This window comes from Pyrus communis, chromosome 6, assembly GCF_041283825.1.
Source record: "Pyrus communis isolate YQ-2024b chromosome 6, ASM4128382v1, whole genome shotgun sequence".
In the NCBI taxonomy this organism is placed as follows: Eukaryota; Viridiplantae; Streptophyta; class Magnoliopsida; order Rosales; family Rosaceae; genus Pyrus; species Pyrus communis.
Window position 1 is genome coordinate 1,850,984 of NC_142570.1, and position 138,356 is coordinate 1,989,339.

At 37.1% G+C, this 138,356-nt stretch overlaps 18 protein-coding genes, 1 long non-coding RNA gene, 1 other non-coding gene and 2 pseudogenes across 26 annotated transcripts; 8 read left to right on the forward strand and 14 right to left on the reverse strand.

Annotated features, from left to right (window-relative positions):
• Positions 1–466: 466 nt before the first annotated feature.
• LOC137711618 (leucoanthocyanidin reductase) lies at positions 467–4,603 on the forward strand. Its single transcript, XM_068450874.2, has 5 exons — positions 467–853; positions 1,100–1,240; positions 2,850–3,087; positions 3,705–3,908; positions 4,165–4,603. Exons 1-5 carry the CDS (start codon positions 638–640, stop codon positions 4,443–4,445), a joined length of 1,080 nt encoding a protein of 359 aa, XP_068306975.2. The 5' UTR covers positions 467–637; the 3' UTR covers positions 4,446–4,603.
• Positions 4,604–6,443: 1,840 nt separating this feature from the next.
• On the reverse strand, positions 6,444–7,092 carry LOC148696104 (uncharacterized). The gene is made up of 3 exons (XR_015963324.1): positions 6,956–7,092; positions 6,667–6,730; positions 6,444–6,582 (listed from the first exon to the last, which is right to left on the reverse strand). It is a non-coding gene; the product is annotated as an uncharacterized LOC148696104 (long non-coding RNA).
• A 416-nt stretch (positions 7,093–7,508) lies between these two features.
• LOC137710876 (uncharacterized) lies at positions 7,509–13,829 on the reverse strand. Its single transcript, XM_068450030.2, has 14 exons — positions 12,773–13,829; positions 11,928–12,018; positions 11,737–11,821; positions 10,739–10,820; positions 10,439–10,508; positions 9,874–9,943; positions 9,568–9,613; positions 9,189–9,438; positions 8,901–9,106; positions 8,679–8,753; positions 8,454–8,523; positions 8,215–8,295; positions 8,020–8,099; positions 7,509–7,940 (listed from the first exon to the last, which is right to left on the reverse strand). Exons 1-14 carry the CDS (start codon positions 12,892–12,894, stop codon positions 7,862–7,864), a joined length of 1,407 nt encoding a protein of 468 aa, XP_068306131.2. The 5' UTR covers positions 12,895–13,829; the 3' UTR covers positions 7,509–7,861.
• A 376-nt stretch (positions 13,830–14,205) lies between these two features.
• On the reverse strand, positions 14,206–19,518 carry MSH2 (MUTS homolog 2). Its single transcript, XM_068449947.2, has 13 exons — positions 19,327–19,518; positions 19,121–19,170; positions 18,874–18,906; positions 17,663–18,736; positions 16,953–17,507; positions 16,771–16,881; positions 16,563–16,652; positions 16,385–16,456; positions 16,092–16,202; positions 15,818–15,944; positions 15,467–15,669; positions 15,119–15,271; positions 14,206–14,786 (listed from the first exon to the last, which is right to left on the reverse strand). Exons 1-13 carry the CDS (start codon positions 19,373–19,375, stop codon positions 14,586–14,588), a joined length of 2,829 nt encoding a protein of 942 aa, XP_068306048.2. The 5' UTR covers positions 19,376–19,518; the 3' UTR covers positions 14,206–14,585.
• A 6,243-nt stretch (positions 19,519–25,761) lies between these two features.
• Positions 25,762–28,840, forward strand: LOC137711661 (uncharacterized). 2 transcript variants are annotated; one of them, XM_088695345.1, is made up of 3 exons: positions 25,762–25,916; positions 26,212–27,721; positions 28,538–28,840. In XM_088695345.1, exons 2-3 carry the CDS (start codon positions 26,438–26,440, stop codon positions 28,634–28,636), a joined length of 1,383 nt encoding a protein of 460 aa, XP_088551471.1. In that variant the 5' UTR covers positions 25,762–25,916; positions 26,212–26,437; the 3' UTR covers positions 28,637–28,840. The 2 variants fall into 2 exon arrangements, with proteins under 2 accessions (XP_088551471.1, XP_088551472.1); XM_088695346.1 differs by having other exon boundaries at positions 25,775–25,910.
• A 14,689-nt stretch (positions 28,841–43,529) lies between these two features.
• Positions 43,530–55,929, reverse strand: TAF2 (TBP-associated factor 2). The gene is made up of 25 exons (XM_068448850.2): positions 55,719–55,929; positions 55,131–55,473; positions 54,343–54,488; positions 54,186–54,252; positions 52,299–52,498; positions 52,045–52,198; positions 51,268–51,352; positions 51,052–51,143; positions 50,528–50,653; positions 50,374–50,427; positions 49,599–49,667; positions 49,392–49,489; positions 48,944–49,291; positions 48,761–48,848; positions 48,526–48,651; positions 48,385–48,441; positions 47,525–47,604; positions 47,389–47,431; positions 46,861–46,947; positions 46,324–46,413; positions 45,956–46,014; positions 45,779–45,869; positions 45,521–45,686; positions 45,244–45,427; positions 43,530–45,085 (listed from the first exon to the last, which is right to left on the reverse strand). Exons 1-25 carry the CDS (start codon positions 55,832–55,834, stop codon positions 43,702–43,704), a joined length of 4,353 nt encoding a protein of 1,450 aa, XP_068304951.2. The 5' UTR covers positions 55,835–55,929; the 3' UTR covers positions 43,530–43,701.
• Positions 53,758–53,829, reverse strand: TRNAF-GAA (transfer RNA phenylalanine (anticodon GAA)). The gene has a single exon. It is a non-coding gene; the product is annotated as a tRNA-Phe (tRNA).
• Positions 55,930–56,933: 1,004 nt separating the features above from the next.
• On the forward strand, positions 56,934–62,437 carry LOC137710569 (uncharacterized). The gene is made up of 10 exons (XM_068449635.2): positions 56,934–57,180; positions 57,306–57,428; positions 58,186–58,306; positions 59,861–59,986; positions 60,217–60,326; positions 60,416–60,602; positions 60,720–60,923; positions 61,066–61,302; positions 61,398–61,587; positions 61,862–62,437. Exons 1-10 carry the CDS (start codon positions 57,158–57,160, stop codon positions 61,951–61,953), a joined length of 1,413 nt encoding a protein of 470 aa, XP_068305736.2. The 5' UTR covers positions 56,934–57,157; the 3' UTR covers positions 61,954–62,437.
• Positions 62,438–72,483: 10,046 nt separating this feature from the next.
• On the forward strand, positions 72,484–73,449 carry LOC137709757 (uncharacterized). The gene has a single exon (XM_068448735.2). It carries the CDS (start codon positions 72,599–72,601, stop codon positions 73,094–73,096), a length of 498 nt encoding a protein of 165 aa, XP_068304836.2. The 5' UTR covers positions 72,484–72,598; the 3' UTR covers positions 73,097–73,449.
• Positions 73,450–75,908: 2,459 nt separating this feature from the next.
• On the reverse strand, positions 75,909–76,571 carry LOC137709924 (oleosin G pseudogene; annotated as a pseudogene). The gene has a single exon (XR_015963325.1). The product of XR_015963325.1 is annotated as an oleosin G pseudogene (transcript).
• Positions 76,572–81,310: 4,739 nt separating this feature from the next.
• LOC137743019 (uncharacterized) lies at positions 81,311–82,384 on the reverse strand. Its single transcript, XM_088695347.1, has one exon. It carries the CDS (start codon positions 82,367–82,369, stop codon positions 81,311–81,313), a length of 1,059 nt encoding a protein of 352 aa, XP_088551473.1. The 5' UTR covers positions 82,370–82,384.
• Positions 82,385–84,600: 2,216 nt separating this feature from the next.
• Positions 84,601–87,550, reverse strand: LOC137709699 (protein CHUP1, chloroplastic). The gene is given in 5 exon segments (XM_068448681.2): positions 84,601–85,729; positions 86,322–86,863; positions 86,866–86,924; positions 86,926–86,944; positions 87,307–87,550. Coding segments are annotated over 5 exon segments (1,644 nt in total). The 5' UTR covers positions 87,419–87,550; the 3' UTR covers positions 84,601–84,817.
• A 1,062-nt stretch (positions 87,551–88,612) lies between these two features.
• Positions 88,613–92,773, forward strand: LOC137710607 (uncharacterized). Its single transcript, XM_068449676.2, has 7 exons — positions 88,613–89,333; positions 89,482–89,616; positions 90,027–90,385; positions 91,087–91,831; positions 91,944–92,040; positions 92,118–92,172; positions 92,327–92,773. The coding sequence occupies exons 1-7, from the start codon at positions 88,859–88,861 to the stop codon at positions 92,384–92,386; spliced, it is 1,926 nt and encodes a 641-aa protein (XP_068305777.2). The 5' UTR covers positions 88,613–88,858; the 3' UTR covers positions 92,387–92,773.
• A 680-nt stretch (positions 92,774–93,453) lies between these two features.
• LOC137710606 (zinc finger BED domain-containing protein DAYSLEEPER) lies at positions 93,454–96,784 on the reverse strand. Of its 2 annotated transcripts, XM_068449674.2 has the most exons (5): positions 96,438–96,784; positions 96,257–96,336; positions 95,775–95,996; positions 94,723–95,582; positions 93,454–94,575 (listed from the first exon to the last, which is right to left on the reverse strand). In XM_068449674.2, exons 2-5 carry the CDS (start codon positions 96,294–96,296, stop codon positions 93,658–93,660), a joined length of 2,040 nt encoding a protein of 679 aa, XP_068305775.2. In that variant the 5' UTR covers positions 96,297–96,336; positions 96,438–96,784; the 3' UTR covers positions 93,454–93,657. The 2 variants fall into 2 exon arrangements, with proteins under 2 accessions (XP_068305775.2, XP_068305776.2); XM_068449675.2 differs by having other exon boundaries at positions 96,257–96,721.
• A 1,204-nt stretch (positions 96,785–97,988) lies between these two features.
• Positions 97,989–101,621, reverse strand: LOC137710605 (uncharacterized). Its single transcript, XM_068449673.2, has 4 exons — positions 101,280–101,621; positions 100,977–101,098; positions 98,802–99,005; positions 97,989–98,406 (listed from the first exon to the last, which is right to left on the reverse strand). The coding sequence occupies exons 1-4, from the start codon at positions 101,499–101,501 to the stop codon at positions 98,304–98,306; spliced, it is 651 nt and encodes a 216-aa protein (XP_068305774.2). The 5' UTR covers positions 101,502–101,621; the 3' UTR covers positions 97,989–98,303.
• Positions 101,622–104,643: 3,022 nt separating this feature from the next.
• On the forward strand, positions 104,644–106,684 carry LOC137711475 (single-stranded DNA-binding protein, mitochondrial). Its single transcript, XM_068450722.2, has 4 exons — positions 104,644–105,148; positions 105,247–105,473; positions 106,159–106,259; positions 106,357–106,684. Exons 1-4 carry the CDS (start codon positions 104,867–104,869, stop codon positions 106,434–106,436), a joined length of 690 nt encoding a protein of 229 aa, XP_068306823.1. The 5' UTR covers positions 104,644–104,866; the 3' UTR covers positions 106,437–106,684.
• A 519-nt stretch (positions 106,685–107,203) lies between these two features.
• Positions 107,204–110,779, reverse strand: LOC137711314 (uncharacterized). Its single transcript, XM_068450543.2, has 7 exons — positions 110,609–110,779; positions 110,076–110,298; positions 109,732–109,855; positions 109,269–109,606; positions 108,155–109,076; positions 107,730–107,908; positions 107,204–107,552 (listed from the first exon to the last, which is right to left on the reverse strand). The coding sequence occupies exons 1-7, from the start codon at positions 110,692–110,694 to the stop codon at positions 107,454–107,456; spliced, it is 1,971 nt and encodes a 656-aa protein (XP_068306644.2). The 5' UTR covers positions 110,695–110,779; the 3' UTR covers positions 107,204–107,453.
• A 924-nt stretch (positions 110,780–111,703) lies between these two features.
• Positions 111,704–112,721, forward strand: LOC137709886 (early nodulin-like protein 6). Its single transcript, XM_068448866.2, has 2 exons — positions 111,704–112,017; positions 112,283–112,721. Exons 1-2 carry the CDS (start codon positions 111,837–111,839, stop codon positions 112,621–112,623), a joined length of 522 nt encoding a protein of 173 aa, XP_068304967.1. The 5' UTR covers positions 111,704–111,836; the 3' UTR covers positions 112,624–112,721.
• A 581-nt stretch (positions 112,722–113,302) lies between these two features.
• LOC137710817 (DEAD-box ATP-dependent RNA helicase 51) lies at positions 113,303–117,539 on the reverse strand. The gene is made up of 12 exons (XM_068449953.2): positions 116,982–117,539; positions 116,532–116,717; positions 116,171–116,356; positions 115,739–115,822; positions 115,447–115,488; positions 115,182–115,259; positions 114,743–115,042; positions 114,454–114,492; positions 114,246–114,350; positions 114,055–114,123; positions 113,848–113,973; positions 113,303–113,714 (listed from the first exon to the last, which is right to left on the reverse strand). The coding sequence occupies exons 1-12, from the start codon at positions 117,375–117,377 to the stop codon at positions 113,538–113,540; spliced, it is 1,788 nt and encodes a 595-aa protein (XP_068306054.2). The 5' UTR covers positions 117,378–117,539; the 3' UTR covers positions 113,303–113,537.
• Positions 117,540–121,834: 4,295 nt separating this feature from the next.
• LOC137711424 (protein MIZU-KUSSEI 1 pseudogene) lies at positions 121,835–123,146 on the reverse strand (annotated as a pseudogene). Its single transcript, XR_015963326.1, has one exon. The product of XR_015963326.1 is annotated as a protein MIZU-KUSSEI 1 pseudogene (transcript).
• Positions 123,147–124,349: 1,203 nt separating this feature from the next.
• Positions 124,350–128,245, reverse strand: LOC137710484 (protein Dr1 homolog). Of its 3 annotated transcripts, none has more exons than XM_068449518.2 (6): positions 127,925–128,245; positions 127,742–127,803; positions 125,999–126,088; positions 125,449–125,543; positions 124,981–125,049; positions 124,350–124,785 (listed from the first exon to the last, which is right to left on the reverse strand). In XM_068449518.2, the coding sequence occupies exons 2-6, from the start codon at positions 127,794–127,796 to the stop codon at positions 124,624–124,626; spliced, it is 471 nt and encodes a 156-aa protein (XP_068305619.1). In that variant the 5' UTR covers positions 127,797–127,803; positions 127,925–128,245; the 3' UTR covers positions 124,350–124,623. The 3 variants fall into 3 exon arrangements, with proteins under 3 accessions (XP_068305619.1, XP_088551475.1, XP_068305617.1); XM_088695349.1 differs by having other exon boundaries at positions 124,350–124,841; positions 127,925–128,157; XM_068449516.2 differs by having other exon boundaries at positions 127,742–127,836; positions 127,925–128,125.
• Positions 128,246–130,431: 2,186 nt separating this feature from the next.
• LOC137710609 (G patch domain-containing protein TGH) lies at positions 130,432–137,599 on the forward strand. Its single transcript, XM_068449678.2, has 16 exons — positions 130,432–130,808; positions 131,303–131,393; positions 131,496–131,590; positions 132,062–132,165; positions 132,436–132,497; positions 132,597–132,671; positions 132,911–133,062; positions 133,597–133,672; positions 133,770–133,856; positions 133,991–134,068; positions 134,450–134,597; positions 134,758–135,247; positions 135,459–135,743; positions 135,835–135,963; positions 136,068–136,286; positions 136,382–137,599. Exons 1-16 carry the CDS (start codon positions 130,674–130,676, stop codon positions 137,126–137,128), a joined length of 2,973 nt encoding a protein of 990 aa, XP_068305779.2. The 5' UTR covers positions 130,432–130,673; the 3' UTR covers positions 137,129–137,599.
• Positions 137,600–138,356: the final 757 nt, after the last annotated feature.

Genomic DNA, 138,356 nt, shown 5'->3' on the forward strand with positions numbered 1-138,356 from the left:
TTCCAAGAATCGTACTCTAGTGAGGCATATAGCTAGATTCACTCAAGGACAGTAATATTTGTTTCCTAAAATATATATATATATATATATATATATATATATATATTCAAATACTTTTCTGGTTTCTATATATGGTTAAATGAAACAAAAGAGGAAGATTTTTTGGACTAAGTTGTGGAAATACTCATGTAAATAATTTCACTGATTGACGTCCACATATGATACATCTAGCTACCAGTCGAAGGAAGTGATGATGTACCAAATTAGCATACGCACTTTTCACATATCCACCTACCAATCATAGCTAAGATGAGTAAAATATCACGTTTCACACCGCACACATACCTATACACTTACATGTGTAAGTCAGAGAGAGAGAGAGAGAGAGAGAGAGAAACCCACATGTATCTACCAAACCCCAAAATCAATAATCCATATCTGCAACTATATATCTGCATCTGCATCTGCATGCATGGAAGAAAGCAAGAAGTCCAATTTGGTAACTCCCTCTTGTCTCTCTGTGTGTTTCCTGTGTGAATCCTTACCCCACTAACAAAGGAATTGTAGTCACAGTTGAAACTAGCTTAAATACTTCAACGTCTAAAGTTAAGGGAGGCAGGCAAACAAACAAACAAGCATGTGTGGAACAACTACTCCGAATGTTTCGGAGATTGCGAAACATAGGACCCTGATCATTGGATCAACAGGATTCATTGGCCGGTTCGTTGCTGAAGCCAGCCTTTACTCAGGTCACCCAACCTATCTCCTTGTCCGCCCTGGCTCAGTCGTGGGCTCTTCCAAGAGCACCACCACTATCGGGTACTTACAAGAGAGAGGAGCTATAGTCATAACGGTACCTTTCTCTCTCTCTATATGTACAAATCCTTATATATGTGAAAGTTTACGCTATTATTGATATCGACTGTATTAACAACATATGAACATGTCCACAAATGCGGTTAACCACAACCTAAAAGAACTCTATATAACATATTTAATAATATTGCATGTACTACTTATATGTGCATGCATGTGAATAATAATGGTGTTGAGCTGATTATTGTGATTAATTAATTGGTTATATATACACACACAAAAGGGCTCCATTGATGATCAAGATTCAATGGAGAAAGTGTTGAAGGAGCACAAGATTGAAGTTGTCGTATCAGTTGTGGGTGGTGCAAGAATATTGGATCAGCTTATTTTGCTGGAAGCCATCAAAGCTGTGGGCACTGTTAAGGTATTCTATATAGTTTAATGGTATATCAGTAACAGAATAATATGAGTGATAACTTATTTTGTTTTTCCTACGTTGAAATGTCTGTATATACTTGTTTGGTGGTCAATAAAAGCTACATTGTTGTGCAGTTAATTTTTCTTTACCATCTTAGACTATTTTCAAAGAAGGTGTTAAATACGCTAATTAGGACTTAAAAAATAGGTGTTTTTCAAACAATATGTCATATATGACGTGACAGCTGAGTTATTTAACTCCTTGCTTTTAAGCTGTGTTTTTTGGCGCAAACAAAGATCTTTAATTTGATTTTTTAATGCTTGAGTTCCATTGACAACCAATAAGATGAAAACTAAAATCAATTTTAATTATTTTGTAATGGTTAACGTAACTATGAGCCTAATATATTAATAAAATAAATATTTGACATATTTATGGGGAAAAAAAGATTTAACATCTATATTCAATTGGCCACATCACAATCAAATAAAATTTTGACATATAATATTTGATATCTATGTTGAAGATGCTATTAAACTTTACTATTATGAATTGAAAAAAAAAATCCTATTATGAAATGACATAATAGAGCCCATACAAAAATACTAATTAACTAAGGGCTTTTTAGTCAAAATGGTCTACGAGATTGTTCATCATCCATTATTTTGGTCATTCCATTAAAAAACTCCGTTAAGTAGTCCCTGAGCCTTTTAATAGAAGGACCAAATTAAGGGCTGGTTTGGTATTGCTGTGCTTTGAAAACAAAAGCTGCTTCTGCTGTGCTGTGAGAATAAGCAGCTGTGAAATAAAGCAGCAGAGTGTTTGGTAAACTTTTTTGTGAAAGTGCTTTTGAAAAAAAAAAAAACAGTATTATAGTGTTTGGTAACTTTTATGTAAAACAAATGTGAAAAAAGCCGGTTTTTCAAAGCTGGGTTTTGCAGTTTTTTGTTTTTGGCTTTTTTTCACCCAAAACTATGAAAAAAAACTGAAGCTGAATGTTTACCAAATACAAAAATAGCTCCCAGCTTTTTTCAGAATCATCTCAGTACCAAATCAGGCTTAAATGATGGATGGTGGACAATCTCATAGACCAAAGTTATGTGTTATATATGCAAATCTCAGGGACCAAAATTATGTGTTATGCAAATCTCAGGGACCAAAGTTATGTGTTAAACCCTCAACTTAACAGAGTTTTTTAACGGAATGACCAAAATAAAGGATGGTGGACAATCTCAGGGACCACTTCTATTGATTTTAAATCTCAGGGACCAAAGTTATGTCTTATGCAAATTTCAGGGACCATTTTGACTAAAAAGCCTTAAACAAGTGAAAATGGTCATGTCAAATAGCAAATAGACATGAGCAGATCCTTTTCCTAGAGATCTAGGGGATCTCGTGATCGTGACCATTCATCGTATATCGTGCGGTCAGTTTTCATTAGGTCCATACATACAATCATATTAAAACTTTTTTTAGATTAAAGTACTTTCTTGCAAATTAATAACGATTTAACTAGAAAATTTTGGTATATATCACGAACACATATACCTACGTTCTACATAGCAAGATGGTATTGTTAAGTACATGAACATGATGAAACTAAAATTGTGGACAGAGATTTTTGCCATCTGAGTTTGGGCATGACATAGACAGAGCTGATCCAGTAGAGCCAGGACTAACTATGTACAATGAGAAGAGAAAAGTTAGAAGGGCCACTGAGGCTGCTGGAATTCCCTACACTTACATATGCTGCAACTCCATTGCTGGTTGGCCTTACCATGACAACATTCACCCCGCCGATGTCCTCCCGCCGTTGGATCGATTCCACATCTATGGTGATGGCACTGTCAAGGGTAATTATGCTATCTAAAGACTGCTTTGATTATATATTGTATAGTACATATGCATGCACCGATACTAAATGTAGAAGTCCCAGATTTCTTTAAAACTAATGGTTGGTAAGCATACTTATATAAGAAGAGAGAACAGATCAAATAAATGAATATTTACTTTCATCAATTTTTAATAATAACTATGGTCGATCAAATTTGAGCCATTACTTTTTTTAACAAAATGAAAACTAAGTGCATTAGTTAGATTCTAAATGCTACACATTGAATATTAAAATTCAGAGACCAAAATGAATAAAAGAGTCAATTTAAAGACCTTTTGTGATAAAAAAAAAATCTTAAAAGAAATTACGAAGAAGAGATGTAGCCGGCCGCCCTAATTTTGTTTTCTTTTCATATTTTTTGGGTCATAGCCGCCCTTGATTGGAACATGTGAACAACTACAACAGAAAGGAAAATTCCAAAAGAGATACAGAGGGAATATGCAAATAATACACGAGACAAGACAGTATTCTTTTTCCCATTTTCTGAGGAAGGTTAATTAAAAAAATATTAACACGTAATTAGGACTTTAATTTGTCAAATTCAAAGCTTAATTAGTTGGCTAACTGTCGCTGCAGCGTACTTTGTGACTGGTTCTGACATCGGAAAATTCACCATGAAAACAATCGGTGACGTCCGAACAGTCAACAAATCTGTTCATTTTCGACCACAATGCAACCTGTTGAACATCAACCAGCTTGCATCTTTGTGGGAGAAGAGCATTGGACGCACACTCCCTATACTCACTGTTACAGAAGACGACCTTCTTTCTGCTGCCAAAGGTGCATATCTTTAATCCAAGCCCTACTTACTTTCCGATCGCCCAGTAACGTGTTGGCTTTGCGTAACATACAAAGTCCAGCAGATCTTGAGTTTAACCAGCAAGCCTATAGTAACTTGTTGGCTCTGTGTTACATTAATTGAAAATATAACATGTCTTAAATTCGACCGTCGGTGAAATGGAGGATATTAATAATAAGTTCCAGGAAGCCATTTTAATTAATTTAATTTAATGGCTAATAAATTGCAACTTTGCAGAAATGATCATCCCACAAAGCATTGTGGCATCCTTCACTCATGACATTTTCATCAAGGGCTGCCAAGTAAACTACGACATAGAAAACCCTAACGACATTGAAGTCTGTTCTCTCTATCCCGAGACACCATTTCAGACCGTGGAGGAGTGCTTCAAAGATTTTGCCACAAAGGTTGTCGTCGTTAATGTTCCCAAAGTAGCTGAAAAATCAAAGAGCAAAGATTTCATCGTCGTGCCGAATACGAAACCAGAAGCGTTAGTTGTTGCACCAGCATCAGCTTGATCAAAGCAAGGTTAATCTTATTTCTTCTTATCAATCTGCTCAAGTAAAGAAGAATAATGAATGTACCGTACGTATCCGGTCGATCTTTTCCCTTTTTCTGTTATTGTAGGAAATAAGTTTGTCTCGAGGAAATTATGCACTATTTTGTCGATCTTTAACTTGAGGAGAGATTTTTCAAAAACAATCCGGTATACCAAGTGTAATAATACAATTGGTTAGAAAATTGAAAAAAAAAAAATTCTAATCAATTGTATTAACACTCGAGAGTATCATGGTGTGTCCTGGCACATTGAAAAATGTCTCCAACTTGATAGTCAAATGATGCAGCTAGTTAACAGTCCAAGATTGTGGGCAATAAGGTACCGTTTGGTACGTGGGACGGGACGGAATAGAGTGGGACAAGGCGTTCCGTCCCACGTTTGGTGCACCTAAAACGGGTGGAACGAGCTGTTCCACGGGATGTGTTTTGGGTGAATTTTCGTTCCACCTCATCCCCCTGGAACGACTCGTTCCACATCCGTGGAACACAAAATTATAACCTCTCCGTCTCCTTCTTCTTCCTCCTTGTTTCCATCCGAGGGCATCTTTGCTCCCGCTCCGTTCCGTTCCGTCCTGTCCCGTCCCGTCCCGTCCCGTCTGCATACTAAACGATACACTACTTATCCATATAGAGTTTCAAATGAAACTTGTCTTCAAGCAATCGCTTGTAACTTGTTTGCTTTGTGATATAATTAAAGATGAGGGAATTATGGATTTGACTGACACCCAATTAGATCATTATAAATTTCTTGCCTTGAGTTTGTTTTCTTAACTTGGTATGTTAGGGTGAGTGTTAGGTACTAACTGTGATAAATAATGCACATTTTGATAACTTTAGAAACTTCAGGTAACGATTTTTATTTCAGGGACCAAAACCCAGTGAAAACGAGCAAAAAAGCCCCCGCGATGTTGCGGGTTTACAACTTTAGTTCAACATAATTACAACAATGTTTACAATTCTGTTACTACTTTTATACAACCACACTTACAATCCTATTTACACATATATACTAATCAACATTTAAAACTATGTGAAACGGGGATGGAGTTTTACCTCAATACAAAACACGATAACCTAAAACTAAACATATCTCCATGTCATTCATTCTGCATTTTGACCCCTCCTCTTATAACGCAAAGAAGGAATTCTCCATCATCACCACCATTGGCGCTCTCTTCCTACTTTCGTTTACCCATAAATTGGGAGCCTGTGTACAACCAAAAGTGCGGATTTCTACGTCCCAGCTATATACAATTTACTTGAGTTTCTCAAAACCTAATGCAAACAACTAATTTGGCTAAAATTTGTCCCTCATGTATTTTCCTCATCCGAAAAACTAATATAAGGTTCTAACCATACAACCAAAACCTCTAAGCATCTACAATCAGCGCACCGGACAGCATAACACCACTTTCAACAGCTAACAAACTCATCATCACGTAGCAACAACATCCCTGTTAGAGCAACTCCAGCAGGAATTAGAGCCTGATGGACCAGCAGCTTTGATGACCCAATAGCCCCAACTACCTTCTACGATTGGGTAGGGAGCTCCGAGTGAAAGGCTCGGCTCGAATTGGTGGCCCGAGAGCCCGAGGTTGTGTGATGCTTGGCTAACGTTAGCCACATTTTAAAATTAATATAAAATAAAACAATTAATAAAAATATAAAAAATTTAATAAAAAACTTAATAAATTTTTTTTAAACTTAAAAAATTAATAAAAAATCTGAAAAAAATTTAAAAATTAAAAAAAAAAAATTTTTAATTTTTCTATAAATATGTTATCATTATCTTCCAACTTACACCACAATTTTATATTTTCTCAAATACTTTGGGTTGTAATTTCTTATTTAATAACATGTAATACAACAAGACCGATTAAAAATCCTATCTGAAATTACAAATAAAATTATTTTTTATTTTTTATAAAATAAAAAATATTAATATTTTATTGCCTATTGCCATGTCTATTCAGTTTAGGGATGGAGATGCAAAAGGTAAGTACTGTTCATTAAAGACAGTTACTGTTCATTAGAGGGATTGAATAGGAAGTTGCCCTAGGGGGCCTTCCTCATGCTGGAGTTGCTCTTAAGCAGCGCCTAGGTTTAAAGAAACGGAAAATGAAATCGGATAAGTAAAACGTAAGATAAAGATGGCAATGAAATTGAATTATGGGTTCCTACCGTGCCCTTTGCAAAGGGTCCTTAGTTGAGCAACATATTCAGATATTTTCCTGATGGCTTCAGCCTACAAAGGTAAAAGCAGAACATAAAATATAAGGACCGAGAAGCAGCTTTCATTTGCCAATTTCTCAAGTGATAATACAAGCTCCATTGCTGGACAAAAAAATAAGGACCGAGAAGACATCAAATCCAATGCAGAGAGCAGATAAAATTGCACCCAAAAGGCAAAAGCCTTCTCTAACAAATAGATACATATAAGGAGTCGTTTGGGATATAGATATGGGTGTACCTGGAAGAATAGAGACGCACTGAGTCGGAGAGAGCAACGAGAGATAGTGGAATTTTGGAGGAATACTGGACAACGACGAACTGCGCCGCCAGAGCTGTTGGTGGCAGTGATTCCGCTGCGAGAGACGGTTCGAAAAAAAATATTCAATACGTCTTACGAACTGTAATAATTCAAACACGAGCTTCAAATCATTGGCATTTCAATTACAAGGATTCATAATTTCAATTTTAAGATAGTATTAACGGTTTACAAAATTAGAGGCAGCTGATGGCATAGCATACCGGCTTCAAGTATGCTAAAATTAAACAGTAAATTGGGGCATTTCTGTTCTTTCACTGTGATTAGGAACAGTGAAGCTCCTTAACTGAGTTTTAGTATATATAGAATTTATCCTCGTAACACTCACTTATGATTGACGGTATATTTTTGTATTGAATGAAATCATGAGAAAAGATAGAATGCTGCAACTTCGGTTCTTTCAATTCAACTGTCGGAAATTAAAAAAGGTGTGTGTAAAGTAAAAATTTTAAACGAAATACTTTTTTCTCAAATCTCCTATGAAATGACCTCCATCTTTTGTATTAATTTCCCGGAATATTAACGTCATCCATGCTACCATATCGCATACGAAAACTTACTTGTTATGATAGTAATTTCACCTCTGTATATTTACAGTTGCACAAGGTAGAAAAACTGAGAGAAAAAAGCTACTCAGTTTTAGTAAAAGAGACTGCACATCCTGCATCTCCTATAATCCTTTGCTTTGCTTAACTAGCACCAGAAAAACTCCATGGAAGTTGCAGTATAATCTGTGTTCAGAACGTGTGCTGAATCAAGGTTATCGTCCCGCTCTATGTACCCCAGTTCCATATTGTAAACAAAATTCGATGCAGGGAGGATTTAAACCTAAACATCATAGACAGGTAAGCGCTTCTCGATTGATTCACGGCATATCGGGCACTTTTTACACTTGTCAGAGCAGGAACTGCACGATATTGAAAAACAATGAGCACGAATACATCTATATCAAATTGACAAAAAAGCATAGCAAAATACGATTGTACCTGCAAAGGACACGATGTCGACATGGTAGCAGGACCACACTGATCTCTCCCTCGAAGCAAACGCGACATAACACTTTTTCCTGACCAGTAGAGTATCATAGAAAATTTCAGTCATAATCGAAGATCTCCAGATTCTGAAAATGAAATAACACATGCGCATGCGCTACAACTAGTTACGGATGGAGATTAGATTACATTTTGAAGTCTTTCGTACTCCTGCTGGCTGTATTTGGTGATTTCTGTCTGTTCACTAAGAGCTGCTTGAAGTCTCCATACCTAATAATTTTAGATGATCACAAACAATATTAACAACATAAAGGAGGGAGAGGAAAAAATTGGCCAATACACATACAAATTGTAATTTAATTATTTTTTGGACTGATACAAATCATAATGCTAGCCAAAAGCAACAAAAACGAAGGCGCTATGATCACCTCCTCAGTGAGATCCTTCTTGGGCATTTTCTTCACTATCTCAGGTGGATAACCAGAAAAAGTGTTATATCTGCATTTTAGGAACCAAATATACAAATGTCAGAAACGCTACATCTAGAAGTTTTATGAATTTGTTAATTACCCGAAGATAGTTCAAACTGCAAACTGTAACACATTTGAATAAATTATTTCTCAGAGAACATAGAAGACAAGAACAATACTAACCCTGAAGCCCCCTCATGAAACAGTCTGGCATCTTCTTCTCGACTTCTTTCATCAATCGACCACCAGCCCAGTAGCCTGCAGTAAACAATTTTTATCATTCCATAGGATATTCACTGCTCTTACTGCTTATATAAATCCAATGGGTTGAAATCTTCTTATTAAAGATCCTTTCAGAACAGGGAAGAGTTGATTAACAAAAAACAAAAAACAAAAACTTCCTACCTAGAACCACGGTGCAAAAACCCGAAGCAGTCATGAGCTCTTGAAGAAACTCTAAAATATAATCCGGTGCCAGCCCCAGTACGCAACAAAAGTACAATTTTCTCCACCAACCTACATGCAGACAATAGTACACCGGCGCCTTGGAGTAAAAAAAGAGGAGAGAAGAGAACTAGAAGTGGGATATGTCTAGCATTTGCTGGGGTTCCCTGAAATTTGAAGTTACAGAAGGTTAGTTAATAAGATTCTCCAAAATGTAGCCATGAACCACAACCCAGAAACGTGACATACCTCAAGGCGCATACAAAGGAGAACTTGAAAACCAATCACTGGAATTTTCATAAGATGCCCACCAATATCTTGCAGACCACACATTCTATCTTGATTTTGATCCTCTTCTGCTGAAACTACTAAACCGCTATTCCAGTCAAGATATCTAATAGTTGTAGAAGATGAAGTAGCTTCTCTTGAATGAGCACTTCTATGAATCACTGGATTAGACCACTTTGTACAGACAAGAAAGGCAAAGCATTCTGCAATACTGTGAAATATATGCACTTCTTAGTCAACCAAAATAGGAGCAGAATCTTTAATTTATATATAAAAGCAAGCACCGGAAAATGTACATGCGGAATAGGATATATAGGCACAAGAGGCACAGAAACTGTACCCAAAATTTATAAATAAGTCCCACCAACCAAGAGCACCTACATCACCTGCACATTTCATATGAGATAGATCTCAATTAGCGAACATTAAAACACTCCTTTGGACTCTCTCTCCCCTCCCCACCACATACATATATGCATGTATACAGTGAGAATTCTATATGTAAGTATACATATATAAGATGATAATTCTATGGATCAATTAGACTATCCAGAGAAAGGATATTACAGATGAGTAATGAGAGAAGACACCAATTTGAAGGCATTTTTCATTGTTACATTTGACAGCAAGGAGTTACAGAAATTACCGCATAACTTAAGCAGGGTGAACACTGTAGCAGCAACAAAGAAAACCATGGAGATTGCTACCCAGAAATGCTACAGGAAATACGTTTGGAAAACATTAGTGGCACTTTCCAAAATTGACTTTCTAAAAATAGGTAAAACAGACGTTTAAGTTGAACAGGAAGTAAGACAGGAGGGAATTTCAAAAGGCACTTCATACTCTCACATCAAATATTAAATTAATACTTACTAAATAGTAAAAACCACCCTCAAGTGAAACTATTTTCCCACTATATCTGAAAGTTAAAGATAACATAAATAGACATGCCATGATGTCATTACAGAAATAGTAAGTTTGGACAAGAAAAATGGACCAAGCAGAAAAGGATAAAACAAAAATGCAAGAAATATCATAGGAAAACTATTCATTTCCACTTGAGAACCATGGCAAGAAACTTTTGGAAATCTTGTAGGAAAAGCTAATCATTGCTATCATCTCTACAACACTATCTACTACGCACATTAATGACGGTATGAAAAAGTTTGTTAATCCTTGGACAGTTCATCAACTAATGAAATAAAACTTACAGGAAGTGTCTCCCATATTGCCTCATCACTCATGCTTTCATCATCCCCTGGCATTAGAGCCCTGCACATCCTGTTAAAGAAATGAATATCGATTAAAATCGGCAGAATACACCCACTACACTAGAGCATTTCTAGGGGGAAAAAGGAAAGTGACAGGGGAGGGTATGATTAACAGAATACATATTTCCGTATTCTTAATTATATAATATGTTTTTGATATGTTCTCCCAATAAAAATAAGCAGTGATCTGTTATACTAAAAGATGAGATACAACGGAATAATGTATGTCAAAAGAGATACCTGAAATTGTCAATTAGAATAATTATTTCGAATGCCAGTAAGGGTAGAAAGACAACCTTCAAGTTGACAGCTGCAAAACCAACTGCACAAGAGATAACTAATCAGGGTCTTGCACTAGGACATACCATGCATGAACACAGACACAAGGATACGACATGACACGACACGGGCATACGTCAAATTTCTGAAAATGAAGACACGATAATACGGCAACTTATATAATAAAACATATATTTAAATAACAATAAAAATAAAAAAAATCATCCAAATCTAAATTTATATAATACGAACTCTCAAAAGGAAAGGATGGTAGTGGTGTAGATCTGGTGGGCTATGTGGTTTTGTTAGTTTTGAGCTTTAGTCCCATTTAAACCCTAAAAAAATAATAAAAGAAATAATGTGGTGTCGATTTTCTCTACAGAAACAAACGAAATGGCATGTCGACCTCCCACCATATCACATCATCTTCTTCGCAAGGCCTCCTTCCACCAGATCATGTCATCTCAGTGCTAGGCCTTCTTCCACCAGATCGCATCACCTTCTTCGCAAGGTCTCCTTCCACCAGATTGCATCATCTTCTTCGTGAGGCCTTCTTCCACCAGATTGTGTCAAAGGCCATGGCATGGATAACCATATCCAAACTGTCGGATACCCGTATTCATCTGTCAAATGCTGTATCCGTCGATCCAGATACGTATCCAATGCGTATCCGACCGTATCGGAGGCATATTGTATCCATTCGCGTATCCAATACGTGATACGCGACAGAACTGCCATATCTGTGCATCGTAGACTAGGACTCATTCCATTATGGAGTTGACAGTTTGATGCATTAAAAGAAAAATAAATAAAGTTCATTCTGTTCAACATCTTCTGCATAGATTTCCCACACATGAAAGTAGGCATCAGTCCCAACATACATTTCCCACACATGAACGTAGGCATCAGTCCCAAAAACTATTTTTTCAAGGATAAAAAGAAAGAAGTTGGGTGCATACCGGAAACACTTTCAAGATATATACAAAGGAGCAACTCAAATGCAACTAGCAATGGTGTGGCGGCAATAGTATGACATGGTGCCCACTGTACAACAGAGAAGATCTTAGTGGTGCATATTCACAATTTTTTATGATAAATTTTAGTGTAGTGAAAATAATCTACTGAATTGTAACGAAATACAAAGACATACAAGACGACTGTGTGGAACTGAAGGAGCAGGTAGTGAGAATCTTCCTCGGGCAACAACGGCATGAAATATCCAAAGTGGAAAGAAAATTATCCTGCAACCAAAACACAACACATTCAGAAACGAATCAAAGTGATTGATACTAAGAAGACACATGCCCTCGGGTGGTGGTTCTAAACTTCTAATTAACATATGAATTTAAATGAAAGTCACCTATCCTCCATCTCACTTTCACAACGAAATCTCTTCCAGGAGGTGCCAATACCGCTATCAGTTGGAAGACTGATTCCTAATGTACGTAGCACACAAAATGGGCAACGGGTGTTCTTACCATTGGCACGAAACAGTTCAATACAAGCTCTTATCTATTTTCTTCAGAGTTCTAACCAAATAATTCGTATGTTAATTAAAACGCAGAACAAATAGAACACGGACAATAACCCTTCATCTGTAACAACAAAAAATTCGAATCCCGTTCGTATTAAAGAACCCTCCTTGATCCTAAACCTGTGCTACCTATGCCACCAGTGAACTAATTTCCCAGAAAACCAATTCCTTTCTCCACTGTAAATATCATCAAGTTAGTCTTTTTATCTCACTTTTTTCACACCAGCTGCCATCTCTCCACCAAATTACACACTTTCTAATTTCATTTTCTCACCAATTACAACAAAAATTCAAATTTGTTTCCTTTTCTTCTCAATAAAATTTACACCGTTCACATGCAAACCAATTTTCCATCAAGCCAAAAAATTTCCCAAACTTTCCCACCCTAAAAATTAGACAATTCCATTCAAATTAAACAAAAATACAGCTGAAAACAGAGAAGAGAGAGAGAGTAAACGGACCACCAAGAGTAGGAAGCGGCGAAGCCGTCCAGCTTGAGAACGAGCAGTAGCGTGAAGGAGAAGAGGAGGCTGTGGGCCGCCAGGGCCTGCACGGACTTCAACACTCTCCACCAGTTCATCATCACCGTAAAACGACGTCGTTCGCTGCGAGCCGAGACTTCAGATTGTGAGAAATTTCAGAGAGACGTTGCTGTTCCAGTAGGCGCCATTGAAATGACAAGGCCAAGAAATATTCTCTCTCCTTCCTCTCTTTCGTGTCTCCTTTCTTTCATGAATAAAAAACAAATCGCATTTACTCTCTCTCCTCTGAAAAAAAAAAAAATAAAGTTACGGATATTGTTTGCTTCCCCTCCACGGCAAAGTGACGGTACTGCGGCGGAAACGGCCGGCGCGGCCTACTCCGACTGTGCTCTTTCCGATTCCGGCACCCGGATTGTGCGGTCCATTTTACCCCTGAAAGTTTGGTAGGTATGCCAAAAGTTAAAGGTACAGTATCCACATTATCTTATCCTATCCAGCCCATGAAGGAAAAAACAAATCTTAAAATTGGATCGCTTTCCTTCTATGATTTAGATTCACCACTGTTCGTATATCATCAATCTCGCGTTCGGATTTGGTAATTAATTTCTTTCTTTTAATGTTTTTAAAAGAGGATCTTGGTTTAATCTTCTTCGAATCTACGTATTATTTTTACCAATTTTGGTTTTAACTCCAGCATCGTACATCACTTAATAATGAGTCTTGGCAAGAGAGATACGGGTGAGTGTAAAAGAGGAAACGCGAGTGAAAATCACTACTGCGAATATTGTAGTCGATTATTTGGCTAATCGGGGTACTAACGATGGATTAAGATTCTTTTTCTTTTTCTTTTCAACCTCTTTCATTCTCTCCTCTCACGCACTCTATTTTATCTCTCTTTCTATAAAAAAAAATTAATATAAAATATTAACATGACTTATTCCGTTTAAATAAAAACGAAAAAAAAAAAACGAAAAAAAAGGGGAGAGATAATCCTTCTCCACTAACGATACCCTCCGTTTTGGTGGTTAAATGTGGTGGTTCAAGGATGGTCCAAATGGAGAATGATATGACACCAAGCACGTACAATTATATTGGAGTGACAGCCCCAAGCACGTACAACTTCAATTGTCCAATTGTTTCAGCCCACGTGGTAAGGATACCTTATCTCCTCCCTCAACTTCCCGTGTTTAAAAAATGAATTTGTTGTCGTGCAGCTGTGAGATTATTAGCAATGGATAAGCATCAGATTCAAATGACAAGAATCAAACATAAAATTTTTAACTCATAAATTAAGAAAAATACCACTAGATCGTAGTACTAAATGGTAAACAAAAAACAAAAAAAAAAACCATGCATGATATTTATCTTAAACGTACCAATATACTTTGAATTGAACACCAAGGACTATGAAATTCAAACTAACCAAATTGAATCATGCAGTTCCTATTAATTCATTTCATCATCTCACCTCACACAAAATAAAGATCCGGATTCCGAGAAGTGAAATCCAAAGAGGATCTCAAATTCCAGAACACGAATTACTACCCCACTCCTACTTTTAACTTTTTCAAGAACAGTTCCAAACAAAAGTATGAACTGACAAACACAGCCCGTCAAATGATCCAACTGTCGAGCTCTTGGATCTCCTCGCCAGAGGGCCCAGCCCATAATAACCAAAACAATGCCGAAATATGTTTGGCGCCGTTGCATTTGCATACATCCCAAAACATACACACAAAACAAGCTTTACATGCATCTCACAACATAAATTACCGTCCCTCCATCTGAAGGACTAGAAAAACTGCTGGAGCCATTGGGAATTAGCTGCATCCTTCTGCAACTCATCCTTCATCTTGCTAACTTTTTGCAGAGCCTGCTGTAAATCCATCGTCTCCAATGGCAGATTAGAAAACTCCTCCAGAAACTTGTGCGCCCGAGCAGCTCCTTTAGACATATCACCAGAGTCGTGCTCTCTCTTACGCTTCAAACCAACCTGTAAACCAAGATTTTTCAATCAGACACCTTTTATTGATAAAATCCAAAGATTAAAAAATCCAGATCAATTCTCTTTGCTAAATACATCTTGACTTGTTTATTGTGATAATCAAGTGCGGAAAGAACGATGCTTAAAGTTTCTATACCAGTGTTGCGGTCCTGTGCCTGTGAGCAATGTATCGATCTAATAGTGCAATGCAATTCCTACTAGTACTCTATGCATCCGAGTTCAAAGAAGTCAATGTACAACATATTTGTATCATCAAACACCAGTGTAAGGCAGCACAAGAAGTTATAGCGTCGTTAATTATTCAAAGATATGGTCATCACCTCTTCTGTAGCATCATTTGGCGTGACTGTAGTAGCAGAGAAATCCTCCAGTTCAGCAGCTTTTTCTCGAGCAAGGGAAACAACACTTTCAGGAAAGTTTGCAAACTCTGCAACTTGAATACCGAAACTTTGATCACAAGCCCCTGGCTCAACCTGGAAAGTATGATCAAAACAAGAAAATGAGTGAGTTCAGTTTTGCACAACCAAGATCGCATGCACTAGCATAAACACGAAGAGAAGATAGAAGAAACATTATAGAGCTTAATCGCAAACATAAGTACATGACATCTCCCTCCAAATCAACTACATGAGATTCTGGAAAAGACAATAACTAGAAAATACATCTACCTTGTACAGCATAGTCAACTTGCGGCTTGATGAGTCAATATGTGCACTAACATGATAGTTTGCTACGCCAACAATTTGCTTCATATTAGTGTCCTCAACGACATTTTCATGAGCTAATGCAGTTAATTCATGAAAGTGGGTTGCGAATAAGGTAGGTGCTTTAATCACTTCAACAAGGTGCTCACAAATGGCCCAAGCTAAACCTGAGCACCATAGCAAATATTGATAAGACAAAGCTGTAAACATTTCTATCGCGTGTAACTAAATGTATCATGCATTAACAAAACTGTAATATAAAACATTGGCAGTATCAAATACATTGGAAAAAAAGAAGGTTCAAGAGAAACTAACCGAATCCATCATAAGTTGAAGTCCCCCGGCCTAACTCGTCAATAATTATTAGTGACTTGTCTGTAGCTCCTTTCAGTATAGATGCAGTCTCAAGCATTTCTTGCATAAAGGTAGAAACTCCACGTAGCTAGAAAGAAGAAGAAACACAATTAAATTTCCAAAATGGAAAGACAAATCTCCAGCGGAAGATAAGAAGACTACAGAGAACTAAAAGATCATTTAAATATCATAAAAAAGAAGTTCAAACTTCAAGAGAATATGCCAGGAAACTCACTTGGCAGTCACCAGCTCCCACCCGAGCAAAAATGCAATCACGAACAGAAATGCTAGCTGAGTCACAAGGAACGAAACAACCAACTTGTGCCATCAGAATATTCACACCAACCTACCAGTGTAAAGAAAATTCAGTCACTTGTTAATAGTGATTAAAGCATTTGGAATTGGGCATGGATGTGGGGTGTCCAATTCGGTGACACGAGCCACATATCAAGTGCAAGAATGTAATAGTTGCATGGAAAGTTATGGAAGCAGCAGAAGAAGCATTTGATGAAGTCATTAAAATCACACCTGTCGGATAAACGTTGATTTACCACCCATATTGGGACCTGTGATGATTTGGAACCAACTCTTTCCTCTCACCTAATCAGCAGAAATAGTAACAAGCACATAAGAACCCATCCAACTTATAAATTCACCAATATCTTGTTCTTTTTAATTTGTTTTTCCTGGGTTCACAAATACTCACAAGTTTACAATCGTTGGGTATAAAATTCACCCAGTCCTGAGCCTCCACACAGGGATGTCTACTGCCTTCTAATATAATATCCCCTTCATCCTATTATAGCCAATAGCACAATAATTATTATCAAAATATACAATGTAATAACAAGGACTAAAAAAACATTATTGTTATTCCGTAAGAAATAGAAAGAAAACAAAAGGTCTCTGATTACCGGTGGCGTGATGACTGGCCTAGTGTAAGGAGTAGGACAACTAGAAGCCAAATCAGCAAAACTAAGTAAGACATCCAATTCAGAGAGCAACCCAGCTACAGACCAGAACACCTGGAGATGAAAATTCCTTTAATCCAGAACAAGAAATAGGATTAAGCACAAAACACAGCAAAGTATACTACCTCAGAGAAAGTTGTTGTAGTTTGAACAACTCGGTTAACAAGCTCTTTCTGACAACTCTTATACTCTTCAACTATTCTTTGATACTGATCCCCTAACTTTTTAAGCTTTGTGTTGGTAAATTTCACTCCATCCTTTCGGGTTTCCAGGACAATGAATTGTGTTGTGAGCTTCTTCCGTATTTTTGGCTCTTCCTTCTTTGTGATTCTGAAAACATGCCCAAATTGTGTACCTTTATCTAATTTTAAAGCCTTATCTAAGGCGAGATCGAGATCATTGGCAGTTTGTTTGTGCAAATTCTGTATTTGGTGCTCCAACGACTCTTGCTCTTCCTTCAGTGCAGACAGTGCTGGGTCATAACTAGATGATATCATGTACTCTCCATTCTCAAGTTGATCAAGGTCAACAGCAGCTTCCACCAGAGCAATGAACTTATTTAAGTGGCGATCATCAGTCCATAACTCAAGGGGTTCCCAATACCTTTCCTTGGTCAGTGAAGAGAACTGTCCATCATAGCGTTCTAGGGCACTCTTAATGTAGGGAAGTCTTATACATGACTGCACTTGAAAAGGAAAAATGAGTCAGCTTAAATGCATAGGTACACCTATAAGATAAGTACATTATACTAACATTTTGTTTTACAAATATTCATATATGATCATACCAACAGAACCTCAACACGGTAGATAACCTTATAAGACATAGATTGTACCTGATAAAGTTTCACAATATGCTGCAAACCAGCTCTTTTCTTCTCAAGATTGTGCATCAGCCGCTCGATGTCTGAAATTCTTTTCAGATGCTGCCTCAAATCTTGGCGAAGTGCAGGATCCTCCACAAATGCTTGTACCAAATCTAGCCTCGAGTTGATTTCATTTACATCCAATAAAGGCTGTTTTAGCCACATGTGCAGTAATCTTTTACCCATTCCAGCAGTACAAGTCCTATTCATAAGACCAAACAAACTGAAATTTTTGTTTGCATCGGTTTTGCTTTCCAGGACATTAAGTGCCCTCATAGCAGCAGAATCTAACCTCATATAGCTATCAAGATTATATCTTTGAATGCTATAATTTCCATAATTGCTCTCATCAGCAAGTAATTCTGCATAAGAGAGCAATGCCCCCAATGCACCAGGTGCAAACTCAAACCCTGACACAAAATCTCGAACTGGTTCAATGGAGCCTTTGACAAGACGACTAAGATCCTGAACCAAATCCCTCATCTTAAATTCAGTCTTCTTCCTCTCAGTTAACATGACACCACATCTACCCAGTGCATCATGCAATGTTCTACTTTCGCTAGTTTTGCCACTCTCTAGAGGCAGAAGGCATTCCTTGCAACCAAGTGCAACTAAAGCCGATTCCACATTTGTAAAGTGACTATCATCAATAAATTCGGCTAATCCAAGTACTCGTTTAGTTAGATCAACATATCCTAACCCAACTGTGCAACCATTTTCCCGAAAGTTAGGTAATAGCGCAACAACCACTGGGGTATCCTGCATCTCATTGTTGGCAAACAAAACATCTTCAAAACTGCCAAGGTTTCCAGGCGTTCCACTTTTCACCAGCCTCCAACTTGAGCCACTACCCTCGTAAATCTCAAGAGTGTGGTCTGTTCTTTCCAGTAGTATATCACGTGTAATTGTCTCAAACATATTTTTACTAACACTCACACTGGATAGGCCATTAGATCCGCTACCCAACTGCCGTAAAGCAGTGGTGGTACGGTAGTAGGTCTTTGCGATGAGAGTGGCATTTTCACCATGAGCAGTATAGTAGTCCTGAGATAACAAGTCACATGAACTGGTCAAAATGCAGTTACAATAAGAATAACGAGAATCCAATAGAGATAATAGAGGAGGAAAAGGGGATAATAAAATAAGGGAATGCACAAAAGAAAGCTGGAATACAAACTGACCCGACGATCAAACAATCGAATAGCTCTTGAATCCTGCAAAAATATAAACAGAACAAAACCCAAATAGTCAACCGGAAAGTAAATGCAATGAAACGAAATCAAATCTAAATTTTTAAGTCTATTTCAACCTCAAGCCAAATTCATTCAAATAAATAAATAAACAAATACAAAAATAGAAACAAAACATGATTTTTATCACTTTCAATTTCAAGAAATTAAACAGACAGCTAGGGTTTTGAATACTCACATTGGGGAGGGTTTTGAAGAATGAGAGAAACCCTTGAGATTGCTTTGCATCTAAACAAATTGCAAAAACTATATAAATACAGAAACATATACATACAAATGAATTGTAACGAATATATGTGTGTGTGTTTGTGTGTATATACAAAAAAAAAAATAACTGAAATAATTAGTGAAAAATGCAAAGCTAGGGTTTCTGCGAAGCTTTACCTAGCTTGAGCTCGGGAAGCTTGCTGTGGTCCTCAAAATTGGCATCCATGGCCGATTCGTTGTTAGGGCTTTCAACTCTCCGACCAGAAAAGGAAGCTCCTCGCGCCTCAAAGTTTCTGAAAGTGTGGGTTTTGCACAAGAAAACGAAATGAACTTTAATGGAGTTTGGGGATTGGCGGGAAAGAGACGAGGGGCCGCGGGCTTTTGGAGAGTTGCGCGTGTGCCACGCTCGTTGTGGTTCTTAGTACGGAGCTGAAATCTGGCGCGTGGGGTTTTCGAACGTTAGTTGGACCTGGGCCGGCCCAAGAAGGCCGACATTTCTCGATCCAATGCTTTTGAAAGCAATGTGGCAATTTGGAATTTTATGGACATGTTTGGAAATGCCAATGAGATTCTTTTAAAAGTGATTTTTTATGAATTTTCTGTCATCTCGTAGTTTAACGTTATTTATGTGCCAATATTATAAAATATTGTGCTAAAAAAATAAGGAGGCAGAAAGTTCGTGAAGAGTTTCATTTTTCAGACTCTTCTTAGCATTTCTTTTACTTATAATAATTGATTGTAAAGAATATATCATTTGTGTTCATGTATTTACTAATAACTAAATGAATGAAAAAGCGGGTAACTCTTGTTAGTTTGAGTATGAAATATCTTAAAAGCGAAAGTACGCGACAAATAAACAAATTGTTTATCTCATATCCATTATTTCTTATTTAACTGAGTAAAGATGTCCAAAATGATTTGAGGTAATGCTAGGGAGATCATTTATTTAAATTATATTTTATAAAGGGTGATGATAGGGAAACCAAACGATATAGACACTGATGATGGATTATTACATAAGTGTTTATTAACATGTTTATTTCCTTTTGGTGCAAATTTAATTTAAAATTTTGGTCTTCCTAGCCTTATTCTTTTGTAAACCATCTGACGTGATTGTTTATGACTGTATTATTACTTAAGCGTTGATTAACGTACTTATTTTCTATTTTGTGACACATTACATAATTTGTAAATTTAGTTTAAAATTTTAATTTACCTAGTATTACTCAATGATTTGGCTAACGATATTGTGTTGTACCCGCCTTATAAGAACTTGTCCTATCCCCTAGGAATGTATTAGACCCACAAAGAAACAAAGGAAAAGAGAATCTTAATAAAAACACAGAGAAAAATGTCTTCGGTCTGTGATAGAAAACATGATATATGATCAAAAATTGTACTGAGCAGACAAGAACCTTTTCATAATTTTCTTATCCGGATGTTTTTCTGTTTTTTCTTTCCCAATCCCTTGCTAAAACGTGTCCAGATAGAAGTTTGCTTAGACCATTATTTCTTCCCACCATCTATTTTTAGATTTTTTGCGGGCATTAATTTCAATATTTATATATACTGATGAACAAAGGCATAATACATAATATTTCTGAAGTTTTCTGAAAACCCTAAATTTTTCCAACCCTAAACTGTGTGCATCTCCTTGGCACTATCTTCATAAGTTATTCCGTTGGTTTGAACATCTAATCACACAAGGGCCGGCCTACTGTAATATAAGATAATATTGGCATGAAATTATATGGAAATTTGTATATGGGATTTTTGAACTTTAATTCTTCAAAAAGATTAAAATTTAATAAAAATTTGGTGTTAGATTGAATATTGATTTTAGTGTGTACTTAATTCAAATTCCTATTATATTTTTGTTTTTATATTTAATAAATAACTTATTTAATGTTATTACATTAAAATTAAAATTTATTATTATTTTAATTCATTAATTTTATTTAACTTTCTCTAAGTTCATTAATTTTTAATTAGTGTTCCTAAATGTCCGTATCATAATATATTTTACTATATTAGTGTACCGAAATGTCCGTAACTAAATCTATTATAGTGAATTAGTGACACATAAGTGTACCGAAAATTTTGTACCTAACTATATGATACTAAACTAGTGTACTGAAATGTTGGTACCTAAATATATTATACTAAAGTAGTGTACCAAAATGTCCGTACCTAAACATATTATACTAACTCAGTGTATCAAAATGTTTGTACATAAATATATTGTAATGAATTAGTGGCAGATAAGAAAATATGCAAAAACATAAGTGTACCAAAAAATCTCTACAAAAATATTTTCTTATATAAGATGCTTACCATAATGAAAATTAAAATTTATAATATTTTCATAAAATTAAAATCGATAAAATTAAAAAAAAAAAGAAAAAAAAAAGGGAGACATTGAATACATATGTTGGCATTGAATAGAGTCTATAGACTAAAATCAATTTTTAATCTTATATAAAACATTTTTCTAAAATTTCATTTTATTTAGGAATTAAAATCTAATTTTCTATTTATATATCTAATAAAACCCTAAAAAGAAGCTGATATATATGTGTGTGTGTGTGTGTGTGTGTGTGTGTGTGTGACATGCAAAAACCCTAGCTAGCTACTTGATAAACAACAACACAAAGTGCTTACGGAAGAAGAAAATCAAGGGCTTTGCGCACAGGAAGCATGAAGGTACAGCATCGGCCATAGAATATTAGGTAGCACGCATGCCTATACAAAGTCGTCATGTCACCAATCAGAAACTTGGGGTCAGATACATAACTCCGTGCTTGGCTCATGGATTTAAATATATAGTATATTGTTAATGTGGTACAATCCACCGGTCCACCTTAGCTAGCTAGAAAGTAGTTTTAGTTTGAATCGTAATGATAAAATTTCCTTTCTTTTAGTTATTCCTTTTCTATGTTGAAAAAGTTGGATTTACGTCTAAATCATCACTTGTCAAAACTACTCTAAGTTAGAAAGAGATGTTGCATGTATATGAATCACTCAAATATGATTCGGAAGTATTTAATCGGAAATACAAAATGTAGGGATTAATGTATTATAATTGGTTAGCACTAGAGTGCTTTGCATGATTTATGTACACATTTATTGATGCTATAAAAGGCTAGAAAGATATCATCACTAGCAAGCATAATAAGGATAAAAAGAAGCGTGTGGACTTTCTTTCCCCATGACAACTTAATCAAATTAGTCAAATTAGACATATATATATATATATATATATATATGAGTACCTTCGAAATGCTTTAGCTGTAACAACTTAATCAAATTAGACATGTAAAATTACTTTAGGGACAAGGAAACTCCAGGAAATCGACCTAAAAGGGACTTAAATGAGGTGGAGTTTTTAAATTTTAATCAATGTATAATTACCACAAATAGTCACTGCACAATAAATTGTCCCGCACAATGCCCCAAATTCCTTTGCTATCTGTGGTAAATGGTACATCCCCTACAAAAACTCACATTATGGATCACATCCAGATAATATTCCAAATGAATCTCATGACAAAGCAGGCTCATGTGATGAAAGCTAAGGTTGTAAGTTTTGAACCACAGATTTGAACATGGTGGTACAGACAGGGCAGAGACCATCGCCCGCAAGGAAATGAAAGCACTTAGACAAGCAACCAATATAACCATGGACTTTTTAGGGTTTTATTGTACACATTCACATTATATATCACCCACTCCAAGAAGTGGTACACTCGTCATCCCCTTTACTTTCATAGTTATCTCCTCCTTGAAAGCAACCTTAGAACAACCATGGCACTGGTATACATCATCATGTGGTCCTTGTTATTATGCCAGCCTAAAGAGGTCAGGCTTTAGCTAAAGCTACTCTAGAGAGAGAGAGAGAGAGAGAGAGGGACAGATAGAGGTGGTTTATATAAGTGGGGAGAAGGACGGCATGTAAAAATGGAAATAAAATTTGAGAAAGAAAGGGAATTAGTAGGTGCATAAATATATACATAATGCAAAGAGGGCTTTCAATTGTCGATAGGATTATTGCCATATTCATCTAAGATGGATGGGATTGGTTGTGTGGCTATTTCTCATTGGCTAGGGCTCTTAGAAGGTCTTGGTACAGGGCAGTGGCAAGTACAAGCATAAGCAACTTTTTCTTGACAGTGAGGGAGGGAGAGAGAGAGAGAGAGAGAGAGAGAGAGAGAGAGAGAGGGAGATAGAGAGAGAGAGCTAGCTTTTCAGCTTTCATTTCGTAAAAAAGCTTAACCGATAAGAACGCATGGGATGGGAGGGAACCCAGGAACATTCGTACATGGACATACTCAGTGAGAGAGAGAGAGAGAAAGAGAGGGATAGATGAGGCTTCTCTTCCTTTTGGTGACAGCGACATGAACGGAGATGCCCTAGTCAAAGGAGTACTTGCCCTATGAGAGTGCAGGCCTCACAGTTGGTAATGCCCCTTTGAGTTAAATAATTGTCCTCCCTTTCTAGGGTTAGACAGACGTGGAGGTTCATACTTCATGCATTAATATCATTGATTCATTATGTATAGAAAAACACAAAAGAAGAAAAGAGAAAAGCTAACTATACTTGGAGCAACACACATAGATTTGTTCTTTTATTTTGCTTAGCTTTTGATGGTGTTTGGCCTCTCATGTGAGTTGTATATAATTACAAAGTAATACAAGGACTATTCTAACTATTGAAAATTAATGGTGCATGCCATGTCACTTAAATGATGATTGAGACATATAGAGGAGTAACTTAACTTTTTCTAAGAATAAGGTTGCTTAATTTTTCATGTGAGACAGCGCATAACATTTTCTCATAACCTCTTACGTGTTGCAACATCCAAATCAAACATGTAAGCAACATATATTGGGTTGCATAGATCACGTGTGACCTTTGTATTTCACATGAGCTAACTGATTGTGATAATTATCAAGGAATTAGTTGAAGATTCACTATAAAATTAATTAACAATAAAAAAGTAACTCTACTTCTGAGATGTGTGAGGACTTGAAGGTTAAAAGATTCTCATATTGGTGAAAGGAGAAACATTGCAAGAAGTTATAAGAGGTTGTGTTGCTCTACATATTGCCAATTAATTTTATGATGAAACCTCATAAGAGGTTGTGTTGCTCTCCATATTGCCAATTAATTTTATGATGGAACCTCAGCTTTTTTTATAATATCAAAGTAGGTTGAAACCCAACTAGCACACGTGATCCACGTCACCCAATTCATGCTGTCCACTTGTTTGGCTTGAAAACCCACAACATGTGAGGGGGCATGTGAGGATACGAAGATAAAAGAATACCACATCTTTAAAAAGAAAAACCTTATAAAGATTTATTAGAGATTGAATTACTCCTCATACTACTAATGAGTTTTATAATGAACCTTAACTTTTCGATACAGACATGTAGATCACTAAACTTTTTGAGTGGGAAATCACTCCATATCCTCACAATATTCATATAAATTATAATTGAAATAAATAAGTTAATTATAGTTGAATCTTACCAAAACAAACCACAAAATCCACTCTCCATCTTTATGTGTGTGTGTGACGCTATCTAGCGACTGTGGTGTATAGTCTCTGTCTTTATTTTTTTTATTTTCTTTGATAGAGAATCTAGGTTATTGAATTAAGGGGTACTTTGATCCTGTTGTTGTTGAATTTAGACCCTTTTTTTACTTTTCAATTTTAATTTCATTTCTTAATTTATGACTATTTACTTAAAATTTTAATTTGTTTATTTAAATATGAAAATTAGACCACTTTGAAAATAGTTAAAAGAAAATTCATTTATCATCATATATGATACATGTACCATAGGTTGATAAAATACATTTAACATACGATAGAGGCATCAATGAAAATAACTAAAAATTAATCTACCTATGATCCATGAAAATAGTTCAAAGAAATTTCATCTTCCAAAGGTTTATAAATTCATACTAGTATACATGTTGATATAATATAATACCTATAACATAAATTAGTTAACACAGTTAACTTGGGATGGAGGTAAAATAAAAAATTAAGATACGAATTAGCAGAAGGAAAAAGAAGAAACAATAATTAATTCTTATATTTAATCCTTAAATGAAGTAAAAGATTAACCTATAAATAAAAGATGGCATTTATCATAATTTAATAAAAATATAATAAAAAACCTAAGTCAACAAAGTGGACTTAATCCAGTAATACCTAAGAACTTGGATTTATACCAAGTTTTCTTTTGAATGAATCTATACCAGGCAACGTGCAAACCACGTGAAGAGGTGGGGCAAATAGAAAGATTTTTATGTGTGCTCGGAATTCAGGATGAAAAATCACATATTATTATACAATAGAATGAACATTTAAAAAATACTTTCATATGATTATATAATAATATATGATGTTTTAATACGTGTTTCTGACACATTAAAAAATCTCTTGTGAAAGTAGTACCAGGTGTTTTCCTATCCACTCAGTTGCTTCCACACATTATATTCTAAAGTGTAGAACCAACTTTTTGATGAAAAGACTAAGAAAAAGATAGCTCCTTGTCTCTGCAATAAATTGCCCCCTACTCTCCTTTGCTTCTTTACCTTACTACTTCCTTAATAGCTTCTCTCTCTCTCTCTCTCTCTCTCTCGCTCGCTCGCTCGCTCTGTGATTATATTCAACCCCTATGGACATATGGTGTTCTTGCTGTGCTGTCTTTCTCAACATCTCTATCTCCTAACCATGACGATCGATGGTAAATGTACGATCTCTCTCTCTGTCTATGTCTTTTTCTAGCTAGCCATAACCTTTTCTCTCTCGGGCAAACACAAAAGGAAACCAAATAAATACAGTACATATAGTTAAAGGTGTACATATTCATATTACTAATACGTACAATATATATACACATATGAATTATAAGTATATATAGCTATCTGAGGAGCACTGCAGGCAGCAGCTGTCTTTCTCAAGCGCTCAGCTGGCCGTAAATACAGTAACACACGGCTGTCTTTCTCAAAGCTGTCCTCCTATAATTTCTCTTACTACTTTTGCAGGAAAGGTGAAAAACAAGTGCACTGAAATCTCATTCAATGGCAATGGCTTCATCATCAAGTCGTTCTCAAAGCGCAAGCCAGGCCCAACGCCTAATTTCAGTCCAAACAATCAGTAAGCCGATATCCCCAAGAGTACAAATTGTACACTATAGATGGTAGCTAGCTAGGGTTAATTTGGAAATTGAAAGCAACCAAACAAGCTAAGAGTCTAAGAGGGAGATATAACATGTTTCCCTCACACAACAACAATCTTAACGAATTAGTACCCGTGTCTTATCCTCATGTCGATCAATCAATTTTCCATAGCTGGCCATTTCACCATGACAATTCTACATTAACTCCCAATTCCCTTACTATTCTCAACCCCAATCCCAACTCCAGGCAACAAGGAGGAGAAGAAAACCTTCATCAACAACATCAACACCTTCCTTTTTCTTTGCTCTACTTCCCCTCTCCGTTTGAAGACGACGACGTTTTACTCTTTGATCAGCAACACCATCACCAAGAACCTGACCATATTGAGCTTTCACTTCACGAGTCTCAAGAACCACCTTATTTTATGAAGGAAGCTGCTGCTGCCGCTGATGACAACACCGTAGTAGGCAATGATCATCAGAAGATCACTACTACTAGTGTTAATAGAAAAATGGTGGACTGGGATTCCAACAAAAAGGGCCATCGCATGAACATGGATGATCAGCCGCAGATCCCGAGAAGGAGGACTTGCAAGAGAGATCGCCACAGCAAGATCAACACTGCCCGAGGCCCCAGGGACCGTAGGATGAGATTGTCCCTCGAAGTTGCCCTTAAGTTCTTTGGCTTGCAAGACGCGTTGGGGTTTGACAAGCCCAGCAAAACCGTGGAGTGGTTGCTCATTCAGTCGGAACCTGCAATCAAGAAACTATCAAGAGATCATCATCGACAATTCAACTACAAACACATGGTGAGATGTGCAAAAACCACATCTCCAGCTACTTCGGAGTCGTGCGAAGTGCTATCCGGCGTCGATGAGGCTCCAACAAACGTTAACATTAGTAGTAATGGTAAAGTAAGAAGCCGCGGGATCAAACCCTCAGCCAAAGAGAGAAAGATTGTCCACAGGCAATCAAGGAAGAGCGCATTTCACCCTCTTGCAAAGGCTTCCAGGGAAAACGCAAGGGCAAGGGCGAGGGAAAGAACAAGAGAAAAGATGCAGAGGTCAAAGAAGCCTAGTAATGATCAGGCAAATTCAAGCCGTTTGAGTTCTTGGAACCCATTTGAAACTGAGGAAGAATCACCAACTCACAACAACAATATGACCAGTACTACTAATGATCAGCCCAATTCAAGGGCGGTGCTGCGAGATTACCCTGATGAGGTTGAAGAACCATTAAGCAGCTCCCAAGCCGGAGATATTCAAGACATGGTTGTTGATCATGGTGCTACTCATGATGCTATGGTGGTACTGGGAAAGTGGAGTTCTCCTCCAGTTTTCACTCGTCTCCAGCAAAACACTGGAATTTCCCAAGAGGTAACTTCCACCACCAAGTTTCAACTTCTCTAATGTATGTATTTTCACAACAAATTATAAAATGTCTGAAAATTATGAGAGAAAAAAGCTGTACTCAATCGACATATTGTGGATGCTATAACAAATGTGCATCAAGTATTGTCGATTGAGGTACGATCACTAATCTGAAAATCGATCCTAGACGGTTGGTTACTGTTTCGATTAATGCCTAAGCGTTTGAAAATTAAGAAAGGCGTCCGCCTAGACCAGCTGAGGCGTCCGCCTAGACCAGCTGAGGCGTCCGCCTAGACCAGCTGAGGCGTCCGCCTAGACCAGCTGAGGCGTCCGCCTAGACCAGCTGAGGCGTCCGCCTAGACCAGCTGAGGCGTCCGCCTAGACCGTCTAGGCGCCCGCTTAGACCATCCAGACCCGCCTACCTAGATCATCTAGGCGCCCACCTAGACTAGTTAAGGCACCCTCCTAGGCACCTAACTAGATTGCAACTCACTTAAACAGAAAATAAATAACTTTATTCTAATAAATTGTAAGAGACTTATTGATTACTTACATGACCACACTATATTTGTTCCTTATATTTTCATTATATTCCAATACTTCTTTATACGGATATTATTCTATTTTATAGTTTATGATGAAATTATATATATTAAGTATAAACAGACTTATTTGCACGAAATATAATGGATTTATTTAAATCCGCCTAAGCGCTAGGCCCTAATTCGTTGCCTGATTAGCGCTTAGTGTCTTTTAGAACCTACGATAGTAAGTATTTGCTATGGCTTCTTCTGACAACACCACATAACTCTTAATTTGCAGCACCAACAGTTTGCAGACTTTCAATTCTTTGGCAAACCATGGGAGGTCGACAACAATACTCATAATCAATCTATTTTAAGTGGAAATTTTCTCTCTTGAATCATTAAATCTCAATTACAAGTGCCTGAAAAACATTCTGATCAGTAATTCGTGTACATGTTTATTCTGTTTGGAATAATGTAATATAGCAAATTAAGTGTCTTAATTTTCAATCGTTGTGTACTTTCCCTCTAAACTAGTAGTATATGTAAATTAATGATTTATATCTACATCCTTTGCACTAAGGAATTTTTTCGGTTTGAACTCTAAAATAGCTTTCCTTGCTTATGATTTTATGCTGATGTAACATATTTGTATCCAGCACAATTTTTTTTTTGTTTGGGGTACAAGGCTTAGTATTCAGGGCATATATTTAAAAAATAATTAAATAAAAGTCCATAACAACATATGATTTTCCACTTGACGAATATATCTATTTTTTTTTTTTTTTTCCTCCAAGCCCTAAATTTTTTTTAGTAAGGTTTAGGGTCACTTCTCATGCATATAATATGCAATATCCATATGTAGTTGAACTAAGTGCATACCAGTCAATAAATTCTGGCTATTAATCAGCTTATCTTTTTGGAAGTGACTGAATAGACCCTTGAGTGATCCACTAATTCCCAAATTCAAGTCATATGCATGCATGCTTCCAAAAGTCCATTGAGGCCTGATGAGGAGAGAAATATCAACAGACAAATGATCCTTCACTTCATCACTTTTATGTAATGTCTAAAATATCTACGAAATTGTCAAATATCTGAAAAATCAATGATCGATGTAGAAGATGAGTTGAATTGAAAACTTCACCTTATATCAGCGAGATAGAGAAAAATTAATAAATATCAATGATATTTATTGATTCATTACAGAAAATTTGCCGGAAACCATTGCAGATTTCGAACTTTTGAAAAATTTTCCCTAATTTCAATTAAATTTAAATGAGTTGATATACCGATCCAATTGTAAATTTTTATAATTTTTGTCGAAGACAATCGATATAAATATCGATATATCCATCAATATTTACATAAATATGGATATCAATCTTTCCATATAGTTCGATATTATAAAGAGTGCTTTCATCATGTCATAAATTCTGAATGGAAGACGATGCAGGTATCATGTACATATGGAATTTTGTATAGGGGAAAACGCAAAAGGAATAATAACATTAAATTCTAGTAATCTATAATCATGATAGAAGTTGATTTGTTTAAACATGTGTAATGGAAATGGATTAATTAATAGCTATGAGATCATATATTTAATTTCATAACAGTTATAGTGCAGATTCTTATAGCACCTAGCAGGCAAAGACCACAGAATAACCCATATTACATTTTTCAGAATTTAGATAAGCTATCAAGAATGAAAAAAGCAATAAGCTATTACATAATTCCATCCTATAATATTGGTGTCGAGTAAAATGTGTAATGTATGCATTTTTCTCGTTTGTAAAGCTACTGCTAAATGTCATCTTTCTTTTTTCTGTGTGAGTGAGCATGCATGAAAGAATTACGCGTCTCATCTAACCATTGACAACAAATAACCTTCCAATTTAATTAGCGAGTCAGGTACATATATACATTGGTGAATTGTTCCATACATCGATCGACCATTAAGAGTAAAAATACTGTTTATTAGTTGAGTTGTGTAAACTCAAACTTGAAAACCACCCTTCGGGTCTTAGCCTCGCTCTTATGTAAATTGCACTCTCTCCTTTAATTCTTTAAGCTGACTGCAGGTGATAGTTGGGGGAAGATAAATAAGAAAATAGGAAAGTAAATAGAAATCCTTGAAAGTCAATTTAATCGGATGGAAGGTTAATAATGTTTATTTGGCTTTAGGAATATTATCTGGCATGTATATATGTATGTAAATATATATATTTACACAATCACAATCACATATAGGAATTTGAGGGTTTGCAACTTTATTTGGATAAACACTTCAAATTTTTTAGTGAATTATTATCCCTTGGATTTGAGGTAACTACATTTACGTATCTCTTGCTGAAGGGTAAAGTTCATAATGTTTAACTTAGATATGTTTTCAAAGTTTTAATTAGTAAATTCCTTATCATATACACACACACATGTATATATATTATTACAAGCGAATCTATACATTAATCTACACTAAAGAGGAGTCAGATGGTTTAAACCTGGGAGCAGTGGGTTGAAGAGAAATTACCCTAATCACTAGGACAATTCACCACTTCTCTTAACTATCAGAGCAATATCTACCGGAAGCTATCATATATGGTTTATAAAACAAATTACTCTTTTGGTGGCAGGAAACATGTATCAGTACGTACTTGCTTCCACAGGATTACGTTTTTTTTTCCTCCATAATTTATTGTATAATAGCACTGAAAACAACAAGAAAACTCTCTTTCCAAATAGTATGGATATTATGTGGAAGATTGCGGCTTCAAATTTATGTAAAATGACATGATGCAACACATCATACTATCCAATACTTCCGAGTCTTTTTCCAGAATGTGCGGTGTGGAAGGTGGTGATTGTGATATGATGTTGGACTTGCTGTTTGCTAATTACCTTTATATTTACATTTAAGTTTATCCGTGAAGTTTAGCATCATATTTGATCAATGACTCTAATTAAATTTTGGATATAAGGCACGGCATTTTTTTTTTTTTTTAGAGAACCTCAACAGTATGATTGGTAAATCGAAGATTTTTGAAGTACTTCTTTCTCTTCACAATAACAAGTGCAATACAAATTTATCCATATTAATCTAATTTAAATACACACACACACACACACACACGCACACATCGAAAAAGTTTCCTCTTCCCCTCTCCTAAGTTCCCAATTTCATTTTTAACTTTTACAGGTTATGGTGGGATGGTTGTGTAACTTCACTAAGTTTAATTTAAAACGAATTACAAAAAATTGGAAACGGTGAGCAAAACAGAACTAATGGTTCAATGACAAAATTCTGAAAAGAGCGAATAAGAAAAATTCAATAACCGTACGTTCCATTTGGATTTTACGATTTGTCCTATCTTGAAAATTCTATTAAAAAATTGAAAGTGCCAAAATAGTGGATGGCAGATTTGTCATGGAAATATTTCATATGTCGTCTTGCAAGTCAAAAGTAAGCACAGAAAAAAAGGGTAACATGCTAATGCATAAGCGGTCTATAGGCGATAGAGCGATAAGGTAAATCCGGCTAAGATCGGCTAAAGTACGCGAGCTAGAATGCATTGGATGTGTGGTTTAGCCACAATTTTAGGAAAACTAATGAAACTAACTTGTAAATTTTAAATTTTAATTAAAAGATAAAAATATGTTTTAAATGAATAGTATTATTAGTGATTTTTTAGAGTAAAAATATCATTTTTGTTAAAAGAATAAACAGTACCAAAAGTGTTTCGTTAAAACTTCCTTTTGTTTTTCCCTTTTCCATCTTTTAGTTAATGTTTTCTTACTTTTCCTGACTAAATGTTTAAGAGTGAATACGCGACTCGCGAGTTTCATCGAGTTTGTGCATTCTTAAGTTCACAAAAAATTGAATTATTTCTTCAATTGGCCTATTTAACGAAACCCTATTACTCCATACCGGCCGATATATTGCACAATGCCGGATTTTGGTTTTCTTTTTTTCGTCTTAAGTTCAGCTGATTCCATTCCATGCATGACAATGGCTATCAATTCATACTTCTCCTAAAGAAAAAGGAAACATAAGGCTAACAAGAAATGGAATCATAATACAGCTGCAGTAACAATGGTACAAAGAAGAAACTGCAAGAACCTAGAAAGCAGGATTTTCAGGTAAGTTTATTATAATTTTTTTAAAAGTTTAGTTCCCCATTAGCAAAAGATTGAGCCTTGTAATGTTTTGGTCGGACTATAGGGAAAGATGGCAGATGGAAAACTGCTAAGTTCCGGATTTAACTGGCGATTGCACCTTTTGCCTAACCCAGAAATCTTACACGCTATTTAGATTCTTTTTAAATTTTGTTTGGAACAGACCGATGGTTTTTTTTTTTTTTTAACAAATTAAAAAAAATAAAGAATGGTAAAAAGCACCCTAAGACCGTTGGATCATCTTCAATCTTTGAATTAAAATCTAAAAATTTTAACCTAAAAAGTTGAGATTTTCAACCCTTCGAGGTTAAGACTTTAGTATGAGATTATTATAGTAACTAAAAAAAAATTATGTAAATTATTCTAATTTAATTTTATGAACATTTAGATTTTGATAAATATTAGAAAATTACTAAACCGATCTCATAAAACTTGTGAAATACTAAAAAAAAATGAAACACATAAAAAATCATTTTTTATTATTTAATCGTTGAATTTAAACTTGAACCGTTATATTTGTTCATATTATATCTTAATCATTAGATTCAATAAATTTATAAATTTAAAAATATAAATAAATAAATAAATAATGAGTCAGCCAACTGAGTTCAGGAAATACTGTGCTGAATTTGTCCCAAAAACGACCTTTGAGTTAAAATTCATATTTGACATAAAGAGTGCAGTGAGTTGAGTAAGTTTAGAATTTAAAATTTGAATTTCCTCCAATAGTTGAAGTAAATTTTACTAGATTCCACAGGTTAATTTCAAGTGAAAAAATAGATACCACACGTACATATACATATACATATATATATATATTATATAGATATATAGAGTATTTATTTCACATAAAAGAAAAAGGTTAATATGATATAAGAAAATAAGAACACTTACAAATCTGATTAATTATATCAAACCCTGTAAACTTCGATCTGATCTGATATCGACAACTATAAAGGATTATCAAAACAAAACATTATTGGTAAGGGATAACAAAGCCACACACATCCCAGATCTTGTAATTTACACGGCTAACGCCCGACACCCCAACAGAGATATTCTTGAAGAAATTAGACAAAAGCCAAAACAGAAAAAGATGTGTGGAGGAACCCAGGAATACCGGATACCAGAAGTTGTTCATAGCATTGATCCGGCCGCAAAATCTATTCCCTCAACATCTCCTTATTTTATGTTATTTTTCAAAGTGGAAAAAGGCAAATCAACAAACCCTAAAAGGGAGTATGTCATGTTTCTATTTTTGAGCATGTAAACTCTCACCTTCTGTGCTCTCCCTTGAAGTTGATGCAGAGCCACACAAAAACAAAATAAACAAAAAAATGCAAAAGAAAAACTAAGATCTACAAAATTAGGATGAGATTCCCAAAAACCAGGGGGGAAAAGCATAATATTAATCAAGAATTTCCTCTTCCAACGTCGATCTGAGAGAGAGAGAGAGAGATGGAGGGAGGGGGAGGAGAAAAGAAAATTAAACTTCGTCCAACCTAAACGCTGAGAAACCCTAACAGAAGCGCCTGAGACGCATGAGAAACCCTAGTTGGGAGAAAGAAAAAGCAAAATTAAACCTGAAAGCCCCAACTGGTGAAAGGCAGAAGGAGCTTGTCTTTGAGTGGTTGGACCAACTGTAGAAGTGGGAGACACCCAATCAGGTCCATTTTCGGACTGATGAGAACTGACGCTTCATTTGGGATTTGCCGTCTTTAACCCATTATTCTCGCTAGTGCAACAAATAATGGCACTACCACTGCTGGCCTTTTTTTTTTTTTTCCTGCTATGAGGAATGCTAGTAATTTTACTGCTGGACCTTTGTGCTCACCTTTCAAATTTTCATCTTTAAATGTTGTGGGTAATCAAAATTTTCTATATTTTTGGCGCACCTTTAAAAACCAACTGTATAGAGTCAACCAAATCCAAAATCTTTAGTCATCTATCAATTATTCAATAAATCAGACGAACAATGTTATTAAATTAAACACTAGATTTTTTACAACGTTATTAATCAAACAAGGTTAAATGATTTCTAATTGAATGGATTTTTACGACATTATTATTTAAATGATGTACCAAAAAAATTGATGGTTCATAATCAACCAGAAAAAAATATGAAAGAAAAAGATAGTGTACAAATACTGTTATCCACAAATACTATGATTACAGATATTTGAATTAAACTAAAACAAACTTAAGTTGGAATCGTTGTGGACACTTGTTTAACAGAACTATTTTAGAGAGTTGCCTACCATGAAAACGAAAAAGTTGACAAGGAACACCAAAGCTAGTGAAGTACGATAAAACATTATTAGATAAGCTTTCACATTTGGCCATGTATCCATATACAAGATCATGTTGGAAGGGACTAATGAACAATAGTGCAGCTAATCTCAGGCGCAAGCCCAAGCTATCTTAATCTCATATGTCATCAAAAGCAAAATTTTGGGTCAACAAATGCCATCAAATTCAGTTTGAACTAAATCAAGCAAATATTGGATATTTCAGCACTTGATTATTTCTGTTAAGTACATATATGCACTATTATATGTCAAACAATCAAACTTTATGGTTGTGAAATTAAATTTATGACAAGGAAAAATTGCTCAAAGATGGCTAATTAAGCAGAAATTTAAAGGTGCCAAGGACTACTCACATTGAGCTGTGCATGCATACAGGTGGCAAACACATTTAAGTCCTCAATAACATTTTCTTCTACCCTTCATAAATCCTTAATTTGAAAAGATATAAGAAATGCAGATCATCAACAGCAAAAGTCAACTGCGAGATTAACAACTGTAGGTGCTGGAGATTAAGTGAAACAACATTTTTAATAAGCCAGCAAACCTCCCACCAGAAACAATCAAACCCTAGCTTAACCAAAACCAAAAAAGATAAAAGAACTCTTGAAATAAATAAAGAAGCAAACTAACCTAAAAATAAACTTAAAAAACAGACTAGCTCATACGTACATGCGTATATAGATATATTACTACTTGTGCAAGATGGTAATGGCCGTTCAAATTACTTCTGGAATCGGAAACTTACATAACAATTTTCTGTAATTTTTTTAGTGGTATATCATCAGCACATTACTATGCTAAAATAATTAACTAGAAGTGTGCAGACTGTTAGGAATATTGCATATATTCCTAACACAGACTTATGTAGTTAAATGTTACATATACATATAAAACATATATTCAAAATAAAAGGTTGAAAAATATATTAATAGGAACTACCAATTTAATCATTAAATTTCAGTTTATGCTAATTCGATCTGTACATTTAGTATTTCCCAAAGTCGAAACGAGTCTAATTAAATCAAACATTTTAAATTCACAATACTGAAATATATATATATATATATGTCCCCTGTTTCAAGATTTTAAGGAGTTATCTAATACTTCGACTTATACAAGGGAGCAAAGTAAGACACAAGACCACGATAAATTAGAAACGGAAGTATGCTTCATGTGTTAATTAAGCACTAAGAATGAACTAGAGACCATATAATCGATCCTAACCATGATGAATTTCAACATAAGGTCCAGTTTTCTTACCAGCAGACAAAACTAATGAACTGCTACTAACACTAAAGATAATGAATAAGATAGAAACGGAAGGAATTAAGGTGACCTACCTTGAAGTAAGCATAAGGATTAAGGGTTACCTGACGATGAAGCGATTTCTCGCACCGATAAAAAAATCCCCCCACTCTCTACAATTAACCCTAATGGCACAAGCTTATGCAATAGACCAAAGCGCACTCAACTTAATCTCACCTATAAAGGGACTGACTTTGGCTTATCAAACCACATTCTTACCTTACCTACATCTTCTTTGACTAAATAAAAGCATAAAAAAACAGTGACCAGCCCAATAATATTACATGGTGTCCAAACAATTGATTTCTTACATAGCATCATGTCCTCTTATGTTGGCTACAATATTTAAAGAAACAAGAATAAAAGCTTAACTAACTCGAGGGAGTACCACAGTTTTCTTTCAGAAGACAAATTTCAGTCTAAACAAAGAGAAATCGGATTGGATATGTTTGGGGGCTGAGAAAACAGACACTGGAGATTTATGATGCTTAGTTGAAGATGAGGGCTTGAGAGAAGCCATTCAATAATGTGCATATTCAATTAACTCTGACTTGAACATGTAAAAATGTGCAGAAATCACAAAGATAGCAGAGTAAGTTATGAAAAGAACACATTGGATTAGCTTCGAATCCAAGAGCGATAATTCGATCTGTTTAAAGAATCAAATCGAGAATCGTCTTGTGAACAGATTCTAAGAATGCATATGGACCAAAGTCAGTGGAATCTGACCATGAAAAGTTACAAAAATACCAAAGATCTACGGACTATCTTAGCTAGCTTTAGAACCCTTAACCCTTTAGGAAGAAAATTTTGAATTGAATGCTCTATTCAATATTTTGCAGTTATAAGAGAAATTGCTCTTTGAATTCTACAGTATTCATCTATCACTGTGACAACTTACAGAAAATCTGTTAACAATTACAACTAATCGATCTAATTGACTGACACTCTCAACGGAGGCTATATATGGATTCTTCATGTAGATCTCTTCCAAAAGTTTAGCCTACAGGCTCTATCTCTGCACATGAATCAATTGTATTTCTCCTCTTATATAAATTCAAATTTCATTTTTCATTTTTTGTATACCAGTACATCCTTAATATTTATTATATCACAATAATATATTAAAAAGGAAAATATATATAGTTACAGCAATCTATTCTATTAAGAGAAAAATGCTTGTCAACTTTTTGCCCTCTTTTTAATAAATAATGTTGACAAAAAGGAGGGTAAAATAATAATTTTGTATCTTTTGACAAAATAACAATCATATCCCTATTTTACCTACGTTTTTTTTTTGTTAAGAAAATAACAATCATATACTTATTTTTCTAATTTTATCCTTACTTTTGATACACAATATTTACATAAAGAGGATAAAATAGGAAAAAAGTTGACAATGAGGCTTCTCGTAATAACACTTTTGATACATAAAGAGGACAAAATAGGAAAAAAAAGGGAGAAATTGTTGTTAAGGAGGCTTCCATTTATATAATAGTATAGAAAAAAAATATATACTTATTAAGAAAAATTGTTAGTACACACAAAATGTGTGCTTTCTACTAATAATCAATTAAAACAAGAAAAAGTAAATAAAAAAGATTAATTGACACAGATAGTACAGTAATCATTTGAAGCAGGTGAAGATAAAGAATGATTCACTCTCCTTCTAATCTCTCTTTCCTTTTCTTCTCTTCTGCTTGAATGGTTACAGTTAAACCACGTTAATATTTTATATTAATTTTTTTATACAGATAATAAGACAAAAATTAAAAGTATGAGAGAAGGAAAGGAAAGAAAATGAGAATAAGATGAGAGAAAAACTTACTCCGATAGAGCAACTTTCCAGTTTCCACACATAGGACAAGATCGATATCAAGATTTGAAGGGAAACCGAAGCCTACAAATCTGGAAAAGGAAGATTCAGCAATAAATGCTACAAAAGCATGTGCCAGAATTAGTAGTAGTCGTTGGATTTCCAAACCAAAACTACAGGCTATTTCCTATTTGTACAGAGATAGCTAGCTACGATTGTCAATACTATGCTATTTAGAGCAACAGTGTTACAAACTTACATATTCGTGTCAAAGTTTAAGCCAGTGCCCACTACTATTTAACATTTTAATTATTTATTTAGTTTAACATAGATGGTGCATTAAAAAAAAAAAAAGAAGAAGATATTCATGTTAGCAGTAGTGAAATCATTTAATAACAGCGCACTTACATGGAATCATTCTTTAGTGGGCTATATGTGAAGAAAACTCAACAATGGTAACCCTTTTTTATTTGGGGTTCAACTATTTTGTTTGGGAACTTCAAAGTTTTTCGAGTGCCCCATCGAGCCCCAGTGATTGGGCCGCTTTGATTATGTCAAAGTTTCAGAGATGGTCTATCGTCTCGCTACTAATTAACATTGATATTGTTATTTTTATATATTTGGCCAGAAATCAGAAGAGGCCTGCTGAACATGGTCAATCTTTTATTTATTTCATTGAGTACAGTTAGTCTTACCAAAAGAAAAATTGATGTAGTCCAGAAATTAAGTTGTCTGAGATGTAATAAGATTAAAAGAAGGAAGCGACATTCAATGAAGAAAAGTGATTGGAGAATTAGAAATTCCAAGGTTTGAAGATTATTTGTCAATGCCATATCTCGAGAGTTAATGTTCATGGACTTTTAGAGTAAGTGGACAAGCAAAAAACAAAGAAAAATCAATTTTGACAAATCTCTGGATTTTTAGTCTCGAGACTTGTTTTCCAGAAATTAGGGTTCTATTGTAGGTATTAGTCTCGAGACCGTTTTGGCAAAAATATTTATTCCGTGTTTTTGGTATTTTAGGAAATTTTCGGGATTTAATTATTAACTATTTTATTTTTCTTTCGGAGCTAGGGTTTGCTTAGACTATGTAAACAACTTTTAGGGTTGTATTCCGACATTCATTCACATTATTATTTATTAAACTTTAGGATTTTCTCTATTTTATGTAGGATTTTGAATTGTCGACAGACTTCAGCTTATGCTCTAGGATTTGTTTCAATTTGAATTAAAATAACTTTACCATAAATTATTTCAATGTAGCTCACTAGACATTTATTGGATTTGTTTCAATTTGAATTAAAATAACTTTACCATTGTTCTTACAGTTAGGTTATAGCTAACAACACTAACTTACATTGTTCTTACTGTAATCATGTTGATTTTATGTTGTAGCGTCACATTAAATGTTATGAATGAACGTGAGATTAAATTTGTAAACAAAATTTACAAACTAAATGATACATCACCAATTAATAGGAATGAGCATGTTTATCAACGGTTAAGTAATAATCCAATTATTAATTTTCATATCATTTAGTTTACAAAATATTATCTATAAATTTAGTTTTCCTTAACATTACCCTTTACAAAAATATTGTTCCACCAATGCATTTCCGTTATATTGGAGGGATTTGGATCCTCTCCTGAGCTAATGGAAAGGATCCTCCTTATCAATTATCATGGGCCGTTGGATTTTTATCCAACGGCTACAATCATTATAACTTTAAAAGGACCTTTTTATTTGTAACCGTTGGATAAAAATCCAACGATCCACGATGATCCTCCATTAGCGAGAGGATCCAAATCCATATTGGAGCAGTGCAATTTTACTTTTGGAGTACAAAATTTTGACTGTTGCATCATGACAAATATCATTTAGTTATGATTAAAGTCGCTGATCAGAAGAAGGCTGAACACAAAGCCACACTTTTAAACGGACTGTCTGCTCTTTCATTTTCAGTATCCTCTTGTATCTTATTATTTATATGGTTATGATTAAGTCACGTTAAAATATTATATTATTATTTATTTTTATCTTATTATCTTTAAAAAAAAATAATATAAAATATTGACGTGCCTTAACTGTGATCATACAAAACAAGAGGGCACGAGAGGGCAGACAATCCTTGTTCCTGTTAAATAACGTGAAGAACAGTATATGGACTAGCTATATATCGCTACTGCGTATATCAACAATCGTCAAGTACATATAAACTGAGCATGCATGCAGGACTTTTTCCACCGTCTGATTTGATCATACGGCTGGGATTGAGTGACTTGAGACTTGCTGCAGACTATTATACTGCCCAAATAATGAAAACCACAAAGTTTAGGCAGTTTTGTGCTAAAACATGGCCGCCAGTCGGGTGTTTTCGAATAATTGACCGAATTTGGATCAGTAACACAACCACCCGAACCGCCGTGTTGTTGTTCCACCCAGATACCAATTCATTTCCTCCGCCGCCGTCTAATATGGTGTCACAGGAAGCGATGTGGGTCGTTGCTGCTCCTCTTTCTCCCTGCGGATGATATTTTCACCGAAGAAAAATTGTTTCTCTGGTTTTCCAGCAGCAAAATCCAATCGATTTACAAGAAAATCATAGCCTGACACGGAAAATTTCCATCAGATCTTTTTGCTCCTTTTTCCATAGAGCCATCATTTTTTCGTGTAACTTTTTCCAACCCAGAAGCACTGTGACTAACAATTTCTTACGTCCCTCTTGTCTCTAAGTTGCACTGCAATTCTCATAAAGTCACATTCTTGGGGCGTGGCAGTTCCTACGTACCTAGCCGCCTTCACGTTTCTCCAGGCCTTTGCATTGATGTAAATGTTTTTCTATTTAGTTTCCCATCTTCTTTTATTTTTCATCCACAACCTTGCAAATTACAGTTATGATGAAAATTGACATATTTGGATCTATAAAATCACATATGCATGTGGTTGTGTGGTTGGAAAAATTCTTAGGTGCAAACGTTCAGTATCCATAGTCGTCTGATTGGTCACATAAAACATTTTATTTTTGTATTTTGGTCTCACTCTAAGTGTTTAGTGCGAATGCAATCTACTATTAAAGAAGGGTTTACACTTTTGAATGTTGTCATGATATTCTGAACTAATAATATCATGTCGTGAAATTTACATACACATGTGTAATAATTTGGATGATTTATTGATGGGGTTAACCCTCAATTTATCACTATATGCCCTAGAATTGTAAGGAAAAGACTCGTGGATATAAAGATAGCTTAGTAATCATATACTAGCATATGAGAACATCTTTTGTGTGTGTGAACAATTTTATTTTATTTATTTATTTTATTAAGGAGTGTGATTAGTTTTTAAAATTTTAAAAAGAGTATGAAATAATGATGATGTGACAGTTTCTCTTAATAAGTGCATATTTTTTCTTAATAGTACATAATTAATGTTTTGTATTAAAAGTGAGGGTAAAATAGGAATATGATTGTTATTTTTTTTAAAATAAGAATAAAATATGGATATAATTGTTATTTTCTCAATACAAAATTACTGTTTTACGCTCATGTCAATATTATGTATTAAAAGTGAAGTAAAAATAAGATAAAAGGGAGCAAAAAATTGACAAAGAAGATTCTCTTAATAAAATAGAATAGATAAGCAAATTCAAGTCATATGAATTCTATTTGGCTGAGTTATCTAATTTATTACTTATTCTATTGTTTCATTTTCTCGTATGATATTGTATCATTAATCCGAGGCAGTAATATTTTTAAAAATCTCTCTCCACATATATTACAGATATTCGAACACGAGAATCTCTTGTTTCCGACGGTTAGGAAACTTCGAGGAGCCACCAAGCATGGCCATAGCCATTCTGCGAGGCCAAGGCAATGCCACGGTTTTCGCCTGGCATGTGGGACCCCTTGTGGCTGTGGCCCATGGGTGTGAGTGACCGGGAGAGTCTCAGTAGCTTTAGCTCTTCATTTCTTTCTGCCCTTCTGCCTCCCTAATAGATCTGCGAGAGATCCACCAACACCAAATAATAAATATAGCTTTCACCGAGTTGTGCCATTCATATATTTAGCTGCACGCCCCTACTTCCCCGCTGAATGGAGGTAGATTGTCTGTCCTCCTCTTTGGATGCTCTTTTCATCTTTTTTTATTTAGTGCAGTTATGGTTATACACGTTAACATTTTATATTAATTTTTTTATAGAGATTATAAGATAAAAAACAATAAGAATATAAAATGTTGATATGGCTTAACTGTGACCGCACAAATAGAAGGGGATGAGAAGAGAACCCAGACTGCCTCCAAAACTAAACCCTTCGTCCTCCTAACCCTAGGCAATAGTAACCCACCCTACGAGAGGGTCTTGGGCGCACGTATGGACTGGAAAATGGTATGAGAAGGGGGTGGGAACAAAACATGGGGTAGTGGTGAGCTTCAAATCAGGAGTGGTGGACCATAGGTGTTTCTATGAATGTGTCGCGTAGGAAACTGGTGGTCCGGTTTCCCTACACTAGAATTTCTCCAACCCCACCTCCAAAGGAAAAACAAAAAGAATGCCTCCGAAATCGAAAACTAAGGTAACCATGCGAGGTGCGAGAGCATTATCCTCGTACTTATGAGTCACAACATCTTTGCGATTGGTTCTACGATGACTAAAAGTGCTCTATAACAATCTTACAACGTTTATGACTACGTTTGATAATAAAACTTAATAACCATTTTTGAGTTGTAAAAGCAGTTTCTAGAAAAATAATCTCAAACAAGCTCTTAAAGCAAATAACTTCCCCACACCCCACAAAAAAGCGTTGTTGTACACACTGAGAGCATATTCCATGAGCCCAATAAGCCTTCCCCAAAGCGTTGTTGTACAGGTAGTATTTTAATCTAGAAGCTTGGTTTTTGAATTTTTTAAACCAAACGTCCAGGGCTATTGAGCCCAGGCATTAAAGCGAGGTGAACGAGCACATTTCCCACCAGGCCATTACGTTCAATGGTTCGAACTTCGTAAGCCAATTCCATGCCTTCGAAAAATTTAAACAAAATAACTGAAAAGAAGGAAAACCATTTTGATTGTCTTCCCCAATTGACATTGTGGTGTTATTCAATCGGAATTTTAATTCTTTTAAGTTCTTGACTAAAAAAATTAAAATATTAATTCTACACTATTGTTTCCATTCAAAACCCGAGCAATTATTTGGGCATATGTGAGATTTTCACTGCTAAGCTGGGGTCCTTACTTAAACTTACAATTGACATGGAGATTATGGATTTGATAACTTACTCAACAGTCACAGTTCAATTGGTGTTGCAAGGTACTAGCAATAATCATCTTTTAGGTCCCTTTATTTTAGCTTGTCGAGAAATTCTTTCAGGACGAACAATTTAGCAACCTATAGTCTTGATTTAGATTTAGGTAATTTTTTTTTTTTATACTTCTTGTTCAGCCAGTTTTATTCACAAAGATCGATTAAAAATGTCCTAGTTTAGATTAACTATCGAGTAGATTTATTTGGACTTTTGCTTTTAGCCCCGTTTTTCAAACAAAAGAAACCCGAGCAAACTGATTTGGGGGGAATGCAAATTGCAAACTAAGATAGAAAATAAATAGTTACAAACATATTATTACAAAAAAATAAAAAATAAATAACTTCACAAAAATTAAATTAAAGGCAGTAAAAAATAAAACAAAATTGTAAAGAATATAAGCAGAAGGGCATTTATAAGTAATTCTACAGTGAGCTAGAGTCTCTCCCATTTCCCACTATGCACACCTAAATCACTGCCTGCCGGATACAACACAGATTACCAATACAAAAATTTAAACCAGCCACCATAGCTCGTTACAAGGGAAAACTACATTCATCATGGATTGTTCAGTGTTCGGATCTTTGTCTTAATACGAAACTTCGGAGTAGCGGAAGTTGTACCGGAAGGAGTAGCGGAAGTAGCACCTTCGGATGGCGCAGGCCTGGCGGTTTCAACCCCTGTGATTGCCAATTTGTTGGAACCGCTAGGCTCGACCGGTTTGAGTTGCACAGTTGCCGACTTCACTCCAAGCACCCCTGTCTTACTTGGTAGCTCCGTGGATGGTACTTTGGCGCTCTCGTTCAACAACTTCGCTATTTCTTTCTCCTTCTGCTTTTTCTCCTTCTTTAGGCGCTTCCGCTCCAAATACTCGGGATTATCTCGGTGGCCCTTATGGCCATCCCGCTTTCGTTTCTTTTCCTTGTCTTTCTTTTTCTCCTTTTCTTTCCCGCGAGGAAGAGAATCCGCCATTCCAGATGAACCGCCATTAATATCGTTCCTAGGAACCGAAAGTTCTTGGAGACTTGCATACTTCTGTACTTCTGCATCTCGGTTATCTTGGATAAAGCTAGGTGATGGATCTTCGGGCTGAGGCAGTGCAGAAACTTTGCTAGAATCGGCAGTGCACTGCAATTCCTTTCCTATATCATCGACATCGCTAGCAAGTTTTGCGCTACCAATGCTGGCAGTCATCCGGGATCCAAGATCATGCCAAGAGTTGACTTCCTCAAGATTTTGATTGCTAAGGCTCACCTCTGCAAAGTTTTTGTGCGGAGCATCCACAGATACTGAACTGCTGGCGCCACGATCAGTTTCAAGATGCCCACCTTGCGACCTCTCAACAGTTTGATTATCACCTTCTGCTCTACTAGTAGTAGCAGAACTTTTGACCCTGATCTTAACCCTCAGCTTCCGTTTATGACTGTTAGAAACGGTATCTGCGTCCTTGAAAGGTTCCAGAACAGCCAAGCTATCCTTGATAGGTTCTGAAACCGTTAAGCCATCAAAACTACCAATCGGAGGTTCTGGAGCACCAACACCACCAATGGAAGGTTCTTTAGCGACCAAACTGCCACCAGAAGGTTCTGGATCGCCCAAACCACCACCAGGAGGTTCTGGAGCACCAAAACCATCAGTTGTAGGTTCTGGAGCACCCAAATCATCCTTGGAAGCAGCTGGAAGGGCAAACCCGTCCCTGGAAGTTTCTGGATCTGGAATAGAAAACCCATCTGTAAACATTTCTGGAGCAGCGAAAACATCTCTGGAAGTTTCAGGAGCAGTTAAATCATCATGTGAAAGGTTTGGAGCTTCGGAAGGTGGTTCCACATATTTACTTTCTGGAATGAAAGCAGCAAAGATGTTTTTCTGCTCTTGGAAGCTTTCCGCATCACCTAAATGAAATGGTTTATGATCTCTTGGCACTCCATATAGTGTTGGCGGCCTGAAAATGAGTCTCGGTTCAGTTACAATTAATAGAAAATATTGAAAAACGTCAAGCTTTAACGAAGAACAAATGAACTCCATACTTAGCAAAAGAGAAAAACCCGGGTAATGTTTTTTCATCTTGAAAAGGAATCATAATCAAGTGAAAATAAATACCTTCCGGCAAGGATTTGTAGGATGCAGAATAAGTGATGACGAAGAAAGATATTATTAAAAGCCATCTGGCCTTCAAGTAGACGAAGCAAAGCCACAAGAGTTTCGCTCCTGATGTTGTCAGTAAGATCAGATCCACCTCTAATCTGGCATAACCTCATAGCATGCACGGCCAGCTTCACCTGCCCTGCAATCAAGGAATATATACAATAACGAAAATGCACACTTTTAATGAAACAATGAGATTTCCAACATTCACGAGGAAAGTAGTGACAAGAACCTCGGAAGGACGTCTCTTCATCTAAATATTTGATAAACAGTTGCAAAGCTGCATCAATGCCTTTACAATGGAATTCAAGATCAAGGAGTGCTCTGCTTGCTTCAACCCGAACTTGCCATACTGCCTTGATATCCCGAAAAGGTTTCACAAGTTCAAACACGCGATCCTGTAGCAAGTGAAAGAGCTGGATAAAGTCGCCAACACTACATGAAAATACAATAAGTTTAAAAAGAAAAGCATAGGTGAGAAATTACTCACCATAGGAACAAATCCCAACAGTTTTAGGGCAATCTGTGTCAAGGCCCGAATACAACTGACCGACAAGATACCATTGTAGCTAGGCATCAACCTGGAACATGCCAGTTCCAGACACAATCAATTATATGTATTACTGGATATAAACCATTGAATTCAGTATGATATGAGTTAACACACCTGTCAAATTGCAAGAGGCGATCAATGCGCTTCAGAAGAGACGATAAAAGGAGAATACTCTGAAACGGAGTAAAAGGAACACATGATTATAAACTTCATATTTGTCAATTTTGGGATTATCCAATGTAATAACCCACGTGAATCATTGGATGACATGTATTTTTTCAGAGGTTAGGCCCTTAAGAGTCCGGGGTAACAACAGTATCATGTAAAAGCAATTCCAAAATGGACTACACCTAAGACAGAAGTGCACATTACATTATCTAATCCTATGTACTTCTAAAGTAAACCAACAGAACGTTCATCATAGCCAAAGACAGACATGTAAGCCTCAACAGAACCGCCGAGCATTATCATGTAAGACAAACCTGTTGCCCAAATTCAAGTTCTCCAACAGACTCGATTAATGCAGCAAGCCAGAAGACATCAGAGTAAGGGTTCCCATTGTTGTCATTGTACTGTCAGACAATTAAAGACAAAACATTAAGAACTGATTTTCAGAGTGAGGCACTTGGGGGGAAGTTCAAAATTCAAATAATACTAATATACAAAATCCAGATTGTTTACTGTATTTTACCGTAAGACAACAGCCATACATAGCAAGACATAATAGTATTGCTGAATTATTTCTCGTGTTCTCAAGTTTAGAACGTCTAATCGAGGCCAACTGAAAAATATTGTTCTTATTGTAACATTGTCACCTTAATTTTTTGGGAGTTTTAACAAAACACTCCCAGTACTGTTCACTTTTAACGAAAAACCACATTTTTACCTTTTTCTGATACTATTCACTACACCTTTATTTGTCCTTTTTCATTAAAACTAGAGTTTTTTTGGACTTTTCGAAAGTTTTCCTTAATTTTTTTCAATTGATGCTATATGAGAAATGTCCACGACAATACTACCTTCAAAAGTTGTAAAACAAACTCTACAGCCTCTCTTGGACTTTTCTTGTCAGCAGCTCTGACCATAGCAATAGCATGAGGAATGGCCTGCAAGTTAGAGAAACAACAATATAATATACAGATGGCCCTTGACCAATGAAATACATTACCATCAATAAAGATGATGATGATAATGATATAAATAGCATGATACAATCATAGATTTAACTACGAAACACATAAAAGACACTAGTCGAATGTGTTCATGATAGCTAATCCAGAACTCAGATGCATATGTTATCACTATGCCAATGTCAGGAGACTGAGATCCAAAACACCAAAACAAGACTGTACCGTCTACAGGTGGGAGTGAAGGTTGAAGTTAGGCATCATAAAGGCACATAAAATGAAATTGCTCCACAGGTTTGTGTTAAGTAAAGGAAAGCTACCAACAGAAGCATTTTATTGCAACTTCTTTGAAACGTTGATACGTAAGTGTGAATTACACATCACAAACAACTTATTACTTATCCTACCTCATTTCATTACCTCAAGAACAAAGTACTCAGAAATGTCATGGAAGTCATTTGGCCTGGCAATATAACAAGAAAAATCTTTGTTAACTGGTACTGTTAAAGTAAGCTCTCGACCACTTGGAGTTCAAACACACATGTACAGAACGTACTTGGGGAGTCCGATGTTTGCATCAAACCTTCGGCTTTTATAAAATTTCACTAAATGGAGTAGACCAGCCCAATCAGTATCCTGCAAGACAATCACATCATTCTGAACATGCCAATGTAAAAGTTGAAGTCTCAAGACACAGATATATACACTAAATAAGAATTGCAATGCAAATGTAAAAGCTACTGTTGGAGCTAAGACTAACAAAACGACCAATTCAATGAATCAATTCCAATAGTAGAAATTGTCACTTCAGTTGGGTAAGATACTAAAGAACCACCCCAATACCCTTACATATGTTATATATATATATATATATATATATATTTTTTTTTTTTATGAGCTAATGCCCTTGCATATGTTAAATTGTTAAGGGAAGCTGATTATTATAACCAAATTTGCAATAAACTAGAAGTTCGAGTAGAAGCAATGGCTAATACAAAAAACATTAAAACAATTCTAGATTACTAAGATCTGAAATTGTTATATCACATCACTAAAAAGAATCAGATAATGTTTCTGTTAGGAACTAGAATAAAATAAAGTGGGCGGTGCTATCCACACAGCCCTTTTTACCTTTCAGACACTGTTAATTTCTGTCCTTTGATCCTCTTCAATCCATTTGATCCGACGGTTGGAAATTGAGAGAGGTGTGGAAGGTAAAAATGGGTGCGTGGATAGCACCACGCAATAAAGTAACTCAAATCAATCATAAATATTTGTAAATATGTTTAGAACACCAGATACAAATATCCAAAGGTAAAGAATTAGATAATTTGCATGAACCAATTTCAATCTTTTAACGATGAAAAACACAACTCAAGTGAACCATGGATTCCAAGGCAAATAACAATAATTTACCTCAGATGCTGTATTAGCCAAAGCAAACGCGGCCTCAATTCGAACTCTCCAGAAGGCCTTGAAATCATAGAAAAATACTTCAGAAACTTACTCCTTGAGATACATAATTCCACACAATATAACTCTGAAAGTGGCTAAAACCTTGGAGTCAATGAGGAAATTATTCAGAGCGTTAACAACAGAAAAGGAAAGCTGTGGTAGAGACTCCAGTGTTGCAATTGCTTGTGCCTGTGCAACGACATCTTTGTCCTTCTCCAACTGATTAATCTGATATGGCACACCAATGCTAAAAACAGTCAAGGACCAATAGACTTTTCTAACCCACATATTAAAAACTCCAAGAAAGCATATAGAATAACCATAATCCCATTCTTACCCACATCTGTACAGGTTGATTGAAATGAATTTCAGCAAGATATTCAATTTCCGGGTCTGCCCTCATCCACAACAATGGCGACTCCATACTGCCAAAATAAGAATTTCAACAAGCTGAAAATACAAAATAAATATTCATACAATAAGAAAACACAAAATAAATATTCATCTAATAATATTATACCTAGAACGCATGTCTAGAGCTGGCGTAGCATCCCCATTATCATCAGCCCCATCTAGTTTTGAACTCTTTTTAGGCTTCTGAAAGCGTCTAGCAGCAAGCTTTGAATGGCATTGTATTTCCAGCAGCTGCCATGTTTCTCCAGCCATTGGCAAAACTGGATGATCAAACGTACCATCAAGTTCGTGAGCCCTGATGCTCATCATTCCAGGCCATCCATTGTCAATGTCTCGCTTTTCAGGTTCTGAATTCGCATTAACTGCTGAAGCAATTGAATCTGATCCGCCTGTGCATCCACGTAACACTGCCAATTCAACCATATTCTTCCTCTTGTTATAGGAGAAGCCCATCCTTTCAATTTAAGTGTCAATAAATGAAGAGCATATTAGTTACTGAACCGTTAAAAAGATCCAGCATGAAACAAGAAGAGTAGTGTGCAGCTCATGCATACCTCAGCAGTGGACAACCACACAATTCCACCCAGCGAGGAAAAAATTCTTTAAGAAATGGACGCTCAAGATTGCCAACCTTATTAGCAAAATGCCTAAACTGCACCACAATTTATGGTATAACTACTAGAGAAAAATTAATAAATAATAAACTGAAATTACAGCAGTCTATACTTCTTATCCAGCAATATGTCAAAAGATGTTCATACCTCCTTCGTACTAAGGGATCTTAAAGAACGGATCTTATCTGGAGCCCTATTAACTATTGCCTGCAAAATCTGTAATAAAACATATCGTATCAGCTGGCAAGAAATAACTACGATCTATAATTCACATACTCAAAATTCTATCAAAGCAATTCCCTTCCTCCATTTCCCATCATTCCTTCAAATCACATCATGTACAAGGCTCATTGAGATTTTTTTTTTTTTTTTTTTTTTTTTTTTTTTTTTTCATATTTCCTAAACAGAAATTACTTGGAGTCAGGCATGTAGGCCAGTTATACTCATATGCATACATGTTTGATACCTCACACTATATGTTTTATTACAGGAAGAAACCAAAAAGGGCATGGTTCTGCGGTCATGCCTTGACCAAAGTAGTAAAAAAAACTTCAACATCCCCACAGAAGATCTTAAGGGCCTGTTTGATAACCATTTTGGTTGTTAATTTTTAATTTTCATTCATTCATTCTTTGTTTCATCCCCACCCTCCCACAACTCTTTTTCATCCCTCCTTTCCCCCATATACTTTCCCTATTTCTCAAGCACAAAAAGTGATAAGTAAAAACTAAATGGCTACAAATCGGGTTCCTATACAGACCCATATAATGTAACATCCAAAAAGCACAAATGCTTGCAGCCCAAATGATTAAGGCCGTGACTAGCCTTTAATTGATAATACTTGGCAATGTTAGGTTCAATGTACAGGGTGAGTGAAAGCATGGTGAAACAGAAGAAACCAGTGAGTTCCTAGAATACTTACTTTACGAAAAGACTCTGGTCCCATCTGCTTTTCCAGCATTTGAAGGATTGCCACCTTTTAAGATGTTCATGCAGTCAATAGGTGAAGATGGAGAAAAAAAAATGAACATACTGATACTCCATGCTAATGAACAAAAAATTTCAACATTACTCACAGATTTCCATGACCTAATTTTGCTGTATATTCCAATGCATTGAGTTCCATACAAATCCTTACAAGAAGCAGCAGAACTTAAAGCGGTTGCACCACTATCATCTGCTTTGCAAACAGCACAATTTGCCTGCAACTCCATAAAGAGAAAAATATGTCAACATGAATTTTAGAAAGAAGAAACTGTAACTCATGTAGCTTTACTTTCTTTTGTCCAAGGAAAGACCAAGACAGAACAAACCAGAAGTAGGGGAGTGAAAGATTAATATGAAATAGGACAGATACTTCTTGGGAGACCAGAAATCATTGAAAAATGAAAAACTCGATGCAAGCCAAAAGGACAAGGGTTGCAATAATTGGCTAAGGTATCAACTTCCCTACATCAATCATGACTTCATCTATTAAATTCACTTTACTAGTGAAATGGTTCATCATTACTCATCCTACTATGTATATGACTTATTCGCATAGCAGATAGCACCATATCTTAAGTATGGAGTACATGCATGTCCCCATAAGAAAGCGAACCTTGTATCTCCGGTAGCGGGCTTCATTATTTCCCAAATGTTTTTTGATAAAAAAATCTGTCAAAAACCCAGCAAGACCGTCCAGCAGCCACTCTGACAATATGAGTAAGCAACCATATTAGAGCCAATGGATTTTCTCAAAACTTAACAAAACAATTCGGTACCAATGATCTAAATACCAAATAGTAGTACAAACCATAACACTCTACTAGCTTACCATCATTAGGTGCCTCGGGAGTGATATAGACACCAAACCATTGTCTTGCAAGAGCAAACGCAAGTTTAATCCTCGTGTCAATGGTCTATTGTGAAAAGTTATACACACATCAGCTTAATAGAAAACATGAGATGAAAAAGAGAAATGTACAAGACATGCACTAGTTTGCAGCTCACGCCAAAACTGAAATGGAAAATGCTTGTTCATCATATCATGAATATTACAATTACTCTAGAAGCATAATAGAGGACAAATGAAGTCCTAAAGAGGACTAGCTTTTTTCAATTAGTGGCAAACACAAAATAAATGCTCAAATTTGTTTTCATGTCAAAACTACGATGAAGAAGCTTATGAACTAAAATCATTAATATGCTATACCGTCAATAAAAAAACTAATTATTGAATGTGAGACGGCTTTATTTTTTGGGTTACATTGAAATCGAACCCTGGAACTATCATAATCCTAGTCCATTACCCCATCCTCCCTCACCACCTGGGCCAACCACAAAGATAAGATTTTAAATATGCAGTGGTCAGGGTATCTGACCGTAGTGGTAAACAGCAAAACTTTCCATTTTTCAGGTTTCTATTTAAGTATTAAATCATTAATACACCTTGCTTAAGCTAGTTTTATGTTGTTTATTCACTGCCTACTAAATTTATCAAACCTCCACAATGGATTTTACACCTACATGCAAATCTTGCTTAACTTTCGTAAATGTGAAATAAAATCATCATATGAATGTGACTCGTAGAAAATATGTGGAATAACCAAACCTGATCAATGATCTTTTCATCAAATAAAACTTGAGAACTAAAAACGCTCATGGATGCCCCCGAACTTAATGATGATACTGCCATCTCGGGGTCAATAAAAACTTGCTTGTATGACCCAAAAGGAAATTCTATCGCAAGGTAATCCTTATAACAGCTGTGGAGTTAAAACATAATGGTAAGAAAATGATGTATGATGTAAAACATGAAGACACACATTACGAAACCAAACAAGGCCATATGACTAGAAGACAAACCTAAATGCACTATGGAAAAACTCTACAGTATTCCGAAGCTTCGACAGATTAATAGGCAAGCACATGTGAGATATTAGACCAAACTGCTGATCGGGAAGGATTTCAAAAGGCGCAACCACCAAAGATATCCACCGAGCGCTAACTGGAACATCTAATCTATAAACATATGTTTTGCGAGGAGGATCATCCTTGCTCAAAACCTGCAATGAAGTCGTTATGCATAGTTGCAACATCAACACGGAAAACACAGTATGATACCATTATACTAGATGTGAACAACGACTGGCCAAATGCCCCCATGTAGAATGTTAGCGAGTTATTTGCACATATAGATGGCAACGACAACTTAAGTGACAAACTTTGAAGGAATATCCTAGATATGATTATCCAATTACATTTACAATTGCTGCAAGCCATATCTCGATTATGACTTTATCTCACACTACTACTGTCTATAGATACTCAAGATGATGCCACAACGCTTGGCTCCATAACAATAGTTCTATTCCACCATATATACATAGAAAACCTTGATTCTGAAATTGGAAACTTAAGTCAAATGGTAATACGAAAATAAACTTCTACAGGCATTCAACAAGGCTGCAGAAATTGAATTTCGTCTCAATATCTAGGCCCCTGCATGAGGGTGCACATGGCAACTGGTCTTCAGTAGACTAAGGGTTAGCTCTCTATAAAGATCCACGTCACATACCGGCATAAGAAGAAAAGAACATTGTCGTGTAAAGACGATCCCAGTAAACAGATGGAATATGATTGTCTCATAGACACAACCCCCCACCCCCAAAAAGAAGGATTTTGTGAATATTGAACTTAAAATTTGCAAAATTGTGTCTCAATACAGAAGCATGGTGACACCCCCACTAGTTTATTTATTTTTTCTTGTTTATATGACTTCCATTAGCTAATTGTCATTCTATTATATGCATAATAAGATGAATGCTGGCGAAGAGACAAAAACTACATATTGGTTTACAATTTGTCAAGTCATTAGAAAGGTACCTATGACCATGTAATAACAACTGTAACGTTTCTACAAATATTTTAAATGCTGACTAGATAAGAAAACTAGCAAGATTGTTGAGGTGAAGGAACAGAAAACAGTTTCAATCGCCTATGTAATGCCTTTTTTTCCCAAGGGAAGCATAGTTTCAGGTATCCAGGATGTACACACACCTTATTGGCTTTCAACAAATTACTATTGGTGTCTCTAGCATACCTGGACTTCATCAGCCTAGAAACCTGGCCAGTTGCATGGTTGCCTTTAAATGGGGATTTACAGAATTAAAGAAATTACTTCCACAATAAGTAATTACATGTATTTTTTTTTTGTCTCCACTTGAAAGCTTGACTTTCATCTGTATATTGCCCTTAACAATAGAGATTGTCCCATCAGCCAAGTTAAAGGTCCACTCAACAGAGCATCGATCCAGTAGATGCCAGCGGTGAGCGTGGATCGAACACGCAACCTCAGATCTTCAGTCTGACGCTCTCCCAACTGAGCTATCCCCGCAAATAGTGCACCAACCAGGAATCGAACCCCAGTTTATATTATGGCAAGGCATTAATCATACGAAGTGATAAAAACTTACTGAAAAACTATTTCTTTTTGTGACAAATTTCCTTACTTTTCTAAGAGAAGTATTTACATCAAACAATATTTTTCTATTGTTTGCTAACTACTGTTTTACGGAATAAAAACCACAGAATATGCCTATTAATTTCAGATTTTATTCTGCTATAAGTCGCACAATTACATTTTACACACTGGTTAATGGACTCATCACAGGCATGTGCACTTCTGTCATGAAAAATACACAATATGTTGGCACTTAAACATGAATAGACGTGTTCTATCATTGATCTCACCTGGTATAGTAAGTTTCCAGTGCTAACAGCCACAAGATTTTGTGCAACAGTGAACTCCAGATCATAGCTGAACATGTAATAGTCATTATGAATATGCCGAGTGTTATCAATAATATGCAAAACTACCAAAAGAATAGCACAGTTAGACAATTAGTACCAGCAACTTTGTGAATTGTCATCTATACAAGGGAACCAGCACCGTGCACGCCTTATCTGGTTATCAGTATGTAGAATGGCATCATGAAAATAAATTCCTGTCTCTGCTTTTTCTACCCAATAATCAACACGAACCAACCTCACATTCTGCACCAACACCAAACAACATGAGAAGCCATAGACAAGAGAAACGCAGTCACAACACATTATGCCAACTGAGCCCTCCACAAAATGATCAGTTCTGATACTGGTCATTTCCTAATAACTTCTGGCATAAAATCAACATTCATCTTCTATTAAGCTATGAAGACATGCCACAAAAATTCTAGATAGGCGCAGGGAAACAAAAATCTGAAACATACACAAGTAATTCTTTTTACTTCTTTTTGAGTCAATATGTACAAGTATAAATGCTTAAACGTGTAAGCCGATACGGGCATACATAATGACCCTGGCAGCTAAATTTCGATACAAAACACGAAATGTAATGCTATTTTGTAACCCTTTACATCTATCAACCTGAACCCTAAAAACCCACCACCAAAGTTCTAGAAAAGCGCAGGGCAACAAAAATTTGAACCATACGCAAGTAATTCTTTTTCAGTCAATATGTACAAGTATAAATACTTAAACGTGTAATTCCATATGCGCAGGCCCTACCAGCTAAATTTGATACAAAACGCGAAAATTAATGCCATCCTAGAAATTTACGTTGATCAATCCTGGAGTTCGAAAACCCAACACAAAATTTCAACTCACAAAACCATAACTCCAAAAATAAACCATAACCTGCTTGGCTTCTCCAGAAGACTGCTGCACTTCATTATCCCCAAGCAGTTGCTCCTGCGGTTCGCTTCCGGCCTTGAAAGCCTTACAGCAATTGATCAGTAAATTCGGGACCAGCTCTCTCTCAAGAGCCGATATATATGTTGACCCTGCCGCATCGGCAGCAGAGCTCGGCGATGTCACCCAGCTCCATCTCCTCTCGCTCTCCGCATCTTTATGATTACTCTGCGGGTAGTATTCGAACTCGGTCTGCTCACCGTCGACTGAAACACTCTCAATCCCCAAATTCTCTGCGTGTAACCCTACAATCCCAATTTCTGGGACCACAATCTTCAACTCAGAGTACCTACAATCCCATCAAAATTAAACAAAATCAAGCAACATAAACACTAACCATGCAGAATAATGGCTCCCAAAGCTGCTTATCTACGATCCAATTTTTACCAAAAACAAAACCCAATTCACAATTTCCCCGAATCTCAAAACCCAATTCGAATTTTCCCAAAACCCATAGAGATTCGCCACGAAATCAGTGAACATGCAACAGTGTATTCTTCCTTTTGTGTGTGTGAATGCAGGACAGAGACGAACCCATAAATGCGACGCTTATCGACGTCGATGGAGAGGCAGAGCTTCTGGTGGCGGACGACGGGCCCGGAGTTGTCAGGCTTTGCGTCTTCGTTCTTGGGCTTTCGGGGCTTCGCCATGGATGTATGGAATCCCAGAGAGAGAGAAAGCTAGAGAGAGAAAGCTAGAGAGAGTAGGATCGAACAAGCTCAGTAGCTGTCTATCTTTTTATCCCAGAAAAGATAAAATGAGGGTTTTATTTTATAGACGCACTCACGGGCTTCCCTCTGGCTAAGGAGGACGACAACTGCGTTTTGATTCTCTTCTGGACCGTACACTTGTTGATGATGCTGATCTAACGGCTGATAAAAGATCTTTGCTGAAATCAAAGTGCGGTGCAGATTGTATGTGTGGGACCCTTGGGGGCGACAAACCTATTTTTTTGTTTTTGATCTCCCTCCCTCTCTTAACAAAACAAAAGAAACTATAACGAAAAACTTTTGCTATTGTTTATTTTAATAAAAAATTATTTTTTTATATTAAAAAATCAATCATAGTATTATTCATAATGAAAAACTTTTGCTACTATTTACTTTAATGAAAAATCATATTTTTACATTAAAAAATTAATCCTAATACATTCATTTTTTCTTTTATTTTATCTTTATTGTTAAAATTCAAAAATTTTAAATTATTTTTATTAATTTTACTTTTAACAAACTGCATTGCGTCACATCAACAATCACAAGAAAGTCAAATTTGTAATGGAGGCCTACAAAGTTTGGAAATTATGAAATGCCCCATGTATTTCATCTTATATGCTTAACTTACCACTTAAGGCTTGAACTACTTTGAAATCTTTCTTCTAAATCTAACAAGATTTTGGTCGTGTAAGAGGCTGGTAAAGTTCATAATCCAAAGGTAGGGTGCTCATTAAAAGAAGGCATCGCCCAACAAGTAGTAGATTTTGATGAAATCTTATTTTGACGCTAAAAAATCATAAATCTGAATAAAATTTCGTTGATAAATACATAAAGAGTTCATGCTAACGCAATACAACATACATATTGTAAAAAAGAATATAATTTATTGGCCAACAAAACAAACATTTTACTACAATCAACGTGGAAAGATGTTTTAAATTCGATTTCTCTTAATACATAATTTACAAAGTAAATAAACAAAATCCGTGGCTTGGATGTGGGTTTTATTATAATAGTTCAGAAACCTTCCAACCCCATTCGTGAATCGCATATTCTCAACGGCCTTTTAGGCAAATTACTCAACTGCATAAGGCATACGGCATTACCATAGGTCCCTCCATAACCTACCAGAGAGCCACGGATCTCTCTCTCTCTCTCTCTCTCTCTAGCAGTAGCCCTACTGAACCCGCGCACGCAGCAGTGAGAGAGAGAAATTATTCAAAAATCGGAAGAAATTCGCCGGAAATTGATTCGTAGACGATGAGCATCGAGCCGTTCAACAAGTAGTCGTTCTTGAACTCCCCTAGGGTTTCTGTATTAAATCGATCAATTTGCGCTCTCATTTAAAACTGCAGAAATTTTAATGTCGTATTTGATTATCTTCTTGGTGATTTCAATCGGAATTCAGGCTGGTGAAGCTTACTGCGAGGGCATTTTACGATGACATACCGACGAAAGGGGAGAATCAGCCCAAGACCGGACGGAGCGATAATCGGGGGATTGCGGTGGTGGTGCTGGATGCTCTATCGAGGTTTGTGAAGTTAATTGTATTGTTTTTTGGATTAAGGCAGCGTTTTTAGGTTGAAAGATGAAATTTTTAAGTTGGTTGAAACCCGAAATCGTAGAAATGTGGAGTGAGAGAGTATTGGTAACTACGATTACTGACTGAGTAATTGGAGAGGGAAAATGTGAATTAGGGTTGGTGAAGTGAGCTATGAGCAACTAATTTGGTTGAATTTCGTGTGTGAGTTTGATTACCCAAGTGCTTCCTTGAAAAGCACTCGCACATGTTTGGTGTTTCCTGCTTTCCAGGAAGTGCTTCTATGACCCATAAGCATTTTAAGTTTTCCTGTCAAACCTAGGCATATTTGGGATTGCTTCTGGAAGCACTAACAATACATGTTTACAACCAAAAGCACTTCTCACTACGTTTGGCAGAAAAAATTTGAAAGCTCCTTTGGATCGTAGAAGTGATTTTCTAGGAAGCTCTTGAATTTTTGGACTTATGAGCAAAAGCACTTATAAGCATAAGTGCTTCCTACAAAAGCAGTCCCAAATGAATTCGTAGTGAGAAGCGCTTTTGGTTATCTGAAAACACGTTAATTATTCCAGTCCACAAGCAATCCCAAATGGGCCCTACAAAACTTAGCATAGACATTGCTATGAGGGTTTTTATTGTGCATTACATGGGTGATTCCGTGTGTGTGTGTTTGAGGGTGAAGGTGCACAAGCTTTTATAATTTGTCATTTGTTTGCTTGTGAGTAATATTTAGATGTTTTGATGCCAGACGACAATGGGTAAGGGAAGAAGATTTGGCAAAGGACTTGAAACTGCACTCGAAGCAACTTCGTCGTACTTTGCGATTTTTTGAGGAGGAAAAACTGGTCACCAGAGATCATAGGAGAGAGGTCATTCGTTTGATCTTAGTTATTGTGTATTATTCAATGCTTTTTGGTTACCAGTTGGTTTGGTCCATCTGATGAGTTTTACGTATTATTCTGATTCATTTTGTGAATATTAATATACAAAAACGGAGAGAAGTTTCTACATGCTTGAAGGGTTAAACCAAGAAGAATATTAACAATGTCGGTATCTGTATTTTTAGGTATCTTTCACTTGTAAGTGATCCTAGTGCTCAATCTAGTTTGTACCATTAGTCATTTCAAATAGAAATTGAGTAAACCAAGATTTCCTAAAGCAATGCTGGAGCTTTGAGGCCCCTCGGTCCAAATTGTCTAATGGCTTTATGGGTTTGCCAATTATAAGAGAATGGTCTTAGGCTCTTAGCTGTTACTTCACTTTATCCCCAACCCTAAGATAAAAGCACAAAGGGGGATCCAAGTCCAACCTTTGTGTAAACCAAGATTTTTATCAATGTCGGTATCTGTATTTTTAGGTATCTTTCACTTGTAAGTGATCCTAGTGCTCAATCTAGTTTGTACCATTAGTCATTTCAAATAGAAATTGAGTAAACCAAGATTTCCTACAGCAATGCTGGAGCTTTGAGGCCCCTCGGTCCAAATTGTCTAATGGCTTTATGGGTTTGCCAGTTATAAGAGAATGGTCTTAGGCACTTAGCTGTTACTTCACTTTATCCCCAACCCTAAGATAAAAGCACAAAGGGGGATCCAAGTCCAACCCATGTGACTTGGACAGTAACCAGATAAACTCTGATATGACACCTCTTAAAAGATGAGGTACAATAGAAAGAGATAAACACCAGTATGTGTGCATATGTGTTCAAGAGAATTTATTTTCTCAAATCCCAGAAGCTAACAAGAAAGGCCCTGGTATAAATGTGTCAAAAGAGAAATAGTTGTATAGTTTTCCTGAAAGAACTAGATTGCATTTGATTAACCTGAGGCAGGTCAAGCTGACATACCAGGTTATTGTAGTCTTCATATATGAGGGTTTAATCAGGTTTATAGGATCCAATTATAGCCTGCGTTACCAGGTTTAAAAAGGTAATTAGATATTGTTGTGAAGGCAGGGAATCAATTTTTTTGCTTACAACTTGCTTAAACCTGCAAGAACACCTTGTTATTAACACTTGTTCCTTATAAATAAAATTTACTCTGTATATATGTTCTGTTATTGTTTAACACTATTTTTTGATCTATTGGACACTCAAGCCCTCAAGGTCGTTTGCACCTTTAATCTTATGATGGAAGATGTAATGAGGGATTGCTTTTTGTGAAATTTCATTTTAGGTTATGCTAGATGATTCTGCCATTCCAATTAATATTCGTAGTTTGTGCATTGTGGTTGTCCTAGTAGTCCATCTATCTCTATTTGATGAATTATAGTAATCTTTCCCTTATATATAAAGGTTGACGTCTAGTAATTTATACGGAACAAATCTTGCTTCTTTTTGCTGTTGATTGATATGGATTAACAAGCTGCCCTATTTGGCGAGTAACCCTTTATGTGGGTTTTATTCCTTATATCATTAATTTTTGCAGACAGCTAAGGGTGCAAAGGTGCACAATGCAGCTGTTGCTGCCTCAGGAGATGGTCCACCTGTAAAAGAAGGGGAAGAGAAAGTTAAGATGCACACTCACTCTTACTGCTGTCTGGATTATGCACAGGTTGGTTTTATAGATTTTGTATACAGATGTATCTAGATTCTTTTCTTATTTTTAGTTATGTAATTGACTAATTGTAAACAAAACAAAAAACAATTAGATCGATAACTAGATGGCGAATGAATCAATGTTGGAAGTTTTGCTGGCTTGACTTGATTATTCAATTTATCAATTGCTGATAAAATATTGGCTTCTATTTTTTTGGTTAAGGCCTAAACTAGAGTATATTTCAGATATATGATGTGGTAAGGTACAGACTGCACCGTTTGCGGAAAAAACTGAAAGATGAGTTGGAGGACAAGAACACAGTTCAGGAATATGTATGCCCCAACTGTGGGAAAAGGTCTCAACTGTTTCTTCTTTTTCCTGTGTGTTTCTCTGTGTGTTCCTCATTTTGATACTTGAATTATGCATGCAAGCGCAAATCTTTAGATACAACGCTTTAGATGCGCTGCAACTGGTGTCTATGGAGGATGAGTACTTCCATTGTGAAAGTTGCAATGGAGAACTTGTGGCTGAGAGTGACAAGCTAGCTTCGCAAGAAGTAGTAGGAGATGGAGACGACAATGCAAGGAGGCGGCGACGTGAAAAATTAAAAGACTTGCTTCAAAAGATGGAGGTTTTTGCTCTGTCTTTTTCTTGATTTTGATATGTAATGATGCGCTTTACTGTACTCGTGTATTCTGTATTCTACTGCTCTAATGGTTCTCTGAGTTGATAAATGAAATGAATGCAGGTACAGCTGAAGCCTCTAATGGACCAAATTAATAGAGTTAAAGACTTATCTCCTCCTGAATTTGGAAGTCTCCAAGCTTGGGAAGCTCGAGCAAGTGCTGCTAGACGTGCGGAGAATGGTGAGTCTAGTGCCATGGATCCCTCCAAATCTTCTCATGGGATGGGATACGGTGGAACGCCAATGCCCTTTCTTGGAGATACAAAGGTAAGTCTTGTCCCCTCCCTCCAAAAATCGAATCATGTCTCTCAGCCTTGAGGTGTGTTTGCGATAACTGTTTTTTATTTGACAGTAATGACTATATGGTAATTGCATCAGCTGTGAGGATTTGAAATATCTCCGTTTGCAGGTTGAAGTTGATTTCTCTGGGGTTGAAGGAAAAGGAAAGGATATTAAATCTGAAGCTGATGGTACAAGCCTGAAAGTTTTGCCACCTTGGATGATCAAGCAAGGCATGAACCTTACAAAAGAACAACGTGGAGAGGTCAAGCAGGAGCAAAAGATGGATGCCATTGGAAGTGTAGCAGCTCCAGAGTTCTCAGAAGACAAAAAATTCAGTACCGAGAATAATGAGAAAAATATACAGGTTTGTGCAATAATTTCTTGCTTTGAGACCCCCTTCAAAATAAATTAATTAATTAATTAAACTTTTGAGTTAATTGTATCTTCATTGCTTTACAGGATGAGTATTTAAAAGCATATTATGCTGCTCTAATAAAAAGACAGCAAGAAGAAGAAGCTAAGAAAGCACAGGAAACACAGATCTCTGATGGTCCCTCCGCAGTGTCTCCTAATCGTCGGGTTGGCATGAAGTCAAAGCGCGAGGATGAAGGAGAAGGTAATGTAGACTGGGAAGAGGCTCCAGTAACAGGTAAATGTTAGTATTTGGCAATCAGTGTTCAATTTCAGATTGTTCTCTAATTTGAATTGCCGTCCTCTAATTCAGTTAATTTTGACAAACAATGAGAATGGCACGTGGTCATTAAGCCAATACATGTGTTGATTTATGCTGTATGCATATTCAAGTTTTTGATTCGCAGTTCATTTCTGTATAGAAGTACAAATTTTGACAATGCATTGTGACAGATTCTTCATTGATGTGCTTGAATATTGTTGTTTGACATCTTTTCTCATACACACTACAGGTAATGCAGAAAATTATAAGGTCCATGACTTGAACGTCGAAGCTGATGCTATAGCGGACGATGAGGATGATATAGACTGGGAGGAAGGCTAAAGAACATGACCTGAATGCCGAAGCTGGTGCTATTGACGAGGCTGATTTAGTGAACGGTATGGATTTCGAGGATCTGAAAGGTCCAAAGTAATCAAAAGCAGTGCTTAGGTCCGCACCGTAGGTGCAGTTTTCCTTTTCTTGTGTATTAGGTGGAGTACTGCTGATTTTTACTTGGTCTTGGCTTCGTTTGTTACTCCTCGAGTCTTTGCTGGCAGATTTAGTGTGACAAATGCAACAGTTCACGTAATTTTCATCGACTCAGTATCCTTTGAAGGATTTGTACACTGAATTCCGATGGTTTTGCTAGGATTTAGGCCGTGGATCAGCTGTTGACGGAGAAAGGGGAATTTGAAACCTTGTTCTCATGAGGCAGGCGTATTGGAACTTACCTCCCGGTACGGACCAACTATTGTAAAGTTGCTAAAAATATCATCAGAGTTGGTATAATTTAGGTAAATCAGTGGAAATTCTTGTGTTCTTAAAATTACAGAATTTGCCATCAACACCCTTATTTTCTCAATTTTTGAGATGGCCAACAACTTGTTTGAACTTTGTGCTTTCAAAGTAAAAAAGGAATGGGCCAGAAACAGTGTTAAGAGTTGAGATCCAAGAGGTCAATGTCATCCAAGAAAAGTAGATGAAAAATGTTGGGCCACGTCGGCAACCCCACGTGGCTAATTGTGGTCAGAGTAGATAATAGAAGGACAAGAACTTTCTAAGCACGGCCGTTGTCTTGTGTCATATAAGTATTTCTCGTGAAAATGAGTAGACCGGTTGCCATGTAGGGCATACTGGCCTACTGAGGCAAAGTCGTTGAGACCAAGAAGGGCACTCCACGCTAGTATCTCCTTTGTACGAGGGTAACCTAACCAGACAAATACCAAATTTCCCCATGAAAAAGGAAGGTAAAACGGCATGTTAATTGCTTGCCAGCCATATGGCGATCTGAATCCATGGTCTCCATGGATTTGGTCCACCCGACAAGAGGCTTTTATCTTGGAAAAAAGGCAATTCAAAGTCCATGCCCATTCCCGGAAGAGAGAGAGAGAGAGAGAGAGAGAGTAAAGAGGGGATATAATGCCTTTGGAGATCGTGCTTGCACACACAACCATATTGGATCTTTGTGTAACTTGCTAAATTCTATATTCGTATTGGTATTTGCTTATTCCACTCCATTTTATGCACCAAAAAAGTGCATTGACATTCAAATGTCTTGTCACAACAAGAGCGCTCAAGTACTAACTAATTTGTAAATTAATAGAACTCTAATCAATTTATAAAGCAATACAACGCTAATCATATATTCCATCTTTTACCTCCGTGCAAATATTTATTCAAATTGAAAAAATTATCTGACCGTTTGATGATTCTTTAGGTGTTTTATAATGATAAACGCGAGTAAAATTGAATTCTATTATATTAATCAGCTCGGTGTTTAAAGAAAAGTTGAGTTGTCAAATATATTTTTTGTTGCGACTTTTGTTTAGTTCAAAAGAGGATCAAATTTACAAAAACCAATGAAACAAATGAAAGAAAATATATAAAAAGAAAGAGTATAAGGAAAGCAAAGGAATTGTTTCCTCCCATGCAATTACTTAGCGTGCATTAACATATTTATGGCATATATGTAGCTAAGCGTGTGAATATGAATTGAAAACTCGAACATGAATTGAATTCGATCCCTCGTGACAATAAGGTCAAACAAGCAAGCTACCACATGTCATGAAAATTATATATAAAATCTAAAAAATGAAAGAGTCAATCTTCCAATTTTGTTTATTTAGCATGAAACAAACATATGTGATCAATTGTGATGGTCAAATTGTTCATAGCTAGCTAGCCTAGAGTATGCTCAAAGCTAAGACCAGACTGGCTGAGTCCACAAACCCCCGCATCCCACAATGTTGTCTTTTCATAAAAAGGGGATCAGTTGGTGGTTTCGTCATCACAGTCCACATTTATGGAGGTTGAGAAGACTCACAGATGCATTTCAGCCTCCCATTGGACACCGTTATGCAATTCACTAGCACCATCATCGAACTCAGGATGTGTCGTGTGTAATACGAGCCTCAAATTCATCTTTTACCACTGGGCATTTTGACTATATGTATACATGTACTATTGTAATTCAAAAAACTCAAAATTTTATATTTTACAAGATGAAGGCAATATCCTATACTAATATACGCATAGGGAGATATTATCTCGAGTATTAGAGGAGGGTCACATTTGACCAACTAACCTAACTCAAATTTGCATAGATCAAAAAACTTGTAATTCAAAACCTGCAAGTAAACTCCATTGGAATCAATATGAAAACGGAATCATGAGTCGATCTCATCATGGAGCTTGTAGGTTAACTACAAAAGAAATCCTCAAATTAAGCAGATATGTTGGCTGTTGCTCTAGAGTGTTGCAACAGTAATGGGACCTAATCTCATCCCATGTATTTTTTCATCATCTTCTCGGGTCACCGCAATATATAAACCAAAGGTTTGACAATTTTCACTTTTGATGGCCCTAATTAATTGGTTCCTTGAACGCAAAGGTAGTCTCATTGGTAGAAGAATGCTCGACAATCCTGCCCCCCCCTCCCCGCATCTACTGGCCCTTTGCCTTACAAACCCCTCTCTCTCTCTCTCTCTCTCTCTCTCTCTCTCTCTCTCTCTCTCTCCCCCTCTTACCAGATTATCAAGCATTTCTTATGCTAGATAGCTTTGTTGGTCTACAAGTTATAGCACATTTAAGCTGTCAAGCTTCCAAAACCCTCAACCCTCTCTCTAAAACACAGAAACCCTAGCAACTTTTATTCCCACAATTTTCAGATCAAATTCTCTCTCTGTCTCTTTGTTCTCCATGCACTACTCTCTATTTTTCATCCCCTCCCTCCCCTTCCATGGCTTCCAAGCTTCTTATTCCTCACCTCTTTAGTCTCATGCTTTGGCTCTCATTGATCTTGTTATCCGTCCACGGTTGGTTTCATCTCGTTTCCAAAAATAGCAGTAACCACATAAACCCTACGCAAGCAGCAGCATATTCTCTCAGCAGCTCCGATCGTCGTTACACTTTGAGCAACCGGAAAGTACTATTGGCTTCTAAATTTGACTTTGCCCCATTTGTCCACCGGAACGGGCAACGTCAAAAGGATCATCCTTACAAATATGTGCCTGTGCGGCCGGAGCTGGGCGGAACGGAGATCGACCCTCGTTATGGTTCTGAAATGCGCCTTGTTCCCACCGGTCCAAACCCATTGCACCATTGACGACAAGGTTTTTTCATTTTTAGTTTTTATTTTTTTTCTTAAGCTTTTGTGTATTATTCATGTCATTGTAATCAAATATTAATTCAAAAAGGAAATAAATCCCATAATGTCTAGTGAAATATTTATAAAAAATTTCACATGTATTATTCGTGAAAATTCCTTCAAATTAATCATAAATTTTCACGTGCACTCCATTCATATGATCATCATGTGCATGTATGACTACAGAGATTTCACCATACAACAACATGCTAACGATGGATCACTAAATATTCTGGTCAGAAATAAAGGAAAGGTCGATCGATCTCACTGAATTACATGATTTCTTGGCTGTCTTACTCTGATTAATAGTTAATTGTTGGTATGAAAATGAAAGCAACTAGAGTGGTTGTGACGGCACGGCATGCCAATTGTCACGGATATCGAAATATGTGCAATATATATTATACGCATAAATGAATTAATATTTTATAACTAATGTTAAAGAGATTAAAATTTTAAATCAAATTTTGAGGATGTGAATGTTGATGATTAAATTATTATTTAATGTTTATTAATATGCTTATTTTTTATTGATGATATATTATTTAATTTAAATTTTTGATTTAAAAATTTAATTTTTCAGACATTATTCTTGTTTTATTATTAAGCTATGTTATGAGTGACGATGAGAATTGAGAAAGCAGCAATTAGAAATTAAATATATAAATCCGATATTAAATTTTCTACTACCTGATGCATGGCTGATGCATGGCTTATGCAAGGCTTACTAGAAAGGGTTGACTATGAGACACAAATTAATTTATAGATTATAAAATTTGAACAGATGAGTTGATGAAAGATCATGTATCCAACGTCAATAGCGACATGAGTAAAACAATAATTTGCATAAAACGGGGAGGTTAAGATTTTTCAACGATGCCCCGATTGATCTAGAAAAACAAGTTAGTTAAAGAGGTATCTTCCGAATTATGACATCAAATCAAACATATGTTGGTATCTTTGCCTTGGTAATGATATTTCCAATTCATAAAAAAAAAATATCGAATACATGCTAAGTTGATTATTTTGTATCAATCGTATATCTGAGAAAATAAGAGTTTAAACAACTCCACTCCAACTAATATTGTGACCTTTTGTGATAAAATTTCACATCTAACGGATTGTGCATGTGGTAATAAATAAGTTGGGGACAATATCGATGTTGTTGGAAGTGGGCATTTGGCCCGTCTCTCTGATAATTTGACATGGTATCAGAGTCAGGGAAGGGACCCGTACTGCTACGTGATGGGTGGATCCCTTTGGCCCCGCGCAATGACGGTGGGTCCCTAGGCCCTGCATATAGTGTAAGTCCCTTTGACTTCACATGGTTGCCGTTCTGTATATCTCACACATGTGAAATTGGGTCCCATGTGAAGGTGCATGTTGGAATTATCTCACATCGATTGTATCTCTAAGAAAAGAAGAATTTAAATATCCTAACTCCACTCCAACTAATACAGAGTAATAAAACCTCATACTTAACGAATTGTGCAGGTGATAATTAATAAGTTAGGAACAATATCGATGTTGATGAAATTGAGCACCTTGCTTGTCCCTCTGATAATTTGACATGCTCAATATTGATTGGATCTACAAACTTTCAATTTCTGCTTACGACCATTTTTTTTTTCTGAGCTTTATGATCTTCATTCCAATTTTTTCAACATGGGGTTTGGTATTTGAGAAGAAGGTCAAAATATGTAAATCACATGCCTTCTCTCATTAGACTTTGGCTTATTTGCGGTTGGAGTTCACACGTGATTAACTCATTTGGCGTTAGGGCATCCAATGACCCATCCTTTGATCATGTTTGATATGAAGTTCTAGAACAATGATGATTCATACTGTTGTGTGAAAAGAAGAATACTTGGCCATTCAAAGATGAGTATGAATTGTTACTCAAAATTCTTTATATTTTAAACACAGAGTTTTGTACTTATGATCAGAACTGTTCACATTATGAATCACACTGTAAATATCATCTTTGCAAAAAATAAATTAAAACTAAGGTCGTTTAAGCAATCTATTGTAGCAAATACATAGACAGTTTGTAATGTTTTTACCAATACTGTTCATTTGCTTTTAAACAATTTGATGACTAAACGACCTTAATTTTATTTGATTTTTTGCAAAGGTGATCTTTATAGGGTGATTTATAATATGAACGGTCTTGATTATAAACACGAAGTTCTATAAATTGACAACGAACACAATTTTGAGGAATTTTGAGTAGGAGTTCCTACTCATCTTTGAGTAATCAAGTATTGTTGGTGTGAAAATAGAAAAAGTAGCAATTGTTCTTTTGGGTTGTGAATTGGTTCATGGTTGGCTTCCCATACGGTTAGTGACCATACAATCAAAGATGAGAAAATAGAGATCGAGAAATGATTTCTGTAAATTTTATTTTATTGTTTTAGTATTCTCACATTTTAAATTGTTTCTTACTTTATTAGATTCAATAATTAAAAATAAAGTGGGACGCCTATAGAGAGGAAAAGAATATATGTGCGAAAATTATTTCTCACAAATACACTTTTTAAGCAAAAGATCATAAAAGCTAATCAAAGAGATGATAGGTTTCTCTTTTTTATGACAAGAAGCGATAGATATATTTCACTGATACATTAGAATGGTTACAAGGATTGCCACACGTGGGTATATTTTTTTCGTGATCAATACATTAATTTAGAGATAATTTACATAAACAAGCATAAACGATAATCTTCTAAATAGCTACCACAAGCACTAATACTATTAGTAAAAGCAAAAGTACCACTGATACAAATTTGCCACAAAGATGACCGACGTAATAAACCTGCACTTGAGGCACATGTAATGTCATCACCTTCAAACGAGATCACAACAAACCATTGTTAGCAGACGAGGCCACATCAAAAGAGCTTAGGTTTCCCTAGGTGGAATGTATTCTCATCATTTGGAATTGTGTGATTAATTGGTTTTACATGGGATTTTCTTGTATAACATTGGGCTTGAAAAACTAATAATTGGGCGGGAGCTGTTAAATATAGGCCCAGTTTGTAGCCATTAGGCTTGAAGTACCTAAACTAGTATTTCTTATGACATAAGCCAAGGTAGACGGCAGAAGAGCCCAACAATCAATCTGACATAATTAAGGTAGGTCATTGCTCATTATGTTGTTTACAACCAATGAAGTGCCTCTGTGAATCACACAATGGGACATAGAGAGACTGAAATGTCTCTGTGAGCCTTCTTGGCCTCGAAAATGTGGACTATTGTGGCAAAACCAGCAGTTGATCCCCTTTTTAAAAAGAAAAAACTACTCATTAAGTTGTTTACAACCTATGAAACATGTTGGTCATACATGTATAAATTTTGAGAAAGAACTTTCTTGCAATTTTATTCCGAGCTAAATGAGTAAGCTAAATATGCATTGTCATGTACGTAATGCATGATTCGTTTGAGAAACCGCCACAATAAAATTCTGAATGTAGGTATATTGGTGAGGAACTTTGCTCAACCGGTATCTACAACCTTTGTGACATAAATTTAAGTTATATTAAAAAATAAATAACGTGATCACCGAAAAGCTTATAATTTAATGACTAGATATTCACCAATCCAAATGTTTAAACTAATCTGATTTAATTCTTCTCCTTTCATGTCAACTTTGCCGCCATCGCCAAGTGATTACGCCACTTAATTATCTTAGTGGCCATTATAATGACTTGTGTATGACAGGTACATATCCAGTAAACCCTTATGAGAAAGAGGGATGATATATGTCGTATTCATTCTGTATGTTTAAAAAAGATTATCACAAATTTGGAAGTTGCCTTTTGGACTAATCTGACTCGAAAGGGTGGCTTAATTTGTTCTTTGTATATCTCAGATACTAAGTTGGCTAATATGTTGGCATGAAATATGTATGGTATTTTTATATGTGAAACTGAATATACCTTTTGATTACTATTTTGTTTTTAGTTATTAGATTTCAACCCCTTGTTTACAGGAGAAAACAACTTAAAATAGTTTTTAGGTTTTAATTTCATTTTGTATATCATTTTCTGTAGGTTTCTTTTACATCCCTTCCAAGGTATTTCTCCTCTATTTATAACAAAAAAACTGAAAATTAAAATTTGAAGCAGAATGATTATCAAATAAACCTTAATATATATGGAGACGGAACCGTGTCATCATTTTTTTTACACACATTTTTAGGGGTCATTTTATAATGTATTTCAACAATTCAAACCGTATATCTTTTAGATCTTCGCTTAAAGATCATGTCTACCAAAAAATCATCAAAATCTAAAACCATATGACCGTTGGATTAATTAGAGTTTAGGGTTTTTTTTGTATAACTGTATTCGTTCATTTTCTTTACTACAAATGAATATCTAATGGTTTTGGATTTATCTAATTGTTTTGCAAGAATGATCTATGAATGATGTTTTAAAAGATAGACGGTTCAATCGTTAAAATACATTATGAAGTGATCCCTACAAAAACGTGTGTCAAAAGTTATGTGAAAAAAGTGATACTACGGATCCGCGCCCATGTATGTGTATGTGTGTGTGTTGCCACCCAATGGACCTAATATATATTACGGCTTATAAGTCTTAACTGACCTGATAAACCATTCTATAAGTTGCTAATTAGTCATCACTTAAATGTTAGAGATGGAAGGTAGCCTACCACTACGTGCCCCTTCAAAGTATTCATGCTTGATTTCATATTAGGGTTTCCAAAAGGAAAACTGTGGGTACGCAGAAATGGGCAATGATTAGTTTCAGACTTGAGGAATTGGATGGTAGAAATATAGGGAGATAACTTTTGTGGTGGCCAAACCAGAACAACGATTAATGCATGCTTCATGCCTAACTATATATATAGTGATCTACTGCAGGTTGAGAGATAATGGTTTCAAATCAGACGATTATACCAGAAACCAAAAAGTCTATAAAAGCATGGAAAGACCAAGTCGCAATCTGGGGCGAGCCCTAATTCCTAAATTCCTAAGTGAATGAGATTACGCAAACACATTTCCAAGTTGCAATACTCGGTCCAACCTAAGACCGGCTTTGGCACTAATGTAATGTAATATTATGTGCCCCAAAACCACAATCAAGAGACGGACTTACCTACATCCTCAGAGACGTTATTCTAGTATTGTAAATAAATAATACGATATTACATATTTTATTTTATTTTTTACATAACTTCACATAATTGATGTGAAACACCGCTACTTTAAAACTACATGTTTCATGTCCGTTCTTTTCTGCCATCAGTTACAAGGTAAGACTTGGCAGGATATATGTATGTATGTATCTTCGAATGATATCTTTAAGGAAAATCCTTGAGAAATATCTTTTTAATTACACCATATGTGGCGGTTGAAAGTTGATTTTTTTTTTAATCATTAAAGAAGAAATCCAACTCAACCGTCATATCATTTAGTCTATTAAATATAGTTTATATAGATGATCTCTCTAACGAGAAAACTTTTAATATACCGAGAACACAACATTGTACACCAAATGTCATAATACAATTGATTAGAAACTTCACTAATTGTATTATTATGCTTAATGTATCGAGTGGTGTTCTTGACACACTCTCTAACATCACTCTAGTTTTAATTGCAAACTTCACTAAAATGGAAAGGGATCCTCTCTGGATCCCTTCCACCAAATCCACCCTATTAATCAATTTGGGCCCTTAAAATTTGATCTAACAGCTAAAAACAGGAGGCTCCTTTAAAATTTATAATAATTTTAGCTGTTGGATCAAATTTCAAAGATTCGGATTGATTGATAGGTTGAATTTGGTAGAAGAGATCCGGAGATGATCCCTTTCCCACTAAAACTAAAACTACTTGCAATGCGAGTTGACTCAACCGCCACTTGGCTCACTTTCTCTTTCTCAGCTTAAGCTCTTTGCATCCCAAGAACTAAAAGGTCTTTCGATCTAGCTACTCAGACCAAAACCAAAAAGTCCTCAATCTACGCTGACCATCACGACCCTTAAAGTGGAACCCCATCTGCAAGTTACAGTTAGTAATTAGACATCCAATCCTGACCGTCACTTTTTATTATATTACATAAGCAAAATGCACAATTTTGATAATTTGATTTTAATTACCCTGACTCAGTACGATTACATAGCATATTTACTGTGGCTCTCAGGTGCCTAAAACATATTTCACACGCGTATATATCAATTTTATATACCAAACACATGCTTTATAAATAAACAAAAACTTTAAGCACTAAACTAATACACAATTGTGTAATGAGATAAAAGGAAAGAAAAACAAGTAGGTTATGAGAATAAAAAATAAAAAAAAGAAGAAGAAGAAGATCATATTATGGTTATAAATTGGCTTACAATTGTGATCTCTCTAGCATTGTTCGATAAAAAAGTAATTCATTAAATAAGAATGCCCAACAAATATTATTAAAGAAATTCTGTAATTTTCTTTGACTATTTAGGATTCGTTATTCTTACGGTACATTTACAAAAGAAAAGTCGTTAATTTTCTTTCATTATTTAGAAAACAAATTGGAATATGATTCTCTTCATTCCACATTCCTTGTTCTCGTGACCGTTCAAATAAGAGATGAGGCAAGGGAAAATATTTTATTTTTTATTTTTTGTTTAACAAACAATATTATCTACATTAAACGGAACGGGGAATCGGGTTAAACCTCCCAACATATAGCAATAATGTGGTTTAAATTCACATTTTCACGAGAATCAAACCTAAGACCTCTCACTTACAAGTGGAGAGTAATATCATTAGACCGTAGTACTAAGTAATGAGGAAAAAGAAATTTGAAGGGAAAAAAATCCTACTCCAATCAAATTTCAAACCGATCAAAGATTGAAATTCTATTTCCTTCATTTCCAATCCAAATTAAGGAAGGAACAAAAGGAAAAAGGGGAAATAACAGAGGGATTCATGCAACAAATACGAAAAGAATCATAAGTCCAAATACAATGGACTATTTTACGAGAATATGGAAATTTTTGTGCTTATCCAAGAAGTACATCAAAATATCAATGTGTCACACAACACCCTATCATGGCTCTCATTGTTTTACATACCAACTTGTAACCCTAGTTCAAGTCAACCCGAAAGCCACGCCCAACTCTTCCACCCAAAAAAATGAAAAAAATAACATCTACCGGCAATAACCGGTCACCTAAACTCATTCTTCACCCTATTTATACCCACCACCACACATAACACCTCTCTCATTGCACCCACCACCAAAACTCCCCGTACCCCCAAACACCTCCTCCCCGCCAACTTTTCCTTCCGGCAGTATTTCGGATACGCTAAAAATCTCTAACATGGCTCGTCATCTGCATACAAGCGAATATTCTGACTCGGACTCCTCGATGCGCTTGAAGTCCAAAGCCCGTATGGTGGCCTCCGTCTCGGCATTCCTCGCCATCGCCCGCCGCCTCTCGGGAAAACTGAAGGCCGCCAACTCCAACATGATAAGAAACAACCACCAGTCAAAAGTCGCGCCGAATAAGTCACCGATGATGAGGAAGCCGAAGCAGCTAATGTCGACCATAAGCAACAAGGCCATCACGTTCCTGCACCGGAAAAAGATCGGCGAGGAATCGGACAGTAGGGGCCGCCTCCACGCGGAGGAGGAGGAGGAGTGGGGGGACGGTGGGGTATGGCAGAGGTCGATCCTGATGGGGGATAAGTGCGAGCCGTTGGCTTTCTCGGGCGTAATTTATTACGATATTGACGGGAAGAAACTTAACGGAGCTCCCATAAGGTCCCCACGTGCAAGTCCGATGCCGGGGTACCTCGAGAGGGGTAAGAGAAACTGACGGCGCCGTTAAATTTCAAGTGTTTCGTCGGAGAAGACGACATGTTTTCCAGCGTTAATTTGTCTCTGTTTTTTTTTTTGCTTCGTTTTCGTGGTATTGCAATTTGCAACTGTTGTGTCGTGACGTATCACGCATGTGAGTTCTTATTGGTATGTTGGGCGCATGTATGGGTTTTAGGGGCCACAGTTGACGTCCTCGTCGTTGGCGTCGGAAGTAGGTAGTTGAACTTCTCCAGTGTAATAGGGCGGGGACGTGTGTACATATGGAGCACATTTGGATTTTGCAACCCCTTTAATTTGTGGATGATTTTTAAATTTAGTGGAAAAAAATGGACTCGTGCGTTTTAGATTTTATCTATGTTGAACATCTATATCATTCACACCCTTGAGTAGTTGGCTGGCTCACTCATTCAGTGTTACAAATATATCAACATGTTATTGATTGCCCATATATTGGCTATATTATCCATATCAATATGCATCAACGACCTTGTTTTCAAAACTATCGATATGTTTCTCACTAAAAGTTTATATGACAAATAATAATGATGCGACATCATTAATTTGATTGAAACTAAGACTAACTAGTTGGTCGGGTAGTGTAACTTATGTTTTTTCCCTGAACATATGATCGAGATTGCCATCTTTTCAAATTATTATTTCGATGTATTTTATTTTTCATTCGTTTATTATCTATTTGAAGCTAATTTGTAAGTAGAGAAATTCGAATTCGGATGCACAGCGCAGTCAACTATAGACCACTAGCCAACCTGCCTGCTTTATTCGCTTTATTACCAAATGAATGTGTGGTCTAAACTCTAAGCCAACAAATTACTAACACTGTAACACTTTATCGTCAAAAACTGCACTTGGAATAAATTGTGATCCACTATGAAGCACTAACATTCGAGCTAGGCCTCGATTTGATCCACTAGTAGTGTACCGGTGGCATCTCAATCTATCTCAGAATATATTATCTTTTGAGAGATGATGGGAAGTAGGAATTACTGATGTCACATTTTCTTTATTTATTTTTTCAATTAATTGTGCACACTAATTCTACACTATTTTATTCAACAAATAATCATTCATTAGAAGAGTTCAAAAGGTCATCTGTAATGTGATGTCAAGGGGAACATATTTGGAATATTTTTGCTCATCATCCTTAAGTAATGGTGATGTTCATCATCCTATTATTAACATTAGATGAGTTTAAATTTCGAGATATGTATAATAGATATACACAAATTTCATAATTTAAACTCATCTAATAATAATAAATCGGGTAGTGAGCGTTACAACCATTCATGAATCCTTTACCAAAACCTAAACACAAACAACATATGCAAATCCCACCCTTTGAAAGAACAAATAAATCCATAGATACCAAAGTTACCTACAAATTGAGAGCCTATACCCTTAACCTTTTTTGTGCATACTCCTCTCTCATTGAGAGCCTATATCCTTAACCTTTTTGTGCATACTCCTCTCTCCTTTTTCGCGTGCATGCAAAGTTACATGACCAATTCTCTCCTATTTCTCTTCACAATTCGCATGTGGCACATTACATTCCTATTTCTTCCCCGCGTGATATCTCTTTTCACGTTAAATGTCAGACGAAGAGAGAGACGTGCACAAATGACCTATTACCTAAGTCTTAGCCTAACAAAGTACTCGGAAACACACACACACACGCACAAAAGACTGGCTCCACCAGTTACCCAAAGGTTGTATATAAATCAGAGTCACATACATGATTCTTACAATCTTATAATTTGAAGTGAACCTCGATAATTTGATGAAAACTTTCAAAAATGATGAATATTCTTCAATTATTTATGTAAAATACGCCTTTGGTCTACCGCCATCTGCAAAGAAAACAATGTTTTCGTTGAATGTTGAATTATACGCACATTATTTGTAGTAGAGAATAAAAAAATCAAGTTCTAAGATTGTTCAAATAGAATGCTTCGTACCACCCGCGACATGCTGCTAATTGGTTTTCTCTTTGACTTTCATTTTTGGTATTTGATGAGAAAAGATAGGAAGCAAGGAAGCATCCATCAATGAATGACCAAATCCTTGGGTTTGACTCGTAGGTCAGGTCAACTCAGAGTAAGTTTTGGGTCCAATAAGAAATTAACTTAGAACTAATCTATAGCTTAGTTGAAGAAAAAATAAGTCCTCAATAATAATTATGAAAAATTTCTTTGATGACTTTTCCAAGTATGATTTCAATGCCAACGCTACGTTTGAAAAATAATTAAAAACGCTTTTGAAGTTTTTAAATCAAATTTTAATAAAAAACGCTTAAAAAGGTACTTGAAGTGCATTTTGAGAAAAAAAACATAACTGGGTAGTTCTTCCACTTCAAGTGTTTTGCACCAAAAACATTTTCACTATTTTTAGTCATTTTAAAAATATTTTTAAACATGCGCGTTGTTGTTTTATTTTACAATCAAATAATGTTTAGGGCATGTCTAGTAACTACCAACCATCGATGGATTGTAGTCGTATTAGCAAAACTATATTATTGCTCCATTTTTCCAATTCAAGTAGAATAATTCATGAATTCCATTTAACCAAAGGAAAAAAAAAGGTAAGAAAGGTCAAACATTTTTTGGGTCCATGCACAAAAGTAGATTCCTTCCACTTACCAAAACCATAACAACATAAAGAGCAAAAGCCCAAACCATGCACTAAATAAAGCCTTTAAATCTGACCCCAAAAAGAAAAAAAAAATTAAACTAAAAATAAAAAAGAAACAAACCAAATATCAGAGACATGAAACGTAATAAAAGATAGACCAAAAAAAAAAAAAAAAAACGTAATAAAGGAGAGAAAAAAAGGGTCCATCATATCTGCAGGTTCAACATTCAACAATAAACCGGACCGGTGAAGAAAGAAAACAAATCCTATAGCTCTCGATCGTAGGTTTAAGCACCGGGAGCTGCATCCTTGACCTTACTGTGTAAATATCCGCCATACTCTCTAGCATAATCCTTGACGTGGCTCGCAGTATCGTAAATCCGGCTCCTTGCGTAGTCGACCCGGTCCGAACCGGGCGGGTGCATCCCCTTGAAGTACCTGTACATCCAAGACAAACCGGCCACGGCCGCGGCTCCGAACCCGCACATGGACACGAAGAAGCCAGCAGTGAGGACGAGGACGATGCCGAGGGGGACCCATATGGGACTGGAGACGATGATGAGAGGGGTGAAGAAGATTACGCCGAGGACGGTGGCGGTGACGGTGAGGCCGGTGAGGAGGAGGAGAATGGCACCGGAGACGAGGAGGGTGAGGAAGCCGACGAGCTGGGCAGAGTTTGGTGCACTGCCTTGGAGTTTACGTAGGAATGTGGAGGCATTTGTCGGGGTGTTATGGTTGCTGTGTCTCGGAGCTCTTTGCTGCTGCTGGGTTTGTGCTGGGTTTTGGTGACGGTCGGCCATGGATGCGTTGAGAGAGAGAGAGAGAGAGAGAGAAGGGAGGGGGAGGGGGACGTGGAATGAGAGAGAGGTGCGGGAGATGTTAAGAGGGGGTGGAGAGGGACAGGTGTGGGGAAGATTTGAGCATGGAGACATGCATGGGAACACGTGGAGGGTGGAACAAGTTTTTGTGAGCTGTAGATGATTGTGGTGTGGGAGATTACTTGACCTTTTCTATGGTTATAAAACTCATAGCAATCCGTGGAGGATTCTGTGTGGTGAAGGTAAACTGTAATTTTAATCATACTAATTTCACTCTCTCTCTCTCTCTCCCATCTGTATAATCATATAGATTTGCGACAGTTGGATGACTGATGAAATCTAGTTGATCCAAATCTTTTTGGTGAATATTAGAAGGCCAGATGGCATCTGGTGAACTGAATTATTACTGTAAATCTCTACTCAATTGCATGCCTGTTATAAAAGGATTAAAGTTTGAGAGATAACCTTTTAAGTGGTTGGTGCAAGGTAGATGTAAAATGCCACACTAAAATTATAGCACAGGCAGATAACAAATAAAAAGGCAGAGGAGTAGATGATGTTACTGATATTTTTCTCTAGTTTTCTTTCTTCTTCTTATTTTCTTGTAACTTACAAACATGCGGAGTGCTCTATTTATAGAGCGTCTCCAAACTGATGCAGTTAATGCATCCTGAAATTTAAAACGTATCCTCTGACATTACAATTCACTTTCCAATTTCACTTTGCATGGGCATTGAAAACTTTGCCCATGCAGAAGACTTTTGCTTTGTGGGCATTCATGGCCATCAGACATTAGACTTTTCAACACTCCCCCTTGGATGCCCACATATCAACATGAGTTGCCTCGTTAAAACCTTGCTTGGAAAAACCCAGTGGGAAAAAACCATAGCGAAGGAAAAAGAGTACAACTTTTCCTGGATCGTTGATATAGTGTCAAGTATGCTTATGTTGCCTCGTTAAAACCTTGATAAGAAAAACCCAGTGGGAAAAATCCTAATCGAAGGAAAAAGAGTACAACAAGCATGTATTAGGGATGCTCCCCCTGATATGTATCTCCCCCTGATTCCGCATTTTCCAAATTTAGCTGTTTGGTAAGTCGACGTAATCCGATGCCTTGCACTAACTTCTGAAATGTGCACTTTGGTAGAGATTTGGTGAACAAGTCTGCCAGATTTTCATTTGAACGGATTTGTCTGACTTCAATAACTTTAGCCTTCTGAAGCTCATGTGCACTGAAAAACTTTGGAGATATGTGTTTAGTCTTATCGCCCTTGATGAATCCTTCCTTCATTTGGGCAACACAGGCTGCATTATCTTCATGGATGACAGTTGGATTGTCTGTCTTCGAAGTTAGACCACATGAATTCCGGATATGATGGATCATTGATCTTAACCAAGAACATTCACGACTTGCTTCATGTAAAGCAAGTATTTCTGAATGATTTGAAGATGTAGCAACTAATGTTTGCTTGGTTGAGCGCCATGAGATTGCTGTATCTCCATTCTTAAACACATATCCAGTTTGTGAGCGGGCTTTATGCGGATCAGAGAGGAAGCCAGCATCTGCATATCCAACAAGGACCTAGTCATCTGTGGAGTTCTTTGAGTAGAAGAGACCCATGTCTGTTGTCCCACGAAGGTATCGCAATACATCTTTGATACCCTTCCAATGGCGAATTGTTGGAGCAGAGCTATACCTTGTTAACAAATTAACTAAAAAAGCTATATCTGGTCTAGTACATTGTGCTAAATACAACAAAGCACCTACTGCACTCAGATATGGTACTTCTGGACCAAGGACCAGCTCATCATCTTCTTTTGGACGAAATGGATCTTTCTTAATGTCCAAAGAACGAACGACCATTGGCGTGCTTAGTGGATAAGCCTTGTCCATACCAAATCGCTTCAGAATTTTTTCAATGTAAGCTGATTGGTGGACCAAAATTCCACTAGCACAATGCTCGATCTGCAGGCCGAGACAATATTTTGTTTTTCCAAGGTCTTTCATTTCAAATTCGCTTTTCAGATATTCAGCAGTTTTATTGAGCTCTTCAGGAGTCCCAACTAGATTCATATCATCAACATATACTGCCACTATAGCGAATCCAGAATTGGATTTCTTAATGAACACACAAGGGCAAATAACATTGTTAATATACCCTTCTTTGATCAAATACTCACTGAGACGATTATACCACATTCGTCCAGATTGCTTCAGACCATACAATGATCGTTTTAATTTGATCGAGAGCATACCTCGTGGTTTATTACTTGTTTCAGGCAACTTAAGTCCTTCAGGGACTTTCATATAGATGTCAGTATCTAATTCTCCATATAGATACGCAGTGATGACATCCATAAGTCGCATGTCAAGTCTTTCTGAAACCACTAAACTTATTAAGTAACGGAACGTAATTGCGTCCATTACAGGAGAGTATGTCTCCTCATAATCAATTCCAGGTCTTTGAGAAAAACCTTGTGCAACGAGTCGTGCTTTGTATCTTGCGATCTCGTTTTTCTCATTGCGTTTCCTTGTGAATACCCATTTGTAACCTACGGGGTTTACACTAGGCGGGGTTTGGACTACTGGTCCAAAAACATTCCGCTTTTCCAAGGAATTTAATTCTGCCTGGATTGCATCTTTCCACTTAGGCCAATCCTGTCTCTGTTTGCATTCATCAACAGAACGGGGCTCAATATCATCACTTAAGATGATTTCAGTGGCTACTGCAAATGCAAACATATCATCGATGATTATTTCATTTCGATCCCACAATTCATTTGTACATGCATAATTTATGGAGATTTCTTTGCTTTCATGTACTTCTGTCTCTTCAGGGACAGATGTCTCATCAAGGACATTTTCTTTTTCTGGAAGTCCAGAATGATGAATTGTGGATGTATCATTCATTTTCTCTTCCTGAATGATTTCATTTGGATTCAGTTGTGCCCTCGACTTTCTCTTTCGAGGAGCTGAATCTTTTGAACCTTGGGGTCTACCACGCTTCAGGCGTGCACCAGATGAATCATTTGCTGCCACTTTATTTTGTCCAACATGGACATCAATTTTTGCAGGTGCATTTGCAGCTGGTATATGTGATTTTGTCACTTTCATAGCATCATTAAATGCATCTGGCATTTGATTGGCAATGCTTTGAAGATGAACGATCCTTCTCACTTCATTTTCACATTGAATGCTGCGAGGATCAAAATGAGACAAGGTGGGAACAACCCATGTCAGCTCTTTCCGTTCTTCTGGAACGGTCTTTTCTTCCCCTAACGACGGGAAAATTGTCTCATCAAAGTGACAATCAGCAAAACGAGCTGTAAACATATCACCTGTCAAGGGTTCCAAATATCTAATGATAGATGGTGAATCAAAACCCACGTAAATTCCCAGTCTACGCTGAGGTCCCATTTTAGTGCGTTGCAGCGGTGCAATAGGCACATAAACAGCACAACCAAAAACTCGTAAATGGGAAATGTTTGGCTGATGTCCAAACACGAGTTGTACTGAAGAGTATTGATGGTTGGCTACAGGTCTCAATCGAACCAATGATGCAGCATGTAAGATGGCATGTCCCCATGCAGAGACTGGCAATTTGGTTTTCATAAGCAGAGTGCGAGCTATTAACTGAAGCCGCTTGATCAATGCTTCTGCTAAACCATTTTGAGTATGGACATGAGGAACAGGGTGTTCAACATCAATGCCCAATGTCATGCAATAATCATCAAAGGTTTGAGACGTAAATTCACCAGCATTATCAAGTCGGATTGACTTAATGGGATAATCTGGGAACTGTGCTCGTAACTTAATTATTTGAGCAAGAAGTCTCGCAAAGGCTACATTCCGAGTAGACAAGAGACAAACATGTGACCATCGGGTAGATGCATCAACCAAAACCATAAAATATCGAAATGGTCCACATAATGGTTGAATAGGCCCACAAATATCCCCTTGAATTCTTTGCAGAAATGATGGGGATTCAGCATCAACCTTTAGTTGAGATGGTCTAATTACCAACTTCCCTTGAGAACAAGCTTTGCAAGGGTTATCATTTAAGGCAGCAATGTGTCTGCTCACTAATGGATGTCCATTAGAGTTGGTAATGATCCTACGCATCATGGTAGATCCTGGATGACCCAGACGGTCATGCCAAAGCATGTAAACCTTTGAATCAATGAACTTCTGGTTCATGACAGTATGTGATTCAATTGTCCTTATGTATGTATAATATAATCCACTCGACATACCATGCAACTTTTCCAATATACGCTTCTGGGTATCATTGGAGGTAATGCATAGATACTCCACATTTTCTGCACTTTTTGTTTCAATGTGGTATCCATTTAGACGTATGTCTTTGAAACTCAACAAATTTCGAGTAGATCGAGTAGCATACAATGCATTCTGTATGGACAATATTGTTCCATTTGGTAACATAATCTGGGCTTGCCCTGAACCTTGAATTACATCTGAAGGTCCTGATATTGTTGTTACCCCTACTCTTGTAGGTATTAAGCTTGAGAAATACTTTCGATCACGAAGTATTGTATGTGTGGTTGCACTGTCTGCAAGACAAATATCTCCGCCATTTCTCATGTTCTGAGAATAACCACAATTTTTATCCATGCTCTCTGAGTAAGAGAATCAGAATTAAAAGCAAGTTATAACAAGAAATTTACATGCCACTTTTATTAAATCTGAAAATATTACAAGTTCAGCATAATAAAAGTACATTAATGATTCAATCAGACCGATATACTTCATTTCCCCTTTCCACAATATAGTCTGAAACATCTAGATGAGTTGTGTTCAACTGCCCTGATAAGTCAAACACTGGATCAGGTATATCCATTGGTCTAGCCTGGTCGAGAAAGTTGGTCTCGACACCCTTCTCCTTGAGGGAGGCTTGATACAGATCCACTAGATGTTTTGGGGTACGACAAGTACGCGCCCAATGCCCATTGCCACCACACCTATGGCAGGCTCCTTCAGGGTTTCTAGGAGCATTATTCATATGAGCTTTGCCTTTGTGGCGATTCGCATTTTTGAAGCTCGGGCTTGAATTATGCCTCGGAACCTGGTGGTGAAACTGAACTCCATGGTTCTTGCCTTTCCTATTCCATCGACCTCGCTTGTGGCCACGTCCTCGTTTATGATTATCACCACCAGAGGATGTGGCGTTCACTTCAAGGGAAGCAGCATTCACTTCTGGGAATGGTGCAGATCCAGTAGGTCGGGAATGATGGTTTTTCATCAGGAGCTCATCATTCTGTTCAGCTACTAAGAGCACAGATATCAGCTGGTTGTACTCAGTATAGCCTCGCGCTCTATACTGCTGCTGCAGGAGCACGTTGGAGGCATGAAATGTGCTGAGAGTCTTTTCCAGCATATGCTCCTCAGTAATAATATCCCCACAGAGCTTCATCTGAGAGGTAATTCTGAACAATGCAGAATTGTATTCTGCCACTGACTTGAAGTCTTGGATCCTCAGATGAGTCCACTCATAGCGGGCCCTTGGAAGAATCACCGTTGTCTGGTGATTGTATCTGTTTCTCAAGGCATTCCAGAGAGCTAACGGATCTTCAACCGTTAAGTACTCGCTCTTTAGCGCCTCATCAAGATGGCGGCGAATGAAAATCATGGCCTTTGCCCGATCTTGAGAGGATGAGTTGCTCTCTTCCCTGATGGTATCTCCAAGATTCCCTGCTTCCAGATGGATCTTGGTATCCAGTACCCAGGTCAGGTAATTCTTCCCGGTAATATCCAGGGCAACAAATTCAAGCTTTGCCAAGTTCGCCATTTTCTTTTCTGAAAGAAAATGAGATGTGTAAGAACTTGCAATAATATGTATTCCTGAAGGAATATGATGTTAGAACTTCTGGTTCTTACAAATTTTTCATTTTGATCTTCAGGCCAAAATGATAAGCACTCGAAACTTCTGGCTCGAGATTTTCAGGGTGAATGAGAAGGGCGATCGTACCGCACCATTCTCATTGAAATAATGTAATATAGAATGTGCGATTATTCCGCACCACTCAAGTAACAGGAAAATTAAATATGCAGAGCAGCGTGGGCGATTATACCGCACCACATAAAATTGCAATGAAATTAAACAGCAGGTAAATTCAAATATGCAGGGTAGGGTGTGCGATTATACCGCTCCACCTAAAAATTGCAGTAAAATTAAATCTGCAGTCCAAGATAGGCGATGATACCGCACCGTCTTGGATCGCAGTAAGAATAAATTTGCAGTTCAAGATGGGCGATTGTACCGCACCATCTTAGATTGCAGTAGAATTAACATAAATAAATACTGGGTTAATAATCAATCTCTACACCAAACAAGTAATCAAAGATGTATGTAACCGTTAGTTGGAGGACTATGAGCAGGCACGGAGCAAACAATTCGTCGCGAGGGTACACGGCGCAGTTGAGGCAGAGGAAGAAGATGAACAGTAAAAACCTTAAAGGAAACATTTTTTTTTTCTTTCTTTCGTTCGTTCGGCGAAGAGAGATGAGAGAATAATTATATATAGAGACTCGTGCTGATAACGTGTTATAAAAGGATTAAAGTTTGAGAGATAGCCTTTTAAGTGGTTGGTGCAAGGTAGATGTAAAATGCCACACTAAAATTATAGCACAGGCAGATAACAAATAAAAAGGCAGAGGAGTAGATGATGTTACTGATATTTTTCTCTAGTTTTCTTTCTTCTTCTTATTTTCTTGTAACTTACAAACATGCGGAGTGCTCTATTTATAGAGCGTCTCCAAACTGATGCAGTTAATGCATCCTGAAGTTTAAAACGTATCCTCTGACATTACAATTCACTTTCCAATTTCACTTTGCATGGGCATTGAAAACTTTGCCCATGCAGAAGACTTTTGCTTTGTGGGCATTCATTGCCATCAGACATTAGACTTTTCAACAATGCCAACAATAAAGCTTAATTGTCAAAACGTCCTTTGTTAGGACATGCGTGTTCATATGAAAAAGATAATGTCAGACGGATTAACTTTTTAGATTAAATTCTGTAAATTATATGATGTTGATGATTGAATTATTATATAAGTATTAATTAATATGTTTATTTCATGTTAGTGACACATTATATGATTTATAAATTTGATTTAGAAAGTTGTTCGAGATGCTTAACCCTTTTATTATCCATTTAGTAGTAGTTCTCATCTTCCTATCATGAAATTTCACAAATTTTCAAATTTTCATATTAATTTTTTATTTATTTTACATATCCAAATATATATATATATATATATATATATTGATGGTGCTATCCAAGCACTTTTTTTTTTTACTTTCCACATACTTTTCTCAAATTTTGGTCGTGAGATCTAATGAATTAAAAAAGATTAAATGACATAAATTAAGATGGGGTGAGTGGGAGGTCAAAAAACACAAATGCTAAGGAGACTTTTTCAAAAGTGAGACTCTCTGTCACCTCATATTTTTGTTCAATGTTTTATAGTGTTAGCACGAAAATTAACGTTAAACTGTGAGGTAGGATAGAGTCCCACTTTGAAGATTCTCTTAGTATATCTCAGTAAAAAATGGTGTGTGGATAACACCATCCTTTTATATATATATATATATCTGTTAAGTCTTTTATTAATAGATGATGTAGCCTGTCCTCGAAATTGAGACAGAATAAACTTTGGGCAATACAACAAACTTTTTGATGGGCCAAAACCATAGCACGTTATCAGTTAACAAATAACCTGACTGATAGACTAAACGATGTATGAAAGGAGTAAAACAATCAATGTTTAGGTACAAAAGTGAGGGAAAAAAAGTAGGTACAAAAAGTTGAAAATTGAGAAGTTCTAGGGTAGGAAAAATGGAGAATCAACGTCGCATAAACAAAAGAACTAGCCAAGGTAAGCTAACATGACACATGAAATGAAAGTTTAGACAGAAAATTGATTCAATTACAAAACAAAAGGGCAAGTGATATTTTAGGGTGGTGATGAATCATTACCGTAACTCTGCTACAAAAAATATAAACAACAATAGTTGCAAATGGCAATCTTGTTAATATACTTTCCTCGTTGGAGCGCTCCTTATTCTTGGCGGAAATCGAATATTGAAGTTTAAATCTATCTTAATCCTCACTCAGTATCCCACTACAAAGTCCTCATTTATCGAATCCATTACCGCAACATACGCGTTCTATCCAAATCCTCACATGTTACCCTACCCTCAGCTAACCCTAGGCTTCCCCAGCTGACTAAATTATAACATGCGAGTCACAACTAATATAAAGAGGAAGAAAAATAATGCAGCAACAAAACCTACAATACTGCTGTCCACCTCGTTCTCCTCAGCAACAACCACACAACGCAAAGCATCGGTGTCTGAAATTTCAGTACTGTTGTTTACTTGATAAGCAATATTGCTGTCACTTTTCATGAATTCAGGACTTGCAGAAATTGTCACTTCTGGTGATGCTTCGAGTTCATGCATTTCTCCCTCCAATTCATGAACATTGTTGTAATTTTGGGTTGAATCCATCGCAATTGTTCCAGACGTCCGATCAGCTGACTTTGGAGTTGAATAATCACGAGACGTTGATTTGACTGAATCGCTGAACGACACCCTTCTAACCCTATATAAACTTGGAGCCCTGGAGGATGGAGAAGAAGAGCTGGTTGTGCTGCTCTCACCTCCGTTTCTTAACATGGAAGCCTTCACCGGAACCATCGACGTCGAAAACCTCCGAACAAGGTCTCTCTTGCTTGGAAGGGCATTTGAATAATCCATGTCGTCCTCCTCCTCCTCCTTGCTTCTTCTTCTTCTTCTTCTTCCTCCCCACGTCTTAATATTCTGCATGAAACCAGACTTCTTAATCTTATTACTTTGGCTGCTTGAAGAGCTGCCAATGGTGGTTCTCTCGGTTATTTCATCGCTCAAACTAGCAGATGAAGTGTGAGATGAAGGGCTGAGATCATGTTTTGAAGTGTCCGGTGATGGGCTGCTGTGGATTAGGGTTTCGAATCGCAAGCAAGCGTAGAGCCACCGCTGGTACACAAGTTGTTCCACCATGTCAAATCTGTTTTTCTGCAGTTTTTCGACTTGTCTCGAGAGGTCCTCATTGGTGTGTTTCAACTTGCTTACTTCTTCTTCAGCCTTGGCAATGGTTTCACTCTGCAACAAAAACAGAGCAACTCTTTGTCTCATTGATAATTGGATTAATTTTTGAAATTACATGAAACACTAGATGGAAAAGTTAAAACGTCTTTTTTAAGAACTAAATGCGCTTTTAACAACATTGACGGAAAAATTAAAAGTAATTATGAATGGTAAAAGCTCTATTTTTGAAGAAGCACTTAGAGAGAAGCACTCTAGTAAAATGCTCATGAGCATAAATTATTCCTACATAAGTAGTCCCAAACTGAACCTAAAGGTGGACCATCATTCAGAAGAAAAAAAAAATCCACGTGCAACTGTTATGGTTTTGACAATTATTTATTTTGAAATTCAATCAGAAGTTTCAACATTTTTCCAATGAAAATACTAGCAAAAACGCTTATAAGCATTAATGCTTTCTACAAAAGTAGTCACCTACAAAATCTTAAAAATACATTATCATTTTGAAGAAAGAAGGAAAACCCTTAACGCAATAGTTATGGTGGTCGGGTTTTTTTCTTTTTTTGTAATTTGATTACTTTAGTGTTCTCACTAACGTTAACAACTGTCAGACTAACAGTAAACTAAATAAGTAAAGAATTATATGTACCTCATTCATGCTAGACAAAGTAGTGATTCTGGTTTATGCACAAACCAATTTGACTGCCAATTCCCTCTTTTCTAGCTCAAGCTCTTTGTTCCTCCTCTTCATCTTCAATACTTCCAACTCAACATTTTTCACACCTTTCAGCTTCTTCTCAACTAGTTCATCTCTAATACACATTTCATCTTTGGGAAACCTAGAAACTTGTTCTTCCACCACCAACAACCTCCCCTTCACGTCATTCTTGCCAGAATATTCCATCCTCCTTTGCATTTCAGCTATCATTTTCTTCGCCGCATCTAGCTGCTTCTTCACCAAACCACACTGCTTCACATCTTCCATAAGAACCTTCCACTCAGCCTGCAAAGAAGTAATGGTGGCGTTGAGCATGTCAAGCTCCACCGCCTTTTCATCTAGATTCCTTTGCAACTGAGTCACGTATGATTGCTCTTCTTTTAGAACACATAATTCCATCAATTTTCTTTCAATTCTCAGATTCCTCTGCTGCAATTCTCTCACTAGATTATGCAACTGCAATTCTTCAATTGTTCACGTCTGGTAATAATTTCAGCCGCCTCCTCATCTTCCATCTCTCCTTCTCTCTCCTGCTAAGTTTGAATCATCTTTCTCTGCAGTACAAGAAACCAACACCAATCACTAAAAATTTACGTGACTATGACTTCGTTTCTTGAGAAATCCATGCGGCGGAATGTCCTAATTTTGAGACTTCCTACATCAAAAACATTAGCTGTAGCCAGTTGTGACCATGTAATTACCCACTACTTTCGCTTGGTGGGCCAAAAATGACCATTTACTTGGTCACGACTGGCTAGTGTTCAATGTCTAATCCAAAAGTCCAAGCTAAAGGTCGCTTTTAGATCACGACTCTTGCGTAAGTACCGTCGTTCTTTTCAGTGTATTTCCGATAAACTACTAGAACAGTATAGAAGTTCAAACAATGTGAAACTGCAAATTTCTCTTTTTATAGTACCTGGAGGATCGATGGCAGTGCACAATTGCTTCCTGGTGGAGTTGCAGTTTTTGTGAGAAACTGCAAATGCTGCAACTGTAGCTGCAGCCAGAAAGCTCACCTGGATCATCATGTAGGCAAAATCTCATAACCTAACTTGGGCATGTCCTCAGAAACTCAGCAATTCTTTGTATAATTTCACCGTCAAAATATGTGAAGATTATAGCATGAAGTGGTTCATCTTATCCCAGACAATGGGTTTGAATGCACTTTGGAAGAATATATTGTCATTACTTGAGATTTTTTCTTCCTTTTTTCTTGGTCGAGATGGGGACAAATAGAAAGAATGTGAAGAAGACTGGTATTCGTACATCTTAACGAGAGAATCTTGTCTACACTGAGACGTTACTCTAGCATATATAGTCGATCATGAATTGTGTTATTGTCATGTATTTTAACTTTTTCTATTCACTAAAAAGTTTAGGAGGGGAGGTATCCCATCTCTGGCCAGGGCAAGGGGAGACTATCCGATCTAAGGGTCGTGACATACTATAAGATTCTTTGAGGACTTATATAGGAGGTCTTCGCCCATTTTTTGGTTTTTATAGATTGCCCACCAAGAGGAATTAGCGGAACTCGAATCTAGACTTTGATCTAGTCAAGATAACCATCCTTACCAACTCAAGTAACCATTGTTGACTCATGCATTTTAACTCTGTTATCGAGTTAGAATACCATCACAACTCGTCGAGTTTCAACACAAGTTCTTCCCTTATGTCAACACCAATCAACTCTCCATCTTTACACCAATTAATTTGTTGGTCCCATGGTGTTTAGCAGGTAGCAGAAGATTAGGTCAGATCGGATCAAAAATAGTAGAAGACAAGTAGGATATTTTGCTACTCTTCGATGGATCGGGAAGTGATGAGGGACTAAAAAAGGATCATTAGCTTTGGTGGTCCACAAATAAATAATTAAAGGGCACCACATTGTAGATATACCTAAAAATGCATTTATCCTATTTGGTCAAGATTTTTGCATATAATCATAAAGTTGGATGTTAACTATTAAATAATTTTATCTCGTTTTGAAAGCAAAATCTCACCGCAGGAATCACGAAAAAAAATTAACGTTTTATTTTCAACTCAATTTTAAAGTTTAAAGTTTTAACTTTTCACTTTCCACCCACCACTAATATAAATTAGAATAATGTATTACTTGTATTAAAAAAAAAAGAAGTTAAAAGACCAAAAAAATTATTCTCAAGGAAATTAGGAATAGCAGTCTCTCTCATTTTAGGATAAGCTGTTGATTTAGTCCATTACTTATCACCACAATAAAAACTAGGTTCAAAAAATAATTTACGAACCTAATTTTTACACGGGTAATAATTTAGGGACTCAGTCGGCAGAAAGCCCAAGGCTTTAAAACTTGACCAATACGACACCGTATCTCCCGTTTAAAAAACCTCCACGGCATCCAATCCTCCTTCGCCTTCACCAGTAGCAAGTTAACAGACAACTCCTCCCTCCACCGCCAAAATCCGTACCCTAGTGACTGACTCTCACGCTCAATGGACGCGCGTCGCGTCTCCCGCACCGTGATCGACCCCAAGGTCCGCCAAGTCGGGTTCTTCACCCCCAACGCCGAAGCCCCACCCGGTCGGACCCAGTCCGGCCCGGCAATCCCAGCCCCTTCTCTATCCGAATCTCCGGCCAGCAACTCCCTCTATCCCGTCATGATCCCCCCGTCGCGTCATCTTTCCGACACCGTCGCGATCCGTACGGCTGCCGTGCCGGTGCCGGATTCGGCGTTGCGGCGCAAGGAATCCGTCGACGTGCCAGTGGGCAGCTATAATCCGTCGGAGTCGTTGTTAGGGACCTCACCGGTGTCAGCCTCGCCTTCGAGTCGCGTTGGGGATGGACTCGAATTCTCGGATGAGTCCTCGGCCCTTTGGTGTCGGCGGAGTGGCTCCGGAAAGATGGCTTCGAGCTTGCCCGGCGGAGGATTCGAATCCGCCGCATCGAAGACGCCTGTTGAAGTTCCTGGTAATTTAATTGCATTGACAAATTGAATTTCAAGTTATTGCATTGGGGCCAAATTGAAATTTTGGATATTTGTATGAGTGCTTTGTGTAATTATTTGGTGATGTTTTGGTTTGTTTGCTAATTAGTTAAGGCTTGCAATTCCTTGCAGAAAAGAGTGGAGAGGCGGTTGCGGAATCGCAGAAAGAACTTCCGGCAAATGCAGAACCTTTGAAACCCAAGACCACAAAAGCCGAAAGACGGGCCTTGCAAGAGGCTCAACGCGCTGCAAAAGCCGCTGCTAAAGGTTTGAAAGTGATCCTTTTTAATCCCGCAGTATTTTGCAGTGTAGCTGCTATTGCACGATTAATGTGTGTCGAAAAATCGAGTCACTTACAAAGCATTTTTGTGAATTTAGATATGCCATAATTTGTATTGTCGCTCGAACTCAGTTTGACGTGTTAATGATTGCTCAATTTCAATTGCGATCTCCCAAAGGAGCGGCTGAATTTATTGTTAATTGCATACAGACATGTAAACATCATTTATAAGTTTTACAGTGTAACGAAAATTAAGTTAAATCGATTCTAATAATGTATTTAGTACGAAATGCTCATCTTTTTCTTTTGCTTTGGATTCTTTGTGTATTTGGAGCTCCCCTTAATACTATCGATATATTAACTGTTCTTATGGTTCCCCGACCTTGTAAATATATAGGTGAGGGGAAAAAACCTGCTGCTGTAACTGGGGGTGGCACTCCTGGTAAGACTGCTAAGTCTACAAAGCAAAAGAAGGATACTCCTCAAGTTGCAGCTTCGGTGGCTGCTTCTGATAAAAAAGGGGGTGATCGACCACCAGATAAGGAAAGGAAGAAAGATGTTCCTCCTCCACGTATGCAGTTTGATGATAAAAGCCGAGTGGAGAAGGCAAAAAGGCGTGCAGTGGTCAATCAAATCGAAGCTAAAAACAGAGTTGAATTGTTCCGGCATTTGCCTCAGTATGAGCGTGGAAGTCAGCTTCCTGATCTTGAATCAAAAATTTTCCAACTTGATCCAATGCATCCTGCCATTTATAAGGTATTTGTTTTAGGAAACTAGTTATGTTGGTTCATCGTTTGTGGTTATGTGGTCAGGCTTTTATTGCAAAAAAGCAAATTAGTAATTCAAACCGTGAATATTCAATTTGTGATTAGATGAAACTGTTTTGAAATAAGGTCGACATAAGTAAGCTCACACACGCTCTTTGAATAAATTTGGTGTTGAATTTTTGTTAAGAAATAACGCGTGTCTCAAAAGCTTTCATTATATGTTTTTTTCATCTGCATGTTGCCTTTGCGCACACACTTTTTTCAGGGCATTTTGTGCACACACTTTTTTTAAAGGAGTTCCAGTATTTCTCTCATATCGAGGGTTAAGATCTTTTCTTTCTAGTGGTGAACATTTGATTGGTAATTTAGTAGCAACAAGATGTACTTTCTCTGGAACTTTTTCTCCTGTGTAAGCAAGCAAAATGTATGTATACAGTTCACCCTTAGCACACAAGCTGCGGTTTATGCATATCTTGTTTCAAATTGCTAATTTCATCAGTACGTTGTTCTGTTGCCAACCTTTTGCCCATTTGTGTCTAGGGATATCTATATTTTGTTTATTTTTCGTCTTCTCTTGTAGATTGATAAAATTTATCTGAGTGTGAAAAATAAAAGGAGTGGATGAACGTATCATTATAAATTATCACCTGCGTGGCTAATAACATAGATGTAATAATGGACATTTGTCAGGTTGGACTGAAGTATTTAGCTGGAGAAATATCGGGTGGTAATGCTCGTTGTATTGCAATGCTTCAAGCATTTCAAGAAGCCATTAGAGACTACTCCACACCACCAGAGAAAGTTCTTGTCAGAGATTTAACTGCAAAAGTCAGTAGTTATGTCTCATTTTTCACTCAATGCAGACCACTTTCAATTAGTATGGGAAATGCAGTTAGGTTTCTTAAGAGTCGTATTGCTAAATTGCCCTTGAGTCTTTCTGAGTCTGAAGCAAAATCTACACTTTGTTCAGAAATTGACCGCTTTATAAATGAGAAGATAATACTTGCTGATAAGGTGATAGTTAGGCACGCTTCTACAAAGGTTAGGGATGGAGATGTTCTTCTCACTTATGGATCATCATGTGTTGTTGAGATGATTCTGCTATATGCCCATGATCTCGGGAAAAAGTTTCGTGTTGTAGTAGTAGACTCACGTCCAAAGCTTGAAGGCCAAGCATTACTTCATAGGCTGGTTGCGAAGGGTCTGAGTTGTACATATACCCATCTAAATGCTGTGTCTTATATCATGCATGAAGTAACACGAGTATTTTTGGGTGCTGCCTCGGTATTAGCCAATGGAACTGTATATTCGAGAGTAGGAACTGCATGTGTTGCCATGGTTGCTCATGCGTTTTGTGTTCCAGTTTTGATCTGCTGTGAAGCTTATAAATTTCATGAAAGGGTACAGCTTGATTCAATTTGTTCTAACGAACTAGGTATGTTTTATGTGGCTCTGAGCGTGTGTGATGATCTTGTTTCTTTTATTTGCATAACCCCCTTTTTTTTCCCACCGAAAGTGATTAAGTACCGTTTTTGTAATCCTTGCAGGTGATCCACATGCTATTGCGAAGGTTCCTGGAAGAACGGATGTAAACTATCTAGATAATTGGGCGAATAAGGAAAATCTACAGCTTCTGAATTTAATGTAAGTTTTCATATGGTTTGCTATACAAAACAACATTAGTTGGAATGATTCTTAATATTCTTCTGGATGTGTAACAGGTACGATGCTACTCCATCAGATTATATATCTATGATCGTCACAGATTACGGCATGGTAAGTCCTTTTTATGCTCCTACTTGAAACCGTGAAACAAGAAACTCAGCCGTTGTTCCTTTGTAATCTCTCCTTTCTTTTCTTGTTACGAATGCGTAAAGAGTTTTCTTCATAATTAGTCTTCATCATGTTGTTTTTTTTTAATTTACTGTAGATTCCACCCACAAGCGTGCCGGTCATTGTCCGCGAATATGGGAGAGAGCACTTGTGGTGATAGGGAACTCTGAAGTAGACTGACGATGGTGGATGAACAAAGTATTCACATGTTCTGCAGCAGGATTGTCTTGCAGGTATGAGCGAATAAACTCGATTTTTTTGAACATTTGATTGGGAGAACCTGCGAAGCGATACGTTAATGGTAAACAAATGTTAAAGAGATGATGGTAGCCAGGAGGGTATAAAATTTTGTTGGTAAATACAACTCAGTGAAGAGTGCATTTTGTAGCCTCTCCTGACAGTTGTGGAGGTTTTGGTTTCTCGTATCATGTAGTTCTTCATTTGTCTCCAAATTTTCGGAATAAATGTTTTTGGAATATGTTTTTTATTAACCTGAATTTCTTGGGATAATTTAATTATTGGAAATTTCCTTGTGTATTGTTAATTGTATGTATTATTTACTTCCCAAGGCGCTTTTTTTCCCAAGGTGCCCATATTGCAAATGTAATGTGAAACAAAACTAGCCTTTAAACCGTCACGAAATACTTTTCTAGGAAGCACTTTTGCCTATGTTTTTCTAACCTAAAAGCACTTTACACTTCCTCAAAGAGTTGTCGGATATGCTATTGATTTACGAATTTGGATACTCTTTGGACCTTATTGTCTGGAGAATAACCCACTTCTTGGTCTTCAACACCCTCAGTCGCTACAAACGCCTCCAGTCAGTGCAATGGGATGTGTCTATTTATCTCTCTTGACTCGCAACTTTGCTGCCCACTGCCACTAAATCACCCCCGCCCCCCCCCTCTCAAACCAAGTCAAACTGGTACCTGTTGTTGCACCAGGGGTCGTTGCGTTGGGTGCTAAAGCATGACCAAGAAATCTGGACCTGTGATTTCTGTGAAAGAGAAATTGGAGTTCTTGATTTGTGCAAGATGGGCCAGCGGAATGAGTTAATGAGAACGGTCGGATTCAATCTGAGTGGTTTAAATTTCGTGATCCTTGGGCTCCGGATAATGAGTTCTGGAGTGGATATGTATCCTTTGGTTTACAGGCCGAATCATTTTGATTGCAGTTTGTATCAGTAAAGGGGGAAAAAATAGAGGGTAAAATTGTTCATATAAGTAGGATTAAAACAAATTTTTTCTCTTTCAAATCATCAGATTACATTAAGTATTTACAATAGTTTTAAACTGTACACGAAATTTTAGCCTAACATACAACAAAGCATTTCAAATGCCTAAAGATGCCAATTTTCCCCTTTTTAAGTGATTTGGCATGCCAAGTTGACGGCATTTCAAGTCGATCACACGTTGCCATGTGTTCCCGTCAATGTTTCGGTTTCTTCTCAGAGCCATGAGCACTATTATCAGCAGCAGCAGCACTTGTTGCCAATTCCATCAACCGCTCAAAATCTATTTCAGTTGATTTGTACTTCATTTTCATCCCACTCTGAAGCCACGACCTTATGCAAAGGAGAGTTTGTGTGCTGCCGTGCGGCATACAGAATCGTTGCTTGTAAATTTCGTCACCTTTGCCGCAAAACAGTTCTTCCGGCGCCACTGCAACTGCCTGCACAGCTAAGAAATCCCGAGCCATCAGAGAAAGCCGTGGATAACGCATACTATTGACTTTCCACCACTCCAGAACATCTGTTGCTAGTGGAGCTGGAGGCTCTGACAGGTATTGAGTGAGCTCATCCGTTGCGCTGCTCATGTTTGCCCTTCGTTTCTTTCGTGCGATTTCCTCTGCAAACGAGACATTGCATCCCTCGTCCATTTCTTGAGCACTGTATCCACCAGCTATGGATGGGAAATGCGTGGTCGAGTAGTTTCTGATGAAATGAGTTCTTGCTTCGTCAAGAAAATTATCCGAGTTGAGGCTTTCGGGAAATAGCTCTCCTTTGATTCGAGGATCAAGAATCGCTGTCATGTATATGATTATGTTGCAGACCTGGCTATTGTAACCTCTCACCTTTTCAGCCATTTCTTTAGCGGCATTCTTTAACGATTCTGGGTAAAGGTGAGAGTCTCTGCAAGCAGCGATTGTCTCGGAAATGTGATCCATAAAGAAGAGAACCAGCCCGACGGTGGGAAGCTTGTCTGTGCACATGTTGTTTGTGGTTTTGTAGAATGGTTCGAGATATCGGTGCACATGACTGACTGCATTCTTCTCTACAGAGCTCAGCAGCATCCTACTGCCTAGTGTCTCATACTTCCTGATAACAGCATCCATGGACTTCGAAGCCTGCATAAAAAATACACATCGTGGTCACTTAAATCCGCAATCAAAGTGAAGAGAGAGAGAGAGAGAGAGAGAGAGAGAGAGAGAGAGAGGGAGAGAGAGAGAGAGCAAAGACTTTGTCCAAGATCAGGTAATTTCCTCATATCATACCTTGCATGCAATATCTAGCATCTGATAATTTCCACTCCACCGCATTGATGTATCAAGCGGCATTTTCCAACAAAGTTCCTGGTAAGCTGCTGTGAATTCAGCAAAATCATCTGCCATCTCCTTGGACGCGTTTAGCCCCATTGCAAACTCTCGGATCTTTGCGATCACCGGCTTTGTAGTTCTCAATCCATCGTTTATGATCAAGTTCAAAATATGAGCAGAACAGGGGATATAACAGAAGGGCCCAACTTTCTGACCATCCAGGTAGGCATGCATTGCACTCTGACTGTTATCATAGGTGCATGACAGGACTCTGTTCTCAATATTGTACGACCTAAGAACCTTCACCAGAGAGTGATAAATCTCGGCGCCACCACACGGGTAAGGTATGTGACAGATATCGAGTATCATCTTCTGGAAAGACCAACTCTCGTCGATCCAATGGCATGTGACACTCATGTAACTAATTTCCTCATAGGAAGTCCAGAATTCAAGTGTGATAGAGACCTTCGAAGAAACATGTTCGAGTGAAAGTCTTACTACTTCCTGCATACTCTGGAAAACTTCGTAAAATGTACTTTTGTACTCCTCGCTTGACCATAGTTGTACGGATGGATTTAAAAACTTGTACGAGTTTGCCACCCACTTCTCTTCCAATGTTGCCGGAGGCAAAGAAGCTAAGACGAGCCATTTAACAAGCAACCAGTTTATATGGTTGTAATCCAATTGGGATGCTTTTGATTGAGATTGAGGTTGATGTTTCCGGGCTACAATGGCGGATTGTGGTGCAGGACTGGTGACAACATCGCCAGACTTATCATAACCGGGATGGCGATTACTTAGGTGCCTTCCCAGATTACCTTCAACAACAAGGAAAAATGAATTAAAACAACCAAAACCTCAATCGAAGCATAAGCCATTCACAAACGATAATTCCGAAGACCTTGAGCTTCTTACAAATCAGATAACCATAAAACAGCAGATCGATATGAATAATGATAAGAGCAATAACAAGAACAGAAGAAACTACATTGTGGGCACAAAGAAATTACCAGTGGCAGTTGCAATGGAATAGCTTTGTCCACAAAACTTGCACCGGCGACTTTTTCCGTCAGAAGCTGTCTCGAAAAACTTGAGATAAACCGACGTCATAGTCTTCTTTCTGGGTTTGGTTGAAGGAGTAGAATTCGCCTGTTCCGAGGAGCCCAAACCGATATCCACCGGATCAACGATTGGAATCATCGCCATGTCCATCATTGATTTGGGTTCCACATCTAATCCACCAAGAAACCAAGAAACAAATCAAAACCCCTTTTAATCTCGAATCGAAAGCGGAAAGAAAACGTAAACTTCCATCATCCAGCAAGTAAAAACTTTCAGCAATCAGCTCATGAGCCCATCACATTGCAATCCGACAACAAAATATATGAATTTTATTTGAACTTTTTGAAATTCAGCTCGGAAACTCAATCCAACATACAGAAAGAGAGAATTTTAGCAACAAAAATGGAAAATTGGCGATTTGGGAAAGTACCTTTGAAGGTTTTGAAACCGGTGTTTGCAGCCCAATCCATTTGATATGCTGCTTTTGTAGTTTGCAGCTGCCCAGCAAACCTGAAATTCAAAAAATCGACAAAGTTTAGGGCTTTTGGATTTAGGGCAGCTGCCCAAACAGTCCTTCACTCAGTGACTCGGTCACTCACTCACTCACTCACCTAGCTCTGAGTCAGGAGAGCGAGTCAGTCAGCAGTTTGAATCAAAGAGATGATGACAGTGAAAGAACTGAGGAGAGAGGGGAAAAAATGGAGGGAGACGGAAGTTGGAAGAGGATCGGCGCCAAGAGTGAGCCGGATCGCAGCCGAGCGAGGAGTGAGAGACAGCGAAGATTGCGGAGTTGGAGTTGCAGAGCCGCGAGCGACGCCTGAGTCGTAGATCTAAAATCTCAAAATCTTCGACGGCTTACAAAAGTAAACGCTCACTCGCTCAGAGACTCGGGAGCGAGAGAGAGAGAGAGAGAGAGAGAGAGAGAGAGAGAGAGAGAGAGGGTGTTGAGGGCTCGGCTGCTTGGTTGCGGTGGGCTGCTGGCGGCTAAGTTGTGAGTGAATTGTTGAGCCCCAGGCGGCCAGGCCCAAGCTTTTATGTATGGCTTCCGTTTCTGGCTCCACCAGCCCATTTTCAAATTTAACGTTCACTTTTCTCTTTTTTTTTTATTTTTTATTTTTTTTATTTCTTTGTAAAGGAATTTAAATGTTTTTTTATTATATTTATTTGAACGATGTTCTAGTCTAATTTAAAGGAGTTTTAACGAAAAGCTTATAGTATTATTTATTTTAACGAAAAATCACATTTTTACACTAAAAAGTCAATCTTGGTACTATTCATTTTACCTTTTATTTTGTACTTATCATTAAAATTCAAAGTTTTCAAACCATTTTCATTAGTTTTCCTCTAATTTAATAGGAGGGAGGTTGAAGTTAGACTTATATAAGTGCACTATTTTAGTCAATTTGGTTACTCTTAAGTTTGTCATTAAACATTCAATTTATATAGGGTAATTTGCAGATTCTTAAAAGTTTGTTTAGAACTACTTTAAAAATGACTAAAAAAGTTTTAAAAAAAATTAATGTTAGAGAGACAAATTTTTTAAACCAAATGATATGGTTGTTAATAATTGGATTATTACTTAAACGTATATTTACGTGTTTATTTCCTATTAGTGACACATCATTTGGTTTGCAAATTTGGATTAAAATTTTAGCCTTCCCAACATTATCCTTAAAGAATGTTTTTGGGCTCCAAAAGCACTTGAAGTGCTTCATGCAATAAGTACTTACAAAAAGCACTTCAAGTGTTTTTTTAAAGGATTTTTTTTACTAAAGATTGGTTCTAAAAACATTTTCACCAAAAATATCTTTTTGTTATTTTAGAAGCACTTTCAACGAGATTTAAGATTCCATATTTTAACTTACTACGACAGTCTCTCGTTGAAGTTAATCCAAGCAAGAGACTTGTAGCTTTTTTTTTTTTTTTTTTTTGGAATAAAAAATTGTAGTTTAATTAGTTAAAAGTATACACATTTATATTTGAGATCGTGAGTTTAATTTCCTCTGTCTATTATCGCTTGTTAAAAAATAAAAGTTTAACTCCCTTGTTAAAATATATGCTTTCACATAGATTTAATTAGTGGCTAGCTTTAAGTACTACTGCAGGTTGCTCATGCAACGCAAATGAAAAGGGTAAAACAATCATTGAAATTACAAGAAAAATGACGATAATTAGATTTTATTGAAAACCAGAAAAAATTACTTCATCATGATCATGTCAGCTCCACTTAAACCTAATTCGTTTATAAATTTGTGTGTGGGTCGATCTGTGGGGAAGAATTTACATCCACTTCTCAGCATGTCACAATAGTATCACGAACGGTCCATGTAAGTCTCTCTCATATTTCCGAAGTCAAGAGAAAAAAAACAATGCCATGCCATGCCCAATCGTGTCGTGCCCAAAATGGCTCAATCAGCTGAACCTGCTGCTGTGCATTTGAAAAGAAATGTGTACATATTTGAGCTCTCTTTGATGAACTATGTATTTCTCCTTCTCCTTGACTTCCTTGATTTCCAGATGATCGCATAAGGGTTTGGGCAGATTCTGTATGGAACTTTTGGTGGAGGAACATCGGGGACACTGCAATATATCCATGTACAAAATAAATATCCATTAATTGTTACCTCAGTCGTTCTACAATGCCGTAAACTGCACTTTGAAACGACAACTGTAAAGTTGATGTATCAACAATATCATAATCTTGACCCCACACCAACAACATATAATGTCTGCATTTTAAAAAGATGCAGTAAACCACATTGTATGTATTTGCGTGTGCGAACATTGGCGCAACGGAAATGTTGCTCTTTTGTGACCAAAATATCACGGATTTGAGTCATAAAAATAATCTCTTTGCCAAGTGAAAATTAGGTTGTGTACGATAGATGTTCCCCTCAATCCTTGCAAAACAGGGAGCCTTGTTGGCTGTGTGTGTGTCTGAAGCACGTAAAAATTTAGATTTGAAATATTCTTACCGTAGTCCACCAATGTCAATCTGTGAAAAGTCCATGTTGATTGAACTGTCGAGGAGGGCTTGTGTGGCAGCTCCATTGATGTTAGTACTGCTGGTCCTCCTCTTGCTACTTAATGGTGATGAGGAAGGCGGTGGTTGCTTGATGGCCAGGACTTTGCAGTTCAAGTTGTTTGCAATACTAGTGCTGCTGTGGGACATTGCCAACCTATACACACACACACACACACACGCACAAGTAATACCTAATTAAAAATTAATCACTACCGCACCATATTTATTATTCAAGTCAACATGTTTATTATATATATTGTGCATGAAAATTGACAGCCTTAATATGAAAAAAAATCTTTTGTGAAGAACAAATAAAACAAGACAAACATCCAAAAATTCTGATGGGGAAATTAAGGACCACATCTGTAATTGTAATTATAAAATGATTGAAAACTATCTAATTAACGAAAAATCACATTTTTTCTTTCTCTAGTACTATTCACTGCACATTTATTTGTTATTTTTTATTAAAACTAAATTTTTTTTGAATTTTTCGTTAGTTTTCCTAAAATAAAATTATTCACATTCCTCAAGGAGTTGTTGAATTCAATTACAAAGGATCACCACCAACACACATGAAGTTATAAAATAATTAGTATTCTCTCATTAATTAACATTTAAAGCTTGGCATTATGTAAACAACATCATGTTAAGAGGAAGGTTGAGAGGTAAGTGGCTAAAATTAAGTTAAAAATGGGGTAAATGGTCAATTACAAAAATTTAGTGAGTAATCGATTAAAATTAAAGTTAAGAAAAAAATTTTGCAGCTCCTTACAAGTTTGAAGAGAAAATTAACGAATACCTTTTGGCTAATATATGCTATCTGCCAAAAGATGGACAAGTGGGTATGGTCTTCCTAAACTAAAAATCCAATGATTCTTCATAAGCCACATATTATGTCCAAAAGCCAAAAAGGCAATCTACGAACAAAAATTAATTTCTTTTGTGTATATCTCTCTTTTTATATCACTCTTCACGGATGATATGAGAAGAAAAATATGCAAAAAGGAATATACAACTTATTGCACCAAATTTTTTTTTCCGATCTACCCCTATAGTAGAAGAAATTCTTTAGTAAAAACACGTTACTCGTTCGACCACGCACAAAAAGAGCGACAGCCTCCTGTATATAGGGTCTAACACGAGTGTCTACAGGCTAGCTATTTTATTTCGGACTTGCCTACTCTACCCTTCCAGTTCCTATATACTCTCATCTCCTCCTATTTGTATGATCACGGTTAAGCCACGTCAACATTTATATCACTATTTCTTTTTATCTTATTATCCTATAAAAAAAATCAATATAAAATATTAACATGACTTAACCGTAACCATATAAAATAGGAAGTGATGTGAATGTATGAAAACTGGAAGGGCAGAGAAGCCGGGTCTTTTATTCCACCAGCATGCCACATGCATAGCAACATAGATTGGTCAAACATGACTCAAATATTGAACCATATATGGCCCCATTCCCATCCCACTCCGACCCTGCTAGCTCTATGACACGCGCTACATATTAAATAAGGCGTACAAGAAAAGAGTTGACGAGGCAATGAATAATTGGTGAAAGGGATGCTCTCCAGATTACCTTCACCAAATCCTTCCCATCAACTAATATGGATTCTTAATTCTTAAAATTTGATTAAACAGTTAAAAATAAAGATTTATTTTTAAAATTATAATAATTTTAATCATTAGATCAAATTTCAATGACCGAATTGGTTGATAAAAAGAATTTGGTGGAAGGGATCCCTTTCGAAACAACCCATCGGACATTGACAGTTGACTCTTCTCTTATGCAGGACCTTCCTCTCCTATGGAGAAAATTTTGTGTACGGCAATTGGAGGTAAGATAATTCTCACAAAAGCATGAGACGTTTTTATATTTTGATCACTTCCACGTTAGTCTCAACAATCGTAAGAGCTACCCTTCTGAAGTCTCTCACCTTCCTTTGAAGCTCACCTTATCTAATCTCATCTCAATTCCAAAATTGAATGCTTTGAATTATATCCATCAAAAACTTAATCCCATCGTGATCATCACAATGATTAAAATCAAACACATAATTACACAGATTAAAAACAAATGTTCTAATTAAACCAATAATCTCAACAAACTTACCTGTAGAGAAAGCTGTGATCATGGAGTCCAAGAACAAGAGCGGAAGCCCCAATCTCTCTGACCAAAGCTGCAATCTTCTTCCCATCTTGATCACCTTCTGTGACAATCATTTCAACCTTGGTCTGTAAATCATCATCATATACACTGGTAATTTGAACATACATATATATAATCAGCAACATTTAACTCACACACATATATACACAAATTGGTCAAAACGATCGTATTTCAAATCCGAATTCCTGAAATGATCAGTTTTCAGTACGTTGATCACTCATATTATAACCCACATAAAATACGTACGTTGGGGAAGGTGCTGCAGATTTCTTTGAAGGAGAGGGTCAACTGGAAGCCTTTCAAACGGAGAAGCCTGGATTTGTTCCTGTTTCTGGATCTTGGGGTTGGGAACACATGGACCAGAGTTATCCAGTCTCCAAACCTAACCAGGTTGTGGAGTGCCCATCTCAGAGCAGTTCTTGCTGCTTCCACGTCTTCAACTACTACTACTATTCTCCTCACATCCATTACCGCCACCCACCTGCTCCTCTCTCTCTCTCTCTCTCTCTCTCTCTCTCTGTAGAAATGGATGCCAAAACTCTCGAAACACACGGATTATTCATGACTTGTCTCTTTCTCGGTTTCTTTTAAGTGAGTTTGATAGACGCGTCAATCATCTTTCTTCCTTAACCACAATATTTGATTTGATGGATAATATTACTATATCAGGGTATTGACAACTTTTACTCAGTTAATTTTTTGTGCATGAACTATAAGATGACAAGGCAAGCGATAATTGTTCGTGCATGAATTATAAGATGACAACATAAACGATAATGTTTATGCACTGTGACGTTGATTTGATCTCTACTGATTTTCTTTTACTTTTTAACATTTAATAATTTAACCCGTTAATACTGTCGTTTATTAAATTCAAATATTATGTGCATCAATATGATGACATTTCATGCTATTTAGATAAAATTTAACATAATCAACTATTTATATTTAAAAATATGATAGTTTAATGAGTTAAATGGTACAAATGTGGTCCAATGTAATGCTTACAAATTATCGGTGTAAGTTTCGTGCAGTCAAATTTGTAACATTGCGTAATAGTGTGACTTTCAATTCTATTCTTTTTTTTGCAATATACGGGAAGTTTATACTTCCATGAGTAAAAGAAATATTAATCTCTATAGAAATAGATGGCAAATTAACTATTCTATATCCCAGTTTTTTAAGAAAAACTAACAAAAAGTTCAAAAAAACTTTAGTTTTAATGTAAAATGACAAATAAATGTGTAGTGAATAGTACCAGTGAAAGGTAAAAATATTATTTTTCGTTAGAAGTGAACAGTACCAGTAGTATTTCGTTAAAATTTCCTTTTTTTATTGGCTTTTCCCAGTTTAAAAATAGTATTTTACTTCAAGTCACCTTACATATTCCCCTTAACTATTTTACTGATTATTTTTTCATGATTTGATGAGATTTTGGGTACTAACCTAGATTTGTTTAGAACTTTGAAACTAGATCGTGCCAGTTAGTGCTTTTTGGATCTGAAACCCAGAAAATTGGCATCTTATTTTCAAAACTTAAAAATTAAAACAATTTATCAATTTAAATTTAAACTTTCTTCCCCACCTTAACCATGTCAAAACTACGATCCACTTTTCCAGCAGTATTTCAAAATTTGAATTAATGATTAAAAAACAGAAACTCGGATACGAGCAAACCACCAAATATGTCGAGGGATCAAACAGAATTGACATATTCTTTCGGATATAATATTTGCCACCTAATTCACCTATTATTTTATATATAATTATATGACTATTAGGAACCCTAATCCCACATAATATGAATTAATTTTATGGAAAAAATAATAAAAAGTGTTTTTCTAGTTAACCCACTTGATGGATGCTTAGCTACACAAAATTACAAATTAGCATAGCCCTCTGGCCGATATATATTTTATTCATGCATGCACCATTTTGTAGGGTTTATACGGCACTCACGTTAAAAATTAAAAATAAAATTGGAAATGAAGTCATGACTCATGGGGGCTTCGTCACATTGCTTTTTTAATCACAAAATGACGGAGAAAAACGGGTCGTGCCATCGGTTGATTCTGCTCTTCTGTCGTTGTGTCTTTGCATCTGTCTCTTTGTTCTGCTTCTTCTGTTTTGTGTGGTTCCAAGTGCGCCAAGAACAAGGTAGGGCAGCGACACTTGCTTTCCTAAAATATGCATGATATTCATAACCCTAACTGCAACTCAGCAGACAGAAATGTAAGAATATTTTTCTCACCATCCTTAAGTGATGTTGATGTATATCACTTTATATATCATCGTTATATAAGTTTAAATTTTGAGATAATAGACACAAATTTTAAAATTTAAACTTATTCAACGATAATAAATAGATTGGTGCGCAGTACCACCACTTGAGATGGGAAAAATGCACTCCAGAAATGTGTTTAAAAAATAAATAAATAATCTATATCAGCAAACTGCCAAATCAGTTCAGTGTTTTGCATCTATTTATATTCAACTCTTTAATATGAAAGATTCATTTTTATATTAGCCTCACACACATCATTATTATTAGGATCAATACTGTCCTTATTCCATATGGTAGCATCAACGCCTTTAGATTTCCACCAAAAAAAAGAAGATTTTTTTTATTTTTCTTATTTTTTTATAACCACAATTTACTCATGAGTTAACAATGGTGGAGTTAAGACTTTAGAATAGAAGAAGTACAAAAGTCTCAATCCAAAACACTTATAAGGAAAATCAATATGTGTTGTCTTGAGTCATTGAACACTGTCATTTGAGTTAGTATGGCGTCATCCTTATCATCCTCTTTTTTAAACTCAAACTCCAAGTCAACATCAACTGGTATCACGACTCTAATTGAATAAAAAACTCACCCCTCTTTCCTTCTTTCTCTCCCTCCACTGATCTCCACCCTTCTCAAAATTCACAAGCAACGAATTGCCTGAACTCCATAAGAGCCACCAACCTCAAATCAAACTCAATGAAATAAATAAAAGGAAAATATCAGATTAAAGCCCTAAGGAAAAACCTTGAAACTCATAGGCATAACACTAACATTTTAGCATTAAAAAAAAATCAGAATAGGCCTATATCCATCTTGGTCCCTTTATGACTTTGACTCTCTGAGTTAATGTGTATCTTAAGCCGAATTAGCTACCAAAAGTGATATGATTTTAGATACCATAGCTCATACACAATACTAATTTAGGCTAGTTATATGAGCAAGGATGATTAGCTACCGAAATATTTACGCTTTTAGTTTCAATTATTTCTCTAAACAATTTAAAAGCTTCGTTTGGTGTCTAGAATTGACTTGAATTGAATAAAGCATTAGATTCAATGAGTGTTGAACGGTAAATAGATTTGCTTATTTTGTATGGAAAGGTAAAATATGGATTAGTCATGAAGAAAACTTATATTTTTTAATATCTACGAGGCTGGTAGGATTCCAAGTGATTAGTTTTCTTCACGACTAATACATTTTTAACTCCAGCTTGGACAAAATATGCAAGTGGCATCCATCTTGTCGAGAACTTTCGACTTGTTGAGTGTCATGTGATGAGTGATATGCTTATATATACTCAACAACATATGTGAAATAACCCGTGTCCACGCAAATTAGGCCTAGCCCATTTATCTTCTTCCTTTTACTTGGGTAAATAAAGATAGGCCCAATTCAAAAATTGGCTTGGGCTTAAGTCTAAAACCCAAAAAAATCTTTCCGCCACCAAAGCCCGAAAGGGTTTAAGCTTGCCCCAACCAAAACCCCTCAAAAATCAAGAGAGGGAATTGAAATTTGCACCACCGAAACCATTTTCCTCTCAACAAAAATGGCTTCCTCCTCCATGGCCACGCTCTCGAGGACGCTTTCTCGCTCTCTGCAAGCAAAGTCCCGGACTTTACTCTCCATGCGCTTCACCACCACCACCACTGGCGCCTCCTCCTCCAGCAGCGACAGCTCCGACTCGGACGAGTCCAACCCTCTCAACTCGGAGGCAGAGTCAGCCCCGGGCGACGCCCCCCCACAGCCGCCTCCGTCCGAGGAACCCAATCGGAGAAACTTCATGTATGATAACCCGCTCGAGAACGGCCTCGACGCCGGCATTTATAAGGTACATTTCGATTCAATCGCACGTTTCGATAGTTCAGAGTCTCAGAATTTACGGATTTAGGGTTTTGATCCTGTGCATCTAATGGTGTATATGTGCAGGCGATTCTGGTCGGGCAGGTGGGGCAGAGTCCACTGCAGAAGAAGCTGAGGAGCGGGACCACCGTCACCATGTTTTCGGTTGGAACCGGCGGGATTCGAAACAACCGGCGGCCGTTGGATAATGAGGACCCGGTGGAGTATGCGAACCGCTGCAACGTCCAGTGGCACCGGGTTTGTGTTTATCCGGACCGGCTTAGCATGATTGCCATGAAGAATGTTGTGCCTGGGTGAGAGGATTTTTCTTCACCTTGTTATCATGTTCCAATTTGTGTTACTTTTTCTGATTGTGCATGATATATGACCATGTTTACGAAGCAGATCGTGTTTTCCGAAAAAAGGATGAATCGTTTTTGTACAATTGTGTGTAAAATGGATTATTGGACTAGCTTTTATGTGATCAGGGAGATTTGCTAGTGCCTTATGAGCAATTTTTGGTATTTGATTCGAAATCGAACGTTAGGGAGAAAGTACGGTTTGCTGGAATCAGTCGAATTTGTAACGTAGTGACCAGGTAGAGACGTATAGAGGGAGTGGGAATTAGTGTCTTTTGGGATGCATCAAGTTGATGGAAGAAGAGTTGTTTGAGTTGCCCTAATTCTGGACGTGATGAAAACTGAAAGTTGCTTGGTTGGTTCGGGGTCTCGTTGGTTGAAGGAAAGATGGCAACAGGGGAGAGGAAAGTAAATAACAGATTTGTTGGCTTCGGTTTTAAAGTTGCAGTTTAATAGCATTCTGGTTTGTCATTGCAAAGTATCTTTCTGTTTTGCATAATTTGTCATAACTTAACTCCGCTGCTTCTTTCTTATCACGATCATGGCCTCCTTCCTCGAGTTCAGAACTTTGGTTTTGTTATTTGGAGTTATAATCATTTGTGCAACTGGCAATAACATATTGAAATTTGATATGTTGCAGTTCGATTCTATATTTGGAAGGTAATCTGGAGACCAAAATCTTCACTGATCCGGTTAGTGGTCTTGTTCGACGAGTTAGAGAGATTGCTGTTCGCAGAAACGGTATGTACTTGCCTATTTAAAATTGTACACTGAACCTAAACATCTATATTTTTTGCTTCTCATCATGTTGATGTATTCTATTGCCCGTAATTCGCAGGTCGGCTTGTGTTTTTGGGTAAAGGTGATGGTGCCGAGCAATCACCAAAATGGGGGCTCAAACGTGTTGGCTACTACTAAAAAGCTTTGTTTCAACTTTTAAGCTGTAAGATTTGTTCGACGAAAGTCCAATTTTTTTCCCTTGTAAGTAACGTTCTGTTGCATATCGAGTGGTTGAGATTGAGACTCAGGAGAAGGAAAGATCAATGCTGATTGAGTTTTCTTGTTCCAAACAAAGCCGTTACGCTTCTAACTCCATGTCAACAGTCGTCTCTCTTTTTAATTCGGTTTTTTGACGTGCTCAGAATTACCGAAAATTAATTTGTTCATCGTTTTGTAGTGTTGCTTGTGTGTTTACATTGCATTCTTTTTACAAGGCGGTATTCTGAGCTACTATAATTTACGGATAAGAAAATTGAACATAGATGCAATGAACAAGCAGCAGAAACTTCACGCTGCAGCTACTTGCATTGATAGAATCCCGACTGAGTGTGCATTTCTTGATATATCCATCGGCGGAGAACCTGTTGGTCGGATAGTAATCGGGCTACTTGAAGACGATGCCCCGGTTGGAGCTGCTAGATTTGGTAGTCTTGCCAGTGGTGCTTCTGGCACTAGCTATAGAAGGAAAGAGTTCGTTAATGTTATGCCCAGCTACGTTCAGCACGGCGGAGTAGGATCTTTCGTTACGTTCAGCATGGCGGAGTAGGATCTTTCGTTGCGCGTTGCGCCTGCTGAGCTCGCAAAGAAGACAGGAAGCAATTTGGAAGTCGATAGTCTCAATGAAGAGTGGGAGAGAGTGAATGACTAGTGCCCGGACATCAGTACATCAAAATCTTGTAGCAGTCTTAAATCAATTTCTATCCCCCAAAACTTCAATTGCTATGTTTATCAAAATCGTAAGAACGTTATGGTTTATCGCTCAAGCGCAGCTTGAGCGATACAGGAATTTTACACTCTAATCTCGTAAATACAACATTTTTAAGCTCTCGAGTGGGACTAATGCCACGAGAGGGACTTTCGAATGGAGACGTTACAGTCTAACCTCTCTAACATCGGCCAATCCTGGACCTGCTTGGCAACAAAAAAGTCACTCATCTATTGTTCAGAAGTTCGAGTTGTTAAAACAGTTGGCTTCATTCTTTTCGGAGATGGAGACATGAAAAGATTTCTAATTGAAGTGATAGGGTCATCAACCTGCATGATTGATCAAATATCAAATGATGATTCTCTTCAGAAACCAAACCCGAATATACGTGTAAGAACACAGACAGGCCACAACATAGGCTGAGAAGGGCGCTGCCCAACTCAATCAACATATAGAATAGAACCCTAGCATATCACTAGGACAGTTGAAGTGGGCTTCAGAAATACCTTAATTATGGATGCAGATGAAGGAGAGCCGCCTTCCTGACGTTGTAAAGCAGATAGTGTTTGTTTCCATCCAGGTGCCCCATTACCTGTTGATGCAATCCAAGGGCAGAAGTATCTGTGCTGCCTGATAGGATCAAACTCCATCAGGCTACCTGGCACTACATGCTTTAGGTCCTTCCCTGGAAGAATAGACAAAGCAAATTATTAAAACCTAGTTTGATATCATAGGGGAATGCTATCACTGACAATAGAGTAAGAGAGGGCGCGTTTGCATAGAAATACAGGATGCTAACGTCATTTTTTACTATAAAATTTAAACCAATTATCAGCTTGAGGTTAGAGTTGGACCGAATATAACAGATGCAAAAGCTATGTACTTTACTTTAATGGTTGCATTCAACAAGAAAGCAATAAATATTGCTTACCACTACTGCTGGCCACAAGTTCACTGTTTGCAGGAATCTGCACTGTGTCTTCACTAGCCTCCTGGTTTGAGGTGGGTTCGGGATCAGTTCTGGAGCTGTTAAGATCTGCATTGGCTTCAAAGCTAGATGGAACACCAGGAGACTCGTGTTCTTCGCTGTGCTCTACGATGGTTCCTGAATGTAACAAATCTCCCTTGCTAGAAACCATCACAGGTGAATCACTTTTGTCCATTTCACCATTTAAATGTGTGGCGTTCGCATCAGGGGTTCCAGGGCCACTCACTTCTGAATTCTCCAGTCCACCATTTTCTGCATTTTCTCGGTAGTGACTTTCCTCTTTCTCCATCTGGGAATCAGATTGCATACCTTCCTGGCGAACAGACAAACAATCTCTCAATTCAGAATCATATGAAATCCGAGCCCTTAAATTTTGACCAATAACAGGTAACGAAATTGTTGCTTTGAAGTTCTGATTTGTAGGTGGAGGACCCCCTGCAATTGTCAATTTTAAATTTGAGAATCTGTCCTTTGACAATGTTGCACCATCAACGCCAGTATTTAAAACATCTATCCTACTGTCACAGTGACTTTCAGCATTTGAATCATGGGTTCCAGAATGACTTTCAGAGTTTACTTCTGCATATCCAACTAATCTGAAACATTCCACAGGCCGTGGAACGGTGGAGAATGCCCATAATCCAACACTGGCTCCACAAAGCTTGCAGTCTAAAACAACAGAATTGTGTTCAGCCTGTATATTGGTACAAGCACTAGCGTTTTTGTGTTCATCATTACTAGCAGAGTGCACACTGATGCTCGGATTTTGTCTGTTGGTAGCTGAATGATTCAGTCTGTTCCCAGAATCAACAACGTAAGGTAGTAAACGAGGTTCCCAGCCACATAAGCTTATGAGCTTTTGTGCCTGCCAAAAAAAAAAAAAAAAAAAAAAAAGCTTTAAAACGTCATTGGGCTACATGAAGAAAGCAAGAATGCTAGAAACTGATAAGACAGACTTAGTGTGAAGAATTAGAGTCAGAAGATATGAAACAGTGATGCACAAATAAATTCAAATGAAGATGTACATGAAAAGGCATGCAACTAAACAGGTGCATACCTGATAATATAACTTGGCAGAATCTGCATTGCCTTCGTTGTCCGAATGTTCTGTCCTAGAAATGTCTCCAGACCCATTGCCATAAAACATCAAAGACTGTCCAAGAAATTGCTCGAGCTGAGGGCTCTTCATGTACTCAATGGCTGAAGAAGAAATCACCGGGAGAACTGAGAGTTCTAAAAGGGCATAGCAGCGTTCTCTAAACTTATCAAATAAAACTGGAGGTGGTGTAGGTGGAAACTCTGCTAGTGTTTCATCACATGCGTTGTCAATCCATGGACAAAGTATCTTATGCCCATTGTCCAGCTTTAAACTAAACACCAAAGCTGCCTTCTCAACTGGAAAACACAGGAAATAGGTTAACTTTACTTTGAATACAAGATGATTACAATCTATGGCTACTTATTTTTACATCAAGGGTTTAATTGGCGGGAGATTTAACATAAAGAGAAACATAACATGCCTTGCTGCTGATTCCAAGACGACGGAGTAGAAAAGAAGAGGCGTGCCCCACACGATTCACATGCTAATATATCTGCATCCACATTGATCCAGCCTCTTCTGGCACAATTTAAAGCACTCACCACCTGTTCAAAATTGGCGAAATTGTTATTTGTGCATCCAAAAAAATTAAAGCTTTGTATTATACAACGGCTCCACTGCAAACGAAACATAACAAAACAACAAAGACAGAACCAGGAGCTCATTTCCAGACCGCATTATTCACCTATTCGGAGCTACTTTCGTAAGCTAACAAGTAAACACGAACATTACAAAACATGTTATATTGGAAGACATAATTCTAACCTTAGGCTTGGCAAACCAAGTCATGGACTTGAATGTAGCTACCCTACTCATAAGATCCCCACGGTCCCACGGCCTACACAGCGGAGCATGAACCGCCACAGCCGGAGCTGAAAAATGCCGGGAGACCTCCATTCTATCGCCTCTCGATTTCGGTTCCACCAGTGCCAATGCGGATGAGGGATTTGCTCGCTTTTTGCCTCTCGAGGTTTGTACGCCAGACGAACTTCAGCAAAAAAAAAAAAGAAGCGATTGACATCAAAGAAATTCCATGATTTGGCACACTAATTACATCAAAATTTCCATAAAATCCGAATAAAAAGAAAATCCATTTATCGTAATTTTATTCAAGCACTTGATAATCATGTTTGTATATAAGCAGAATCGAACTCTAACAAGTATAAAAATCCTATTTGCAGCATTTTCTCTGGAAACAAACGGAAAACGAGCGAGAAAATTAAGGCCGCAATTGAAAATAAATATAATAATAGATATACATATATACATACATACATATATATATATATATAACGAACCTGGAAGCGGAGCTGGGCGTAGATTTGGGAGCGAAAAATAGCTTGTCCATGATCAAGTGGAACTTTTTCTCTGAATCTTTCGACATCTTTTATTTCTTCTGTCTTTCTTTTTTCCAGAAGAAACTATGAAATGCATTCAGAGCTCAGAACCTAGCAAGCGTAAAGCGCCGTGAGGTACGACGTCGTTTGACGCTGGGGGTGAATTAGCGGTACTTGACTCCTTGGGTCTCGACAAGAGTTTGGGTTGGGCCGGTAGAACTTGGTCCAATCCAATAAGATTTGGACCGTGATGGCTAGGCAAAGCTGACGAACCGAAGAAGTGAAAAAGGCGTAATTGGAGAAGTACTCCTTCAATTAAATTAACTTGTTTTCCGTGCAATCAATCACTTTAATTTCTTACTTAGTGACAAGCATACGTTATTAGGCTCGACTACAACTATGCAGCGTCAGGGATATGAGAACGTGATCCAGACTCACTCGATGCCTCGCACCCTACTACTTCTAAGGTTCAACCCTTGTTGCCCTCTCTCTTTTTTTTCCCCCTTCTTTCTAGTGCAAATTATGTCTTCTCTTCTCAGTATTCTCGTTTTACATGTCTAATATCACCCACCTTATCTTATAAGAAAATGTTAGAGTCTCTGTATATTATAAGAAGACCGGATGTGACATGAAGACCAGATAATAATTGAAAGTAAAGACTTCTCATCTCTATAACTATTTTTTTGTTGTTGTTCCTTTTCAACTTTTTAAAGTAACATTGCTGGTTTAAACAGTAAGAGATGCATTCATGTGTCATCCGACACGACTCTTTGTCATCACTAAACTACGTATTTTTCATCACTTCCGTATTTCTTTTTTCCGAACAATATTCTAAAATACTCTATATTCCATATATCCGGAAATTTGAACTGAGGTAAGAAAGCTAGTTTGACTCAACAACCTCATCACCTCAGCTGCCATTTGAAAAACATTTGTACCAAGTCAAAGATTGAGAGATAAGGGTTTTGTTTTCCTCTCAAACGGCTACATCCACCTCCACTCTTTACTCCCAAAGAATCCTCACTTTTTACCCACCCTCAGTAAAAAAAACTAATTATCCATTTACCGCAGCCTCACCTCTTTTTACCGCCAGCACAATATAAATTGCAGTGCTCCCTCCCACTTCCATCAAATTATACTGCTCATTTTGTTCTTGATAGGCAAAGAGTGAGCTCCCTGCACAATCCAAATGGAAACCTCCAAAGTATTTCTCTTCTTTCTTCTTCTTTCTACCTTCCATGTCCCATTTGTATCTTGTACCAAATTTGAAGTTGGAGGCAAGAGTGGATGGGAGGTCCCGAAATCGAAGAGCCAACAAATGTACAACGAATGGGCGTCGAAAAACCGGTTCAAGGTCGACGACACTCTATGTAAGTCACTCTTTAGTCACGTCAAGAAAAAATAATGATAATCACTGTTATTAGTTGCATAGAATAAGACGAGTAAAATGCAAGTCGTATCAGAGGATAATGGGACGGATAAAGACAGATCAGTCACTGATGCGTCTTTTATCCGTTCCATTTTGGGCAACTGATGTCAGTAGCTATTGTCGGGTTTTCTTCCATCGAAATCAAAAACTTCTTGCCTATGTGTAGTGTAAGTAACATTTTGCTATGTTTTGTTTCATGGACTAAGCGTTCAATTACACGAAGGACTCGGTGGTGGTGGTGACCAAGGACGAGTACGAAAAATGCCACTCTGCTCATCCCATCTTCTTCTCCAACAATGGTGCAACTACGTTCACACTGGACCGGCCCGGTTTGTTCTACTTCATCAGCGGAGTTGCCGGGCACTGCGAGAGAGGGCAGAAGATGATCATCAAGGTCTTGGAACCGGCGAGCCCGCCTCAGTCTGCTGATCAGAACGCAACGGACCCGTCGCAGCCGAAGCATGGTTCAGCTGCAACGGCCGCCATCTCCTCCGCAGCAACTCTTGTGTTCTGCGTTGTGTCATTTGTTGTGGTCTTTTTCTTCTAGTTGCAGTGATATGTGATGGTTTTTAATGTTCTGTGTTTTACGTACCCCTAGTCTGATTTGGGTCTTTTGAGATTTAAAGAGTGTAGACTGGAACTAATTTATGGATTTCAATTTTTTTTTAAGTGTGATAATTTTTATATAGATTGGTATAAATGGGGATGGACGCCTGAATCGTTCTCACCTTTTTATTTTTTTAAGGGATGGTTTCATCATGATAGTCCATCCTTTTGGGGGCCGTAAAGATTCACAAATATATTTTTAACTTCTCAAGCTACTATCGTATGATTCACTAGCACTATAAAAAAGAAGAGAATTTAAACCTGAAACGCAATGAGTTGGAGAGAAAAGCCATAATCGAAGACTTGGAACTGAACTTCAAAACTTAAAAGGGTATTAAAGTCCACACCATCTAAACTAAGAAATCTATTATTCGGATTTTTTCAACTCAAGACCAAGGTTAAACGTTTTCACGAGTCACGACTCGTTTGTTAGTATTTCTAAAATGACTGAACCAATCTTTGATAAAAGTGCAGGCCAATTCTAAAAAAACACTTGAAGTGTTTTCAGGAAGAAGTAGCACCGGTTATGTACTTCCTAGAAGCACTTTTACGTATCTTTGAAAGCCAAAAGCTTTTTCCCTAAAAGCACTTGCTGTCATTTTAAAAGCACTTCCTAACGATTTCGGGTTTGCAATTTTAATTGATATTATCATAACATGTCAAAGACAAATCCATGTCTAAAAACATCAATGTTAATTTACACAGTAATAACTAGGGAAGACGAAGCACAATGAAGCCATCGATCAAAATTGCGTTTTACAGTCTCAGTTTCGGCTTCAACGCCTCAGTAGAAGATAAACAAAACTGTCGCACGAGAGAAGAAAGAAGCAGAATTGCTGCACACACAAGGCTCCTCTAGTGCCTTACAAATTGTCTATCGTCTCCGCCTTTTCGATTGCCGTAAGGATTGCTCTCACTGAATCCATTTCGACTTGCTTCTTTACGCATCTTCTTCTTGAACTTTGATTTGTTGCTGTCTAGGTTCAAATGCACCTTGGGTGGATTAGAAAAGCAAAACGAAGCTGCAACCGCCTGTCCAATTGCAACAAACAAGGAGATATCAGGGTGGATAATCTGTTTCTCCTTACGAAAATCTCTTATCTTTACACAGTAAAAGGTTTGGATGAAAAGATAAATAACTTCATATCAAGAAAAAGACGGGTACCTGCAGATCAAGCCGGTGTACATTAAAGATGTCCTTCATAGAGTGTGAATTATATGCTAATAGATAAGATGTATACGCCTCTTTTGCTGATTTATTCAGGTAGTAATTGTTTTGAACCATCTCCTCCTGCATCAGTCGAAGCAATACATAAATTTCCTTGGACCTAGTTATTGCACGACAATGAAAAACAATTGAACAAGAAATTACCAGTTTAGACTGCACATTCTTCAGCTTCTTTTCATTAAAATCGTATGGTTTAACGGGGACATTTGCAGCCTGGAAACAAGAACGAAGATGGATTGAAATGGAGAAAAAGCCCCACACCGCAGATTCCGAAATCTATATATTGTTTACTTTAGATACAACCTTCTGTAAAACATTTTAGCTGTAAATCATACCTTCAAATAGCGAATGAATTGCAACTCTTCAGGAATGAGGAAAAGTAGTGCCTTTCCTTTTGCACCTTCCCCTCGAGCTGTTCGACCAACCCTATGGATATATTCCTGCAAGCATATACCCCATGATACACTGTTATTCATCATCAACGAAGAATCACCAGATACTAAAACTACTAGAAATCTGTTAGCAAGAAGGAATAATAGATACCGTCGGTTCATCTGGAGGATCAAACTGCAAAATCCAGTCCTACAAGCAAAGGAAAGAAAGCAGCATAAGATTATCGTGCGCATAATGTAGATATTGCTAATAGGATAAAGAGGAGGGGACGAGGGAGATGTCTGGGAAGAGGCTGATAGATCAAGATGAATGTTGCCTTTGTGGTGAAATGAATAAACGTACTCATTGTGGTACGTAACATAATTGAATGATGGAAAAATAAAAGTAAACATAATTTTCGTGAGTTTCGGCCTGCTACAGAAAGGAGAAGGAAATTTACCACAGCAGGAATATCTAGTCCACGAGCAGCAACATCAGTACAAAGTAAGATTCCTTTCTCTGCTTTGCAAAAGTCAAAGAAAGTAGTTGTCCTCTTCTGCTGCTTTTGCTTTCCATGGATATCAAAGCAATCCACATTAACGTATCTAAGAAGTTCGGAGTGAAATTTCACTGAGTTACAAGACGAGAAGAAGACCATAACTTTCTTAGACGTATTCTTTATCAGGAAAGAATATAAGAGTAGAAATCTCTTAGCACTTGGCACAACACAATAGCCTTGTTCCAGCCCTTCATTGGTGACCTACAGTGCACACAATCTAGGCTAAATCACAAGAAATAAAAAATATGGGTAGAAAGTCAACTTAAATGCATAACAGATATGCACATTCAACGAATATGAAATGAGGAAAAGGGAAAACATAATCAAACAGGATTCCTACCTTTGACCTCCCCTCGTCCACATCAACGTAGATAGGTTTCTGATCTTTTCGAAACGACAACTTAACAAGATCTTCAACCTATAGGTTTAACAGGAAAAGTGTTATCAGAACAAAGCACTCATGTAACAAATGGGGCGCACAAAGATGTGTTAGACTCAAAGAAACAAAAGTTAGAGAACTATTGAACTGTGTTTAAGCCAAGACATTTTAAAACAATGCAGAAAGCAATATATTGGCTACTGTGCAATAAGGATACAATACTAACCTTCTTGGTTTGGGTTGCTGAAAATAAAGCTGTTTGCCTATCCTGCACATCCATTAGCAATTCGATAAGCCAATGCACTTTACCAAGTAAAACTCAAGTTGAAATGGCACCTAAACCCTAAAATTAAAGTATCCAGGCCGATTTCTGATAAAATCAGACTCAACAAACCAAACTTCAAGCTTCTCTTATTAAAAAAAAAAAAAAAAAAACAGAAGCTTATGTTGCTAGATACATCTAAGGATTGCAGCCTTGAGTCTTTGTCACACGAAGGTAGAAAACTAAATAAGTTTACCTTTGGCAGAATCTTGACAATCTGTTTCATTTCCTCCTCAAAGTTTGCTTCCAATAACCTGTCAGCTTCATCAATCACGAGGCACTGCAAGTCCAGGACAACAATGAAATTAAAGATTGTGAAATTTCTGTGATGTCATGATGCGCTACATCTCAATCAAAGATATTCAGCTTAACCACACCAAGAAGCTAATTCTTTTCTCTAACTTAACAACAAACTGCAATAGGATCCAAAAATACGATTCAATATTTCAGTAAAAGGACTAACAACCACAGCAGAATATTCTGAAGTCACGGAAACATTAGGTAGAATTTTCTTCGAATCAGAATGTCAACTGTAGAATCAGAATCATTTCACAAAAGAACCACTAGAAAATCTTTAGGAAGAACTAAAACAATATTCCCGAAGAATAGATGTGAGCATGTGAGGTACCTTCAAGTTCTTATATATGAATCCTTTGGTATTCTGAAGATGGTCAAGAAGTCGACCAGGGGTTGCAACCAATAAATTTACTCCTTTTACAATACGCTCTGCTTCCCCTCTCCTAGCTGAACCTCCAATTACCAAGCCAAGAGTCTGAGAGTGATACTTTAGAAGGTCCTTTGCCACAGCATGGGTCTGAATTAATTGGAAAGGAGAAATTGTCAGGGACGAATGAAGGGTTCAAATGTAAATCTCACGATGTGATGTCATAAAAAATCTCTTGAACAGGAGCAAGCTCCATCATGCTATTGGAAAAAAAAAAAAATTCAACATGCTAATACAAAAAACAACAATTTACTGGGGTTTTCACCTGTATCGCAAGTTCCCGTGTTGGGCAAATCACAACAACACCCATTCCGTTACGAGGAGCAAAATGGGTGTTATATAGCAGCTCCACAGCTGGTATTAGAAAAGCAAGAGTTTTACCAGACCCTGTCCTTGCAGCTCCGAGGACATCTTTCCCGATCAAGAGCGGTGGGATTGCTCTAGCTTGAATCTGCATTCGTAATAAACTGTAAACTCAACTCATCCCAAATCATCATCAACTTTTCCAACTAGATATCTCAACGAATACACACATTTCTCATCAAGTACAAACCCCAAAATTCTCTGAAGTTACTAAGTTCTCGCTTGGAATCTAAACAGACTTTTCGACCAAGTAACTCATAGTATAAAATCCCAAATCCTTAAATCATTAGAGACTAATCCCATAAAAATTAAGCTAGAAGTTACCGAAATCGAATTCGAAACGGAAAATTACCTGAGTCATATACTGAAACTTCATTTCTTCAATGGCCTTGTAAGTGTTCTCAGACAAATTCAACGAAGCAAACGACTCCGTGCTCATAATCCCAGTCCCTCCGCCGCCACTCCTCACTTTCTTCTCCTCCTCCTCCTCCTCCATTGCTTCTTCCCCCTCCTCTTCTTCTTCCTCATTGTCCTCCACAGGGCTCTGAGCCTCCGGTTCCTCTCTCTTCAATTTCTTCACCTTCTTCCTCTTCTTCTCGCTCTCGCCCTTAGCCTGTTCCCCCTTAGTATTTTCGGGCTCGGGTTGCTCCGTACCCGCCGATTCCGACGTTTTCTTCGCTCTGTTTCTCTTGCGCTTCTTCTTCTTCATCTCGTCCTCCGGCGGCGAGTGAAGGTTTTGGTCTGTCATGGCGACCGGTTCTCTAACGAATTAGGGTTTTACAGTTTCAGGAGGCGCAGAGGAAGAAGACGAGCTTTCTCTCTCGTGGCGGTGAGGTGGACGGTAGCTGTGAAGATTTTTCCGTAGGGTTTGGGCGTTAGTTGTTAAACCCTCACTCCAACTGTACTCGCTGGACTCGGACGAGTCCACCCAAATCAAGAATGCTTGGTTCAAACAGGCTCAAACCCAAAAGTCCTAGGCCTAAGGCCTGTTACTATTACTAGTAATTTGGGCCTCACTTGTGTTAAACTTTCCATGTTTTGAAGCAAAGCGGCCCAACAAAAGCACTTATACCAAAACGCTAAAAGGATATTTCCGATTTTCTCTCTGAATCTAAACTACATATCGATAGGATCCTAAATATCAACTAAAAAGGTGAAAAAACTATTTATCCTTTTATCAAAAAAAAAAAAAAAGCTATGGGCAGTAATGTATTTTTGCAAAACTAATTTGCTGTTTTTTATTTCAAACCTCATCTATAATGAACAGACGACGAACACAAAAATCAGCAATAGTGCACATACAAACATCAAATTTTTACTTTGAAAACTACCTAGAGTGGAAAAATATACCATCAACACATGTTTTTGCAAGTGAGCTAGGAGACGCTTTCATGAAAGAATAAGTCACGTCATATGTTTCAACTTTCTCGCATGGCGCTACTTCAATGTTTTATAATATCACCACAATGGTGTCTCACTGTATGTTTGATCCGAAATACCGCCACAATATAATAGTGTTCCCCCACCCCCAAAAAAAAAAAAAAAATTGTGTATGAACGAAAGGGATCCTCTCCGGATCCCTTCCTCCTTATCCACCAAATAAGTGGATCCGTGCCCTTGAAATTTGATCTAATGGTTACAAATAAGGTCCTACTTTAAAAGTTATAATAACTTCAACCGTTTGATCAAATTTCAATAGAACAGATCTACTGATTTGATGGATTAGAAGGAAGGGATGAAAATACCAAATAAGGCCACTTGACACAAAAAGCCAATCCACTTCTATTGATCCGGCCCTTAATTCTGCTTAATTATATTAATTAACCCCAATTAATTTCAACTTTCAAGCATAATTAGTCAATCCACTTGTCTAATTAAGGAAAAAGATACATGGGTGCGCAAGGAAAAGTTGTTTTCTGCATTTCAGCAGCTCTTCAAGCACGGGGCTCAGAGCCTTTTCCCTGGTTGGCTGGTTCCCCACCATAAACTGCATTTCACCTTAAATATTATGCTTTTGCTGCTTCAAGGCCTTCAGCTTACTAATTAGGCCAATAATCACTTCATCATTTTAATTAAGAAAGCTTGAGTAGCGCACGACGACTTTTTTAGAGTGCTAATAAGAGTTTTTGAAAAGAAATACATGGTTTGAAATTCATATCATATTATGCATCTAACCAGTGATTTTTATTTACTTTCTACATAACCATCTCTTATCAATATACATCTCCTACTTAACGAGAAAAAACTTTTCTATGATGGTGATGCTTTGTGGGAAGTATCGCAAACCAATTTTGCACTACCATTCGTTTTAAATTTTTAACATGATAATACGTGATTTGCTTGAAATACAGTCACAACCGCAGTGACCTTGTATCACATTACTGCTCTCGTTCAAGACAGCCTCCATGTGTGAATTTGTAAGTTTCTTTTTGTGGGTTTTATTTATTATTTTATTGCAGCAGCTGAGTGCTAAAGAGCTGAGGTTGTATTTCTTGGGACAATAATTGTGTAAAGCAGTGACCTACCCTAGCCAACTTTAGGTACAGCCACCAACTTTTGCATCCTTTGAAGAATGATGACTGGATGATCAAACGACTCTCGATTTCTACGATAAAATAATCTTTCGAAGGAATAGATTTTGATCTGAAAAATAATTTATGCACACTTTATTTATGGTTTGCATTGCATTACTTAATTTCGGCCCTTAATCTCTCTTTTGATTTTTATTTTCAATCCAAAAGCTAAACAAATGAGAAGGGTGTGCATGAATCATTTTCCACTTTGATCCCATTTGTGAACACATTCCATTTTAAAAGCTTAAAGCCAAAAGGGCTCTCCCCCCACTCTTTTCACTGCAGTTGCAGAGAGAAGAAAGAAAAAGGACATGTTTGAAAGCCTTGAAACTAGGGCATGGTGGCATACTTGCCCCCGTTCTTTCCACCATAAATTTTTAAATCCGCGTACGTCATACACGTCAACACACTCATGTAAGTTCTTTTTGAGTTTTGCTTTTTTCCGAGTATTCGTCGGATACAGGCACCGCAAATGATAATTTGTCTTCTTTTCATTACGTTGTAACTCATTTAAATCTACAGTTGATGTGTCCAATATTAAAAATACTCACAAAATTATTGACATTTCCGTCAAAATATCCGAAAAATCAAGATCAATATGAAAAATAGGGTGAAATGCAATCTTCACCCTATATCGGTGAGATATGGAAAAATCAATGAACATTGACAATATTTACCGGTTCACTACATAATTTTTGTCGAGACCCATTGTCGATTTTGAACTTATGAAATATCCTGAGAATTTTTTCTCCAATTCCGACTAAATTTTGAATGAATTGATATACTCATCTCATTGCAAAATTTTATAATTGCTATCGGAGGCAACCAATATTAATATTATTTTATTATTATTATTATTAAGGACGAGAGAGAGGTTTGAAGCGATTAAAATAATTAGGGGAGAAAGAGTTTCGAACTCGAGAAGCATAGGTGGAACCCCAACACTCTATCCACTAAAATATTGATGGTTATATTCATATATATATTTTTATAAATTTGTATATTGATATTTTTATGTATATCAATTTTTAAACACTGAATATGTCATACCATAAAAAGCCACATTACTGAGGAGAATGACAAAGGGTGATTTAATTTCAGCAGGAAATCAAATGCCAAAATGGAAAAGCAGTCAACGACATTTATTCAGGAAAAAAAGAAATTAAACAAGGAAAGAAAAAAAAAAAGCAGTCAATCATAAGAAAAGCCAAAATTCTGCTGTCAGGAATTGGATTTTTCCTTTTAATATATATTTTTTGCTTTTGATGACTTCTATGATTACTTTAGTAAAAAAAAATTGATCTTGGGATCATTTGTCACGCAAAATTATATATCAAAAGCAATGATTGGAAATTGGAATTAGCCTATACTTTTAGACCAAATGCCTAAATCTTATTGGAAGAATGTGTATGGAAAAGAACATTACTGCTTAAGGATCCAAGCTAAACGGGGAAAAGAAATTAAACAGGAAAGTAAATAAGAGTAGTTTTAGGAAGACGATCAATTTAAACTTTAAATTACATTTAGTAAATTAAATTACATGATTGTTGATGATTAGATTATTACTTAAGTGTTGATTAATGTGTTTATTTATTATTTGTGATACATCACATGATTTGTAAATATGGTCTACAAAAATTGGTCTATTTAGCATTACTTAAGCAAAGCTTGTTTGTATGTGCGTTTAAAATAACTGAAAGCGTTTTTTAGAAAAAAATGTTTTTGGATTCCAAAAGCACTTAAAGCGCTTACTGCAAGAAGCATCAATTATGTGCTCTTCCAATAACTTCCAAGAAGCACTTCAAAGTGTTTTTTTTAGGATTTATTTGCATTTTTACTAAGGATCTTGTTTGAAAGTGCTTTAAAATGAATGAAAGCGCTTTTAGTGAAAATATTTTTGGAACCGATCATTAGTAAAAACACAAGTGAATCCTGAAAAACATTTGAAGTGCTTCCTAGAATAAGCACCTAATAAGCACTTCAAGTGCTATTTGAACCCTAAATCATTTTCTTTAAAAGAACTTTCAGTTATTTTAAAAGCATTTCTAAAACAAATGTTTTTCTAGTGTTTTTTCCATGAAGCACTTCAAGTGGTTGTTACGCATTATTTGCAGCCTTCTTATGATATGAGTACTAAAGTTTAAGCAGTCTGTGATCTCATATAAGCTTTTCTTAATTACCAAAAACATTTATAGTTCCTTTTATTTAGGTTTGGCCTCCTTTTGTTCTTGTCACTCTTGACGAGAATTTCAATTTAGACATTTTTTTTAGTAGTGATATAAAGCTTAGGATTAACTTGAGGTTGATTTGGTAAATATAAGTTAAGGTAGTGCGCTCGTTTCTCTTGTAATCTACGTACAAATCTAACCCTCATAGATTAAAAGAGGTAAACATTATTACAAGGAAAAGCTCCTCGAGCACCCCAAACAGCCAAAGCATCCCAGTGTATGGTATGACTTTTAGAAGCCAACGCATTTGCTACAAAATTAGCTTCTTTAAACACGTGATTAAAGAAGATAGTATAAAAAAAAGATGTCAATTGCTAAATCTTTTTAATGATAGTATGTAGTAATTTCAAGAGATTTTCAGATCTTATGATAACGTTATTAATAGATTAAAACAGTTTAGGATGAAAAAAAAAAAATGGGTACTAGAAAAGAGAAGAAATTAACAAAAAAATTACAAATTAACATATACCCCCACAGCTACCATCATGTTCTAATGTATTTCCCTCCACCAACTAAGCCTAAACAAAACAAAATATGAAAAATACAATAAACCCCACTTCTCCAAATATACCAAAGCACAAAATAAAACAGAAATTTAATACCAAAAAGAAAAGAAAAAACTACTTGGAGAGAACTAGCTACACCTCCAATTTCCAGTTTGATCAGAGCTAAACTGAAGCACACATACTGGAAATTCGAGCGGCGGCGACGCGAATTCGTGCAGCTTTCCGGGTTTATTAGACTCGGAGCAAGTAGATACTGAGCTCAGGAGCTCCATTGCTATCAGGGTTCATCATGTAGAAGGCCTCAGAGTCTCTAGACCCAACAATTCTCTCAAACTTAGCCCTCATGTACATTAGTTCCCCGTCGGATTCGGACCCGGCTTCAGCTTCATTCCCTTCCAGCACCGCAGACGGCGGCAGCACTCCAGCCCCCATTGAAATGGGCTCCACAGCTTTCAACACCTTCCACTCCTTGGCCCCACATTCTCTTCTGCTAGCAAAACCATATTTCTTACCGTTGCAAAAAGTTCTCCACACTGGCTCTTCCAGCAACCTCGGAGCTTTCTCATCTTTCTTTTTCTGATGATCGTCTTTGTGATCCTTGTCACACTCCAACGCAATTCTGACGAGCCCGGATGCCATTTCTTTAACCAACCCGCTGATCGGGGTGGCGAGCTCGATCAAGAAGGCCGGGTGTGAGCTTGGGTCTCTCTGGAGTGCAAAGTGTACGTGGCCACGCCTGGAGCCGAAAAGTGTGCCTACCACTCGAGGTCCAAGCCCGAGTGGTAGGCTGGATCGGTTCTTACCAAAAGCGTTAAGGACTGACCTCATCCTGGAAACCGCAGCTGCCTGCAGTTTCCTCCTCGGAAGTTGATGAGCCACATGACCATGCTGTTGTTTTTGATGATGATCATGCTCTTGTTTCTTCTCCTCCTCATCGGATTTTGTTTTCGAGGAGGAGGAGGAGGAGGAGGAGGAGTTGAGGCTCGGCAGAACAACATGATCAACATCTTCATCTTCTTCTTCGTTGCCAACTTTGTTTGTCCAGTGGAAGTGTCTCTTGGAGGAGGAGTCCTGCAAGCTCCTTGCCATGCTCATTTCATATGAGAAAGCAATCAGTGGGACGAAGGGCAGTCCTTAAAGATCGATTGGTGGGTAGAGAGAGAAAGTGAGGGGAGAGAGAGAGAGAGAGAGAGAGAGAGAGAGAGAGATAGTGGTGATTCTGGTCTCTTCTGTCACTTTTATTGACATGTGGAGGGATTTAATTTCATTAATTCTTTGTTTCTATCCCTTTGTTGTAGCCAAAGAGAATCCTGCCAAAAGAAACACAGACTGACCCACCATCTGAATGAGGAACTCTGAGAGAGAGAGAGAGAGGGGGGGGGGGGAGGGAGATTTGAAAAATAGAAAAGAAAGGAATCTGAGGAGACAATGTGTATGTTATTTCACTTTCTGGTGGGGTAAAGAGGAGGGGGGGAGAGGGAGAGGGATGTTTGCTTGACTGTCTCTTTTGACTTGAAATCCCCAAAACTGCAAAGAGATGGCAACCAAAGCCCACACAAACCCAAACCATCACCATTCACACCGGACATGCTCGCCACAAGTCACTAGCTTCCATAACTCATATCATAATTATGATATGGACTTTCATGTAACGGGTATTTTATCATGCTGATATTCTAAATCAATCATTATTATGTGAGATAGTAAAAGCTCACCGTGCTGTTTCATTCACTTGCGACAGTACCAAAAACTTTCATATACTTAAATGCTTGATTAGTTTATGTACCCATACCAATACAATGAGAGAGACTAATCTACTATCGGGACATTACTGTGATAGTATTTTAAACTAGTTACGCAGATTATCTTGCAAGAAAGTCAAAATGCATTACAGTGTATCATTAACTTGCAATATAGTCACAAACTATTCTAGATGACATTGCGTGATTGGTTTCAAATACTGTCATAGTGCGTGGTTTGTAAGATTCTCACCATGGACCATACCATGCCCACGTGCTCTTCTAGTCGAGAGGTGCACCAGGTGTGTGGTGGTGTTGCTTGTTGGGGTTCTCATGAGAACACTGAAATTTCTTGGGCTATGTTGGGTGCAGAGTCTACACTTCACCTACCTGCGAACTGACACCTCAATGTTTGTGGGGACCCAAAAACCAAACCCTAACTCTTTTCCTTATCGAGTAGAACCTAATTGTAAGCCTCTCAATGTGGCCTTACCTCACCACACCACATCTGTTGGTGCTGCCGGTTTGAGTTTTATGAGGAACGATTTTTTCACCGAAAGGTTCGGTTGGAGCCATTCGTAACACCCCACTGGACAACCCGAAAGCCTAAGAAAACACTCTTGTTGCATCGCGTTAGATGTTTTGTGAGAGCAAAAAGAAAGCACAGACGCGAGTAACCATGCGAACGAGCTCTGTCGTCCAAACTATTAACTAAACAGCGCCAAATAATTACATACAGTGGCGGCACCAGGAGTCGGACAAACTCTACTAATTACATTAACTTATAGACATGGATCCATAAAGAAAATACAACTTAAGCGTGCATAAGGACATAGACCAGCACACTCACTACTCAATGGTTTTTTTTTTTTGTACATATACGAGAAGCACAAATCGATAAGTCAAGGATACTTGCCTACGGTTCACAAAAAAGTAAAGGTCCTAAAGTTAGCTCTCTAAACTTTGTTCGGGATCTGGTTGCTTGGGTGCAGTGGCACCACCATTCATTCTGGCACGTGCCTCGGCAAACATCCTCTGCTGCTCAGCCAAGGCTTCTTCCTCTGTCATCTCTGCTCCGTTCCCCCATTTGACACTTTTTGATAAGTCATGCTGCAAGAAGGAATCCCGCTTGCATCAGTATATACTTCTATGTTGGAAGATCACGACTGCTTAACAAATTAAAGATAGATATGTGAACCAGTTAACTAGTTGTAAGTGCGGGAGTGTGCAAGCATGTGTACATAGATAGAGGCAACTGCAGGTTTAAACCAGCTGCACAGAAGGCACAACATCGTGAACACTTACCATAGTCTCAAGCTTGTGTTGTTCATATGCTGAGTAAACTTCCTCAATGTACTCGCTAAACCCAAGAACCTGATAACACAGAAGAGAACGAATGTCATAATGCAGTCGTCGTAAACATGTCACACGGTATAGGACATTTTTGCTCCTCGCCACTAATTACAATACTAACAAACTACCTTCCATTCTTGGTATACGCACAAATCAGTGGTAACAATTTAAGCTTATCGTACAGATATGTATCTCATCGAGGATCCATGTAGACCAATGTCATGATAGCTATCATGATAGAAGTATGAAATTCATGTAGGTAATGCCTACAAGTATAAAGATACATCCATATGCACAGACTCATAAACATACTGACTGATACTGCAATATGAAAGTACAGAAGCACCATGGACAACAACAATTTACGAGAACCATATTTATAAAACTTAAAAAACATGTCCAAATGGGTTGTTTACACACCTGTAAAGCCTTGAGTACATGCTCAGGAGCTATTGTTCTTTTCTCCTCTCTGCTACAAACTTCATTTGACTCTGACGAGATGAGATTTATAAACTCTGCAAAAGCAATAACGTAACTCATGAAGGCTTTTCTTCAGTAATAAAGAAAATAAAGCATCCATCCAATTAAAACACCAAGACAGTAGACAACAATTCAAAACCCAAAGTTATGGGGCAAACAAAGAGGTTGGGAGAAAATCCAACTGCTATAACTGATAGTAAAAATCTCAGAAAAACTGAAATAGTAACTTTATTTTAACGTTGCTTCAAGCTTATTCAAATAATACATGTCACATTTGTATTGGAATCCAAAAAAGCATCTTGTGTATTAACTGAAACTACTACGTATGACATGCAGAACATACTATTGGCCTAAAGGGATAAGGGTTTAATCTATACAGACACCCAGAGACAAAGATACATGCATCAGCAATAGCAAAACTAAAGCAAGTTTGAATCAAAGTACAAATGTAAAAACGTAAACTAAAGATAACAAATTCATATATTCTCACCTACGCAACACTCAATCAAAAGATCTTGAGCATCTCTTGCAACGCGTACATCTGGTGGTAACATCTCTTTAATGATTTTCGTCATGGTTGCTGAAAAAATGAATATTAATCATAAGCTAGACGCACATCTGGCGGCAATATAGTGTATAATAAACAGTAGGTTTAAAACCCTCTGTGTTTATACCCAAAATCTATTTTAGTCACTGTGTTTTCAATTCATCCGATTTGGTCACTGTGTTTAGCAAAGTTTGCAATCTCAGTCACTTCCGTTAACTTTCTGTTAAAAGTAATATTAAAATATTTTTAACCAATTTTAAAATTATAAAAAGTACTTCAAGTCTATTTTAAACACATTTTCTAAAATTAAAATACTTCAAAAAAAAAAAAACTAAAAAAAGAAAATCACCGCCGGAATCCGATTTGGTCACTGTGTTTAGCAAAGTTTGCAATCTCAGTCACTTCCGTTAACTTTCTGTTAAAAGTAATATTAAAATATTTTTAACCAATTTTAAAATTATAAAAAGTACTTCAAGTCTATTTTAAACACATTTTCTAAAATTAAAATACTTCAAAAAAAAAAAAAAACTAAAAAAAGAAAATCACCGCCTGCCCCCCCCCCCCCCCAAAAAACGCCCACCAACCCAGATCAGTATCTCTCATTTAACAGTATCTCCTCTCTTTCATCCCCTCCACAAATCCCACCCCACCTCCCAGTGCTCCCACAAACATCTCCCTCCACCAACCTAAAATGCCCAAAGCCCCTTACCGATACCAAAACTCAATACCAGATACTATGCTCCCAAAAGATCATCAGAAAGATAGAGGTGGTTGATTGGTGTAGGGGTGTTGGTAGTCCTAACCCGCTTCTCCAGATTCTACCCCTTGATCTCCCTTTGCCTTTAGTCCAAAAATGTATTTTAAATCTTTTATTTTTTTTTAATCAATTAATGAATATTTAATGTTTCTAATAGAAAGTCAACGCAAGCAACTGAGATTGCAAACTTTGAGAAACACAGTGAACAAATGGACGAATTGAAAACACAGTGACCAAAATAGATCTTAGGTATAAACACAGTGACCAAAAAAGTTTTTAACCCTAAACAGTATAAGATGCCATATGGGGAATTCAAGAACAGAAAGAAACCATGAGGAGCAACAACTAGAGATGATTAAAGTAAAGACTAATATCATTAAGTGATAGAGATAAATGATTACAGGGACATATGACTAGACAAGTAAACGCAAAAATAATTTGTCGCGCCCGCTTAAAGGGGTTGCCTCAACATGAGGAAACATGAACTAGCACCCAACCTAATGACAGTTCTAATCACATGCTGAAAGCAGTCCTTAAAGCAAATTCGGGGCCCCTGACCAGCAAGCAAACCATGCATACCCACTCCATCCAAATCAAAATTGTATTCCCTTTGTTTATACCGTTCTACCCGCTATTTCGTATCCGATAAATCAATTTCTTGAAGCCCTTAATTCAATATACTAGATTTTGTCTATCATTATTTTCAATCGAGCTTTAATTAATCAATTTACATAAGCAATTAGCAAAAAATGAAGAACAGCAGCAAATCCCCAAACCCTAGGGCACTAATGTTGCAAAAACCGTTCTATCACAAAATCCAAAGATAATTACACCAAATTAACAAAATAATAATAATCATGAAATCGATAAACCTAACAACAATAATCTCAAAAATCAAACAATTAAAAACACAAAAATTACGAATCTACCTTTCGGAAGCGAAGCATCTTCCTTTGACTTCCCGATGATGTCCATCGGATCCATCCTGAACCTGCGCACACCGTAAAGCCCTCGAAATCAACACCTACATATTCAAGAGTTCACCGGAAATATACAAAACGGAAAAAAGCTATCACAGATCTGAAGATTCCCGCAGAACCGAGACGACTCACCTGATAACCGAGTTGAATCGGAGAGCGAGAGCACACGAATCGGACGGCGTAGACGACGAATCAATCAACCGATCGACGATGATCCGAGTTGCAGGAAGATCACGAATCGGAAGGAGGCCATGGTATTGAATATATGGATTTATCAGGGGAAGGGCGTTGGGTTCTTCAGGATAAGAGAGCCAGATCTCGCTCGCAGGCGATTAGGGCAAACGAAACAACTCACCCCCAAAAGCGCGTTGATTTACGAGTCCACCACGCGCGTCGTGGAGGAATTTTCGACGTCCGTGTTTTCGGGGTGCGAGTGGTTAGCGGGTGTTGCGCACGCGGAGTGGGGACGCGTGGAGGTTTTTAGGATTGTTTGGTTTTGTAAGCGAGAGGGTTCTACTCTTTCTTCTTCCAGAGAAAGAACCAATGGCGATTTGGCGCGTTTGAGAAAATCACCCGAAATTAACTTTGGGATGTTTTTGGTTTACCAAGATCATTGTCGGATCCTCTTTTGAAACTGTTTATAAAATAACTGAAAAATACTTTTAGATAAAAAAAATTGGAGCTTTTGATATTGGTGCCTCATTCCCCCAACTTGTTTGATTAAACATCTGTAAGTTTTACGTTTTAGATTGTACCACCTCCTCTAAATGAGGAGCCAAGTAGATTACAAAAAATAATTTCGTTTTTCTAAAATTTACAGACACTACGATTCTTTCAAGCATTGAGAACTTATTTATTTTTACTAGCAGATTTTTTCCTTCTGAATTTAGTATTTCAATTCCATGAAAAATTGTCATTATCCTTTTTATTTTGTTGTTATCCTTGGAATTATATGGAAGTATTATTTTAATGGCTTTTGAATTTGAATTGTTAATGGTTGCTTACTCAATATATGACAACAATTGTACCCAAGTTGAATATGATATACAAACCCGCTTGGTACACTAAAAATGTATACCGTACCTATTTGGAAAACTATCAATAAAAAATTTAAAATGTATCTAATAACTTTAAACAGACGTACTCAATTTTTGACAACCGTACCAAATACCTTCCAACAAACGTACTAAATTATAACTTCTAACGTACATTTTTCTTATTAATTTGATTCTTGGGTGCATTTTATCTCAAATGCTTTGGTACATTTGAAGGCATAACTAAACGTACCAATCTTGTCATTATTATTTTTTTCTAAACAAAACCGATCCTGTCAATTGAAGTTTGGTTGAGATGTATAAAATACATTTATTAATTTATTCATACCAGTTATTTGGTACATTAAATAATAATATTGTAAGACGTATCATTCATTTGGTACGTTATAAATTGCCCATATGCGTTCTTCGTCCTTCGTAGAAACATGCCTCGTGGGCGAGGTGGTTCCTATTTGGTATGTTTGAAGATATTGCCTCCTACAAACTTCTGTTTGATTGGCTAATGCGGCCGGCGACACTCTCATTTGTAGTGCTATCATTTTTGCCATACCAAACTAAGGGTTGCTCACCAAGCATCATGCCCCAAATTAGAAGCATCGGTTAGACAACAAGGAAAGAAATTTGAAGAAGAAGAAGAGTAGAAAAATAAATAAATAAACAGCAACTTACCAGCCGCACCCACAAGTAGCAGAAAACATCGAAAACATCAAGCAGCAATAAACCTAAAATACCTCAAAAGTGGATTACTGTTCAAATGTCAATAAATAAATTTATGAAAGCAACCACTAATTCAAATGGAAGAGCCCATCCAAATTTTAGAAGTAAGAATGAATCTGGATAAACACAACTAATATATATATATATATATATATATAAAAGAATCCCTGAATAAAAGGCCCTGAAGCATTGAGCTCGTTTGGATGTACTTTTGAAATGACTGAAAGCGCTTTTAATGAAAATGTTTTTGGAACAAATTCTTAGTAAAAATGCAAGTAAATTTTGGAAAAGCACTTAAAGCGCTTTTGGAACCAAAAAACATTTTTTCTAAAAGAGTTTTTAGTAATTTTAAAAGCACATTCAAACGAGCCCAAAGTATCTTTCCGGGATTCACTCAACATTTTACTAAAGATGATTCAAAAGCATTTTCACCAAAATCCTTTTTAGCCATTTTAAAAGCACTTTCAAACAATCCATATAACCACTTGAAATGCAAGTTCTTTTTGTTCAAATTTTACATATAATGTTTTTTGTTTTGTGTGTAAGGTCTAAGGTTTGAATATAAAGGTAATTATTAGTAATGACCAAGTAAGAAATTAGATAATTTTGGTTCCAATTTGCAATTAAACAAAATAATTGATTTTTTTAACAAACAATATTATCAATCTGTGGTTATTTGATTTCATTCCTTCTTATTATATAATTTTTTTTTTGTCTGCAATTGGTTGGAAAAAAAAAAGTCCAACAAAGAAAAAAGTTGGAAAAAATGAATAATTATATTTTGTAGTGTAAGTCCAGACCAAATTAATCAGGCCAATCAGCCCAAAGATTGCATAAAAAGGGCGGCCTCATACTCAGTGAGTCGACCGCCAATCCCATCCGGCCCAATCAGTCTAGCCCAAAATACATTTGTTTTTCCGGTCCAAAAATACTTCGACGTTTTCTCTCGCTTCCTTCGACCTCGTTCACCTCCCTCCCTCGTTCTCTCAGGGCTTTGCCGCGCCTGCTCGCCCTGCAACGATTACTCCGGACGAAACCCTAATCCTTAATTAATTTTGATTGCGCATAATTTTTCTTAATTATCAATATATTAAGAAATTAATCAAACAATGGCTTCGGACGAAGACGATTTCGTGTTCTACGGAACACCGATAGAGCGCGAGGAAGATTTCACCAGTCGCAAGAAGAAGTCCGTAGCCGAGGCCTCCGGTAACTTGCGCACTGTCGTTCCTTGGAAGCAAGAGGTATGTTTTTGCTCTTATCTTTTGTTTGGTTCCTGAGAAAGCTCGAGAAAGTTGAAAGAATGGAGAAATTTGAATGTTATGTATTGGAGTATGACAGTTGAGTTTTAATGTCAGTTGTGTTGAGCTTAGAAGTTGTGCAATTGGTTTTAATGTGAAGAAAGGGAGTTTGCAATTGGTAGTTTTAGTAATGTGTTTGGTTGATGAGAAAATTTGAAAAGGAATACGAAATTGTGGACTTATTTTGGGTGAACTAGCTGCAGGTTGAAATGGGTTGTTTTCCCTTTCGAATTTTGACATCGAAGATGATAATTGGCTAAGCTCGTATAGCGGAATTATGATGAGCGATGCATGTGGGATGCCAATTTATGCTATCTTTATTGAACGAAGTTTATTATGCATGAAGTTAAGCTTTAATAAGTTTTCCATGGTTCTGCTGACTGTTGATGTTTAAATGAACAGTCTTGTTCACTTCTCTAAATTTTCTATGTCTCCAGGTTAGAGATGAAGAAGGGAGAAGGAGATTTCATGGTGCATTTAGCGGAGGGTTTTCTGCCGGCTATTATAATACAGTTGGCTCAAAAGAGGGTATTGTTACATCACTCTTTCATTTGAACTAGAAATATGATTCCTTTTCTTAAGATGTTCAAGGGTAGCTAATGGTTTAAGCCGTCTGATACAAATGTGCAGGGTGGACACCACAAACTTTTGTGTCATCGCGGAAGAACAGAGCTGAAGTCAAAACGCAGGACATTATAAACTTTTTAGATGAAGATGAAAGAGCTGTATGTTTGATCTTGGCTTTGACCTATTACACCTATTTCATTTATATCCTTCAACTCTGTGAATATATTACAAACACTGTTAATGTTGGAATCATCGCCTTTTAAATTGGTAAATTACATGTATATGCATGCTTATTTCATGTTTATTTATTCTATTTACCTAATATAAACTTTAGAACGAAGGGAATGAAAACCTATTCGTTGGAAAATCACAACCTTAATTTGGTTTCAATTATATAAGAATTCTCATTTAGCAAAAAAATGGATTAAAAGTAGGAAATAGGGTAATTTTCTTTCTCTTGTAATGTTTACTGTTGTCTCGCTCTTAAAAAAATGAGTAGTATACTTATGTTTTGAGTTCTTTAGGTATCATATCGGATGACCATGGAGTTCCTGCAGATGCTAGATAATGAGGACTACCGCCACTTTAGATTTTAAATCAGTTTTCTGACTCTTCTTGTTAACATTTAGGAGCTTGAAGGCCAATCTTTGGGGACATCCATGCAGTTTGATACATTTGGATCTACAGCTGCTGAACTTGCTCGTAAACAAGCTGAGAAGGAACAACAGAAAAGGTTGGGGTGTAGGTCAATTGCAATATAACCAAGTTGATCATAATAATACAAGTTAGTCATTTGGATAAAAATGATAAGGTTCTGCATGCTACTTTTCGGTGTACCCTAACCTTTAGGTTCTAGGGAGTTGTAATACTTTCACACCATTGCTGAACACAATTAAGTTGTTCGGGTATTAAGTATACAGATTTTTTTTTAAATGTACTCCTTGAAAATAGTGTCATGCATTGTTTGCTAACTTGTTGATATCTTGTTTGTCATGTATTTTAGGCCGTCAGCTATTCCTGGACCTGTTCCTGATGAATTAGTTCTTCCAGCCACAGATTCTATAGGTTTGTTTCTGTAAATTTGGGTTAGTGATTGTTCAAATAATGTTTTCTTTAAAGTTATTAGTTGCACATCTTTTATCCCCTGCTTGCTGTTTTTATTAGGTGTAAAATTGCTGCTGAAGATGGGATGGCGTCATGGTCGTTCAATCAAGGATTCACATGCTGATTTATCATACGGTACGTGGCATGCAAACTCAAAGTTGTTATAAAATCAACTGCTCTTGTATCATTTGACGTGTGTGAATTATATGCTTATTTTATAACCTGGAACTTAGATCATTAGTATGAGGTGCTTTGCTAACTTTGATTACCATGTGTGGGCTTACCAGAATACATACAGTTTCATCTGATTTCTCTTGTTCGAGGTTTTTCTGTCATGGCTTAAAGCCTTAAACTATTTCATGTCCTTCGTACAGATGCTCGAAGGGAAGCTCGAAAAGCTTTTTTAGCATTTTCTTCCAGTGATGCAAAAACACAGCTGGCTGACTCTGAGCCCGTTCATGGCGAACTGGAGAATCATATTGAGCTGCCTACCGTTGATGATGTTCAATCTTCTCAAAGCACACCTGTAAGTAAATTTTCTTTTCCATGTCAGTCATTCTTTCATTTTTTTGTTTTCTTTCTTGATTCAGTATTTCAATCACAATGGATAATTCTCATGCTATGTTAACAGAACAGATGATCCTCTTGTGTATATGTTTAATTCATAAGTTGAGTTGGAGTTTTGGAACGTGTAAATTTTTTTTCTTTTGGTGTCAAATTTCTTTGTCCTGCCAGTGCTCGTTTTCTTGATGAGTTCCTTTAACCATTAGGATTTTGTACTAGCCTTCTTTTGAGGAGCGGCAGCCACTGGATACTTCATCCCCGGATCCATTTGTACTTTTAACATAATTGTACTGCTGGGTTTCCAATGATTTCTTTCCAATAACAGAAAGACCGCATTGCTTTTGCAACTTACCAATTTGGAGCTTGTAGCAACTCAAGAATTTCCATATCTTTTATCAATTCAAATTTTGACAAGAAGGACCCTTTTTCAGCATGAGATAAAAATTTCATTTTATTTTGGTTGGATTTTCTCTGTGCCTCACATCTTTTCCTTCAGGTTTATGTACTCTACCCAAAGCAGGACCTTCATGGATTAGGTTTTGATCCTTATAAGCATGCTCCTGAGTTCAGGGGTAAGTGTTTATTTATTTTTAAGATAACTGGGTCATAGTTCTGTGATTATGACAATCTAATGCATCCTAACTACTAATTTTAATTGGTTTTATTCAGATAAGAAGAGATCACGCCCATCTGAGAATAGGGGTATTGGATATAGAAGTGCCCGTTCAATGGACAATAATCTTTTTGGCTTCAAGTGTAAGATTTATGATCCAGATAAAAAACTTTTTTTTTGGCCTTCTAATTTAGGGCTCTGTCCTCTTATTGCTTTTATTTGGTCGCACGGATTTGTTGGCCTTAACTTATGATTGATTTATCTTGTTATTCATCAGCAGGAAAGGTTGCTCCTGGTTTTGGAATTGGAGCACTTGAAGAACTTGATGCTGAAGATGAGGATGTTTATAACTCGGGTTAGTGTTATTGTCACGAATAATCAATCTTTGCAGTAATTATAGCTATTATAGAGTCATTGCTTTCATTGCATAGAATCACTTTGTGGTTTTGGTGCTGGTCTTTCCCTATTATGTTTTCTGGGAGAAACTACTCAAGATGTGATTAATTTAATCAATGCTTTCCCCTTCCCTTTATTCAGACCACAGATTGCTCCATCGCATTTTTTTCTTCATTTTGCATGATATATCCCACAGCTTGTGATTTACTGGGTAAAGACGTATAGTTCTGTAGTGATTAGACCTGTTGGTGGGATTAATTTCGGGTTAACCAGGTTACCTTTTTGTTGAAAATTATTGATTATTAGTGCTCAAATTTTTGCAATTGTACTTCTTGTTCAGGTTACGACTTTGAGGAAACTTATGTTGAAGATATTGACGATGAGCCTTCAAGATCAATCATGGATAGCAAGCAAAAGTTGGTTCGAAAGGAACCGGGTGGTCTCTCTGGATTTAGACTTGCATCTAACTCAGACTACCAGCATGAGAGGTAATTAGAGGTTTTAGTATTCTGGTGCATGTGAGTTGCCTTTTTTTCATTGATTTATTAACTTTATATTCATGCAAGTATGCTGAAAAGAGTGATCCTTCCACTTGTTTTTTTTTTCTGAATGCATAAATGCTAACTACTACTCTGGGATTTGTTCCAGATTTGATCCTCCTGTAGTACCAAAAGATTTTGTACCCCACCATAAATTTTCTCAGCCTCTTGATACGGGCTACAAGCTTGGAGATCCTGGTCCCCCAGAAGTATCTCCTCCCGAAGATAATAATCTGAAACTCTTAATTGACGGGGTCGCAACTTTAGTAGCTCGATGTGGTAAATTATTTGAGGATCTCTCCAGAGAGAAAAATCAGTCAAATCCCTTGTTTAGTTTTCTAGTTGGAGGGAATGGCCATGATTATTATGCAAGGAAACTGTGGGAGGAGCGACAGAAGCGAGGCAATCACACCAAGGAGATATTGGATGGTAAATTGTCTCCACGAAAGCAGAAGATGACAGCAGAGAACCGTGGAAAAATTTTAGGGGAAAGGCCTTTGGAACGAAGCTCCAAAGAGTCAAATTCATCCGTTGCTTCTAAAGATGCCATTCAGCTTCAGTACAATCTTTCAGATACTTTTACCAAACCTGCATTAGATGTGAGTACGATGCATCTTGCTTGTCCCCTTTCTCAAATGTTTATTTTCATAAATTTTTTGCGAATCTAGATTGTAATGTCCTTGGTTTACTTATGCATTGCCTTAGCTACCAATAGTCTTTCATATTTGTATGAATGAACGAAAGAACTGGGTTGTGTTTGCTCAAGGAAAGTTTTAGATTTTTTCACCTTGTTTTTTGTGTTGAATATAGGGCGAGATGCTGGAAGTTGCAAAACCTTTCAATGATGATCCTGCAAAGCAAGAAAGGTTTGAGCGGTTTCTCAAGGAGAAGTATCAAGGAGGACTTCGATCTACTGAGTCTGGCGGAGCTAGTCATATGTCAGAAGCAGTTCGTGCTCGTGAGAGATTGGACTTTGAGGCTGCAGCCGATGCAATACAGAAAGGGAAATGGAGTAAAGAAAGCAAACTCTCCACATCACAGTTCATGGATTTTTTATCTGCTGGAGCCATGCAGTTTACTTCTGGGGGATCAGCGGTATGTTTTGCTGTTGGTTATCAGGTTTTGAAGTTGTAAGTGTGATTTTATTTATTTATTTAATTATTTGGTTTCTTATTTTTTAAAACAGCAAGCCAAAGACACTCAAGCTGAAAAATCGATAAAAAAGGAAGTTTGCATAAAACGGACAGAATATCAGTGGCGTCCTTCACCTATTTTATGCAAACGCTTTGATCTCATCGATCCTTTCATGGGGAAGGTGCAGTTGAATACTCCTCTATAACTCCTCTCTCTCTCTCTCTCTCTCTCTCTCAACATTTTTCTTATCACCATACCTTAAACATATGATACTGTCACGTGCAGCCACCACCAGCTCCACGGATGAAGAGCAAAATTGAAACTCTGATTTTTACATCAGATTCTGGAAAAGACACAAAAGCAGAAGAAACTGTAATTGTAAAGAGAGACTACATCCATGCTGTTCAATCTTATGCCCAGGGAATAAGCAAAGATGTAGTTGACGAGGAAAGCGCAATTGATGTTGAAGTTGAAAACGTCGAGAGGCCGGTTGACCTTTACAAGGTGCTTTAAACACAATATTCAATAATTTGTTTTTACATGCATATGTTATACGTAGCGTAGAATATGGCCTAGTATTAATCTTCATTTGTGTGCAGGCTATATTTTCTGATGACGAGGATGATGATGAGGATGCCTCTATTCCCAAAGGGGTCGGTAAGCCAGAGAAGAAGGTTGAAGCAGCTAATACAACATTAAACCGTTTGATCGCAGGCGACTTTTTGGAATCCTTAGGAAAAGAGCTAGGCCTAGAGGTTCCCCCTGAGCTGCCCTCATCAACGAACAAAGCCAGGACTTCTTCGCCTCCCAAGGGAGCTGGTTCAGGACATTCCAGTATCCTGCCAGTTGATAATAAGCCGCCTTCCACTCGCGATATTTCACACAGACCGGAAAGTTCTCAAGATGCTCCACGTGACAATACTGAACCTTTTAATGGTAACTTGACGGGTAATTCAGCGAGAAGTAATAGCAAAAACGCAGAGAAGGATGCTTTGGGGAATCAGTTTGACAAGATTATTTTTCAAAAAGCACCTCAAGAAGATAGGAAGGACAAAACACCCTCAAGGCGGCACCAGAATGTGAGCAGCAGTCCATCATCAGAAGATGAAAGGAGCAGAAAGCGCTCTAGGAGACATCGGCATAGACACAGTGATTCAGATAGCGATTCATCCAGTGATCATTGGGACCATCACTGTTCTAGGTCTAAAGGGAAGAAGAAAGGATCCTCTCGAGAAAAGAGCAGTAGTAGCAGAAAACACTCGAAGCATCATAAACGTCGAAGCAGAGACTCCCCCGAGAAGGAACGTTCAGAATCCAGGAGAGACAAGCACAGAAGGCGAGATTGAAAGTGATGTACTATTTCCTGAAACAGTGCATCTATTTGCACAAGGTTTAGAATGACGGGCCGGATGCCGGCCGTATTGTTTCGTTGATTGGGAAGCTTTGCCGTGGCGCTTGTGTTTCGATACTTATAACTGAAATTAGATGTTTGCTGGACAGTAGGATTCAGCAGTCACCTTGTATGCATGTAAGAGTCTGAAACATTACTGCAGTTGGATGTAATACTGCCGTTGAGGTAATATATGTATAGTTAGTGGGTATATTTGCAAAATTTGAAGTCTCTGTTACTCGAATGAAAAACTAGGTATATCTTTAGCAAAAGAAAAGTAGGTGCCGTGTTTAAAAAAAAGGTAGGTTCAAAGAAACAAGATTTGTGGACGGTTATATCCTTGGTTCCAGACAACGAGGAATCTGTATACATTTGAATGTCTTTTGAGGACCTTTTGAATATTTGGTACGGGTTCTTTTGGCATTTATCAAGTGTTTCATGTAATGCTTGTTAGGTATTTGTCCACAGATTGTGTCGACAACACTCGACAAACTAGATATCACTTATTAGATTGCTTCTGCATATGTTGATATTTGTTGACATGTGCGCAACATGATTTGGCTGTTGACAATACGTCATTGTTCGACAAAATTCCTCAATGAAAAAATTCAATTTCTTTTTTTTACGGGTTTCATTTTCTGTTTCTATTTAAAAGACTTATACTTTAACGTTGAGCCCAAAGTTCAAATCTTGTATGTACTCCTAAAACTTACATCCCCATTTCTATTTCACTTAATTTATTACATAGTTCTCATTTCTCTATCTTACTCATCAAATGATCATATCACGAATAAGATAGAAAATGATTTGTCGGTCACATATAAGTCTCCTTTTACTTTCAATAACACAGAAATCACTCCATAAAAGGAAAAAGATTTTGTACAATTAGGGTTCGCATGTACCAGTTACTCCACATTAAACAGAGGAACTATACTTATTAGTCAAACTTGTCTGCCAAAATTCTCTCTTAATTACTGCTTACTTAATAAAATGATTAATTAGAGCACGTGATTGGTCTTGTTTGACCCTCCGACCTTTTAATTATTTTTGACAGCTCCGTTTCACAGTCAGCTACCACTAGCTTTTCCTTGCATATCACATTTTTTTATTAGAAGTTTTAACGAAAAATTTTCGGTACTGTTTATTTTAATGAAAAATTATATTTTTACACTAAAAAGTCAATT

Excerpts from the sequence above, each read along its gene's own strand:
- LOC137710607 (XM_068449676.2), top strand. The coding sequence starts at position 88,859 with ATGGACGCGCGTCGCGTCTCCCGCACCGTGATCGACCCCAAGGTCCGC. Across the intron at positions 90,386-91,086 it reads TGCATCCTGCCATTTATAAG|GTTGGACTGAAGTATTTAGC; the intron begins GTATTTGTTTTA and ends GACATTTGTCAG. Across the intron at positions 91,832-91,943 it reads AATTTGTTCTAACGAACTAG|GTGATCCACATGCTATTGCG; the intron begins GTATGTTTTATG and ends TAATCCTTGCAG.
- LOC137710605 (XM_068449673.2), bottom strand. The coding sequence starts at position 101,501 with ATGGATGTGAGGAGAATAGTAGTAGTAGTTGAAGACGTGGAAGCAGCA. Across the intron at positions 99,006-100,976 it reads GATCACAGCTTTCTCTACAG|GTTGGCAATGTCCCACAGCA; the intron begins GTAAGTTTGTTG and ends GTGTGTGTATAG. Across the intron at positions 98,407-98,801 it reads ATTGACATTGGTGGACTACG|TGTCCCCGATGTTCCTCCAC; the intron begins GTAAGAATATTT and ends GATATATTGCAG.
- LOC137710876 (XM_068450030.2), bottom strand. The coding sequence starts at position 12,894 with ATGATGAACTGGTGGAGAGTGTTGAAGTCCGTGCAGGCCCTGGCGGCC. Across the intron at positions 8,100-8,214 it reads AGTACGAAAGACTTCAAAAT|GAAAAAGTGTTATGTCGCGT; the intron begins GTAATCTAATCT and ends TCTACTGGTCAG. Across the intron at positions 7,941-8,019 it reads CGACATCGTGTCCTTTGCAG|TTCCTGCTCTGACAAGTGTA; the intron begins GTACAATCGTAT and ends AATATCGTGCAG.
- LOC137709886 (XM_068448866.2), top strand. The coding sequence starts at position 111,837 with ATGGAAACCTCCAAAGTATTTCTCTTCTTTCTTCTTCTTTCTACCTTC. Across the intron at positions 112,018-112,282 it reads CAAGGTCGACGACACTCTAT|CGTTCAATTACACGAAGGAC; the intron begins GTAAGTCACTCT and ends TCATGGACTAAG.
- LOC137710606 (XM_068449674.2), bottom strand. The coding sequence starts at position 96,296 with ATGGATTGGGCTGCAAACACCGGTTTCAAAACCTTCAAAG. Across the intron at positions 95,997-96,256 it reads CGGTTTCAAAACCTTCAAAG|ATGTGGAACCCAAATCAATG; the intron begins GTACTTTCCCAA and ends TTGGTGGATTAG. Across the intron at positions 94,576-94,722 it reads TGCTAGATATTGCATGCAAG|GCTTCGAAGTCCATGGATGC; the intron begins GTATGATATGAG and ends TTTTTTATGCAG.
- TAF2 (XM_068448850.2), bottom strand. The coding sequence starts at position 55,834 with ATGGCGAAGCCCCGAAAGCCCAAGAACGAAGACGCAAAGCCTGACAAC. Across the intron at positions 50,654-51,051 it reads CCCGCTACCGGAGATACAAG|GCAAATTGTGCTGTTTGCAA; the intron begins GTTCGCTTTCTT and ends ATGGAGTTGCAG. Across the intron at positions 48,442-48,525 it reads ATTTCCTCATTGACTCCAAG|GCCTTCTGGAGAGTTCGAAT; the intron begins GTTTTAGCCACT and ends TATGATTTCAAG.
- LOC137710609 (XM_068449678.2), top strand. The coding sequence starts at position 130,674 with ATGGCTTCGGACGAAGACGATTTCGTGTTCTACGGAACACCGATAGAG. Across the intron at positions 132,498-132,596 it reads TCCAGCCACAGATTCTATAG|GTGTAAAATTGCTGCTGAAG; the intron begins GTTTGTTTCTGT and ends TGTTTTTATTAG. Across the intron at positions 135,248-135,458 it reads TTACCAAACCTGCATTAGAT|GGCGAGATGCTGGAAGTTGC; the intron begins GTGAGTACGATG and ends TGTTGAATATAG.
- MSH2 (XM_068449947.2), bottom strand. The coding sequence starts at position 19,375 with ATGGATGCCAATTTTGAGGACCACAGCAAGCTTCCCGAGCTCAAGCTA. Across the intron at positions 18,737-18,873 it reads TTCGATTGTTTGATCGTCGG|GACTACTATACTGCTCATGG; the intron begins GTCAGTTTGTAT and ends TTGTTATCTCAG. Across the intron at positions 16,882-16,952 it reads CTACAACAACTTTCTCTGAG|GTGTTCTGGTCTGTAGCTGG; the intron begins GTAGTATACTTT and ends TTTCATCTCCAG.
- LOC137710817 (XM_068449953.2), bottom strand. The coding sequence starts at position 117,377 with ATGACAGACCAAAACCTTCACTCGCCGCCGGAGGACGAGATGAAGAAG. Across the intron at positions 115,823-116,170 it reads TCATATATAAGAACTTGAAG|TGCCTCGTGATTGATGAAGC; the intron begins GTACCTCACATG and ends CTGGACTTGCAG. Across the intron at positions 115,489-115,738 it reads TTGTCAAGATTCTGCCAAAG|GATAGGCAAACAGCTTTATT; the intron begins GTAAACTTATTT and ends ATGGATGTGCAG.
- LOC137711475 (XM_068450722.2), top strand. The coding sequence starts at position 104,867 with ATGGCTTCCTCCTCCATGGCCACGCTCTCGAGGACGCTTTCTCGCTCT. Across the intron at positions 105,149-105,246 it reads TCGACGCCGGCATTTATAAG|GCGATTCTGGTCGGGCAGGT; the intron begins GTACATTTCGAT and ends GTATATGTGCAG. Across the intron at positions 105,474-106,158 it reads ATGAAGAATGTTGTGCCTGG|TTCGATTCTATATTTGGAAG; the intron begins GTGAGAGGATTT and ends GATATGTTGCAG.
- LOC137710484 (XM_068449518.2), bottom strand. The coding sequence starts at position 127,796 with ATGGATCCGATGGACATCATCGGGAAGTCAAAGGAAGATGCTTCGCTT. Across the intron at positions 126,089-127,741 it reads AGATGCTTCGCTTCCGAAAG|CAACCATGACGAAAATCATT; the intron begins GTAGATTCGTAA and ends TCATTTTTTCAG. Across the intron at positions 125,544-125,998 it reads TTTGATTGAGTGTTGCGTAG|AGTTTATAAATCTCATCTCG; the intron begins GTGAGAATATAT and ends TTGCTTTTGCAG.
- LOC137711314 (XM_068450543.2), bottom strand. The coding sequence starts at position 110,694 with ATGTCGAAAGATTCAGAGAAAAAGTTCCACTTGATCATGGACAAGCTA. Across the intron at positions 109,077-109,268 it reads CTGCCAAGTTATATTATCAG|GCACAAAAGCTCATAAGCTT; the intron begins GTATGCACCTGT and ends TTTTTTTGGCAG. Across the intron at positions 107,909-108,154 it reads ACTTGTGGCCAGCAGTAGTG|GGAAGGACCTAAAGCATGTA; the intron begins GTAAGCAATATT and ends CTATTCTTCCAG.
- LOC137709757 (XM_068448735.2), top strand. The coding sequence starts at position 72,599 with ATGGCTCGTCATCTGCATACAAGCGAATATTCTGACTCGGACTCCTCG.
- LOC137711661 (XM_088695345.1), top strand. The coding sequence starts at position 26,438 with ATGTTTCCCTCACACAACAACAATCTTAACGAATTAGTACCCGTGTCT. Across the intron at positions 27,722-28,537 it reads ACACTGGAATTTCCCAAGAG|CACCAACAGTTTGCAGACTT; the intron begins GTAACTTCCACC and ends CTTAATTTGCAG.
- LOC137743019 (XM_088695347.1), bottom strand. The coding sequence starts at position 82,369 with ATGGCGAACTTGGCAAAGCTTGAATTTGTTGCCCTGGATATTACCGGG.
- LOC137711618 (XM_068450874.2), top strand. The coding sequence starts at position 638 with ATGTGTGGAACAACTACTCCGAATGTTTCGGAGATTGCGAAACATAGG. Across the intron at positions 854-1,099 it reads GAGGAGCTATAGTCATAACG|GGCTCCATTGATGATCAAGA; the intron begins GTACCTTTCTCT and ends CACACACAAAAG. Across the intron at positions 3,909-4,164 it reads CCTTCTTTCTGCTGCCAAAG|AAATGATCATCCCACAAAGC; the intron begins GTGCATATCTTT and ends GCAACTTTGCAG.
- LOC137710569 (XM_068449635.2), top strand. The coding sequence starts at position 57,158 with ATGAGCATCGAGCCGTTCAACAA. Across the intron at positions 60,327-60,415 it reads TGCCCCAACTGTGGGAAAAG|ATACAACGCTTTAGATGCGC; the intron begins GTCTCAACTGTT and ends GCAAATCTTTAG. Across the intron at positions 60,924-61,065 it reads CCTTTCTTGGAGATACAAAG|GTTGAAGTTGATTTCTCTGG; the intron begins GTAAGTCTTGTC and ends CTCCGTTTGCAG.